Source organism: Phasianus colchicus, chromosome 1, assembly GCF_987193195.1.
Source record: "Phasianus colchicus chromosome 1, bPhaCol1.hap1.1, whole genome shotgun sequence".
Lineage (NCBI taxonomy): Eukaryota > Metazoa > Chordata > Aves > Galliformes > Phasianidae > Phasianus > Phasianus colchicus.
Window position 1 is genome coordinate 112264418 of NC_143436.1, and position 122937 is coordinate 112387354.

The window sequence follows — 122937 nt, forward strand, 5'->3', positions numbered from 1 at the left end:
GAGAAATAATTTGAGCAGGATTAAGAAGGGAGAGAACACATGGCCAGTTCGTCACTAGGGGTACACACATAAGCATGAAGTAAATCCCCAACCTGTCATAGCAATGCACTTAGTTACTGGAAATGCAATATGAGCTCAGTTTCGTGAGCAAGGATGAAAGAACTTGATTAACCTTTGTACAGCATTTTCCACCCACTCGAAAAAGTGACATCAGATGCTTCATATGGCAAAAAAAAACAAGTCAGCATTTGGGAGACTCCACAGCAAGAGACAGAAATGCATCCTTGCCATTAGTGAAATTTGTTCACTTAACTTGCTAGGTGATTGACGTGGATCACTTGAAATTTCTCGTAAGTTATTTGTGGATCTTAATGGCTGATGCAGAAAGAGAACCCTCCAGCCGCGTACAGAAAGTACCTGCTGCAAAGTATATTATTATGAAACAAGGTTTTGCTTTTAAATTGAGGAATATTGTACTCTCCAACGTGTTTCTCTTAGAATCATTGGCACCGAAGAGGAATTTTTTACGATCAATCATTAGTAGGCCTTCAAACAAAAGCCTAAAGCTTTGGAGTAAGAGATTAAATGAGCACCAATGGGACGGTGAAGTAAAACGTGGGCAAGCACCATCTACCTTTGTACAACATCGGGGTGGATTTCATTCCACTTCTGTGTCACCTGCAAAGTACTCTAGGATTTCTGAAGTTTAAGCCTTTTAATCTTTGCAGAGCACCTCAGTGCTAAAATTTTGAGTTTCAAAAACAGATTGAGGCTTAGTTCCTGCATGACCCAGCACACAACTAAAAAGGAATTGGTTTGAATTGACACTTCTGACATACGTGAACATACTTACTTCTCTTTTTGCACTCCTACCCCCAAAAGTGTTTGAGAAATAAACTTTGAAGTCCTGGGAGAAGTAGCACGTGCCTGTGAAGGGAGCAGGAGGGGGTGGTAGAGGTGGTAGTTCAGTTTGTAAACACAGCAGCCAGGAAGACAGTTATTTATAACACTTGCGGTGAAGAGGGGGCCAGCCCACATGCTTTTAAAACAGTTTAAGTAGTTGCAGAATGTGGTTAACTCTGCTGTTTGTAAACACATGTCACTTGCAGTCTTGGCTGACAGCAAGGAGAGCAAGAGGAGAGTGGTAGTACTGAACAGGCCTGGCTCAGGGAGTTCCCACCAGGCCTAGCGCTGCCCCTCGCCAGGGCCTAGTGTTGGCTGTACTCCTGGGCAGGGCTTGGCTGTCCCTGGGGGCAGCACAGATGGAGCCATCCCTTCCTCACAGATCAGAAATCCTTGTTTGAAAACATTGTTCTGACAGCGCACAACTGAAATTTTGAACTCATTCATAAACCACAGAATATCTCATTTTCAGCTGGGTTTCATGACTCTATCAAAGAGGAAGTTAATTGTGAGAGGCATATGATCATGAGACTATACTTGGTTGGACTAACTTCAAAAAGAAGTACATTTTGGACACAAAAAGATTTTTAAATTACTGCTTCAGTACAGTTGCATTTAGATTTTATTTTTTTCTTTTGTGTGGAGCATAGAGTTAGCTATTCTTACTGAATGTACAGCACTCAAAGTCCCATGATGTATGCATGACATGGACGTGACACTGCTGCTACATTCTTCGGTTCAACAGCCATGTGAAGTCTATAGCATTCTGAGCTAAGAAATGTCAAAAAATAGCTTCATCTCAAGAGAGGAAGGCTGTAATTTAATGCTTGACCATGCAAACTCAAATCATGCATGCGTCTATTTAGATGTGTATACATGTATATATGCATACACACAAGCAGATATTATAGATATATACACTTGCATTAACTTAGTTCACTCCAACGCTAATGCTTCCTATTTATTTTCAGGAGAACTGCAAGAGATACAAAGAGCACAATAATGGTATTTGACAGAGCAAATTCCTAGCTGCAAAGAACTATTTTTCAACATATCACTACCACATGTTTTCACCAGAGACGAACAAGAGCTTGATTGCTAGGTTCATAAAAATCTGCACCAACAGAGGTGACCTACTGGTTGCCAGCTGCTATGATGGCACCACTGGGAGGAAAATGTTACCCATGAAGTCCACCTTTTATCATCCCAAACAGAAGGAAGTCAAAAGGCACTAAATCCAGACTATATTGTGGGTGTGGTCAGAGAGTCCAGCCAAAACTGGCAATATGCTTCATGGTCTTCAAACTGGCATGAGACCTGGCATTACTATTTTGCAAGAGAAAAGTTGTCTTCTCTGGCTTACTCTGGAAGTTTGAGCCTTCAGCTCAGTCAGCATTGCGATGTAGCAGTCAGTGTTGATGGTTTATCCAGGTTCGAGGAAATCCAGAACAATCAACCCTTTCCTTTCCCAAAAGACAGTGCACATCACTTTACCCACTGAGAGCCGTGTCTCGAACTTTTTCTTCAATGAGGAATTCACATGTCGCCCCTCCATGGACTTTTGTTTTGACTCTGTCTGATAGTGGTGACACCACATTTCATCACAAGCAATGTTTTGATCCAGGAAACTGTCACCTTGAGGCTCTTATTTGTTCAATATATCCTGATAAACTTGCATGCAGCGTTCTTTCTGTACTTGTGTGAGCATTCATGGTACTCACCTGGCACACAATTTGCAATATTTCAGTGTTGCCATCATTGTTTCTAAGGCAATGAAGCCGTTCTCAGTTCCCTAGACATAAGCTGAGAATTTGTGCAGATGAGCTGACCAAGGCACTCTTCATTTCATGGTGTGACAGCTGTGCATGGCCATATGGAATGTGGCTTTCTTCATGTCACTGTCATCACTGCTGAAATACACCATCCACCACCTCACTGTGCTCACATCCACTATTTGGTCTCCATCAATGTTCAGCAAGAGTTGATGATGAATGTCAGTGGGTGCCATTTTTTCTGAATGGAGGAATTCAGTGACACACCTTTGCTTCATATGCACTTCCATGTCAGATGCCACTGTCAGGCTGTCCCTCTACTGGGATATTGATGGGAAGGTTCAGCCTCTACTGCCGTATCACCAACATTCACCTCTGACATTGTGAGCCAACATCATAAAATAGGAGGCATTACTTTTGGAGCCATTCTCATATTATTCTGTACAACTATTTTTTAATTCCTTTTTCTTATAATCAAAAAGCCCAAACCAAAGCAAGTCAACAAGAACAACGGCATAAAAAATTACAAGTCTCTCTCCTTTCTCTTTTTTGTTTCCTCTTCTTTTTTTCCTTTTTTTTTTTTTTTTTTCTTTTTTTAAGTAGCAAGAAAATACCCAAGCAGTTTAAATGACAGTGCAGCATTCAGGGGTCCAACTCAAAAGATGTGAACTACCTCAGCATAGAAGCTTCCCAGGCAGCATGAAAGGAAATTTCTGCATGACTTTCTGGCTCTACTGAGGTTGGCAGCTGTTTTGCTACCGTCTACAATGAAGCGAGAATTTAATTCTCTTTCCCCAGAACAGAGACTAGGAAACAGGGTTAATACCTGGGTACAGAACTGAGGGAGTTTTACGGTTTGAGCATCAGGTATTTGTTCTTGGCTCAGAATATTATGGGATGAAACAAGAATGGAAATAATAGAAGAAAAATCAATGATTATTTGATTGATTCCCTGGTGCTTTGGAAAAGACAGGAAATTATGATCAGCAGTAGCTTATATGTGACCTGATGGCAAGATTTACAAGAGCCCTCCCACACATGACATTGAGAGAATGCATTTGACAACTTCTGCTCTCATTAAAACAAAATAAAACGTAGCCATGAGCAAATTCAGAAAGGTCAATTTTGAAAGGAAAAAAATTTAAAAGCAGCAAACATTTGCAAAAAATCTCTCAGAAGACAAACATTTAAGTACCCAAAAATGCAGGACACCCCAAGCAATTCCATTACTACACACAGCGATGAAAATTGCTGCATTCTCAGCAACATCATGAAGTGTATTAGGTTACAGGTATCAAAATGCGACAATGGTAAGGCATTCAAAGGAACTTAAAAGTTACAGTTTGTATCCAGTCTGTGAAGTTTTAGAAGTATGGAAAGTCTAAACAGAATTCCCATTTAATTAAGGTATATATGAAAATATACATTCTAGCAAGCAACACAGTTGCACTTTTCTAGTCAAGTAGGCAGACCACAAATCAATTTAGAGATGCAAAGCATGAGAAATTAGGTTTTATGTTTGTAATCATCATGTAATAATGTACAAACTTCTATTACAGATGGTAGCTTTTTTTTTTTTTTTTTTTTTTTTAGTCAAATGTTTTTATTCATAAATAGAAGTAATGTATAAGCCAAAAGTGTGCTGGCCCCTACAGTATGTAAAGATGGCATCTAGGAAACTGCATGAATATCAGAGCCCATCATCTCTTATGGGATGGCTCATTCAGTGGAATATAATGCCGTTCTTCTCACTGGATCACAAATATTATTTACTCTGGGGATTACAGGAGGCTTCTCTACCTTAGTACTCTCCCACGTTAGTATCAGGCTAATCTCTCTGATATGTCCTTGTGTTACCTGTAACAACTGGCAGTCAGTAACATCGTCTGGGTCTCCCACCTATGGTTTCTGGCTGATATTTTTTCCCAGGAAATAAATCAGGAAGTCAAATTTCAGCACTGTCCCCTAGTTCAGTTGTTACACTACAGTTTTACACCCTTTATGTTGGATTGCAATTTTGGGAGATTTTACCTATCTTTTGAACCATTTGATCTACAAATGATAAATTGATATGATCTGCAGATACTTTCAGTCTAATGTCTAACTATGGCTAATTATCTAAATTGATAGCAAAGAACTTTATAGGACTTATTTTCTGTGAATTTGTTTTTAAATGATACATAATTATCTTAGACTGGGATAAGTGCTTAACTGACAAGCAAATTAATTGAGACAGATATTTCAAACCATAAACTCTTTTCTAGAAAAGGAAACGCTATAGTAAAGCTAGTAGTGGCTGTATGAGCATTTTATGGACCAAAGATTCTGGATAGAAAAGTTTCAGCATCAGTGATTCATAGATGAACTTGCATGCTAGCAGGCTGTGCTGCTTGTACTGTGAAACTGGAATACTTGTTTTGAAAAGGCACAAATCTGAAGCTGGAATCACTCAGCCACTTTTTTGGTTACCCAGTTGTTTCTAGCAGTAAAACTATTTTTTTTCTGTACTTGTATGCAAGACTTAATGGCAAATTATGATTAGCTTCAAATTAGTATTTTAAGATTTATATATTTGTAGGGGCATAGGTGACATTTAATCAGAGAAGGAAGCAATTGGAGTTTCTTATTCTTTGCCTGCCAACTCTTGGTGCTACCCAGCTGCAAAAGCCTCTGACATCTCCCATGCCCCAAACAGCAACAAATGAGTCCAATAAACAATTTTTCCTACTAAAATGACCAGCTGACGTCCTCACATTTTAAGAAGAATGAACAATTCAGCAATAATTTCTACAGCTGTGAGAGTCCATTTTGTCACGAGACTGCATCCACAATACACGATAGAAGTGAGTTGAGGGAAGACCTGAGTAAAAAGGAGACTCTACTGTGTAGAGGGACAATCCCAATTAGATTAAGTGGAGCTGAGAGCGTGAAGGTTGTCTCAGTGTAAATATGAACATATGAAAAAAAGACTGGATGACATCAGATTGTACCAGATAACAAGAAGAAAACATGACTGGACTGAGACAAAAGTGTTATCAACTTCAGATCTTTTGGAAAAATTTAGAATGGATGTGATGAGAGGGAGGGTGTGGAAAGGTGCCTGATGGTGGCTACTGAATGAGTGTGTGGGAGGGTGCAATAGCTGTTTTTAATCTGTACTAATGATGTTGTTGTAAGAGTGACTTAATGGCATCAGGTTCCTTCCTGAACCAAAAGGAAGGAGAGAGAGTCCCACCTGCAGCCCATCAACTCTCATAGTGGCTGTGGGATGCAGAGTTGCCATCCCAGGTGAGATGCTCGAGACCCTCAGAGGCATCACAGCAGCCTGCCTTCAGACCAGGCAGTAAGCTGCAGCATTTCAATGTGCCAGAGCTGTGCTTAGACCACACATCTCCTAAGTAACATTGACCTCCTGAGATGAACTGGACCACTGGCATAGTCACAGTTATCCCTATGGATGTGTCGCAGGTGGCAATCCCATGCCTTCAGAGACTAATGGTGCTTATTGTGCAACCTATTTTAGAGTGTCATCTGTTCTTCAATTTCTGGCGTGACACCATTATTTGTACTAAAGAAAATTTCAATATCTTTTAAGAATTATTATAAAAATATTATAAAGTAAATTGTTAAAGAATGAATTATTAGACTTTCTTATATAGTGTTTTAATAAATAATTAATGATTGCAAAAATATTGCATGTGAATACTTCTGCATCTGGCTGGAGGAGGATGGCAAGGATTTTAAGCAGCAATGAAAATTTGAGTTGTTGATTTCTGTAGGAAAACTGAGGATTTTTTTTTTTTTTAGAAACCTCACAGCACTTTAGTTTAGGCACTGTTTTGAGGTGAAGATCTACAACAGCTCTCACAGTTGGACACTACATCTACCTACCAGAGTAGATGGAACACTTTCTGTTTCTAAGTGTAGGATAACTACAGAGATAAATGATATTGTTTGTTGTGCAATTAAAAAGCTAATGTTGACATTTCAATTATTGTCATTGGCCTTTAGTTGGAACACCCTAATGAGATGAATGAGATTGGCTTACAACCTCTCAGAGAGCTCTCTCTTCAGGCCATCTGAAGACATGGGCATAATTCCTCATGCTGGGCCGCTGTTCAGCTAACATTTGAAAGGTTGCTTCCATTACCACAAAAGGCAGAGTCTCCGATAGGATGGAAATGATGGTTTAGTTCACAGTTCCACTTTTTCATACTGGAAACCAATTCCAAAATTTTCATGTGCTGAGATCTGTGACAACCTGCCATGTTCACCGCATCTTTTCAAATGAGATCCGCACCCCCTTGCTGCCAACTTCTTCTCTCTCACTGGAAACCTTCTTCTCTATGCCTGTCTTGCATCCTCTATTTCTAAATCTTCTTAGCTTGAAACTTGAAATTACTGCTTCATGCAGATGCAAGTTACCATCTACCAAATGAGTAGCCTGCCTGCTTTATCCATTGCCCATGGATGCAATTCCCTGACCTTGCCCCTGCAGTACCTCACATCTCCAGCATCCTTGTCCTGCTTCCTGTGCTGGTTTGGGACCTGGTATATCTGCTGCACAGGGTGAGGCTGTGGCAAACATGCAACCAGAAATGTTTGTCTCCTGCAAGTGGCCCTTGGCCACCATTTCACTGTGTGATGCCTGTCCACAGTCGTGTCCCCTAGATAAGCAAAGGCTGAAAGTACAGATGGTACTCAAGGTGGTGGAAGAACAGCCAACGGAGAGAGGAACAGGTGGTACATCCAAAGCCAAGTGCGTGAAGATGTACAGCTGACATCAGTCATATAAAAGACCAGATGGATTACCCAGTGCATGACAAAAGTTTCATCAGGAAAAGGCAAGAAACCCTGTTTACAAGAACAGAGAATTTAAAGCAGTTTTATCCTGTGTGAGGAGAGATCATCATTGCAGTCATTTATGTCAGGTAAGTAATTCAGATGGTGTATTGTTGGGTGAAAAGATTGCCAGTGGCTCCACATTGATCACTTGGGAGGCCTCCTTGCCTCCAGCTCAAAGCCAGATACGCAGGAACACCATAAGTATTTGTACTCTGCTTCCAATGCCTGTATGAATCCAATGTATAAATTGTCCCATCCCCTGTTCCTAGATAATGAGGAATTGATTTTAGTGCAAAATTACAAGTTTCATACTGGCATAACTGCCAGCATGGAAGATCATATTCAAAGTCACAATAGAGGTTTTTTTTTTTTTCTCCCTATCTTTATCTCATGAGTATTTTACTCATTTTACAGTCTGGCAAAACTGAAGCATAGTTTAGCTGACTGATACAAAGTCACTCATCAGGAGAGTATCAGTCAAAATATAGACAAAGTTGTCTGAATCCCTTTATAAGCAACTTTTTGTCACATATTTTGGCCTGACTTAGCATCATCTCACATTCCAAGGACATTTGAGTGTATACTGTCTTGAACAATGCATGACAGTGGCTGTGTGACATTTGCCAGACCTCTGAAAACTTAATGCAGATATCTAGCAGTGATTCCAATGCGCTTCTATGTACACATCAAATAAAAACTCACTTTAGTATACAGTCATGTTACAGTAAGTCAAATTTATCCCTGTTATAACTCTTTTGGCTTTAAGGAAGTGGCACAAGAAATCAAGTTTGTCTATGAAATTTTAAGATTATTTTCAGAAACACATTTTTCAGCCAATGTGCAACTACTTTCAACAATGGAAAAAAATATGTTATTTGGCCAATTGATTAAATACAAGCACTACCATTTGAGTGCTGAAGATAGTAATGATTTTATTAATTTATTTTCTTTGTGTACTGAAGGAAAATGTACTGGCTGTGTTTGAAAATGCCTACCACATTCACTGAGTAATTAAGTAACACATAAAAACGACTCAAGAAAATATATATATGTGTTTTAATGTTGCTAGAAAGATTAAAAATATATTATTTATATATATATTATATATATAAGAAACACATTAATTTCTGAGTAAATAAACAAAGTCTGATTAAAACTTCTTTTTTTTTTCCTTCCTTACTTCTGCCCTGCAGAGAATAATAGAAAAATGAAACCATGCTTTTAGACAAGAATTCACTCTAAATGTAGGTAGATTTTTCCTCCAGATCCAACTTGGGTTTCTCAGAACACAGCAGAAAAAAATCCTGTAAACGGTGTTTTTTCTTCTCTTTAATGGAGGCCACTGTGGCAGAAATTTCAGAAGAACGACTGGCATCATCAGATTTCCACCTTTCAGTTGGTTTGGGCCCAAAACAGACATTGATTTTTCACTTTCAGCTGAAGTCTGTAAATAGTCATAGTGTCTTATTCTTTGTAATAATGAAACTGGTATGATACTAATTAGACACAACAATACCAGTTCTGATCAGTTTTTAATTTCTTCACCTTACTCATTAAGTACAGTCATGTCTATGTTTTGTGCTTTCAGTCATATATGAGCTCGGATCAGATCTTTTAAATGAAATATTTAATTACAAAGTTGTGTGGAGGATTTTTTGTGTGTGCTATTATCAGTAAAAACAAGGCAAACTGGTAAACAGGTTCAATTCTTCTGTTTAAATACCTATAGAAAAGAAGGTAAATAATACATTCGGCATTAAATATGTCCAGTGGGAACATTTCCTTGTGTTTCGCTTTACAGTGGCTAAACATTAAGTCAAGCCTTTAACTTGAATTTAACGTATTAAAGCAATAACAATCAAGGTACAAGGTATTTCCTGGGAATTAATGACTGACCGGGAGAGTTGATGGGCCTATGTGAAGCTCAGGGCCATTAACTTCAGCTAGTCATTAATTTCCCTGAAAATTCCTTGTGCTGAAGTTGTTAGTGCTTTTTTATAATCCTCTTATATATTAAATCTACATACATAAACATTTTCCTTCCTGTCCAAGCAATTTTTGAAAGATACCATAGGAAGGAGACATTGAGTCAATAATGCAATTTACCTTGGCTTTTCTGTTAAACTAAAAGGGAATGGCAAAATTAAAAAGTAAAATTAAAAAAGAAAAAAGGAAAAAAAAAAAAAAAAAAAAGAAGAAAACCCCAAATAGTTTAGAAGCAAAATACAAGATCCCTAAATGAACACTGTAAGAATTGCCAGAGAACTCAAACATGATAATCCACAAGGAATAAGGCAGACCGTCACCTTCTGCAAGCAGCAGCTCTTGAGCAGCTGGCAGCACTGTTCCTCATTTCTTCCCATGGTCTCACCAGCTCAAATCTCTGACATCCCTTGCCCTGATACTCCCTGTTCCCTTTCTCTGATTGTACGTCATTTTTGAACAATTCCTAAATTTGAGAAGACAGCAAAAGTCATCCTAAATTAATTTTAACACTTGGATCAGAAAACATTGATGCAAAATATCTATTCAACAATTTTCATCAGGTCAAGAAAGGTAAGGTTTCCCCCACTGCTCATAACTGGCGAGTCACTCCTGTAGTGCTCCAATTCTAGGCTTTGCAGGGGAAGACAGACAAGGACATACTGGACAGAATCCAACAGAGGGCCATTAAGATGGTGAAGGGACAGGAGCATCCCTCCTGTCAGGAGAGGCTGAGAGAGCTGGGGCTGCTCAGCCCGTAGAAGATGAGGCTCAGGGGATCTCATCAATGTCTGTAAATACCTGAAGGATGGGTGCAAAGAGAATGGAGTGAGATTCTTCGCAGTGACGCTCAGTGTCAGGACAAGAGTCAGTGGGCACATACTTGAACACAGAAGGTTCTGTTTGAACACCAGTAAGCACTGCTGTGCTGTCCTGCACTGTACTGTAGAGTTTGTGGAGTCTGCCTCTTCAGCAGCCATTTGGACATGGAGCTGGGCAAGTGGCTCCAGGTGTCCGTGCTTATGAAAGGGGATTGAACCAGGTGACCTCCAGAGTAGGAGGTCCTTCCAATCCTTCCAATTCCTTCCAGTCTCAATGATTCCATGATTCAGGGACATTTGAGAGCTTTGAACATAGAAAACTTTATTTCTCTATATTCCTTGGAAAATCCTTATGAGTAACCACACAGTTTTCAACATATTCTAGTTAGGCAAAGGACATGCATGTTGATAGATGCATGGAATCATATCCTAAGCTGTCCTATTGAGTAATAAAACCAAAAAAGAGTACTTGTGATCCTGTATTTTGATGATCTTTTTGTCTTTTATATTCAGCTTGACAGGCCATTTTTGTGCATTCTTAGTTATTATTAGTAATGTTCATGGCAGTAATAACTCAGGACCAGTGGGGAATGGCATCGCATTGTGAAAGGGCAGTAAACAGACTGCTAGGCATTCCTATGACATTTGCAATCTTACTGTTCCTATGCTGGTTGAAACAATAAAAAGATGATCCACAGAAACTATACAGAGCTGGAATGGTGATGGCATTCTTTGTCCGGCTTTCATTTTCTGACCTTGGTGGTATTGATTTAACCTTTATGAAAATTAATCTCGGGAGAGGAACAGAACCTGAAGATTTTACTTTTAAGACTTTGCAATTTCTAAGAGAAATTGCAAGTTGTTGCTCTTCCTGGTGGTTTTCTTTTTCTTTTTTTCTGCTTTTGTTATTTGTGTGTGTGTGTGTTGTTTTTTAATTGATTTTCTTATTTGACAAAGTTACCAGCTAGAGCCTTGTTACATCCTTGGCCAGCCTGTTCTAGGAGTCTTTCATTCATCTTATAATTGGCAATAAATTTTTCCATCTCATATTGTAACTTGTTTGAAAATCAGTCACTGCTATTCACAAATGAAAACTCAGCATGTGGAAATGCTGGAAAAGAATGTTGAACATGGAGGGAATTTTATTCATCATGATATTTTTTCGTGCTTGTGAAGTAATTGGGGCTCATGTGTCCATGAGTAAAAGTAGATGGTAAAATAATTTCAACTCTCTATTAGACGTAGTGATAAAATGAGATGCTTTATACCCTCTATATTAATATATTTTAAAGATGACTCTTTTGGATGGAGAAATTAAGAAAAAAATACATGACTGGGAAAGGATCACTCTTTAATCCGAAGGCCAGCTTCCATTCAGGTAACATTAGTGTGTATTTTTTCGATAGCCATGCTGATTTTCATCAGTGATGCTGCCCTTGTAGGCAAGTAAGGAAATGGAGGGCAACCCTGGCTTGACCTGACCAGAAACAAGACAGGAGACACCACCTCTCTCACTGCTTCATTCTGACTGCGGATAAGAATAAGGAAGTCTGAAGAGGAAACTAAACTAAAAGCACTGATATAGCCATTCATCAGATGCCAGGGAAGTTGTGACCCAAGTCATCATCTGAACTTTGTGGCTGATGCTTCCCTCTTGAAAAGGCTAAATTAAGAAACTAACACCCAGGATGAGGCTGTATTGATAGAGAAGAAAAGATGATACAGAAATATATTTTTTTGCCTCAAATGGTGGGCACAAAACTATAACAAGGTGTATCAGGGCCTTTTTATTGGGCATAAAATCATATATTTGATAAAACAGTTTCCACTGACCAAAACGATTGCCAGTGATGGGTTGTATTTTAACATTTGAGCAACCATCACAGCTACTAGAGGTCCATTAGACGATCATGGTTCAGTGTTTGATATTTACCCTTATCACTTAGGAGCAAAAGATTCTTGTACCTTGGAAGATGTCTATTAAATGATGATAAGCATTTGGTACTCGCACAACAAGTAATATCATTGCACTGGAGTTACAGAGTTTCATAATCTGCGAGTTCAGAATAGTATCACCAAAAGACACAGAGGTTTACTTACATCAGACTGAGCTGTATATAAGTTTGTCATTTGCTTATGTAAAATTTGCAATTTCGGTAAGACTTTCCCTTCAACATATTTTACACTGCTTCTTTAGGCAGCCAACCACATGACTGTCCTGTTCACTGCTTTTGTAAAATAGTCAGTTTATAAATGTACATATTACATATACATTACTACAGAGCTATCAGAAATACATGTTAAGTAGATATTCTAAAGGATTCAAAGGCTTCCAAACTGTTGGAAGGCAATCAGTCAATGAACTGTAAGCTGTAATGACTGCAAACAGCAGAAAGAGGCCCTTCTCTTCCATCTGGCTACGGAGTTACTGAAGAAGCGTAACCAGGGAGAAAGAGATTTTTACAGAGAATTGCATGGCAACTATTTGGTTAAGCAATTAAGAAATTATATTGATTTGCACAGCAGTTCTTAGAAATATAGTTTTATTGCCACAGCTTTTAATAAGCAATGATGTCTCAAAGTAGGTCTGGTCTGGGGAAATTGTTGCATTAGAAAACAGATTAATGACTGCAGAGAGAAAATGACTTTAACAGTTGATGTGAATAAAAATGGACATAGTTCCCTGGGAGTTATGTGGTCATGGACATCTAATTTGTAAATCCATCATTAGCTACGATTAGTTATACTCAATGATCTTTTGAGGTTGCTTCCAACTCCTGCAGTTCTGTGATTTGGTGATCCTGTGATATTAGCTGCGATATAGTTTGCTGGAACTGAGTACTGTAATGAAAAACCTGTATCGGAATCTCCATGTAAATTACATTGCTTTTTGACTTCTTGGAGATGGTTCCAGCAAACCTAAATATTTTTCTGTGAAAAAAAAGTGATTTTAGATCTACTGAAATGCGATGGTAGAAGAGCAATGTGAAGGCTTGAGCAAACCAAATGTGAAGGCAGTCCTAATAATGATTCTATTACAAGCTTAATTTACAAGTTGCGCTGATTATGAACTTGTTCCTGTTTCTACTGAAAAGGATATTTTTTAAAGGACAGCAGGTGAAGGGTTTGGAGAATATGTCCTATGAGGAGCAATTGAAGGAACTGGGGCTGTTCAGTCTGGTGAAAACAAGGCTGAGGGGAGACCTTATTGCTCTTTTCCAATACCTGAAATGTGATTGCAACAAGAGCAGGGTTGGACTCTTCTCACTGGTGACAGGTGACAGGATGAGGGAAAATGGCCTCAAGTTACGCAAGGGGAGGTTTAGGTTGGATATCAGGGAACACTTCTTTACAGAAAGGGTGGTTAAACACTGGAATAAGCTCCCCAGGGAGGTGGTTCAGTCACCAGCCCTGGATGTGTTTAAAAACCATTTGGATGTGGTGCTCAGGGACATGATTAAGTGCAAGGTTGTTAGAGTTAGGGTAGTATGGTTAGGTTGTGGTTGGACTTGATTTTTAAGGTCTTTTCCAACCTGAGGTATTCTATGATTCTTTGAAGTAGAATAGTTTTGCTAAATGAGTGTGTTTCCATGGAACGGGCACTCTAGCCTTGCTTTGCTTTGGTAAAGATGGATCTTTACCAGTATCATATTCATTGTGAAGAGACAAGAAATAGTCAGTAATGAATAAAGTGATATGAAGGAAAATCTCTCTCTTATTCTTAAATCGATAATTGGAAAGTTGGCATGTCCAAAACAATGAGTTTGGAATGATTATAACAACATTAAATTGAAACAGCCAATTTCACTCATGCCAAGTCTCTCAAAATGTGCAAGATTTTAAAACATCTTATGAATAAGTATAAGTCTTGGATGGTCTGTGAAAAAAGCAGAAGGCTTTTGAGGATCCTATTAATAGAAGGATGATAATTTAACCTGGGAGGAAAGATAAAATGTGAGCATATTGGTTGTTGTTGCAAGCAACTAATATGCATTCCCAGTGATTTCACAAAAAGCAAATTCTTTGAGGGAGAATTTGTTCTTGGGGAGCTGATCAACTGCCTTACTTGAGATTTCTAGCCCTAGTAGGAAGCACAGTACTTTTAGTATCACTTGCTGAGACATAGTGTATGTGATCTTCTATCCTTTGCAGAAGTCTGTCCACATTTCTCCCACTACCTCCATGCCGGAGTTCCTTCCCACTGCTTATTTCCCTCATTTTGCTGAATCCTGTGTCAAGGAACTTGATCCCTTCTCCAGTTCTGCTGTTCTGCAGGGCTTTCACAGATGTTCAAAAATATTTAAGTACTCTCATAGCACTGTTTTGATTTTCACTGTAAATAGCAACCTGAAGTCAGAGGAATGCCTGAAATTAGGACAACTTCCTAGCTGCTCGTGATATATTTTGCACTGTGTAGTTAGTTCATGAGGACTATTTAAAACAGATTCCTCATTAGCATAATATTTTTGCATATTAAATGTTTTATATGGCATTTCTGAAGCTGCTATGGGCAATAAGCATAATGGCTTTCCCATGAAAAAAATGTTTTGCTGATAAATGTACTAATGAAGGTGTTTTAGCTCCTTAATATTGCTTGTAATCATCACATGCTGTCCTAACTTTGACTTGTGTGTGTTATCTGTGAACGCCAATGAGCTCACACTACTAATCTTCCTCAACCTACTGTTGGCTTTGTTATGCCAAATTCTGCTTTCCATTGTATAGGTGGAAGTAACTTCTTTGATGCTAAATGGATCAAAAGTTGTTAATCACCTCACTAACTTTTCCAAGCGATTTTACATAAAAATCCATACTTTTTCCAGAATTAGTTTCTAGAAACTACTTCAACACAAATGGAAAGAGCACTGTGCCAGACTTGTTTCACCAAGAAGCAGAATGGGCTGGACAGAAGAGAAAGTGGCATGGAAGGTGACCTCCACTGCTCATGGTTAAAATCATAAAATCGTAGGATAACCCAAGTTGGAAGGGACCCATAAGAATCACTGAGTCCAATTCCTTGCTCCATACAGCACCATCAAAAATTCAAATGATAGGTCTGGGAGCGTTGGCTAGATGCTCTGGCACTTGCTGCCCTGGGCAACCTGTTCCATGCCCACCAAACCCTGTGCAGAACCTGTTCCAAATATACAAGCTGGTCGTCTCAACATTGGGCACTTGGGCAGCAGCTGAAATAAGGAGTTGGTCTATAGGGATGCCAGGGCAGAAGAATATTTGCATGGTCTGGTCTCAGGCAGGAGGCGGGCTAGGTAGGACATAGCAAAGTAGATTAGATCTGCAGACATGAGAGGGTGTTTAATAGGTCCTAGATCTAGAGAGAGATGATTTAGCACCACATAAAGCAAATGGATGGCTTGTTGAGGTGTATCAGTAGGAGTACTGAGTCACAGCTCATCATCTGGAAAACTAAGTTTGAGTGCTACAACAACCCAGCAGTTGCTGTGTATATTCTGGGAGCAAAGGGAAAGTGACAAGTAATGTTTTTTGGAGCATATTATAAAAGAAGGGGGTTTTATCTTCTGGATGTTTCCATCCTGTAAGTTTTCCTGTCAGATTTGAGAGAACAGTATTTCACTTGGCTTTCAATTTGCCTCTGAATTCTGGTAACAATGGCATTTATTCTTCCAAATCTGAGTTGCTGAAGAAAAAATGTCAGAGCTGTTTGGGAAGTGGCTGGGACAGAGGAGTGAAAAATAGTGAGTCAGTGCATGGATGAGCTGGGTTTCTGCATCTCACAAACTCATGCAAACAAATAGGATAAAACCTGGTTAATCCTAATTGTGAAGTGACCAAACATTTGCTTTCTTGATTTGAAAAATGAGAAAAAAACAGTGTTTCTCTTCTGGTGGGCTGGCTTTCAGACCGGCTTCATGTGAGAAGGCTTGATGACTTCTCTTTCTAAAGAACCCATGCAGCAGACATGCTTTAGTGATAAAGACCAGAACTTTCTTATAGAATTCAATACATTCATAATAGTTATAGGTAAGACACCTGCAGACAGAGCAGCATATTTATGGAGGGCTTAGTGGAAAATGGCATGGTTCTTTTAGACCAGAGCTACGTCAGCTCTGTCTCTGCTGCTGATGCATTTTTTGAAGAGACACGGTGCAACAAGCCCATCCCTGAAGGCTCTGACAGACCTCAGTAGGTAATTACAGAATTTTAGAGTGCCGTTTACTGGCCAGGAACTCTTCTAATCTGACAGTTACATTTAATCAAAATTTAGTTGCAGAGGGAAGAGTGGGAAACGTATCATTTTCAGTATATCTCAAGTATTATAATGTCAAGGAGTGGGAGGATAAACATCCAATCTGAAGTTAACATAGTCGTTATTACTTATTAGATGTAAATACTGGTGCTGTAGGTTTAACAGCAGCCTTTGTAAGCAAGGCTACAAACAACAAATGTTAAGTGCTCACATTGACTTATTGTAAGAGAATGCTGCCAGATGGGTACCTGATCCTTGTGGGTCCCTTCCAACTTGGGATATTCTATGATTCTGTGATTTCTGGAATGAAGGGCCAGGACCTTTTACTTGGCTGGAGCATAGTCAAAGTGCTCTTACTGAATGCATGTACCAATGGCTATCCTCATCTCCATGGGATTATTTGTACCTTTTTAGCAAAAGATTTGTTTGATTTTAATCTTTCTTGCATCAAACACATCTACACAGCTAGAATGTTGAGTAATGAGGTGAAATTAAATCTTTTAGACTTTTTTTTTTTTTCTTTCAAATAAGCACCTTTCTGTGTTGCTATTAGAAACATGTCTTCTGTTTGCTGCTTTAACTACCTACAGACTTTTGGTTTATCATTTATTAAACGTTCAGATGGTCTGGCACCTCACTTGTGAGACACAAGGAGAGGAACTGAAACCAGCCTAAATTCTGCAAAGGACCAGACACAGGCAAGGTTTTATTTTTGTAGTTCACTTCTTAATATCATCAGACTACAGCGTGATACCAGCATCTGTGAGAGGTCTGCATGGCTTTTTGGTTTGCTTTGAAAAGTTTAGATCTTACATAGAATCACAGAGTAGAATCATAGAACCGTATGAGTTGGAAGGGACCCTCAAAGGCCATCTAGTCCAACCATGCAATGAACAGGGACACCTACAGCTACATCAGGTTGCTCAGAGCCCCCACCCAGCCTGACCTTGAGTGTCTCCAGGGATGGGGCATCCACCGCCTCTCTGGGCAACCTGTGCCTCACCACTCCTATTATAACTAGTTCCTTATATCCAATCTAAATCTCCTTTCTTCCAGTTTGAAACTATTTCCCCCTTGCCCTATCCCAACAGACCCCGCTAAGGAGTTTAAGTAAAACATTTGAATTGAATGTAGAACTTTAGTGAAATGTTTGGGGAAGGTAAAGATGGTTTCCTAGCCACTGTAGATGCTACTGCTCTCAAAAGAATGAATGCAACAGATTTTTATATGACAAATTTGAAAATATGGGTCCATATGACTGCACCAAAGCACTGAGTTCCTCCCAGCACTCTTGAAAGTTGGCCGGACTGCCGGATCGCACTCATAATGTCAGTATCACAGTGAAAAAACATGTGATCAAGGAAAGATGCAAACCCAATCATTGAAATGCAGAGCTCGTTTCCAACATTCATATACAACAGGCAAAAAAACCAGAGAATACAGGAACAGTCAGCACAGGACAGGCTGCTCTTCCCTTTGTGCCAGAGCCGTGACAGCACGCACAACCTGAACTGCTGCAGTTCTGCTTAGGATACGTCTTTTCAACACTGATGTCTGCGCGTGTACCTGCTGCTTCGGCACCGTGCGCTGGTTTCCGAGAGCCGACCTCCTCCAGCGAGGTCATCCCTCACCACCAGCTGCCGGAAAGCCGCCAAGAACCGGGCTTCCAGCATCTTCCCGAACACACACAGGGCGACAGAAATGCGGACACCTCGGGTGCCGGGGTTGGGGCTGCGCGCACAGGTGGGAGCGAAGCCTCCGGAGGCCGCCCCGCTCCCCCCCGCCCGGGGCCGCTGCGGAGCGGCTGTGGGCGGCGCGGGGGCGGGCGCTGCGTGGGCCGCGACGGCGGGGCGCGGACAGGTGGGCTGGCGGGGGGCGGGCCGCGGCCGTGTGTAGGCAGCGGAGCGGCTGCGGAACGGCGGCGGCGGTGGCGTCGGGAGCCCCGGCCCCGCGATAAAAGGGAAGGGGCTGGGCGGCGGGCGGTGCGCGTTGCGGCACTGGGGGGGGGAGCGTGGCTGGGAAGGAGGGAGGGAGCGAAGGAGCCGCCTCCCGCAGGAATCCCGGGCGGGTGGCAGTAACAGTAGTAGCAGCGGCGGCAGCCGGGACGCGCGGCTCCCCCTGGCTGCGCGGCGACGGGAGGCCGGTGAGCATCGAGGAGCAGCCGCCGCCTCATCCTGCGGCAGCAGCCGGCGCTGCACGGAGAACGCAGGTGGGTGCGCGGCGGTCGGGGTGCGGCGGGGGCCCGGGCCGGGGGGGGGAGGTTGTGGGGCGGTGCCCGGCGCGCACCTGAGAGGGCGGGGGGTGCGGGGGGAGCCGGAGGGTTACCTGGGACGAGGTTTTAGGGCTCAGACAGGCGACGACGGTGCTTGACGTTATTGATTTTAAATCAACGCGTTTGTTTAATTTTAGACGATTGACGAGCATCTCATCTTTAAAGATGCGCTTTGCGAGAGCGTTCTTGGAAAATCGCGCTTGATTTCGGTTTCTATTCCAGTCTGCGGCTTTCTGATTATTATTATTATTATTTTTTCTTTTTTCGGCTGACGTAGAGCCTCGTGCGGGGCGCTCCCCGATGGGCGCAGGTCCGCGGGCGGCGGCACTCGCACACACGCGCGGCCGCGGAGAGGGGAGATAAGTTACTTTCTGTCCGTGAAAGACTTGGTAGCTTTTTCCCAACCAGAGCCCCGCTGGGCAGTACGCACACGGTGGCTTCCAGAGAAAACGTATGAGCCATCCTTCGCTGGAACAACGGGGAGTACACGCAGACGTAAAGCTAGCGTTCCCCCGGAGCTTGCGTTCCGAAACTTTGGTATTCGGCGAAACCCCTGTTCTAAAAGCTTCGCTGTTTTCCAGGAAGAGTTGAGTGTTTTATTTTATCGTATCTTCAGGAAATGGTTAACGTGGGAGTTCTGGGTACTGTGTATTTGGTTTGGGTGTCGGGGTGTAATTCGGCGGAATCCGTGGCGTGTTGCAGTGACCACAGAATGAATCGAGAGTCGTTCATCGCTTTAAGAAGTTGAAGATCGCTTCAACTCTGTGATATGTCCCTCTGAATATCGGCTTCTGTTGTACGCCTTCTTCACAAGCTATGTAGAGGCAGCTAAACCAAGCGTGAAGCTTACATCTCTGTAAAACTGTGTTCGTTTTTCAGATGGGAAAACAAATCAAATCAACTTTCATATTTACCAAGTAATTAAGTGAAAGTGTGTTTGTGTTCCCACTTCAGAAATCCCACCTGCTCTATCAAGGTGTTTGGGTGTCCATAAGGCAACAAAGGATACATAAAAATCTGTACAGCTCTTAATTGTCTCGGAGAGTTGGAAATGTTTTGTTGGGTTAAATTAGGATTTTTCATCCTTCCTGAAACTGAGTAGAGAGAACATTACAAATGACTCAATTCCAGGATTTTAACACTTTTTTTTTTTTTTTTTTTGCCATGGGGAATACTTTAGAATGGTTATGTCGGAAAGGCAAGTGAGCTGAAATGTTGTGGTAGTAAGATTTGCAGCATTAAATCCGGCTCATTTCTCTTGTATGACTACAGGTGGCAGTGTAGAAGCCAAGAACAAAAATTGGCAGAAATTACATTCTGTGTACGAGAGAATGAAGAGTATACTCATGACTAAGCACAGGAACCTGGAAAACCACAGGTATGTGAAGTGATTCATACAACTGCCTACGGTGCCCCCAGTATTCCTGGCACAATAGGTATTCTTGGATAATTAGCTCTTACTGTGACTGTGTTAATTGATAAGGAAAATGCTATGTCTGATTACTGAAATGAAAAAATAATAAAATACTTTGAATGCAGTATGCAATGAGAGGTGGGATTTTCAGATTTCTTATGGTGTATGTTAACTATGAAGAATCAGAGCATGGTTAAGTTGCATGAAGATTCAGTTTATTTCCTTCTAAATACCTAGATCTATATTGATAAAGTTGAGTGCAGTTACATCCCTGAATATGCTTGAAATGGAGAAACGTCAAATATTATAGGCATGGAAACCTTCCTGTAGAATCGTTTTATGAACAATGAATAGAAAGCATGAAGAGAATGAGAGATGTAAATAAAGATGTCATTTCAAATACTTATCTGGGTGTGATGCTTTATAGTGCTCATTTCTGCTGGGGAGTGGGGGGGTGGTGGGAGGGAGAGGCAGTACGTAAGAGCCCATGATTAGCTCTCATGCTTCTAAGGAAAGGGAAGTACCAGGCTACCTGATTAAATAATCTCTCATTAATTAGGAATATTAGAGTACAACAAAGCTCTTCTTGTATGCTTATGTCATTGTGGACAGTCTGTAGAAATTAGTCCATGGGTCTGCATTCCAGGATACCTGGGAAGCCATGGAGGATGGGGTGAACTCAGAGCTGGAGGGGTTTTTGGAACTTGTGAATGGGAAGTTATCCTGGTAAAGTGATCAAGTGCCACCACCACTGTGTTTATAAATGTTTGGCTTTTTTTTTTATGCTTTAGGAAGGCATTCTGTCTAAAGCTTTGAATTGCTTTTGAGAGAACATGGTGTTCCCATGTTCACAGATGACCAAGTCACCTTGTACAAAGTGGGAACGCATTTGCAGATGGTTTATTTCACTGTCTGTCATGTTATTGATCATCACTTACTTCTGTATGTTGACCCGCTTAGGCATAGCTGGGGAGGAGGAAGTCTGCAGCACTAAGGCCTATATGGCCATGTAGTTTTCATTGTTATCACTTATTAAGCAAAACAGCTAAGCAGTTCATCCAACTTAAACATGGCTATTCACAAAGGTTTTGAAAAATGTTTCTGATGTAGTAAAGGTCAGTATATGCTTATGGCTTTGTCAAACAGTGCTGAGCTCATTAGTTTGTGCCAACGTGTTGAGAACAGAAAATGAAACTGTTAGGGGTACAAAATTTTAATGTAGTCTCCCATTACATCAAGTGTTTGCTAAAATATTAAATAAAACTGTTAACTAAGCAACGTGCTGCTCGAGAGTTCAATCTACAGATGCTTCTTTGTGCTAATTAGGAAGTATTGACATCAATGAATGAAACTACTTGTTAAAGTGCCTTCTAGAGTGTATAGCAGTTACGTGTTCATAAGATGATTCATAGCATTCAGCAACTTGTGATGAGTTTCCCTGCCATTACTGGAGATTATGAAGTATCTACTGTATTTGCACTACATTTTTTTTTTTAATTAGCTTTAATGGTGGAAGGGGAATTTTCTATCAACTGAAAGATCAGGCCTATTTTATGAATTCATTAATTATTTTTCTCTTTATTGTATGGTGCAATCTATCATTAACAATAAAATGAAATGTTTAATCATGCCTATAAATACAGTGGGGTGTGTGTGTGTAAAACTCTCAGGACTTATGATGTTCTTGAAAATTGTGTGTATCATGTCAAGTTTGCTATATTGTATTAGTTGTAATTGAAAGAAGAGTTTTCAGTAAGAAACCTGAATTTAACATCTAAAACAGCAGAGCCAGCGTAGAACTCTGTCTGACTGTATGCAGGATATATTTGTAGGTGCTGCTCTTCTTAACGGTACTGCAGATGTTGCATCTTAGAAAACATCTCAGAAAACTGTCCAGTGATTGTTTTGAACTGAAAGCTATGGCTGATTATGCATTTTTATTGCCTCAAAACTGTGCAAGCCCCTCAATGCAATCAGTCATTTCACACTAAAACAACAATGGGTATAGTCTGTTAGACTACCAAGTATGATTGCTTGACTCTTTGCAAAAATATTTGTTAACATAGGAGTATGTCTGAGGCCATTTAGCTTAGGCACTTTGGCTACTCAGACTGAGACTGATACCAGTTCTCCAGTTAGAAAAGGGTAGCATTTTATTAATCTTAGCGTTAATACAGCTGTTAGACCAAAGATATAGCTACAGCACTGGAAGATACTCATTGTAGGCTATTATAACTGAGGGAGGCTCTTGTGAAAGTCACAACATGCAAAGTACATGTATACAGTTAAGTATCCTTAGCTAGCAAATGTGTAAAATAAAGTCCTGGGGATGTAGTTCTTCAGCCATCTCTAGGTTGGGTGCCTCTGGATTTATTATACAAGTGTATCCTAATGCAGAAGGACACCAAAATTTTAAAGAAGAAATGATCCTGAAATTGTATTCTATAGGAGATCTTTCTCTTAGGTGACGGCCAAGTTTCCTTTTTCTCTAAGAATACCCTTCCATGGTGTTGATCCTCAATGACAGGAGGGTATCTCCTGTTGTGGTAAGAAGGGGTAGTTAAGTGGAGTGCAAGTGGATTTATGATGCTGAAAGGGAACACATCATAACCTTGCAACTGCATGCCAAACTGACTCTCATCAAGAGAAGACTAGACCATCTCATACCTTATACGAAAATGGAAAGCGCATATGGATCAAGAAGACACAGCCTCTGGGGCTGGAAGTCCTTAACACTGCTACGTGTTGGACAGGAGTTGACAAAAATGATGTAGAAACAGTGTGGAACTGCTTGAATAAAATTCAGTCCCATTTAGAGGGAAGCCTGTAAGGATGGATGATCAGATTAAAGTAAAGAGTTGCTATGCAGTGCTTAGAACTCTAGAACCAGGTATTTAGTGTCTCCATTTTATTTTTCGAAGTTATTGATGGTATAGATGTACTAGAGATAAGCTAGCAGGATGCACATTAAGATGTCGGAGAAAGTCTAGTAAGAGGACAGGCCAAAGGAATAAGATGCTTGCAGCCAGTCTGGAAATTAAAGCTATTGATCAGAGATCCAGAACAAGTAAATATCCTTTAACAACTTTTTCTCTGATGCTTTAAAAAATTGCAAAAAAAAAAAAAAAAAAAAAAAAAAATTTAGCTTGGATAAGCAGCAGAACAGAGTAGACTAGAAGAAATATATCCTTCACAAACTTGTGTTGTCTGGTCACTTCTGCTTTTGCCAAATAAAAGTAATAAATATGAAACTTGGGTGAATTCAGAACAAAATGCACAGTAAAAACAGTGAAAGTCTGAGTGATTTATACAGCATGGAGAAGCTTGTCAGAAGTCATCTTTAAAAGCATCAGAAAGGGAGGAGCCATTGGGCCAATAGATGGCTGAGGTTTGTAGTGTTCAAAAAAGATTGCACTGCACTGAGTTACTGATGTGAGTTGTTCATTTTTGCTGTGCAGGGGCACTGAATTCACCAAAGAGCTGTAGATCTCCTGGTGTAAAATGCTGAACTAGTGGCTGTGGTGTTTAGTCTTGCAGTATTGCTTTGGTAATAGTGAAGTTCAGATCAGCAAATGTGATGTCAGGTTTTTAAGGAGGCTACCAGAAAACTTACAGGAAAGAACAGGACAAGTATGGCGTTTGTACCATCCAGTTTGCTAGTGACTGTAACAAAGAAGAGAAGTAACGGATCTGTGGGCAAATTTGCTCTATCAGGAAGGAGTCAGCACTGTCTTTGTAGAGTTGCCTCATCAGTCTGGGTTCTCTGAAGATGCTGATATTGTGAGTAAGTATAAGATCTAGCTGATGCAGTAAGCTTGAGTTTCCAAAAATTTTTTTGAGAAAGACTCACCTTTGGTGCTTAGCAAAATGAAACTATTATGACATAAGAGGAAAGTCCTCTCCTAGATTTACGACTAACCAGTTGTAAAATAGACTAGGAATAAATGATATGTTCTTATAGTGAGGACAGCAAAAATAAGTCAGTTATGAAGATCCCTGTATTTAAAGGAAGGGGAGAAAAAAAGGGGCTTGATAGTAGAAATAGAAATGGGTGGCATGATGATAAAGAGTAATTAAATAGCTTAGTAGTATTCAGCTTGACGAAGAAACAGCTGAAGGTGAAAATGATAAAAATCTATATAGGAGTGTAATGGAAAGGATGAGTAGGGTATGCTCAGTAACCATCTCCTGTAGTATGAGACCCAGAAGGGATAAAATAAAATTATCAGGTGGCAGATTCAGAACAAAATAAGAGGTTGCGTTTTTCTTGCACTGAGTAGTTTAACTGCGAGCCACTAGAAGTTCAGCTGAGTTTGGGCATCCAGTACAAAAGCACCATCTCATGCTTAAAAGAACAAGCCACAGTTTCTTGAGAGCTGGGAGGATCGTGAAGTGCTTTCCCTGTTTGAATGTATTTCCCTGGACCTCTGTTCCCAACCTCTGTGAAAGATGCAATATATGGGATAGGTGTATCTTTGGTTTGACTGAATACAGCAGTTGATACGTAAAACAAAGACTAATAGCAGTCCCTTGAAGAAAACACTGACTATATGCCTCTCCTGATACACTGAGGACGTTTTCTTTATTTTATTAGGCCTAATAACTTCTTAACTGCTTTTCTTTTAAGACTACTGGTCCTCATTGTACCAAATTGATACTTCAAGTTTAGTGCCCATACGATGGACGTGATACCTCTTTGTTCTGAGGTGCCAATATTCAATGTTTGCCTAAATTTATTGGGTACTTATTGAAGTTTATCTTCAGATCAACTGAATTAAAAACCTACCTGCAAAAAAATAAAGTTTAAGTTGGAAGAATTGGAAGCAGGTTTACCACATAATAAAATGCTTATCTATATATTAAAAGGAAAAATACATTTTTTGAATCATGAATATAGAATCATAGAATCCTTAGAGTTGGAAGGGATCTCTTTAGGCTGTTTAGTCCAACTCCCCTGCAATGAACAGAGAAACCACAGCTAGATCAGATTGCCTAAGGCTTTATTCAGCCTCACCTTGGAAGTCTCCAGGAGCTGGGGTAAATATGGAAGATAAATTTCCATTTCCTATTAATAGGATGAGATTACATCTAGGTTTTTGCCTTATCCGAACATTTAAGGTACATTACAGTGAAAATTGGAGAAAATAGGTTATTAAGAGCAAAGGATAACTTGACTGTTAAGTGTTAAAATTGCATTTAAATATTAAAAGAATGTAGAAATTACAGAGGAATTATTGAGTCATGCAACTCAAATGACAAATGGAACTAGGGGAAAAAAAAATAACATGACGAGTCTGGGAAGAAAAGTCTCCCAGTGCTGTGTCCTATAAGCATATGTCAGTACAACCAGCAGAGTACTGCAAGCTGTAAGGAGTTAGGAGATAAGTGTTGGATATATTCAAAGGCTGACTTTAGCTGAGGAAAGTTAGTTGTCTTGGGTTCCTTTGGGCAGTCACAGCAAATCAGCATCTTCAGTGAGTGATACGGGGTACCCAAAACCAGTTTCTACTCTCTATTATCCTCTAGTGGAGCCTTTCCCTGTCCACGCAGACCATAGATTGACAAGGGAAGCACAGACTGGTGGCCCCACTGAGTTCAAATTTCCCTTTCTATGCAACCATTCTGTGTGCTAGCATGAGACCTGGTTTTTATAGATGTTTTAGTAGGTCACTTTTCTTTTCCAGTGATACTGGAATAAAAATACACAGGAAGACAATAGTAGCTAAGCCCATTTCTAAAGCTTTAGTGAAGAAAAGGTTATTTTAGACTTCCTAAAATTCAGATTGTCCTGCAGTTTTCAGTACTTGCGTGACAGAGTTGACCATGTTAAAAATAAGAATAAACAACTTAAAGAAAAATAAAATCGGAGATTTTTCTGAAACAAAAAGATTAAATCCCACAGAGAGATTATATCAAGTTCTTTAAACTACTAATGCTGGATAATAGGGCATGCTTGGGTATGTATCCCTCCAAACGCCCTAATGCACTCTTGTTTCTCACTGATGGAAGGAGATCCAGTTTTCTCAGGATCTCTTTGAGCACTAGTTAGAGGTTTTCTATCTACTTAACAGTAGAAAGCATACTTCAAACTTTTTTTTTTGTTTTAGTTTTATTTCCTATAGTGGAATATGATGCAAAACAAATAAAATATAACAAAAAAAAATCTCAGTTCTGCCTCTGTTGACTTATGCATTAAAGTAATGATGCTGAACCAGTGGCAGTCTGTCATTAAAAGAGAATTTATACAGCAGTAAGACCAGGCATCCTAAAACAGATTTTTATTAGTGCTGTACTCTGGGGGTGAGACTTCCAAATAATTTAAAACTGTGTTTTAAAATGTAATGCATGGTCTTAAACAGAAAAGAAAACACACCAGCCAAGCACACCTCTCAAGTAGTATTTATCCCAGTGTTATCTGAAGAAACGGATGCTTCTGTGCATCTTTTATTGCATGAAATCAGCTCTTTGGAAGCTGCTTCAGTTGGATTTTTCTGATGCAGAGTCCTCTGAGAAGACTGAGAACGCTGTGTTATTCAGTATGGTGAAACATCTGCATATACACTAAACCTTTTTTATTTTCTTTTAAATGTTAACTGGGCTTGATGTTTTTCTTCTTTTTTTCTTCTTTCTCCTTTTTTTGTTTTGGGGGTGGTGCCTGGCTCTGCAGTTACACTCTAATATTTTGCAAATAGTTGATTGTATTTGTTAGTTTTCATCTGGATGGTTCTTCCTGTTCCTGATAGTTGAAGTGGTTGTGCACTCTATAATAAAAATAATAATAATTCTGAAGTCAAAATGAAAGTCACATGCTGTCCTTGACTCAGATTTCAGTTATACAAAGACTGTGTTGCTCACAAATGAAGCTGTAAACTCTTAGGAAACTATAGATAAAATGGAAGCCAGAGCCCAAAGCAAAACTAAACAACTGCTTATCGGGCCTCTGCTGAACCCAGTGGCTGGGGATAGACATACTTCTGACATCACCTCCTGCAGCCTTGTATCTTGCTGGTTCCTGAAATGCAAGTCTGCAAGTTCAAGGGGATGAAATTGTTGCAGACCACTTTTTGTCCTTTTAGATGTGCCTTCTATTATATTTTTGTTTCTCTGCTTTTTCCCCCAGCCCTACTTTGCAGTTTTACTGTTCATCATCATCCAAATGCCCGGATATTATACTTTATTGTTTATGTTGACTTACCTCATTATTTTCTGAAACTTCTAAATATCATCTCCCTCTTTCCTTCTCTCCGCCCACAGGTAAATTATGATTCCAATGAATATTTAATAGTGTGTGAAAGGTATAGACATAACATTAACTCAAATCTGGCCACTTTAGAAAGTTTAAATATGTCTTTATTTTCAGTGAGAAAAAGCTGGGCTAACTAAAGTGGTAATGTGCTACATCAGTTTTCTGGTGAGAAATGCCTTGTGAACGTTGTTTGGTTCAACATATTTTACCTCGCAAAATAAATGAGCATATGATTGATAACGGAGACCAAGCCAGTACTGGCAACTTCTTTACCAATGTCATCTCAGTTACTTTCTGATGTGGGCATTTGCATATTGAATGAGGAATTTGTAAAGGTGAAAGTGCCTGTAGAGTACGGTTAAGATGCTTTTGAACAGGATTGTTCTGTTGAATGCTTCCTGATCTCTCAGACAATAGCATAACTAACTTAAAAATTCCTTTGCGCTCTTGGTTTAATACAAAATGACCCCGTGAACAGACTGCTGAAAAATCTGCCGACAAAAAAACCTTCTGATTTTTCTGTATTAGTGCTGTAGCCAAGAGGTCAGTCATGGCTACACTTGCTCTCACTTTTCTGTAATCCACTTCTTTGCAGTACAGCTTCTGTTGAGTGTATGAAGGACAAGGTTGTTGACCCCACAGATGGTAACTAGAAGATAAGGTTGCCATAGGTAGAGATGTTGGCTTATTTTGTGACTGTGCTGCTCACAAGAAATTGTTCTATCAGAGAAGCAGCTGAATTACCTCCCTGTTTTTTCCTTCAGACCACTTGAAGAGAGTTTAGCTCTTCTGTGGGAAGAATGAACGCAGGTATAATTCATAGAACCATTTAAGTTGGAAAAGATTTTCAAGATCATCAGATCCAACCACCAGCCTGACCTACAGAGTCTGACCACTAAACCGTATCTCTTAGTGCCATAACTACACATCTCTTAAATATCTTCCAGGATGGGGACTCTACCTCTTTCCTGGGCAGCGCACTCCAATGCTTACCCCCCTCTCTAGATTAGATAGTAGGAGGAAATTTTTTACTCAGAGGATGGTGAGGTGCTGGAACAAATTGCCTAGAGAAGCTCTGGATGCCCCATCCCTGGAGGTGTTCAAGGCTAGTTTGGATGGGGCACTGGGCAGCCTGAGCTGATTGATCACAGCCCTGTCCACAGCATGGGAGATAGATCTAGGTGAGGTCCTTTATGGTCCTTTCCAATTCAAGACAGTCTTATGTTTCCCTACATTAGGAAATTCTTCCTGATACCCAGTCTAAACTTCCCCTGGCACATCCTGAGCATGTCTCCTTGTGTCTTATTGCTTGTCACCAGAGAAAATAGACCTCCACCCTCCTTGCTGCAACCAGAAATTGTTTTGGGTTCTGGATGACAGGCGAGAATAAGGCCCTGGACTATAGCACAGGGTCAAAGCTATGATGAGATTTAAGGTTGGTGTCTGCACTTAAACCTAGATTGTTTCCAGCTTTGCATGGGCATTTTAGATTGTTCTTCTGATGCCTAGCTCTTCTCGTTACTTAGATAAGGAAACCATCTATCAACTCTGTGACTCTGACTTCCATTGGTTAGGAAGCCATCAATTAGGGACAGTAGTGTGTCTTTTAGTGGAGACTTTTATTTCATCCTGTGTTGAGACCAGTGCCATTAAGGTGGACTGTCAAGGAAATGCAATATCCAGGGACAGCAACTGTGCTGGGGCAGTATGTTTTCTCATCCTGTTTCATTAGATATATGGTTCCTAACATTAACTCCAAAAGACTGTCAGTAATCCATAGCTGTGTCCAACTTTAATGTGAGATCTGCTGAACTGAACATTGTCCATATGATCTTGTGCAAATCCTTGTCTGTTTCTGCCACAATTGTAGGAGTATTTTTCAATTTTTTTTTTTTTTACATCATCACTAGAGATTATGGCTGCTGAGGATGTAGAGACCAAAAGCAGAGCTGTAACCTCCCTTTTTATTTGAATCTGGTCTGTATGTGAACATTACAAAAAGAAAAATTGCTAGAAAGATGTAATTTTGTGACTTCAAAGTAATTCTTTGAATTGCTGGGCAGTTGAGATTTCATCTCATTGGTATAAAATCAGAGGTGATTTTTGGAACTCTTCCAAATGTCACATTTTAGCTACATATTTAGACTCCAACATGTAAAAATTTGTGAATTCCATCATAGGGGTATTCAATTCTCACAAAAAAATTACGTGGGACATCACAATTAACATGAAAGAAGATATGTAAATAAGACTCTTCAGGGATTGAAGTCCTGATGGTTTCTGTAAGGAGTTCTATTTCATTTGCTCTATCATGTTTTGTTTCCAGAGGTCTTAAACTTATTAAATCAGGACCAGTTTCTTTTGGATGAAAACCACGCCTCTGTTATTGATTCTTCTATTTAAAATTCTAACTTTTAAGTTTGAGCTTCAGCATTGGAGCCAAAAAATAATGTCATGAATTTCTTGCAGAAAGATCTTGTGAATCTTTCACAATGTTTTTCAGTGAAAAGAGGCACTTTTTAATTTAATTATTGCACTTTTTTTTTTTTTTTTGAACCATCTCCTTTTTTCTTTTTTCCATTGTTGTTTGGTTTCATTGCAGGCAAGCCCTGAAAAACTTCAACCTGAGAAAGGATTGCTTTGCATTTATAGAACCGGGGTGTGGAGGAGAGTGGTAGTGGTGCTTGCTCAGGAAGTAGAAAACATTTAGTAGGTAGCAGTCATTCCAAGAAGTGCACCGTTAGGTCTTTGATTCAGCAAATCGTAGAAAGCTCGTATGAACTTGAAGCCAAACGGACTACTTACTTACTTGCTTAAATACTTTACTGAGCTATTCATGAACTATGACTGGTTCAGTAATTACTTTGATTTTATTTTAATGATTGAAGTTAGAAAAAAGTTGCATCCCACAGAAATTCCCTTTTGATTTATTTCACATTAATTATGTAATATCTTGGAATATAGTGAAGAGCCGACCAAGCCTGTGGATGATACAAAGCTGTGAAGCTGAAAAATTCTTAGGGAGTTAGAATTAAATCAAACTGAGCTGTGAGGCTTTGGGGGAGTGGTATGTTGTAAATAATGAAGTTTAAGAAAGAAAAAGCATGTAGCCGTTATCAAATGCACAAATATTAGGGATCTTGATGGTTGCTGGTACTTGGGCAAAAATGTTGATGATAGCATTAGAGGTTAAGTGGTAGGTATGGTTCTCTTTGCCTCCTCACATTTCATATTCATTAGGTACTTCATGGTTTCTGCAGTCTGAGATTGTGGCACAAATTTATCAAAAGGCCTAGGGAATACAGTCAGAAGGGGGAGGATGGACCAGGCAAGATATGATGACCAGATACTTGGATATGAAGAATGTTGCTTTTAAAATTTTGTGAAATGAGTCTTTATACACAATTCCAGTTTTTCATCTGAAATCTGTTAGCTGCTCTCTTGATTGTTGTTTTTTCTTTTTCCTGTTATTCGGCAGTGGTCTGTCAAAATATGTCCATCTAATTGTCCAAATTTGAACTAGGGAATATTTTATTCAGAAAATGCTATGGATTTTCATCCCTTAAGTTTGTTTTGGTTTGGTTTTATACAGAATTGATAGCCAGTGTCATCTCTTAGACTGAATGTTTTTTAAGTAGAACAGGACTTTCCTTGGGTGATGGTTCTGTCTTTTCTTGGTTATGTGATGAATAAAATGTTGCTGTGTTAGCGCTGAAGTTTGTAGGTACTTCTGTTGCCTACTCTAGTCAAATGTCCTTTTACCTTTTCCATTGCCAGCATGTATTATTCCAAGACTATTATGAGGAAGCTTCTCTTCTTTATTTCAATGAGTTAATTGCTTTCTCCTCCTTCTCCTTCTCCCTTCCCTTTCTACCAAAGTTCAGTCTTTCTCAAGGTGGTTTTACTGAAGTGTTCATTATTATCCTACTCTAAAAAATTGATTCCACTAATATATGTCTAGTAGGAACACTGTGTTTCCTCTCTGGCTAATGGAAAATTATTGGGGTTTCTAGGGCAATTCTGAGTTTTCAATTTAGGCTTTTTTTTTCTGAATTTTTTCTGAACTCTAGAGAAACCCACAGCTTCTGCAGATGATGCCAGCCCAATTAATCCTATGTATTGTTTCCACATTCCTGTAAATGAGGAGCACAAGCAGCTTTCTAGTTCTTACAGCTGCAACAAAACTGGTTTTTATAGCCACTGTTGAAGACATAGATCTCCTTGCCCATGGAAGTTAGATGTATCAGGAGAGGAGAAATAAAATGAATGTTTGAGAATTATGACTTTTTATTGGTTTGTAGAGTGCGTGTATTTATGTCGGCTTGAACTGCGTATACTTGATACAAAATACAGGCTACAAGCTTAAGTTGTGTTTCAGTTTGTAGTCACTGCTGGAAATGGAAGAACCCCATGAGTTTAGCAGAAGTTTTCTCAATGTGACTCTCATATATTTGCTCTGCAAGTAGGTGGTAGCTGATGTCATAGGCTTCATAATGTAGAAATTACCTTTTATCATAGTGCTGAAAAATCCACCCTGCTTTGACATGTAAAAAACTGTATTTCCGTCTAACCTGAATTCAGCAGTCTCCTGAAGCAGGTACAGGGCTAAAATGTGTGGCACTGTTACAAATCTGTTGCTAGTGAACTCATTTTAACGTGGTTCCATTCTCACAGTATATCCCCATCCTCATTCTTGCTCTGGAAAAAGTTGAGAATGCTACTAAAACAGTGCTACCATCGAGACCTCAGAGACCATCTTACTCATCCCTTCATACTGGCTGCTTACAGGCTACTGCTGAATCAGTGGTTCGATGATACTAAGGTTATATGCAGTCTTTCACAGTGCGTAGATTCTGAGAATTTTTGTATAAATTGGTATCTCTGCTTTGAAATTGCGTATTGTAGAATAAGAAGCACTGAACAATGCATGAAGCATTTGCGGTGTGCTCTTTTGCGTTCTCTTGGTTAGCTAATTCAGAAAGTTTGTCTCAAATCTGTATGCCTGTGTTTTTTAAAGCTGAATTCCAGGATCGCATTTGTAACACTTCTCGTGTTACTTATACCCCATTTAATTCCCACAGAAACCCAAACGATAGGCTGATTAACTTCATAGCATTTTTCAGTTTTCAGTCTGAGTGGGTTTAATTTTTGCACTTTGCAACTTTGGTCTTCTTTTTACATACTTTTTTTTTCTACATTTCCATATATGTTTTCATTTTTTGTTTTGTATTTTCATTTTTTGTTAATTTTTCCACATATAATGGGAGAGGACTGAGGGTGGTGGAAGTACAGGAAGACTTGCAGAGAAGCATTATTTTGTGAGGCTGAAGATTAAATTGTTTATTTAATGTTAATAATTTGCTTAATACTATACCCAAAGTCTTGGTAAAGAAAAGACCTGGGGAATTCCTTTAAAAAGTGATACAAGTGTAGGAAAGAATGTTAACAGACAGTGATTAATTACTTCATTGCAAGAGGGGAGCTTTTTGTATCTCTTTTTGGTTTGAAATGAGTTGCCATATATTGAGAAGGCAGAGACTGGCAAAAGACTTTCCTGTCTTACTAAGTTGTGAGATCAGGAAATAACTAAATTTACCACAGGGAGTTTACCTAACTAACCACAACCTTTTACTAATATGTTCATTTTGTCCTCACATACAAATTTTGAAATAAAAATGCCAGTACTCGTGTGTCACTGATGGGAAGTAAAAGGCAATATTTTGGTCATAATTGGTAGGAGGTGAGACTGATGTTCACATGAATTTTCCCCAATTACAGAATGAGCACAAAATATTTCATAGAAAATTAAATTATTTCTAAGAAATTTTAACATCGTAATCTGGCATTTGGAAATACTTGTGCTTTCCCAGTCTTAATGTTTTGTCTTGAAAAGTGGTTTCTTTTTAATAGGAAATACATTATTTGTTTCAAATGTTAAATATTTTCTTTTGATTTCAGTCTTCAACTAAAAACCTAAGACAGCCCTCAGAATCTTGTGTTCAAGGTCAGAAATATCTTTGTGCTCTTTTAAAAGCCATCGGCATACCGCAGGGGACAAAACTTGCTCTGTGATGATTCTGCAGTGGTCAATATCTTACAAAAAATGAAGAGGATGACAGAGAATCCATCTCTTTGTTTGGTACTTAAGCAGTTGCTTGTCCTTATTGATCATTTATGCAGATTTAACTCCTGAAGTCCCACTTGAAGAGACTTGGTCTTTATCCCTTAAATCACATAAGCTTTCAGTATGTCTTCTCCAATTTTTGTAGCATCTTCTGGACTCAGTTCCAGTGTCTGTTTCATAGTATTGGCCTCAGCATACATTGAAAGATCAAGACTGGCAAGTTGGCAAGTTTATTTCTTTTGGGTGTCTTTATTTGCTGTACCATTGCAAAGCACATGTGAAACAATTTCTTCAGTGACCTAAAACCTTTATGAGGCTAACTGTGATCCAGATGGCAGTCCTGGGCTTCAGACGTGCACCGACTTTCTGTGTTCTTAGAGAAGTGTGACCTTACATTTGCATTATTTTTTGCCTTTACTAGTTTTTTTTTTGTTGTTGTTTATACAGTCAAGAATTTGGGGGAATACCAGGCTTGATTGGAGATATTCTCGTCTTAGAGAGAGTATCTGAGCTTTAGATATAATTATGCTGAATGAGCGTTAAGAGAACAGACCTATGTTGTATGTTCTTTAATTCCTTGATTTTACAATTATGTAAAAATGAGTTTGTCTGCATGGGTGGTTACTTACATTTGACGTTACATTTTGCTGTTAAGTCAGTGAGCTGTACTTTCCACTTATATGGGGAAAAGCTAGAAAAAGTTTACTTGTTTTTTTTTTTTCCACAAACTCTAGAAACTGTTAGGAACTTGGGAACACCTCTGTTCCCAGTTTGCCCCTTTGCTGTCAACTACTTTCTTTCCATTAAGTTAATTTGTTTTATTCTTAAGCTAGAAGATACCCACATAGACTGCTGTCACTATCTAGTGTGACCTTCACCCCCTACATTCACTTGTCTGGGGTGCCTTAAGACTAAGGGGTGGGAAGTAGCCTGGCTGGGTGACTGCAACCAAGGTTCATCTGGAGGAGATGAAGGGATGAGAGCTGCCCTGCTTGGCATCTAGGCTCTATTTTGCCTGATGGCTTATAATAATTGGTCTTCTGAGTGTGAGTGGGGAGATAAAATTTCCTGACTCTTTGCCCATTTGATGTTTCATACCTTCTTTTCACATCCAGTATATAACTTATGTTTGGGGATGATTTCTTATGAAGTAACACTATAGTGTGTGGCATCTTGTATTAAACCAAGCTTTCAGAGGTTACACTCTGTGCTTACAGAACCACTTTCCTGAGCCTTTCAACTGCTCAATTCTGCTTACAGGTCAAATAACTCTCTTCCAGTGTTCTGGATTATTGAAATGACTTCAGAAATGCAATGTCAGTTTAAATTAAAACAGGCATTCATCTTTTCTGCAGGTCCTTTGTCTTTCTTGAACTTCTCATATCTTTCTAAAGCCTGTGTCTGGTAGTCTGTAATTAAACCTAGGCAGGCTAAGCCCAGGCCTCTTGAAGCTCTTTCTCTAGCATAAGTAGTCCAGTATGTCCCACTTTCTCTGTGTCATGGATGATGTTAATGGTAGGTAAATAAATACTGGAAAACCTTAACTGTGCAATGTCCTAGAAGTCCTAGAAAAGCTGCCTCACAAACCTGGGAGGAGACAGCATTTCTTCCCATACTGTGTAAGATGAGATGTTGCCCTCTGAGATGTATAGCCTCCATGTACTAATGGAGGGTGATATTTTTGGGGTCTTACAGGGCAAACACGAGGTGAGGCATCATGATGTTTGGCAGTGCCACATCGCTACAACTACTTTGAGTGTGGGTTGGAGTTTTGAGGGGCTGGCAGAGTTGTTGGTGCTCCTCAACTACACCAGTTTGTTAGGTGCTCATGAACACCAGTTCTTAAGAAAGTGTTGAACACTGGACAATCTAGTCGTGGTGGGAATCGTGGAACCATAATATCTGTCCCTCTAGAATATCAGATTGCTTAGAAAACCACATTCTGGTTGACAGAGGAGTTGAAAAACCGCACACATGCTTCATTTGTGCTTTATGTCCTCTCTTTGGGGAGAGGGAAGAGAGATGCAAAGCAAAAGAATGGTCTTCTTATGGGGAACCAGGAAGAGGCAAAGACAGGTGAACAGCGGGGTCCATTGTGCAGAGTGTACTCAGACAAGATGGTGTGGAATGAACAAGGTACAAGACCTTACAGTTTGGTATTATTTGGAATTGCAATAATGCTGCCATGCTACAGTGGATATTCTTGTGCTGTATAGTTTATTGTTGTGTATGCAGAAGGCCCAGTCATATGCAGTAGAAGAGGAGCAGTTGCATTTCTTTGCAAAGGCTGCATAGGTTTCCCAGCTGTAGATGCACTCAGTTTCTAGAGAACGTAGTGGGAAAGGATTATGACAAACCTTGGAACATATAGAACAACTGCTGTGATTGTAAATCAACTTATTAAAAAAGAAAAAAAAAAAAAAAAAAAAAAGATGCATGCTGCGATTGAGTTATGCTACCTTGAGTTTTTGAGACTTGAATGTGCAGCATACTAAAAGTCAAAACTAAAAATAGAGTGGGAGTATGAAATCTCAGGTATTATTGTGACTGAGGTGAGGTCTATCTACAAGAGTATTCAGACCTCTGAAAGCAGAAAAACAGAAGAGAATAAAGGGTGCTCCAGGTAAAATTCTGTAGATGGTCCTTATGTGTTTAAAAGCACAAAAAAAATCAATATTTTCGTGGAAAAAAAAAGTCTCTTTCAGAGCTACATATTTAAATTCATAAAAATGGGGATCACAATATTGTATGTATTGTGAAAAATAGGGTAGCAATGTAGATTAAGACTGCTATTCCAAAATTTTTGTTATCTTTTTTGTGTTCCCTGATGCGTATAAAAATATGTTAAATATCTTAACATCTGCATTGTTATGAAAAAATGGCATGTTTTTTTTTTTTGTTTTCAGCTGTGTTGTTCTTACATCACATTTTATTCCATGCTCTCTCTTCATTGGGAATGTGAAGTCATTTTCTTTTTGTTCATTTGTAGATGTAATCAACCCCAAAATTGCACTATCCACCACTTGGAAGAGGTTGTTTCTTTTGCTCTGTCTCAAAAAAGGCACATTATATGTTCTGAATATGGAGTTACTTGCTTGTGGAACTGTCTCCTGATTGTCAGAGAGGGGCAGTAAGTAGAGTAAAGGGAGCTGAGCCTATCCTATTAAAAAAAAAACAAAACTGCATGCGGTTGAAGAAAGCATACTTTGCACGCTATTGTGTGTTAGCACATTTAATCATTAATGCACCAGTATATCCCATTGACTTCAGTTGGAGCATTAGAAGCATGGGTAAGGCCATGCCCTTGGCAAGCTTCTCAGCACCATGCAGCAGAAGGTGAGTGAGTGAAGATGGGCTGTAGTTCTGATTCATGTGTCACGTAGGGAAACAAAACGGGCAAGAAATAGGGTCAGACATGCTGTAATCACAACAAAGGGAAGAGTTAAGATGGATTGTCAATGAGGCCAAGGTGATTGGTGCGGGGTCAAGTAGGGACAGTTTGGGGAGGTAATTAGCTGTTGGATGTTGCTGCTTTCCAGTACACTGACTGTAACACCAGATTCCTTGATTCCTCTTTGTCACCTAGTTGGTGCACTGGAAAAGACCACAAAATACCCCACAAACTATTGTTACTCGATTGCCTCAAGAAACAGAGCTGAATGTTAACGCGCTGACTCTGTCTCTCAGCTGTGCTGTTGTCAATAGGTAGCCACAAAAAGAAATTTGACTGCCTTGTTTGATTATTTTCTTTCCTTGAAAACTGAAGAAATTCTGCAGGTACAGAATGCTCTTTAAAAAAAAAAATGTTAAGGGGACAGAACCAGGCAACCAGCACTGAGAAACACTAAAATTGAGGTTGCAGCTCAGCTTTCTTGGAAGTATGTGTTAGTGCAAAATCTTCTATTAAATGATAAGTTTTCTTGTTTTCCCAGAATAAACATGCCTGTGGTAAAATGATGGCGTTTATGGTATGAGTAGGAGATATGTAGGAGATGAGATTATCACAGATATTCTTGTGCTAGTTTGCTTGGACAAAACCATCAAAGTCATTTATCTGTCCTAGGTAACCCTCTTCTCCCAGAGGTTCCTGCTGGCTGCCTCCATCTGCATCTCCCTTCCTCTGGGCAGTGTCAACAACAGCCTCTGGGCCTTAACTATGTTTGGTGCCATCCCTTAGAAAACTACTGGAGATAGGGATTTCCCTGATTTATACCATTTTTGTAAGCTAGCAGCATGGTGATGGTTCCTGGCTTTATACAAGCTTCCTATGTGTCTCAGAGGAGGTGCTGGGCTATGTGGACAGCCTTCATTTATCTAATGGTGCATGTACTGTGCTTTAGGAACACCTCATCTCTAAATTTCTTCTTGTCACAAGAGTGGGAAGGTGTGAATGACATAGGGCATTGGACAAGGACAAAGGAGGGTCTCATGGCTAAGACATCAGGTGGTACAAAAGAGAATTGAGTTCTGTCACTGCTGCCTGCGCCACAGTTTTCTTTTACGAAGCTATTATTTCCGTGGCCAACTGCTAAAATGCTGATTTATGTCTTATTTTCCAGATTTCCAAATCAACTCCAGCAGTCGCATGGTCCTTCAAAGCTGGTTTTAGATGATGAGCAGTAGGAAATTCTGTGTCAGTCACAACCCTTACTGAACAGTAATAGGTAGTGAAACTGAACTATTGAATAGATGACATGAGAGTGGAAAAATCAGACAGCTTGATCTCTGGAATGGTTCAGTGTTTGAATTACTCCCCTCCATCCATGCCCCCCTTCCCCCCCCCCAAAAAAATATATATATATACGTATATTCTTCAAAGAGCAATGTGCTTAAATAGAAGTGTTTGTAACAAAAAAGACAATGGATATGTCAGTTAATCTATAGTTCTTCTCTATATTAAGTTACTTCTAAATGGTAGTAAAGGCTCAATTTAGCTGAGCACTTAGTAAGGCATCTAGCTGCATATTTGAATTGAGGCCAGGATTGATAAATTTGGATACTGTGTGATAATACAGTCTAACATGAACGTTGAATCCACAGCGGTTAATGTGTATGTCCCAGACATGACTGCATCTTGCTTCTACTGCGATTTGTTTTTTGATTGTTTCAAAGCTAATTTATTTGTGACACTGGGTAAGAGACAGTTAACACATTCCCAGGGAAAAAACAAACAAACAAACAAAAAAAAAAAAAAAGAAAAGAAAAAGGGAGGGGATACAAAGGATTTATTTATTTTTAAAAGGATGAATTTATAGGCAAAGGATGTTCTTTAATTTCCCCAAATACCTGAGATATGTCACAGAACTCAAGTTTGTTTTGGTTCCTTTGACACTTTTTTGTTCAGTAGTTATTGGATCATTGGCTGTCTGCATGCAAGATCCTGCAAAGGAAAGAATTCCTCTGAGTAGACTAGCACCAAAACAATACTCATTTTTAACTTATGGGGAAACATTGAAATTGTGTTTGAAGTGTCACTGTAAAGAGGTCTTTGCCTTATTACAAAAAGGGAAGACTATTTGGCAGTTTCAAAACAAAACACAGAGATTTTAAAGATAAGATGTTCGTGACTTCCAAAAGACAGTAAACCTCAGGACAGTTATCCTCTACAAAGAGGGGATAAACGTGAAAATTCAGTAAAGCAAAAACATGAATAAAGGACAAGAAATGTAAGCAATGCTTGGAATAAAGAGTGTAACTAAAGACCTATCTATAGAACAAGCACAAGATGTACATGAAATAGTTACAAAAAAATTTTGATATTTCAGTAAATACATGTGAGCCTGAGCTATCCTGAAGAGAAACAAAGTAATAAGACACATTGCTTTCACTTGACTTTCCAGTAGAAAAATATTGATTTCCTTTTTTTATTTTGCCATTGAATTCGTGTGAAGGTGTTTAAAGTTATTTCATTGTGGTTTTGCTAAAGCACGTTTTCCTTAAATTATGGACTAAATTATAATTTCAAAAATTAAAATTAATCTTAGTGGCCTCTTTCCCTCTAAGTCTCTCATAAATCAAATGAATACTCAGCAGAATGCTGTGGTTTTCTGCATGGCAATGGCAACTTCTAGAATAGAGCGTGTCTAGGATATGAGGAAACAACCAAAGAGTGTACATTCAAAACAAAATAGCTTTTATAGCAAGGAAGAATATATTTGATTATTTCAGTATAAAACATAAATGGGCTAGTTAATAGACTGACAAAGTCAATGCTTTCAGAAAGTTCTTGGTGAGCCACAGTTGAGTTTTGTTCTGTGTTCTCATAAAACTTAGCAAAGAAAGTAGTGCTTGGTTTTTGTGGTACTTATGAACAACATATTAAAAATACAGTTTGAATTATAATTTTGTAAATGTATTACCGTTGGTTTGGGGGAAAAAAAAGAAATGAAGTGGTCTGCATTTTGTTTATGATTTGTGATTTTTGGCTGACAGATTCTTTGTGAAAATCCTTCCATAAATTGAGCATAATTGTTGATAAATTACAAAATTGTATTTTGCTGTACAGTGATAGAGCACTTTTCTACTCTGGTAGAACATCCTAGATTTTGAGGCTTTTTGGAGACAAAATTACCACTTCTTTTCTGTGTTCCTGCTGTTCATTTGGTGATCATGGCTAAATCACAGGAAACAGTAGCTTCAAATTTGTCTCTTTTCTTTAAAATGAAAGCTTAACTAAGTAAATTTTAAGAAGATTACTTTTAAATACATATCTCTGCTAGGCAAAATACCAATATGACATAGTATATATATTTTTGTCTTTCCTTTCTGTAGCAGTTATTATAGAACTAATTATATCACCATAATTTCTTTCCTTCTCCAAATCTAGACTTCTTTTTCTATTGTTCTCTTCATCTATGAATGCTTAACTCTTTGCATAAAACAAAACAAAAAACCGACAACAAAAAAACAGTGAAGTAAAAAAATCCTCATTGAGGATATGATCCAATACTCCCATATTATCCCATCTTGTTAGGGTATATTTCTCCACTGTTTAACCCCAGCTGTCTGGTAATTGTAGAAAAATTGTATGTTTACGGATAGCTGATGCATCATTTAGCTAGGATATGCTTTAGCCCAATATATTTAAAACATTAGGCATGGAATAGTAATCTGTACACTTTCCTCTCCTTCTGGAATAATCTTTTTATAAAAATTATTTTTCCCTGTTGTTCTCTTTTGCAAGTTTTCAGACTCAGAAAAACCTAGATAGCTGCTGCTGACTTAGTGAATAACCTTATCACTTATTTATTAGGTTTTTTTAGCCAGCTCTTACTAATTATATTATACCATGTGAGTGTTTGTGAGTATATATATATATATATGTCCCATTTTCCAAATATAATTTAATGTTTTATATACACACATATATATCATGTTTATGTACAAATATCTACATATACATGCACAAATAATAATAAATAATAATATAATAAATAAATAATCCCCCATTTATATAGAGAGAGGGAGAGATACACACATATAGGAAACATATAGGAGGTGTATATATACTTATCCAGTATCCTGTTGTTGATTCCATCTATTGTCACTGTAACAAAATGCTCCTCTCACAGTAGGTGATCTGTAAATGTGCTTGTAAATGTATTAACTCCTGTGGAACTACCCCTCCACAGAACCTAGTGAGAGAATATTGCTGGGTGATTCATACCGACAAATAAGGAGTGGGGATAAAATTTTGACATAGTTGCCAATGACAAAAGCCATATTGACTCTAGTGGGATGAGAATGTAGGTGGAGAGAGGATGAGTGATAATACATTAATATATTTATCTACTGTTCCCTTCAAGTGTACTTTTTTCTGCCTCACTAATATTGACCTTCTGTACCATACTATTCTGCTTATGAAAACTAATTCAATTAGTATCAAAGCACGGGTAAATCTCAAAGCATACTACTGCTCTTGTTGTAATTATTGTGTGTCAAATTAAATTGCTGTTAGAAAGACATTCAACTGAATTGATCTCCATTAGCTTAAGTGGTTGTGTGAGTTTGTTGTCATATGGGAAAAAAAAAATCTCTTCAGTTGTAGATTCTACAGTAAAGTAGTGATCAAAAAGAGTACTGATTGTCTACTGAAAGCTGAGATGCGTAATGCTGTTACAGGATGAAGAGAAATGAAATAAAATGATGAGTCTAAGGCTGTGTGACTTGAACTTCTCCATCAGAAGAGGGGTGGCCAGCAGGGACAGGGAGGTGATTGTCCCTCTCTACTCTGCCCTTGTGAGGGCCCATCTGGAGTACTGTGTCCAGGTCTGGAGCCCCCAGTACAAGAAAGACAGGGAGCTGTTGGAGAGGGTCCAGAGGAGGGCCACAAAGATGATCAGGGGACTGGAGCACCTCCCCTGCAAGGACAGGCTGAGGGAGCTGGGCTTGTTCAGCCTGGAGAAAAGAAGGCTGTGGGGTTACCACATTGCAGCATTTCAATACCTAAAGGGAGCCTATAAAAAGAAGGGGAGTCAACTCTTTGAAAGGGTAGATAACTGCAGGGCAAGGGGAGATGGTTTTAAGTTGAGAGAGGGAAGATTTAGGTTGGATGTCAGGGGGAAGTTCTTTACAGAGAGAGTGGTGAGGTGCTGGAACAGGCTGCCCAGAGAGGTTGTGGATGCCCCATCCCTGGAGGTGTTCAAGGCCAGATTGGATGGGGCCCTGGGCAGCCTGGTCTAGTATTAAATGGGGAGGTTGGTGGCCCTGCCTATGGGAGGTTTGGAGATTCATGATCCTTGAGGTCCCTTCCAAGCTGGGCCGTTCTGTGATTCTGTGAACTTCTGATGTGGTTTCTTCTGCAAAGAATTAGACGTGTAAGTCGTGCTAGTATGGCTGCTTATGCCTGTAGAGTTGAGAAGTGATGAACATGATTATGATCAGCCATATGTAGCACAGTCATCAAATCCTGTGCATACCTGGTTTTCTATGGGCTATGTGAGTGCTTAGATGTCAAAATTTAAAAGTATGACTAAGGTCTTGCAGAACCTGTGTTGTTTGTGATGCCGAAGCTCAGCTAGTCAAGCGTAGAAGGTAAAGCTGATATTCCTGTACATGGTTTCAGTAAAGAGTGGGATAGATTTGAAGTTTGAATGTTCAATGAATAATAGCAGAGTGTTGTAAAGCTGCTCACTGTTTTTATCAAAGGACAGCCTGCTGCATTGCTCTGTGGAAAATAATACAGGCATTAAGATAGATGTTGATATTCCAGATGATATTGTTTGTGACATGAGAATATCACATACAGTAGTTACAATTGAAATACAATTTATTCAGACCACATGTATTAATTTTGTTTTGAAAATGTACAGCTGAATACTTGATAGTTTAGATAGATAATTTTACTAAGAGTTGCCAAGAAGAAGTTGACAGTTTGGAACAAGGATTGCTGTGGTTGCTATGTGCAAAAGCCTAGAACAAGCCAGCGGGAAATAATACCAGGGTGGGAAAGTATTGCTATGGTTACCAAGTATTTTCTTTAAAGGAGAGGTGGATAGCGCAGCAAGAATCGCTGAAACTTAGGTAATACATATTATATAGAAAGCAAAAAGACTGAAAGATAATAATTGTCTTGTGGTCTTAATGGCATTTTGTTAGTTTCCAGCAAAGAGGGATTTAATTACCATAGGAATAATTTGTGGAAGCTTTGTTATGAAAATACTCTTACTTCTTATTTTTTTTTAAGTGGAATGCCAGCACAATATCTTGCATATTTTGGCTCCATCTCTTTGTTTTTAAAACAAAAAGACTTTTTTCTTTTGGTGAAGTTGATTGAAAGTTCTTTTAAAAAGAATAAAAGCGTAATTATACCAAAATAATTTAATTCATGTAAACTCTTGTCAGCTTTTCAGTGTACTAAAAAACTGTAATATAACTGCATTTTGCGAAACTACATGTAATGCAAAGTGACTGCAAAATACAGTAAGAATTGTAATATATAATAAAAATCTGCTTGAAAGTGTGCTGTAAATATGAACTGTAAAATTCATCTAGCAAGCACTGTTTTTTTAATTATAGATGCTCTATAGAACTTAATTGCGATCAGCTCTTTTGGCTTTATCCTGTAGAGAAAGAGGCAGAAAACCATAACAAAGCTCAGAGTTCCCATTTCGATCTTGGAGAAGACCCTCTCCTTTCCTTCTGATTTATCAAAAGAGGTACAGTCTGATGCATCTGGACTGTGTGCACTGAACTGTGCCCAGTACACTCTGCCCCATCATCCAAATCTCAGCCTCAGAGGGTGGTCTGGTTTAACTGCGTTTGTAGGCCCACCACCTCAGTTCACCTGAATCTGTCTGATGGGACTGCACATACAAGACGAAATTCATGAGTTGCACAATGGCGTTGAAGGTCTGCACCTGACTCCATTTAACGTGTCAGTTTAGTTCCTCATCCATGCTGAACAGCATGGAGCAGAAGTGATCACTGTAGGCGGTAAAGGATGAAAAGAGTGAGGGACAGACTATCTCTGCTCACAGGAGCCTGCTCTCTGTTGGAGCACAAGTCCATCACACCACACAAATTGACCATGTCACAACTTTACACATTTGGACACATTTCATTGAAGGTAAGAAGAGGGAGGATTTAAATTGCCACATGAAAAATGTTCAGCTATTTTTGATTGTTTTCCACAGTTTTAGTGCTCTTTTGCCTGTGCTGTGAGATAGGGATATGAAGTTTGGAGGTGGGTATCTGAATGTGGAAATCATCTGCAGCATTTAGTAGTGCAGATCCCGGCTATTACAACTGTGAACAAAGAACCTTTCTAAAATAATCTTACAGCTTTTCTAGAAAATTCCAGACTTGTATGCAGGGAACACATAAGATGCAGTGTGAAGTACACACACGGATGGCATGCTTCAGATGGATGCTGTGTACTGGAGCTGGAGTTTCTCTGTATAAGGACAGTGAGACAAGGACTCTTAGGAGTCTGGGAGAAAGACCTGATATGGAGGAGATGAAGAAGATGCAAGTATTGTGATGAGATCAGCTGAGGAGATGAGGTAGGGTCCCTTGGATAGCTAAATGAATGGTGTAAACAGGAAGTTCTAAGAAAGGGATGGGAATTGGGATTTAGAAACCTGAGTGACTAGAGATGAAATAGAATGAGTAACTGAAGAAGGTAGGAGAATGTAACAGTGGTGAGGTTCAGTGCTTGGAAGCTTAGGAGTAAATGAAGAACAATTATTCTAAGGCATAAATGGAAAAGAAAAAAAAAGTGTGAAAGCAGAAACATAAAGATTGAGGTAATGAATCAAAAGTTGTGTGCAAGTCAACTGTAGCAATGGAAGAGCTAAAGATTTCTGAGCATGGACTATTGTATCTTGTTATTTGCCAACTGCTTTTTGTAGCTGACCCAATGTCAAAATGATGGCTTAAATGGAAGGGTAGTTAGTCCATCCTGTGATCAGGCTACTTTCCTATGAAAGTATTCTATATTCTTTTCCTATGGCTTTAAAAATATACTGAATAAAAGTAGGTTGAATAATAATGTAATAAATTGGGTGCTAAAAAATTACCTACAGTCAGAATTTTGGCAGTGCTATCTTAGTTCATTGTAATTCTGATTATGTATCTGTGGCTGAGAATCTAGTTACATATTCATATAATATTTATTCCACAAGACTTCTTCCTCTACTCACTGAATCAGGTGGATTTGTAAGGAGATGAATAAAATTTGACAGCCACAGACCTCGAAAGATAAGCAGTGAATGAGGGAAGTTTGCAAGGAAAGGATGGCTTAAGAGAAGGGCATCAGAATGCTGCCCAGGAGAGCTGCTTGCTATTCCTGCTTCTGCCACGGAGGTCTGAGAGACATCCTCAGCACTACTGAAAAGCTGGTTTCCCTATTTGTTTATGCCCTATTTTGAGAGTGTCTGACTGTGCTTGGTTATTGGTAGTGCTCAGTAATCTTTTCCCTTCTGAGGTCAGCTGTAGCTGCATTTTGAAGTCTCTGACTCCTGGCTGGAAACAGCTTGCTCAAAGATGATTACCTCTGAGCTGAGAGCCTTTGCAGGGACTTGCTGTGAGGAAAACTGAGGTGTTTTTGAATCAGCTGCTGAACCGATGCAATTTACAGTTTTAGCCTGCTAATGTCACTTAGTACTGTTTCTTATTTTCTTTGCCATAGGTTAAATGTAAGCACCACTAACTGTGGCTATCTAAGCCTTACTCTCTTTACACCACAATTCCCAAGGTATGAAATGAAGATCATTTTTCTTCCTATTTTTTTTTAAATAGGAAAATGGTGTTTATTAGTATTCTGGATGTCATTTTCACACTGCACCAACAGTGGTTACTAGCCTACGAAAAAGTTTGCCTCTCAGAGTTGGAGTGAAATAGGATACATCAGACCATGGCCATGTAGTGAATAGCAGCATAAACCAAAATAACATTTTACTTGCTGAACAAAAAGCTAATGATCTTGTGTACTGAATGGGATGGATCTGTAAAAGAAAAAGCTCTAGGTTTTGAACCATAACTGAAGACTTTATCTTGCTATATGCAAACATGAAGAAAGGTGGACTTAAGGTTGCACGAATGTCCTTTATCTTAGCCTCATATGCCTTTTGAGTGCTCAGCTTCACACTGAGGTAGTTTTCTGCACATCATACATTTTTAGATGTACCAATATTTTACAGACTTGCATGCCTATTACTTTGTGAATTATTCCATAAAAACATAAACAAACATACAAAGAAAAACAGGAATACGAATTCCAGGATAAATTTTACCTGATGTAGATTGTTCTAAAATGCTCTAAAATGTTAGCACCTGGCAAATCCATGGTTGCTCCATCTTGATAACAACCTGAAAGACAAATATAGAAAGTAATTGAGGTAATCTCTGTAAGAATTGTGGTCTTCAGTCTTACTGTTGATGTGCAATAAACATTACATTTGAAGAGTAGCATAAGCGAGTTTTACATTCCATAGGACTGAAAACTCCTTTGCATTCTCCTTGCCCTGTTCTTGTTCTACACCCTTGCTTAAAAGCTGGCTTTCGTTCAGTTTGCTAAGGTTCCTCCCTTTCTTTTGTTTTCCTCTGATTCTTAAATTAAACAGGACTTGATTTAGCTAGTGACATGCTATTGAAAAAGTTCGGCTTCTAGCCATGAAAACTGTGAGCAAACTATTTGAATTTTAATTAATGCCTCACATTTGCAGAGGGCAAGTTTTTGAATTAAGCTGTTGAAATTTTTCCGAGGCAAAAATTAATGGCAGTTTCTCCATGACCAGAGAACTTCAAGTATTAATTTATTTCTTAAAAAAATATTTTATATATTATGTAACATGTTTTTGTTGTTGCTGTTATATATATATATTTAGATACAACACCAATAAAAGCAATTACAGTTCTTGTGCAGAATAGCCATAAGCTAGGTAAAGCAAGTGTGGAGACAGAGGTGGTTGATTTCTGGTCATCAGTCTCTGTTCATGCTTGTAAGTTTTTGATGTTGTTAATAATCCTGGTGAGCTAAAACTGAGGAAGAAAATAGATGAAATCTACCTTTTCCTCTTCTCCTACTGGGAGCTACTGCAAACTTTTTCATTTTGAATATTATCATTGCTTGAGATTCTATAACAAAATACTAGTATTAGAAACACTAAGCAGATGTTCCTGCAGACATGTAGGGCACAAATAGCCTTCCTGTTTTTATATACAGCAAACAAACATTGACTTGCATAGGAACAGTTCAGACATGAGAAAGATATCTTTGTCCTATTTCTTTTGTGTGGTTACCTAAAAAATAATGAAATTACTTGCAGGCAAGTGACATAATAGCCATTAAGCCCCAAAGAAGGCTTTAAGGATCTCCATTCATGCCACAATCACAAAACTAGTGTATCACATAGAAGGTCAAAATGGCAAAAGCCTGGAAACTCCAGTGTGTCATGATAACACTGCAAAAGAAACGACAGTGATCAGTGACACCATGTTCCTTGATTGACCTTCTTGAGAAAGTGGAATATGTGCCAGTGTACTCATCCTGCTTCTAGTACCTGACTAGTCATTTCAGAACTCCGACATCCCTTGCCTGCCTGAGCTAAATGGTAAAGTCTGCCTTTTTATTTTAGACCTGTTGGTCTGGAGTTGCTTTTTATTGTTTTAAAAATTGTGTTGATGGTAAAGCGTGTTACCCAAAAAAAGAAGTATTTGATCCCCTTTCTCATGTTTAATTAGAAAGGTCTAAAAGCTAAAGAATAAAAAATAGAATTGAACATTTGGAGGACACTGAATAAGATGAGAGGAAAATGCAAGCACTGGCAGCATAATTATTTTTCTTGGACAGATTCTATAGAATATCATTAGTGGTGTGAGCTGCAGTTGTAGGACCCTGTAATGTTTTGGCTGATTTGCTTGCCATCTGAGTATTTGAAGGGTTCTCAGTGAACTTTATGCTGCAGGAGAAGACACTAGGTTGCCTTGTTTGTTTCCCTGTTAATGTGGTAGTAAGATGGCCTATATATGCCCCTTTTCAGTGTTAAATTATAGTGCCTAGTTTATTGCTCTTGCTTTGGTACAGGAGATGTATACACTCGAGAGAACAAAGAGACTGTGTTGTCCTTTATGATGGAGAGAATTACTGCAGTAAGGAGAAAAGGAGGAAGTAGTTTGGAGCACAAAGCTTGAATGTGCTAAGCTCTTCTCCCTGTCGCTCTTGGCTTCTGTCTTCTGTGGTCTATTTCGTTCTTGTTTCACAACACAGAATGTTGCTTTACACACACTTATCACACAATGTGTTTAAGTATGGGCATGAACAAGAGTCACATTTGTCATTTGAGGTGTTTAGGATGGGATTGAGTTTTGTAAATGTAATTGTCTAGCTCTTTTGAGGTGCTGTAGTGCTCACATGGGGCATGCAGTTCTGGTGCAGAGCTTGAGCCTTTTGGAAGTTAAAGAACTGCCTGCAGGAAGCCAGGTGACACACCGGGTATTTCAGACAGTAACACAGACCTGTACTGAGGCAACGGAATTGCAACCAAAATGTCTGAAGAAAATTTATTGTTACAATTTTTCTGTCAGTGCAGTTCTTTGTTTTATAACTAGCTTGCCCATTTGGCAGTAGATTGTTTGATAATGAGGCCCAAAAGAAAACATTTTCTACTTCCTTTAACTTCTTATGGCAATTTGACACTTCAGAGACTGCAATATGATGCTGCGAGTTCATCAGACTCAGAGTTGCTGCTTCTATTCTGTTTAAAAGCACCACAAAACTATCCTAAAAATGCATACCCTAACAAATTTGTTACTTTTAAGTATATGCAAGTTTTACTTTTTTTTTTTTTTTCTGAGTTCTTCTAGGCCAGCTCTCCCAAAATCTTAATAACTCTGATAGTTTCAGACAGTGTCAAGATTATAAAAACGAACTGTCATGAAAACCTTACCTTTTCTACTCTAAGAAATAGCTCTGGTATTTGAGAAGAAGGAAGGAGTACTGAACCTAGGATTTCCTGTCAAGGAGGGAAAGTAAGCCCTAGTTCATGAAGTCCAGCCTGATGGCTAAAAGTAAAAAATAATGATGTTAATGAAAGAAGTGTGCACCTTAGTGAAAATACACAACTTGTTATAACTTCTTGGGAAACCTGTATACCTGAAAGGCTTACATGGAGAAGTGCAAAGTCCTGCACCTGGAGAAGAACATCCCAAGGCGCCAGTACACATTGGGGCCTGACTGGCTGGAAAGCAGCTTTTTAGAACAGCGACTGGATTTGGGGGGTCCTGGTAGACACAGACTTGAATGAAAGCCAACAATGCCTTTTTGCTGCCAAGAAAGCTGATACTATCTTGGGCTGTGTTAAGAGGATTGTTGTGAGCAGGTGGAGGGAGGTGATCCTACTTTGCATTGATGAGGCCACCCCTGGAGTGCTTGGTCCAGTTCTGGGCTCCCCTGTACAAGAAAGATACACTGTGGCAAAGGGCCACAAAGATCAGTAAGGGAGCACATCGAACGGGAAGAAGAATGAAAGAGCTGAAACTCTTCAGCTTGGCAAAGTGAAGGCTTAGGGGGATCTCAACAATGTCTATGAAAACCTGAAGGGAGGGTACAAGGAAGAAGGAGCCAGGCTCTTTTCAGTGGTGCCCAGTGCCAGGACAGGAGACAGTGGGCGCAAAATGGGACACACTGAAGGTTCTGTGTGACCATCAGAAAGCACTTCTGTGCTCTGCAGGTAACGGAGCACTGCTACAGACTTCCGAGAGAGGCTGTGGAATCTCCTCGTTGGAGATCTTTGAAAGCTGCTTGAATGTGGTCCTGGGCACCTCTCTGCTGGAGCAGGGGTCAGATGGACCCAGGTGTTCCTTCTAACCTCAGTTATCCTGTGATTCTCTGGTTTTGTTGTTGTGGTGAGACACCTCCTCCACCATATTTTTTTATTATAAAGATGGAAGGAACTACCATTCTGCTGTCCTTCACTGTTTACTCTGTTTATTTAGCCCTTGAAATTTCCTCTAAATTTTTTTTTGTAATTTATAACACTGATTTATGTATTAGTGTATAAAAGTTTTCTTTTAAGAGCCTTAAATAGTTGTTGTATTGTGCCTCTTTAGTATTCAAAGGCCTCTGACTAGTTGCTGTGCTTATGCTACATTTCATAATCTATGTGATTCACAGGCTCACTTTCTCATACTAACAACAAACAGTTAGTATGCCAGTGCAGCAGCAGAAGATAAGTCTACTCAACTTACAGGCTCTTAGATTTTATGAGATAGTTGCAGGTAATTAATAGAATCATAGAATGGTTTGAGTTGGAAGGGACCATTAAAGATCGTCCAGTCCAACCCCCCTGCAGTGAACAGGTTCACCTACAGCTACATCAGATTGCTCAGAGCCCCATCCAGCCTACCTTGAATGTTTCCAGGGGTAGGGCATCCACTGCCTCTCTGGGCAGCCTGTGTCAGTGCCTCACCACCCTTATCATAAAGCATTTTTTCCTTATATCAAGTTTAAAATTCAAATACCAAAACTTTCTAGATAAAGTTGTGTGTATTGTCTGATGTGACTTTAAGCATACTGTGATCAGATGAAGTATTCTTTGGTTGTTGGACAGTTCTTCTCCCTCTGATTTCTTTAACCTCTTCTTTTGCACTTGATTATAGATCAAAGTAATGGTAAGGTAATAATTCTATTTATTCTTGTTTAGAGCCGTAATGTAGTTCTGAGACAGTCATGCATACTGACCAGTGTACCAGTTTCATAAATATTATTGTATCAAAGTGCACAGTAAATACTATTTCTGTCTCTTCTCATCCAGCTGTCATCGATTGTCTGAGCACCAAAATCCTGATCAACTTCCTTATTTGGAATTCTTGTCCTGATCATGGACATTAAGACTGAAAAAAACTTTTTGCTTTGCTTTGTTGTTTTTGTTGTTGCTGTTATTTTTTTTAAACCTATCTCCAGATAGAAGTAGTAGTAATCTTTCTCTTCCTATAATGTTTTCTCTAAAATTATTTTTTTTATTCTATTTGATTTCCAAAACACCTATGGCTAGATATTGACTCAGTAGTCTGAATTCCCTGGTGGAGGTTGCTAGTTTGGTGGACAGACTCATCATGTTTACATCAACAGAAAATTTTTCCTGTGTATTGATTCAAGATGGCTATTCTGAAGAAGACAAACTTTGAATCATTTTCATAAGCATTTTATGATTTTTTGTCCTCTTTATTTCCTGCCACAAGTTGTCAAGCCATTAATGATCATTAGCACTGAAGTAATCGATTAGTTATAGTGAACCTGCTCACTGTAAGCTGGGCTGTATAAATTATATCTAACAGACAAGTGTGGGGGTTTTTTTACATTTTTTTTTTTGTAGTTCAGTTCTTGCCACAGTTCCTTGGGGACTGCAAACTAAAAATATATTTAACTGTACAAATTGTTCTAATTGCTGAAGACCATTTCCTTATTTCTGTAAAGACTTGCTGTGGGAGCAGCTCTCAGTTGACCAAAGGACAAATTTTTGGAACAAAAGAAATCTAATACTTGATCAGAAGAGCATCTTTCTCAAGTAGATGCTGTTGGTATTAAAAAAAAGCCCTTTTGATAATTAGAATTATGAAAGCAACACTCAGGGAAGTACTTAGCAAGACTCTGCAAGAAAGCTGACTAATTTAAAATAAAAATATTGGGAGTTTACTAGTGCCAGTGTCTGTTACTGCAAAACTACACCTGCTGTTACCATTCCACCCATTATGTTCTATCTTGGGGACATGTTTTTGTGTGCCACTGTAATAGGCTTGCTGCCATGTATCCACTAAACTTACTGCAGTGAGAGACTTGGGATTTGATTTCATCCCAATACTGTAAGACAGTAGGAAAACCTAAAAAGAGAATGGGACCTGTGTACGGAAAGATATTTTTTATGGATTTTGCTCCACACTGTAGAAGGCATCCCTGGTAAAGTTATTTAGACATACAATTTCTTGAATTTCTCTGTTTTAAAAAATAGATTTGGTTCAAGTGAAATAGAAGTTTATCGATGCTAGTGCACCTGTTTTTAGTAAGCCTTAAAAAGTTTGAAAATATGTATTATAAATAATCTCTTTGCAGGCACAGTATGTGCCTTTCATGCAGCATATGATATGTGAACAGATTTCCTATTCTAACTTAAGTTCCTTTAAAAACTTTGTTCTGAGCCTGAGTTTGTAAATTATTCTGTAAATTTGAATTAGTGGATCACATTGTTTTCTCAGCCCTGCAGAAATTACCTGTGCACAACACCTGTGTGTTTTGTTTTGTTTGGGGGTGCTAAAACTGGTTTCTATCTGCAGAACTATTTAACGTTCTGCTACCCATTAGTGTAGAGCAAGGAAGTTTTTTGTTGGACATGGGACTGTTAAGCAGGAGATGAAGCTCTGTTCTTAGCTCACTCTACAAGCCTTCCTCTGTGAACTGGAGAAAATCACTTGGTCTTCTTAAGGCTTTATGTTCGGCAGCTGTAAGCAGAAGAAAAGTTCTGCAAGTGCTCACTAATGAGGTCTTTTAATTCATGAGTGTGTTGTTGCGATGCTTTGGGATCCTGAAAAGGAAGGTCCCAAATAAAGGCAAAGGACATACTGCTGCATTCGTCCTTTTCACGATTGGAAAGTGCAGTTTCGAGAAGTCTGTTGAAGTCCTGTTTCCTCCACCCTTTAATAGATCCATCATCAAATATAAACACATTTGTTTTCCTTCTGGCTCATTTTCAGCTTTCATGTCTTACTCCTGTGGAAAATCTCCTAACACAGGTCCTTTGGTTTCTGTTAATTACTGCTTTGTGCTATTTAAGAAAAGCGAAGAATAATAAAGAGTAACAAAGTAGTTGGAGGAACTGTGCAGTAGAAGGGATAGCTTTTGGACAATTCGTGAAATAGTTGGTGCCTTTTAATAGTAGAGCGGCCCCTCTGCTCATGAATTATTCATTTTAATGCTTTTGTTATAATGGCGACAGTGTTCAGTCTTGGAGGCTGTTCTGGATAGCCTTCCTCTGCTCAAATACTGCACAGCAGCAGCTACCATTTGTTTCATAAAATATTGCCTTCATGTCAGTAACGTATTGAGAAAATATATTTTCACAATCAAGACAGTGAGAAAAGGAGAAAAAAATAACCAAACAACCAAGAAGGTATGTTTTGCTGAAAAGTTCAGTTCGTAAACTTTTCTGGGAGCCATTCAGGGGAATTATTAAGGATAAATATTTTTGCTGATTGTATTTATTAATTCAGACTATACAATAATAACACATTACGGAACTTGCTCTATATAGCGCTCTGCAGTAAAAGGCAGATTAAAAACAAACATTGTACGTAAACACATTATGTTTTTCTTTAAACTAATGTTTAAAAATCTCCTTGAAACTTTTTTTTTAATTTTTTTTTAAGATGAAACATAACATAACCCACATAACCCACACAGAAAATGTATATGAGTCATATGCATACAGAAATAAAAGTTTCTTTGTGGTATCTGGTATCAGTCTTTCATTAAAGCACGGACTTTCCTAAACAGAAATTCCAGTGCAAATGGTTCAGGGTTCTCACCTCCCTATCCCCCACCTCCCTACCCTTTTCTTATGCTGACTTCAGCCGGTGCGTCTGGCAGGGTTAGGGACGGTCCCCGTGCAGAGTGGGGAATTTGGGGCTGGGGACTTTGGTACTGGTTTCAATGGGCACAAGTGTGTGCAAGCACAGCGCACACACTCTCTATAACGTATTTTAAAAAGTAGTGTTTCCTCCTAAGGCATACATGTGCTCGTAAAATGTCTTCAAGCAATAGATAAGTGTGTGTGTGTGTGTGTGTCTGTGTGTGTGGAGAGGGGGAACGGAAGCAGCGAGCAGATAGATGAACGATTAGGTCATTTGGATTAGGAATGAGGGTTTTTTATACTGAGCTCTCTTCTCATTCCTGGCTGATCAGATTCTCTGCACACATGCGGGGCTGAAACTGCGTCAGTAGAGAAAAGAAAACTCCATAGATGGATATAGTGGCAGAACTATAGGGAGTATCGAAGAGGGGAAAAGTTTGAATTGAAAGTATATGTGGTTTAGGGGAATCTGAATCACGCAGTGTTACTTTCGCTTCTTCTAGGCTTCTATTTCCTACGAACAAACCATCGGGGAGATAGAAGTTCTGATTTAGATAATGTCTTGCAGTCTTTGGAATAACACATTCTGCTGGAGGGGGAGTCCTTGCCATGGAGGTTGTGCTCCTGGAACGTAGACCCGTCCCCTCTGCCCGCACCCACTGTAGTTCTGCTGTGGGTGTCACCCGGGGGCCTTTCCCCACAAAATGTCCCTGGGTTTGGGTGGGTGCACCGTGTAAAATGGGAGCACTGATAGGAACCCCTCCTTTTCCTTTTTCCTGTAGCTCTGCTCAGACCATTCTCTGTTAGCATGGTAGTGGTACAAAGTGTGTGGTCTTTCAGCTCTGACTAATGCATTTTGTGCTGTGTGACTGAAAATGCCTCATAGACTGCCAGGGCTGACTGAGGGCTGTGGAATGTGGTGCCTTTTCTCTGTTTCTCTGATTTATTTTTTTATTTTTTTATTTTTTTTTCAGCAGAAGTGTGTAGGCAGCCTGTTGAGAAACCTCAAGATGCAGGGGAAATGCTTGCATGTTGTGGAATGTGGCTTCCCCTGGGAGACCCCCACTAGGCAGGCAGTGAATGAGCGGGGCTGGAGAATGAGAAAGGGAGGAGGCTGGAGGCAGAGAGAGATAGGAAAGAGTGAGAGAGGAGGAAGGAAGGAGGTGGAAGCGGAGGGGCCCGTTTCCCTTTTTCTGAAGCAATGACAGCTGGTTCTGTCCAGACTCACATGACAAAGTGCTGTGGAGAGCAGTGCTTGAGCTTGAAGCTAGCCAGCACCGATGGTCAGCTGATCTTATTTTCCTTTTTTCCAGGCTTTGGTCAGGTGATCCATGGTGACTGGTCAGCCCACCAAGAGGGTACCTCAGCAACCAGGTAAGAGATAAGCTGCATGCTTTTACATGCAACTGGAGGGCAGGGGGTTCAAACAGCCTAGCATTGCTTGAATAGTTTAGAAAAAAAAGCTCCTGGTTTGCTTTAGTTTATAACACTATGATTGTTCTCAGTGCCACTGTTTTTCCTATTCAATCTTCTTCTCCCTCTCCCCCCCTCCCTCCCCCCCCTTCAATCTGTCTTTAATTACAATCAGTACGAAAGCTTTTTTGGAAAAAAAAAAAAGACCTATTGTGCATTGCTAAATATAGACCTGGGGATTGCATGAATGTTGCATTCTGTTACTTTTTGAATAAAATAACTTTCCGTAATGCAAGTGTGTCAAACTCATATTTAGAGGGGAATTCCCAAATACTTAAACTATGAGTCATAAAAAGTTAAAGGACCAGTACAACAGCTTAGGATAAAAACTCTGCTCGGTCGTGGGAAGCTGCTTTCTTATGTGTTAGTAGTCTTAAAAAAACAGAGATGTGCAAAAGCTGGAGAAATACTAATTGCTGACCAGAACCTAAAACGTATATGGTGAAGGCTAAACAGATGACTGGGAATAAGATTATTAGAATGCTCTCAGTTTCATGTGTGTTTTCTTTCATTGTTTCTATTTGCAAACTTTGTGAAAAGAGGCTTCTCGTGTCCTGAGGGCGCCTCAGAGGACTCCAACTCCCTAATTCCTTTGTATAATGTCTTAGAAAGAAAGGAAAAAAAAAAAAAAAAGAAAGAAAAAGAAAAAAAAAACAACAAAAAACAAGTGTGTAATAAGTGTGATTGCTGCAAGTAAGTGAACAATTTGAAAATAAAAATACATGGCAGGTAGTACAGATCAAAGTGGTTTTCAGCTGGTTGTATGCCTAACTATTGTGCCACATTCCCTTCTCTTTCAACATCTGTCATGCATTCTCTCTCACCTTTGCTTCTCTTTACTGAAAGATCTCAGATACTCTCTGAAATCTGGAACGACTCGTAATGAAAGATGCAGTCATGAGATTTTAGGGTGAAAAAGACAGCTGAGTGTTCCTAGCTCCCACCTGTAGCTCTGATAAACTCCTTGTGGTCTGAGGTTGAAGACTTTATTTTGATAAGGTCTTGTAGGAATTTACGTATTTTACTGGTAACCTTATCTACGATTCTGCAATATTTAAACAAAAACTGTTTGAAACAATTTTTTCCCGTCAGCATATGCAGTGTCTCTTAAGATGCTGGTGCTGTACCCAGTAGGAATAAAGGTAGATGACTTTGCAGTTATATTTCATTTCATGCTGTTTGTCTTTTCTCACTGTTAAAAATGTCTCTAGTCATGATAAGCTGGCTGTGCAGTATTGACATTACCTTACAACAGCAACCGATGTTCGGGTAAACTGAAGTTTCATCTGAGGGAAGGAGAACCTAGAACAGAGTAGTGAGATGGGTGGAAGACTCTTTCTGTTTACCCTAGTGGTCCTTAATCATTTGCAAGGGAAACACCCTGTTTCAAGTGACCAAATTTGAGGATAAGTACAAGAAGCAGGTGAAGTGTCAAGCACGTTGGTAGTGCTAATAGTGTATTTACAAAAGGATAATAAAGTGACATTGGCTTTTGTGCTGCGTCATGGTGCAGGGAGCATTCTGTCTCTGGCAAGTTGAACAGCATCAGGCAACACAGACAAGGAAAAGGATGGTCATGTACCAGAGGAACTATGTTTTCATATAGGTAAGGTCATAGCAGCAATTGTGAGATAGTTCTAAAGGATTTGGGGACTTATTTTTCTCTTTTACAGGATGGAGGGAAGTAGAGGCTTCACAAGGTGAGGAAAGATGAGTGAAGTGAAACAGTGTTAGGCTGGTTAGCACAGATTACTTTATAGAGGCTGGTCTTTCTGCCAGGGGGGCCAACAATGAGGAGCTCTCTCTTAAGTGTACTCTTCTTACTGAGATCAGGGAGTTGCATAGGCTTGGCATTTTGGAGAAATGAGGTATCAAGTCTGAAAATGTCCCAAGCTCATCTATAACCATTCTACATGGGCTTCATCTAAAGTGAAGTGATCTTTTTATGAATAGATGAAAATTTTCTTCTGTTTCATGGTGCTCTCCTTAGGGGAATTCCCGGCAGGTGGGCTTGTCTGAGGCTGCGTGCAGTAGAGGTACCACTGGTATACATGCATAAACAAGGCAGTTCGTATCTTACATGTGTGCACTGCTGTAGCAACAGGAGAGAGGAGTGGAGCTGGAATAGGTAAATGTGGAACTATTTCAGAGAGTACTGTGTTGTTTTTTTTTTCATCCAGCTAAAACTGGAAATTCACTGTAGACTGTGTTGTTGTTGTTATTATTTATATTTCTTTTTTTTTTTTTTTAATGTGTGAGTGTTCTTTAATTTATTAATTGTCAGTAAGAACTAGCATGTTTGACTTTTGGCCAAGTAGCCCATCTTGTTCAAATGGATTTCAGAGATAGGAAATATTTTGAGTGTATTTCTAGCTTTTCATTTGTGTTTTTAATGTATCTGCATTTGGAGAATGAGGTTTGTTTGAAATATTTCAGGTGCAGTCCTTCAATTTCCACTTACTGAAGTTAGAATATCTCTGTCAAAATAATTTCTAACTTGTGATCACTTTAGGTCACATTTATTTAACTCTAGTGCTGCCTAATGATCATGATTGCTTTGAATCTGAGTAGGAAAAAAATGAATAACTTGCCTGCAAATGAGGAACTGATTCTGTGTATATGGCATTATAAAGGATTAACAGTAGTTTTCCTTAGAGTAGTGGAAGAAAAATCAAGAGTTTAATGGCTCTACTGAGTAAACTTGCAAGAAAATAACGTCTTAACAGTCTTAAATATAGAGACACTTTCATAAATAAATCAGCTTAAGAATGTCAAGGAAAAATTTGGGGGAAAGAATAGGTAGATCACGTTATTTTAATGAGATATTTATCTTTAGGAGGTGTTTTACTGTACATTGTCTCATTGTTTGGGTTTTTTGTAATTTTGGACAGTGAGGACTGAAGTTTTGGAGACTGAAGTTTTGGGGACTTCTGTTACTTGATACAGTAGACTTTGCTGCTACTTAATTGAGTAGGTTCTCGATACGTGTTTGTCAGGGCTTAATTTAACACCCAAGTGTTAAAATGAAGTGGTATCCCACTTTTGTTTCAATGGACAATGCTGTAGTTGCTTTAAAACAAAACCCTTCTCTTTTTTCCTAGCTTCTCTTTCCGAGCAGACTTACAAGCACAAACATGACAAATCTGGAATAGGATTTTCCAGTTTTGAGGAACCGAGGAGCTTAGACTTCTTTGCCATTATTCACACCCTTCTCTTAAGACTTCGGTTGCATATTAAAGCTCAGTCACGCGAAACAGTACTACCATTAGCTAAAATCTTGCTTGTATCTTTAAGCTCCTCTCAGACCTTTCATTCCGTAGCTTCTTGCCTCGCTTGAATGTTCAGGCGGGCGCGGGGTTTTGCTCCTTTAAGCCCCACGCCGTTGCTGCAAGCCGTGGAGAGCGGCGCCCGGCTTCGCCTACCCGGCGGCCTTCTGTGGTAAAAGCGCGGCGCCCCCTCCCGGGCGCTCCCGCCGCTGCAGCTCCCCGCGGGCTGCGCGCTCTGGCGGGAAGCCGGAGGCCCCGGCGACCCCTTATCTTCCTTCGGGGAGAGCCGGGGCTGCTGGGGACAGCTCGGGCACGTAAGGCGTTTCGTTGGTTTCTCGCTTTCCGCCGGCGTTTCACGCCGGTTTCCTTTATGAGTGCGGTTTCCACTGTGTAATACGCAGCAAACAGCGATGAGCTGCGCGCGCAGAAAATACTAAAAAGAACCCACCTCGGTGAAAACTGGCACCTGTTCTGAAACAATGAAAAGAGGCCCTTGAGAAGTCCTCTTTATATTAACTGCGATGCAGCATTGCTATTAGCGAATGAAATTCAGCCTCAGCACGAAAGTATACTGTCAGAAATATCTGTTGTAACCTTCCCAGATCATACAGGACTATAACAAAATGTTATAAGTCCCTAAAGCTTCTCAAATAAAGTGTTTCATGCTAGCGTTTAATTTCAATATGTGTGAGTTATTTCCAAATCAATTTTGCCGTGCCTCTTAGCAGCTGAAGAAGAAAGAAAAAATCTTACAACTATATGTGCTGATAGAAGTAATAAGCTTCTGAAATAGTCATGAGCTCTGACACTTAATCACTGTTTATGAGGAATGATTATTCAGAAGTGAAAGTCCTGCCACAACATGCTTATATTCCAATTGAAAGCTGTCATTGCAGTACGTGCTCTGTTCAGTTACGTGGACAGAATATCCTGTAAGTTCATCATATTAAAGGTGTAAACAAGAAGCTATACAGGATGTTAAAATGCCCCTGTGCTTTTGGAGCACCCTAAGAGTAAAGTGGATACTCTGTGTAGTGCAGGAATACATGGAAGTGCTTGTGTGGGACTTGTCCCTGGCAGCTTCCCATTATTTTCCACCTGCTGCCACATGGAATGCTTTGACCAGGGACAGCAGATTGTGCTGTGTGGTACTGATGAGAGGAGTTGTTCTGAGCTTGAATGCAGAAGGTGCCATACCAAACATCATAAATATCCTGTGTTTTAAAATTACTGAAGACAATGAAGCATGAAAAGACTTCGTAAGTGGTGCTAATGATGTGCAAATTCTTCAGCATAATGATGACTTGCTACGTGCTGATAGAAAGCAAAAGAAGTGAGAGATGAAAAAAGCAATGCTGCAATTTAAACAAAGCTAACTAGAGCTTGATTTGATTTTGTCCTGCTTATTCAGATCATAGCTATCCTTACGGAGGACCACCTTTTCTGAGGGACTGATGTGTGTGTGCATGTGTATTTCTTTTAATAGTGTTACTATTTGTCATTTATAACAATATAATATAGGTAAGTCCCCAAATGATGACCTGCCACAAGGTTGGTGATCATTTACATCCTAATAAGAGCAGTCAGAACGTCCACATTCAAGGTGCTTTCTCAAGTGCCACGTTCCAAGCTCTTTAGCATTAGCACATGTTCTGAAGCTGTAATTTAGTTTGTTATTCAGTTAAAATTCATCCCAATCAAAACAACATATTATGACAAGATAATATAGTCTGTACTCTGCAGTGACACTGCCCAAGATGCTGTTTCCTAAGGATTTTCTTTTCCTTAAAATAAAAGCCTGTTTTTGCTGCAGATTTTCTGTTTTGTCATAATCGTATCTCAAGAGCCACTTTTCCAAACATTTTCTCCTCATTTATCTAGCTATTAAATATCTGAGTGTGCATTGCATGATAGAAAAGTTGTGATCCTCTCAGCATCAACATCTCATCTGTGGTACAAATTCATTGCTTTTTTCCAAATAAGACTGCCCCCCACTCAGGAGCTACTCTTGCTCTCCAGAATAAGGTGTATGGTCTTGTCCTCTCCAAATCTGCAAGAAATTCACTCATGTTTAGAGTGTTGCAATATATCTTGCAAATAGGCAATGATAGTTTTAATTTGATTTTAATTTAGGTGTGCTTAAACTGTTCAGTTCATTCTGAACAATGGCTCAATGGCTTGTTGACTACTTTATACAGAAATTTTATAGGACTGTGCATTTTTTTTCCCCAAAGAATATTGAAGGAGTTTGTTAAATGTAAAGGTCCTACATGACGGATTTACTGAGTTCTGTTTTGAGAACTCTTAATATATAATGAAGTAATCATCCCCATAACCCAGCCTTTTCGCTTTCTCAGTGAAATCCCCTTCCTTTGAAGAAAAAGGAGCCATGGAGCTAAAGCTCTTACTGAACTTTTTTGCACAGTGGGCAGTGTCCATGCAAACTGTTGCACACAATGGAGGAACATATATGCTGAAGGTGAATATATTTGCCTTAATGCAGGGCAGACCTCTCAGAGGGACTGATGTAAATGTTTCCCAAGAATATTGAGGGTGGACAGCCCCTTTTTCTGTTGTGCCAACGACAGAAAACCCCTATCCTAAACATACAGCCCCTGTGTTTTGCGGCTCCTTTTTTATCTGTTTGATAGAAAGATGGCTCAACGTGGGCACCAGAGCCTGGGAAGGACAGCTTGCCCACTGTCAGCCCTGCCGTGGGGCAGCACGAAGGGGCGGCTGTGTGCAGCACAGCCCGAGTTTCCATCGCCTAATGCAGCGGGTTTTTCAAGCAGGGCGGATTTCAGGATGCTGGGTGTGTGGAGTGCGTGGGCAGCGGCTCTTAAATGGCAGTGGGTGGAGATTACAGCATTTCATCTGCTTTTCCTCTGACACCTTTTAAAGATACAGCCCACGATGTTGTTTAGGGGTTTGTGCCAATTGCTGCTAGAGTAATCTTGCGTTCAGTCTCACAATTTACAGCTCGCCTCGGTGTATAAATAGGAGTAAGTTCTGAGCAGCCCCTAAGTTTCTCCATGTTAACTTCAATTCCCATGCAAGGGTGAAGTGTTTCCTTGGTCAAATGCTTCTGATTTCACGTTAATTCCATACGAATTTGTTTAAAAGTACTTTCTGGAAGCAGAGCCTTGTAAGTAGCATCTAAGGTTAAGAATTGTTCTTTTTAGCCTCGTCCAAGGTAGAGAGAGATGTCTGTCTTTCCATATTGATTTTCTTAGCTCTTATTCTGTCTTGCCGCAGCTATGAATGTATTCTGTGTTCAGTATTTTTGCAAGCATTTGGCTCAGAAGTGGTGAACAGCTTGTTGTTACTGGTGCCTACTTCCCCCTGAAGCACATAACATTTTTTTAATTTAAAGGAATAACAAGAATTTGCCTCTAACCAGTAGAAAACATTTTGCTATTTAAACTTCTCCTTTCATTCTGAAAATGCAAAATAATATTAATTGCCGGCTATTCATTCTTTTTGCTCTGTGAAAACCTCAGAAGTTGTTACAGATAATGTACTTGTCAATTTATTCAGCGTTAGAACTCCCTGAGATTGAGAAAATACAGGCATACAGTGGGGTTATGGTATTCAGGTTATTTGTTTTCCCTTTTTCTTCAGATTAGTCTCAAGTAATGATGTCTAGTTAGTCAGCTACTGGGTGGACAGGCTGAACAGAGTCCAACTTTGTAAATGTTACAGAGCGTTATGACCAGTCTTGAGCAATAGTGGATGACAGTACAACGCTCAGTCAGAGAGGACGTCTGAACAATTCCAGTACGACTGTGCTATGTATTTTAGGGAGGACGTAGGCATTTCTTGAGAACAGAAATGAATCTTGTAAATGCAAGAAGCTGCTGGGGAAATGCAGCTTTGTCTTTCCAAGGAAAACAAGAGGCGAAGTCTTAAGAGATGACTTCTACTCCTAATTAAGTACCTCAATATTTATAATACCATACCTTGCCATTTTGAGATTTGTGGGCTTTCTGCTTCTGAAAAAATGTTACGCTTTGTCTTCAGCCATTTTGTTACTATTGTCTCATTCAGAAATTGGGTCCTGTTGTGGATCTTAAACTAGAAAAAGAGAAGTGAAGCAGTTGAAGATTAATACTTACAAGACCGAATGAGTCAGTACCAATGCTCTGATCTTGTAGGTGTTATTGTGGATGATATGTGTTATACATATTGGCTCTTCGTTAATTTAAGCAGAAACTTTACCTCTTAAAATTATTTTAACTTTTATTGGTAAACATAGGCACTTTGTCAACCCATAGTGATGTTCATCTCCTCATTATTTCCTAATATAATTACTTAACACATGCATCTGGCATTTGGTAACTTGAACTGAAATAGTTTCTCTTAAATGTGTGTGTCACTAAGTTTTAAATGGGCTGCAGTGTGTTTGTTTCATGTAGTGGAGGAGGAGGAGGGGAAGTAACATTTGAAAGCTATCATCGCTTGCCTGGAAGTACACAAATGCTACCATATGTCTGGAGCTTTTGCATCATTTATTAAGATGAGAAAATAACCTAATCGTTCATTCTTTGGCTAAGACTAAAAAATCTAAAAATGAAGATTTATTTCTTTGAGAACCGTGTCATGCAGCCCGTTCAATGTTTGCTAAGTAAGAGTGATCGGCGTTTGCTCTAGACACAGTATTACAGAATGGCAGTTCCCTGCTCATTCAATTTATTTTTTTTTTTTAAGCCACTGTGCGAATGGTATGAATGCTGTACTTCAGCGTGCAAGCACCACTTTTCTCTCAGACTAGAGTAAGCAGACATCTTAAAATAAGTTTGTTATAGTATGTTTTTATTCTGATGTGTGCTCTGGAAAAGTTTATTTGTGGAGGTGATTAAGTGGTTAGCTGTCCTGGACTTAAACGCAGGACAGCTGAAGCTTGTAGGAAATCAAAAATTACTGGGTGCTTGTTGCCAAATTTTGCTGTTCCTGAACCACTGGAGGACTGTTAAGGGGCAGCAAGGTGGAAACAGATCTCTTGGTCTAACTAAATGCACAGCCTTTCTTTAGGAATAGATTTTGGACCTGTATCCAGCACACCCTTTATAGGCACCAGTGTGGGTGGGAACAAAGTGTCAGTTCTGCACACGCAGTGACATCTGCCTGAATTTGGGGTTAGGCTTTAGGAAGGACTTAACCGGAGGATCTCACTTGTGAAAGGGATTGATTTGGGGACTGGGTGGGAGGAGATGCTCACTGACAGATGTGATCATGTCCTTCACATGAAGAGGATACTTTGGTTGCTCTTTGTCTGCTTTTGAAGGGTTTAGTAACTGTTTGCACATGATTTCCCAATGGAGGTCAGTGAATAAAACCTTCAGGCAGTTGAGCAAACAGGAATCTTGAAGAGCTTTGATGAAAAGTTACTAAGGTGACACTTCTGAGAGTACTGGCCAGACAGATGTTTCAAGGATCGCACATAGTTCCAAATGCCTTAAAGAACTGCTCTGGTTTGTGAATTTAATAGAAACAGTGGTTGTGGTATGGCTCCCTTTAAAAAAAGAGGGTGGATGCATAAGAGAAAGGAAAGGTTAGGGATGGAAAGCAGGGAAGTCATTCTTGCAAACCAGTTAGTTATTCCTGGAACTTTATTTTGTATCTTCAGTTGCTGCTCTACCATTCACATACTCATTGCATGCGCACACATCGCATGCTGGTCATTTTTCTCCATCTGCAGGCTGACAGGACATCTACAGAAACATTTCACAATTTACCCGTGTGATGGGGGTGATAGTCAGTTATCTCCTAGTGCCATTCTTGCCCAGAATCTCCCTGAGAAAACCAGTAAGCCAGGACTAACCCAGACTCTAATAAAATCATTTTTGCAGAGCAGACAGCATGAGGATAGGGCAGTCTCTGCTCTTTCTCTAAGCCTTTCCTAGCCAGCTCTCTTGGGCTTAGAGAAGATTTAGTCTAGCTGGAGAGCTTTTTGTTTGGAAATGAAGATTTCTGGGTTTTATGTTTGTTTTCCCTGTGTGTATGCGGAGTGGATCTTAAGATATCCTTTGTGGTCATTTTTTGTTAGCAAAGAGGTTCTTCCAAAGCGTATTTTTATCCATGGTCATGTGCCATAGCAGTCAAGATGTAAAATGGTGATTTTTTTCTGAAAACCCAGATCTGGCTGTTCAGGCAGATGACAGTGGGTCAGTATTGTCCCTGGTTTAGTGCCTGGTTGCACTGGGCAGATCTGGGTCACTTGAAAACTCTGGATTTGATGCCTGGCTGGTAGCATCTGCATTAGGGGTCTGGACTGTTTGTCAGAGCAGAGGACCACAGATGGGAAAGTTAAGCATTTCAATTCTGTGCTGGAGAAGGCTGGCTAAGGCATAGATTTAGACCCTATATACATCTCTCTTCTAGGTGAAGTCTGGTGGGGAGTTTTCTGAGCCTGACTGACCCTGTTTTCTTGGACAATTTCTTGCAGGGATGATAATGGTGGTTCTTTTGATGGCTCATTTGGCACACTGGGGTTTCAAGAGAGCTGCATTATAGACCTGGCTTTGCTTCACTGCTTTGTAAGATTTGTGTTGGCAGTTTTGGTCAACATTTTTCAGGGATGCTCTGTCATGCACATCTGTTCAAACTGCCTCTTGTGTGCCCTGTGGGGAGGAGCCAGTTGGATCCTTGACTTTCCATCTGTCTTCCAGTCAGGGTACTCTCAAAATGCCTCTGATTGTGTATGGTCAAGGAAATCAGCATTGATAATTGCTGAGCGTGTGGTAACAGGACAGTGAAAACGCAACCCTGCTAAGCAGGATGTGACTATTATTAGTTAACTCGTTGTACCACATAATACTCTGCTTCCCTCCAGTTACTCCTTAACACAACCCACATGCAAGTCCAAAATATGTTGTTGGATGAGTGAACTGATCTATTGCTGTGGGAGAGCTATAATTCTGCCTCCTAAAGTCTGTAAATTCTGAATTTAGAAAGGTCATCATCTGGGAAGAGAGTTCCTTTCAGGGTTCCCTTATGCAGCAGAAGCAGTGTTCCTCATGACTCAAGTGAGCCCACTTGCACAAAGGGGCTCCAGAACTGCCTGCTGCTTTATGAAGAATAAAGGATAAAGAGAAGGAGAGGGAACCTGCATTATTTCTGATGCAGCGTGAAGTTCTTTTTCATCAGCTTTTGGCAAGTGAGAGCACAGTGTAGTTCTGGAAAGAGAATTTATTTGAATTGTTCTGAATAAAAGCAACATGCTTGTCAATAATAAAGTTTTGATCTAGCATGCAATATAGAGCTAAAGGAGAAATTTGTCTTTTTGAAAGTCTTACCTCAGCAATTCTTCCCTTCTTGTTTTTATGGTTGTGTGTTTTATTTCAGCTTGAAAGTCTTTTGAACACCATTATTTTATGAAAAGTAACAAGTATATTTCTTATCCATTATTCTTGCAGTCCATGCAAAATTACTGATGTGCTGTCAAAGTCAATGGATATTGCTCATCATACCAAAGTAACTACAGGACACCTGTACATTTCACATGATTTCACATAGTGAAGAATTCCGTATTGGCATGCATAGCAGTGTAGTATTTCTCAACTTTTGGGGCAACAGAATTTGATATTTTTTTCCCTTTATTAAAAATAGAGCTTGATTTGTTTGAACTTTAATAGTTGGAGTAGAAAAGAATGGCTACATTCCACTTTTCAGCCTGGAGAACTTGCACAGAGTTAATGCTTGTAAATTTTACATGATGTTTAGGTTGTTAAAGAACAAAGTGCTTAAATTGCATAATTTGGATCCTCAAAAGTTCTTCTAAAGGTCTGAGTATTATTTAGTTTCAGTACGCTTGCTTTAGTGTGTTGGTTAGGGCTCTTCAAAAACAAAATACAAACATTATCTTTATTACTCACAGTGCTGCTGCATACTTGCGGTTTAGTTTTTGCCAACTATTTGCAATGTATAGCCACAGACTCTGTCTGGGTGGCAGAAAACAAAAACAAAGTCTTTCTGTTCCTATCATGACTTGTATTTTAAATTAGGAACATTAATGTATCATTAGGTAGGGAGGTAAGAGTACGTCTGTGTGTGTGTGACTCTTCAATAGTCTGAAGTGTCAGAAACCACATCAGAATAGACTTACATGCATCTTATTAGCTGTAAGCACCCGCAGCATGATTAATGCTCTACATTAGGCAAGACCTTCCCTGCCCCAGGAAGCTTACAGGCTAGCAGTGATAAAATTTGCCTTCTAATTTAGAAGGTAGAAATTAATTTTGTGTTTATTATTATTGTGGCTCTGCTCTGGATGTACTTCCGTTATTGAGGCTATTGTACACATCTGAACTGGCCTGTGATGGCTTCACTAATCTATGCAATCAACTCCTCCTCTGTGTATAAGGGACAAGATCAGAGTTGCCTCTCTTCTATTTTAAGACCTCTCCTGGAACATGCCTTAAAACAATTTTGAAACAACAAGTTTCAGGAATCATAGGGTTATTTAAATGCTCACATGTGCATCCATTCAGAGTACACTGAAAAATTTGTAGTCCTGGACTGCTTTATAGAATTAACAGGGCAGGAAAAAATGTGGTGCTGTAGAGGGCATGCAGTAGTGTATACCTATATTTGTACTGTGCCTTTCTGTTCTGAAGGGAAAACAAACAAACAAACAAAAGAACTTTGGTTGTATATTATCCTCTTGATTACAACTGCAGTTTCCTCTCAGTCACCCCACCTCCTCCACAGCCTTCCCACACCTTTCCTTCATAGGACTGGAGAAATAGAATATATAATCATGGAGAAATGTTTGTGTTTAGTTTTTTCATCAAGCCATCCCATACTTCAAATCATATTTGCATGCACTGGCATTTTCAAATGGAATTTCCCATCACATTTTATTGAACTATTTCAGCAATTCTAGAAATGCACAGGATGTGTGACTTTTCTTTTTTTTTGAGAGAGAGAGAGCAAAACAGAATTTCAGTTTTCAGTAACTACTTTCAGAAACATCTCTTAAGCAAATGAAGTAAACAAGTATTAGTAATATTGTCTACTAAATTAAAGCCATTGACCATAGGAGCTTTTCTACCAAAATCTTTAGTGTTCCAATAAACCCCTAATGATCTTGTGAAACACTTTAGTGTATTCTTTTCTGAATTTGTATTCATAGAATCATAGAATCACCAAAGTTGGAAAAGACCTCTAAGATCACTCAGTCCAACATTTTTCCTGACATCCAACCTGAATCTCGCCTGGTGCAATTTGAGGGCATTTCCTCTAGTTTTATCACTTGTTACATGGGAAAAGAGGCGGAATTAAAATCACTGTCTCCCCTTAATCTACTTTTGTAGCCAGAGTGGCTAGGTAACAGACTCCATTTTGAATAGTTGAGAACAGCAGATAGCAAAGATACTTTCTTTTTCTATAAACATATTTAAAATTTCATAGCTTTAGCAAAGGTGTGAGCTGTACCAAAGCTATACCAAAGCTATACCAAAGCCATTATGTAGTTAAAAATAGGACAAATTTCTGTTAACCTGCATGTGAGAGCTTTCTGCTTATTAGCTGGGAAGGCTGCTGCTGAGTTATATTCCTGTAGTGTTTTTTGCTAAAGAAACATGTTCTTTTTATTTTTGAAGCTTCTCATGTAAAATGTGAAAGAAAACGTGACTATTTGTCATGGAAGGGTTGAAATTAAATTTACCAACTAGCATGTATCCTCTGCCAAAATAAGAATGAGCATCAGTTGAAGGAGTTTGGTTTATGCACAGTGGTTGAGAAAGAATTTAACCAGAGATGTAGAAAATTCAGTGATAATCTATGTTGTTTGGTTATAAATAAAGATGACCACTGATGAAGCATAGATATGGTAAATATATTTTTTTCTTGAATGAGAGCATTACTTCTGGGAAGCTGCGTTTTATTGGATTTGGTAGTTATTCTTCACTGCAAGTAAAAACTATAACTAGAGAATATCAGTGTTCCTTGTCTTGGGTGAAGTGGGGGAGAATTGACCTTCCATGACAATGTGAATGTAATGAAGATTTTTGTGTGCCAGTTATGTTGCCAGACCAATAAGTATTGGCTAAGGTGTGGTGCCAATCTTTTTGCAGGCCTAAAGGCCTCGTATTGAAGAATTTCTACCTCTGTGTTTTCAGAGTGATCCCAGCAGATGCCATAGTGATCTAGCTCTTCAGTCTTGGGTGTTCTATTGCAAAGCATCTTTGGAATTTTATGTTCCCCCCATGTGTATGTCCTTATGTGAGGGAAGATGATGGGACACTTTTAAGGCTGTGATAATCTGAATGGAACATGTTCTAATATGCCTCTCTCACCTGACACAAGTCAGTTGGCCAGCTTTCCTACAGCCTGGCAGCAGGCTGAGGCTTGGTTGAAACCAGGTATGGAGTGATGGTGGAAAAAGAGAGGCAAGGTAGCAAGGAAGTTGTCTGGCTGGTAAACCAAATGTTTGACCACGTCAGAGAGGGCTGTCCAGGAGGAGAGCCAAAGGAACCATCATGTGGCATTGGCCACAGGACTTTTGGGCCTTCTGTCCGCCCATCAGTTCTTTGAAGTGATCATTGGTTTCAATTGTGGTAGTGTGGCTGTTCTTGAAGACCTCTAGAAGATACTGACAGGAATGAAGCAGACTGACACGTTGGCATAAACGTATGGCAGAGGCAATGGGCACCAGGCCAGAACCTGTCCCCTCAGACACTGTCCAGACAGAATGGGGAACTTCGACTGATGCAGGAGCTCTTGAGTGGGTGTTGACTTCTTGTTCACAGGCGTCTTTGGAGATGTTCCTAAAGCATATAGTTGTGATACTTACGGATGTGGGTTAGTGGTCGATATTGGTGATAGGTGGGCAGTTGGACTAGGTGATCTTAGAGGTCTTTTCCAACCTCAAGAGACCTGCTTTCTTCCTTCCTCCAACGTTTCTCTGAGACAGTGCAGCAGCTGCAGAGTTCTCTACAGAAGCAAGCGTTGTGTCCCTCTGGGAATCGTGTCCCTGAGGCTCGCGGTTCACCAGTCAGCTGACTTCCACAGCACACTGGATACGAGTCCTTTCTGCACAGATTTTGGCTGGGCACGTGCAGAGGGCTTACTATGGGAAAGATCTGGAGTTGTTTAAAGAGAGGAATTGATTCCAAATGATGTCTTGCTTTGGGTTTATGGTGTTTTTCAGACAATGAATTAAATGCTGTTTTCTCCATACTAGAGGCTTGGAAGCAATGTCTCTCTAACTTTTTAGTTACCAGAATCAGTGGTTTCTTACTTAGTACAAAGAAACATATGTCCTTGGTTATCTATCTAGCTAATAATTAATAATGCTTGGTTGTTTTTCCCCCCATGTATCTATGCTGACCTCTTTAGAAAGAGGTTTTATATTCCGAGCCCCTTACGTATTTTTCCGTATCACGTATTTGAATTATTATTCCAAAGTGCAAAACCTCCAGTGTCTAGCACACAATTTTCCAATACTTCATCTCACTCTCACAGGAAAGGACAATTAAAGGAATATTGAGTGTTTTTCTGTTTGCATTTTTCATTAAATAGGTTGTCTTAACTAGAATGTTAGGGTGTCTGTGCTAGTGAAGCTTGTCTTCCATGTTCTTTCATCCTCAAGGTAGCTCCAACTGACAAAATTACATGGAGTCTAATACCTACTTTTCATTATTGGCAGTAGTTTGCTTAGAGCCGGAGCAAAAGGGCATCTAACAGATCTCTATTTAGAGATTTTAATATTTTTCTATTACAATAGGAAAAAAAATGAAGAGGAAGGTAACCTAAAGGTTTTTACTCATGAGAATATTTTCAATGAATTATATTGATTAACAAAATTGCTACATCTTGTGGCAGAAACTTTTTAGAAGAAGGCAGTAATTGTAATTAATTTTTAGACTGTGCCACATATTTGATGATAGCTCTGATTCATGCTATTATATTCTCTCTCTTCCTTCACCCACAGCAAAACAAATTTAATTTGATTCATACCCTTAAGGAAAAAAAACTCAAAATTACTCACATGGTTATGATTCAGCTCTTGGCATAAAACCCTGTCCTCCTCCATCCTCCCCTTCTCCCACCCAAACCACCCCCACCCTCACCCACTGTATATTTATGTCACCATAGTCTGAAAAAGTTGAGTAGCTCTTTAAAAACAGAGCAAATGAAATTCTTCTTCAGGCTGCCGTATTACATATGTCGATACGAGTCTAATAAGACTTCCTTTTCACAAGTGGTATGAAGGCAGCAACAGTACTCTGTTTTTCATGTTACTTTAATAGACAACAGCACTGTGTTAGTCCTGAGAGGTGGTTGCTTTTTAGCAGTTTAGCAAAGCTACGGCAAGCGATGCTAAAATTGCACAAGTTGTTGAATTCATGAATATGGCTTTCCAAAAAAAGACTTCTAAGGAAACTGTGTATAGGGATTCTTGTTGAGTTGAAGTACCAGAAGAACTATCTTAATTAATATTATTTCTGTCTTTCTCTTAATTAGTGTTAATGACCTCATTTTTTTAGATGTTAGCGGGGTTTTCCCCAAGAAGAGATAAAAGCTGCAGTGCTTTCATTACATAAGTTTATAGCAGTGTCCCTGGTTTCCTAGAGCGTGTCAGATACTTCTTTATATGGGTAATTGACAGTCTGCTGCCTTAACCTCCCACTGGAGGTGTGTGGTAGGATTCTGTTCACCGTTGTATCTCATGAGCTATTGTTTGTAAGAGCTGAACACTGAATACAGCTCAGCTTCAGCAGTCAGATGCTGGAATCAAAGGAGATATTTTGTACATGAAAAGATGGCTATAGAGATCTGCTATTTAGAGGTGCTGCAGCCCAGCAATTCCAGTGGAAATTAGGAGCAGCTCAGTGCCTCTGAAAGCTGACACGTGTTTATGTATATAACGCTAAGCACAGAGGACTTAATGCACACTGATGCAATGAAACAATCACAGTATGTACCACGACTTAAGTTGGTGGGAAGGAGAAATTTTAACCAAGCTCACTAATGCAGCCCTTCCACTCTTACTGCAAGAGACAAATAGGTTATACCTTAAAGGTAGAAATCAATAGGGAAAAAAAAATTCTCAGAGCCCAGATCATTTGTTTACTCAGAAAAGATTAACTTGTTAGTTAAATGATGCATGTTTCATTAGCTCTGTGAAAAGATAATATTCATTTCTTCTTCGTTCTCCTAACAACCTCTGTTTCCATATATGTGCTGTGTAGAAACAATATGGCATCTGTACACGTGTCCAGGTCTCAGTGACACTGGGGACGTTCCTTTCTGAATGGGAAAGGTCTGTCAGTGTAATTAGCATGAAGGGTGCTGTCCAGATCCTTTGGAGTTCCTCCAGACCTGATGTGACTTCTCTATTTTGAGTTCTGGCTACAAAGTGTTGGCATGAATGAACTTGACCTGAAGAGGGAAGGGTGGTCTCTGTGTGGCCTCTTCCTCTCCCTTTCCTGTGTGGTTGCTTTATGCAGTGTGCAAACTGTCTACCTTGGACTGTCTCACTCCCAAAAAAACAGGTCAACTAGATAGCCCTTGTGTCTGATGCCAATGACAAGCATCTTAAAGGGAGTGAATTACCCCACACATTTGGACAAAGAGACAACAGTGAGAAAATCCAAAGGAAAAAGTAAGGAAACTTCCCTAATGGGAGAGAGAAACTGCTCGGTATAGCAGGAAACAGGCTTTGCTGGAACAGTGAAGAAAGACAAGTCTACTGAGGAAACATTCAGAAAAGAAAAACCTAAGAGAAGAGTTGGGCATTTACATCTGTGAGAGTACATGGAATGGGATGAAGAGAGCTGCACCTTCTCTCTCACACTCCTCCATCCTCCCCTTCTCTTCCTGGTGTAACTGGGTTTCTGTGTTGCAATGAAGTATTTCTCTCCCATCAAGCACAACAAGCAGAATCCAGCTGAACTTCAGTCATGCTTGCACAGCCAAGCTACTGAAATTCAGGCACCACTGCCAGCAGTGCAGTGATGCACCTTCCTGTGTTCCATTAGGACGAAAGTCCCATAAGATATCCTAACTTTACCAAAAAAAAAAATAATTTCTCAACAGTGAGGTCAGCAATGTAAGCACGTCTTTTCCCGTTAAGCACCAGCTGCTATCATTTTTGAGTGTTACATTTTAGCCCTGTAGATGGTGGCTGGAGACCATCCAGCTCAGCACTGGTTGGAACGAGATGCACAGTGTGCTCCAGGACATGCGTGTGGGATGGGGAGCCAAAAGTTCCCTGATGCGACTCAGTTCCTGATGGAAACTTCTGTGATGTTGATCGAGTCGCTTACATACTCCTGGCCTCTGTTTCTCATTTTCTAGAGACTTAAGTCTACCATTTCACATGGATATTACAAGGATTTACCTTAAAATGTGCTTCTGAGATACTTACAATGGTTAATCAGCTTTTCCATTATGGAGTACTTACGTGATTTGGCTGGCTTCAGACACACGAGCTCACACGAACGCTATACATAGAATATTTCTCTGGAATATTTTGTGTTTGGCTCATCTGAGTCACGGTTTCCATTCAAAAAGAATAGTGAAATAATTTGATTGTTTTAATCTAAAATATTGTTGTGAAGAACCTCATAGTAAGTGGGAAGAACTCAGAAGTGTGATAAAATCATTAGGCTTATGTAACTTATCAGGGACAACCGCAGATACATGTCTGTTTTCTACCAAGTTGGAGAATGGAAGACTGAGGGTATGGAACAAGACAAGGGAAACATGACTAGAAGCAAAGAGAGACGATGGTGATCGTTTGATGTTGTGTCAACAGCTGGCCAGAACTCAGTTTAGGATGGAAATCTAGAATAAAGTACTAAACCATCAGAAGCAACTTCTGGAGCAACCTCTCAACTGCAGGAGCTGAGGAGAAGCTACAGCTCTTTGAGGTGACAGTAGGGTCAGAAAATAAGAGAGGTATTCGCTGGTTTCCTTCCTGGTCCCTAAGTTCTTCAGCCACACCTGTTGTCCTAGGTCTTTTCTTTAATTCAGTTGTCTATAGTTAAACTTCTGGAAAGAATGGACAGCTCATCTCAAATTTTAATATTAATAGGAACCCGTGGCCATTTTGAGACATTTATTCACTATCCCTGAAGAAGATGGAAGATGTAACTGTTGATAAGTTGGTCTGGCTACTTGTAATTTAAAGTTACGTACCTGCTTGAAGCTCATGGCAAGATGAAGACTACAGTTTTAAAGTATTCTGATATATTTAATGAAATAACTTTAATCAAAGCCAAAATATATCATCTAAAGGAAATAAACATAGGATTGTTTTCTTAAAAAAAAATGTGATAGATGTAAAACCAAGACAAAGATTTATATGCGCACTGTGAGTGTGAAATTTTTATTAGGTCATCTGCCTTTAATTAAACAAAACATTCTTTGTTATCCCCGTGCTATTCTAGGGTAGGATGTTTTTGTCATTTTATGGTTTTGTTGGGCTATGGAATATTCCAAACAATTTGAAAATGTGGTTAGATTAGTTTTCCCTTGGGTTTGACCTCAGTAAACTTATCTTGCGGTAGGACGAGATGGCTTTGCCTTTGTCGTGTTTATTACCTCAAGACAGTTGTTGTGCGTTTAATTAATATGACATGAGGCTGTGTGTGTTTTGGGGGGAGTGGGATGGGGTGCTGTCTGCTCTGCTCTGTGGGTTTTTCCCCTATCCCAGAGCTTTGAGTCATCCCTCCATGTGGTCCCGCTCCCCTGGCTAAAGAGGGCTGTTGTTCTGTGGCACCAGAGGGTGGGGGAGAGGCGATTTGAGTCATCCTCAGTGCTTTGCCATGGCATACATTTCCTGCCCAGAAGTTGGGATTGGCGTGGCCATGGCATTCAGCTTCGCAGTCCTTCCGTTTCTGCCTCATGGTGTTTCCTGCGGCCACGCGCGTGTCTTCGGGGTGCAAAAAGAGAGCTGAAGCACAGCGCTCACTGGTTGACCTGCGTGCCATAGGGGCATGCAGGCAAGGTGAGGGTTTTAGTATTGCATGTAAGACAGAAGCCGTTCCTTGTGTGCCATTCATCTCTTTTTGGGAGCAATTCTGCAAAATAAAAATGGAAAGCGTTCGGTAGCACGGCAGCACATTCCTTGCTTTTTAAGCAGGCTGAGTCCTTCCTGGCACGGAGAGCTAGTGTTGATTATTTAACGCATTGAATGAGGCATTGAAATAATTCCTTTTTATTTCATTTTATTTTTTTTTATGGATTCACACGCTGTACGGTACAAAGTTTTTCAGAGCAGCGCCGCTCTACCCTTTGCTTTGAAAGTAATTTCCAGCTTACATATTTAATAACAATTACTCTACGTAACCAAGAGGGGCTCTCCCCGCCGAAGGTGCCCCTTTTCACTCCTCCCCCCCCAACCAGCGCCTTGGCGGGGGCAGAGAGCGCGCCGATGGCTGCAGGACGCAGCTCGCAGCGCGCGGATTAGCGTAATGTGTGCCAGACATTCCTCCTATTTAGATGCTGGCTGGTCCTGAATGCGGCCGTGTCTGTGTGAGGCGAGGGAGTTTCCTGCTTTAAATCACCAGCAGGCTCCGGCTGGGCGTTCCCGCTCGCGCTCGCTGCCCTTTTTTCCTTCCCCCTCAATGAGTGTCCTTTGTGTAACCCCGCTAATTCAGAAAATTCTCCGCGGTAATTGGAACTGCCCCGTCACGTGGCCGCCGCCCGCTGATTGGCCGCCCTTAATTGGCGGGTCGCTATAAGAGCGGCGTGCGGCGGCGTGCGCGCAGCGGCTCCGCTCCCGGCCCGGCCCCACCGCACCGGGGGGCTCCGGTGTACGGGCGGGGGCCGCGCTCCCACCCCGCGGTATCACCGCCCGGAGGGGCTCTGGGAGCCGCCCGGCGACGGAAAGGGCCGCTCGGCGCGGTGAGTGCGGAGGGAACGCGGCGCTGATGCGTCTGGCCCGCGTTGAGGGGCTGCGGGATCCGCCGGGCGCTGCGTGCAGCCCCGGTACGCGCTGCGGTGGGGCGAAGCGAAACGTACCTGGGGTGTGCGGCGCCTGCTTTTTTGCCTTCCTTTCGTTTTGTTGGAGGGAGCGGTTTATAAGCGCTTCTAGGAAGCCCGGCGGGGGAGAAGCGAGACGAGCACGCGTGCGGTGGCTGCGCGCTTTTTGCGCCCCGCCGGGGAAGGAGCGGTGCGCGCACGGACGCGCTGCGGGGCCGGTCGGTCGGCGGCTTCCGACGTCCCTGGGCCGACAGCCGCGTGGGGGAGAGCCTGGGGAAAGCGGAGGACGGGAGCAGTCCGATGGGCGCTGCGCATCGTGTTGCTCTGCCCTGGGCTCCTGAATCCGGTACGGGCTTGGAAAGCGAGATCCTGTGTCAAGCGGTTCCCGTTGGGTTCTGTTTAAATATGGCACCGTAACTGGGGCTGCGAGTGCTGCCCCCGGGTCGGGTGAGGAGCGGGAGTACCTGCGGTACGGCATGGGTTTGGCATATCTCTAAGTAAATACAATAAATAGCGAACGTATTACATGGAAACTGTAACTTCGGCTTTAAATCAGTTGAGTTCGTGACTTTTATTTTTTACTTTCTTTTTGAGCAGTAACTTCAGGATGTGTTTAGAAAGTGCTTTGGTTACCGGTTAAAAGAGATGTGCTCTGCGTGACACTTCTCGGTGTCTTATTTTGCTGCTTTTCTTGTTTTTGAAGCTCTGGTTTTAAATGCAGCCATATAAAAAAATAATAATAATAGGAGCTATTCAGTGTTGAGATTACATTCCTACTACGAAGCTTGTCTGAAGTGTTGGAAGGCCTTTCTCTCTTTCCTAAAATGATTTTCAGAAGTTCTTTAAACAATGCTTTATTTAAAAATAGAGCTCAAGGTTGCCGTGTAGTTAAACTTACAGTGAAAATGAGTAGGAAATGCCTAATAAGAGAAACAATAAAAATACTAGATCTCAAGATAAGCATGCCTTCTTAGGGCACTGCACCTTAGCAAATGGGGAAGAGCGTAACTTGACTTCTGCTATCAAAGCCCACAGCATGGGGGGGTGGGTTGGAACTAGCTGATCTTTGAGGTCCCCTCCAACCTAAGCCATTCTATGATTCCTTAGCTGAGGTGTGGCTGAAAGCCACCTGAGGAAAAGGCTCTTTCCAGCCTGGAGCCAACTGCTCCAAGGTCCTCTGATCATCCTGGGATTGGGGAGCAGCTCTGTGCAGCTGGGTACATTTTTCCTTATAGATTTACCAATTAAAATTCCAGAGAAAGAATTCATAAGGTTAGCATTCTTGCCGGAGGTCCCCCCCCTCCCTTTCCCTCACCCTCCTGAAAATAAAAAACACATACTGTTCTGCTTGAGTATGGAAAGCTTAAAAAAGGAGAATCCTACAGGAGTTGTTGTGTGTCAATAGAATGATCAGCAGCTTCCCATTGGGGTTTGCTCACCTGTTTTGAAATACTGCTATGAGGTGAGGGCTGACTGGTTTTAACGTAGGCTGAGATTTCAGGAATTAAATCAGCGTGTCCCGGTCTGTTTAGATCATGTCTATTACTTGTGTTTTGGTTTGTGTCATGCTGTTGACTGTTCCAGTTTATTCATTAAAAAAAAATCTTAACTTTTGTAGTAGATGATCTCATGCAAAACCACATCTTATGCTAATTCTGTTAGTATGTTATTGCTGTCTGATTTTTGTGTATGTATATAATGAAAATATTTGTAAAAAAGAAGAAACAACCCTGTCACTGGTAGATCTTGAATTAATAGAAAATGCCATTAAGAAACAAGTAAGTAGCGGTGCTCGATGACTGATGCAGAGAAAGGCAGAGGTGGGAAATGAGCAAAACGCTTCTTGTATGTCAGCAGATATTTTGCGTCAGTTGGCATCTCAAGTACTGGAAGGGCTACGTGGCAGAGTGGCTCCTGCCTCGGTTTGGATTGCTTTGGTAGCACTGCAGGAGTCAGTGGAGTCTGTAAAATATTTCAGCAGCGTGGATGGCAAGAAGGTGCGAGCACTGGGAGGTGCCTGTTGTGGGATGTCATGGTGTTGAGAACTGCCAGATAAGAGCAAATCCTGAGCTCCTTATTGGTTTTTGTTCTTGACAATATAGATGATCATTGTGGTCCCTTTCAATCTAGGCCATTCTATGATTTCTATACCACGTCGCTCCCTGTCCACCCCCCCACGCCCTTGGGTTGTAGGTGGATTTTCCAACCGAATCAGTTTTTGGGTGAGGGATGCCTGAAATCCTTCTGGTAGCTGCAATAACCTATGGAAACTTCCAATGTATGGTGTGTAACTCCTCCCACTCCCAGAGCATCTTGAATGGGTTAGATTATATAAAGTCCCTTTGATATGTATTTCTTTTTCCATGAAACACGCATGTGGTGATGGTGGGTACCTTTTGACAAGTATGATGATCTATCACTTCTTAGAAAACGATTCATTTTCTTTTACCAGGAATTATTTTTGGGGTAGCAGTTACGGCTCCAAATGCCTGCAATTCGGGGAAAGCTTTCAGTAAGCAAGGACACCCACTGTTCCCATCTCTGAAGATGCATTATGTTTATTATTACTTAGTGAAAGGGGAGGAGGAGTTACCTGCCCCTTGGTGTGCTTGTCCTTTGAGCAGTGAGACATTTTCACCTTCCAGTTCTGCCTGTGCTGAAGTTTGAAAACTGGGCTCTCGATATGAAGCCGCATTGCATAAATGTAGAAACATTCTGTTCACCCAGCTGTAACTTTAGCACTGCAGATAGTTCTTCTGCACCTATAACTGTTAGAAATGCAGTGTAATACGGCTGCAGCAGTTCTCCCAGGGGGGCGATCGGGCTATTATGTCTGCCTTGATTTGTTCTTACAAATAACTTTCCAGCTCTCGCTGTGATAAGTAGAACTGATGTTACTTGTTTGCTTGGGGTTTTTGAGAACATCTTTCAAAACACGTGTATATATGGCACATGTATAGACTTGTGATAGGCCACTAATGCTGCTTTAAATACCTTTTTGGAAATTCTCAGCACAGCAGAGTGAAGTCTAAGCTACTGGATGGGTATGCTGAAGTGCACTGTATATCTAAATGCTTCTGTCTCCTGCATGTATGATAGATATAATTATAGTTGTTTCAGCTTGTAATGCCAAAGCGTTGCCATCTCATTTCTGTGAATATATTGTATTGCTCCTAAGGTTGATAAGCTTAAGGTTGATAAGTATAAATTTAAATACGTGATGTATTGGTACACAAGTGTAAGTCGTCACTATGCTGCGAGTTTAACAGTCAGAAGGTAAAGCTGATTTTATGGCTCAAAGCAAATGAAACAAAACTTAAGAGTGAATTCACTCAAGAAATGATACGGAACTATTGCATGTTTTTGAAGCTGATCATAGCATGAAGACTTCTGAGTACAACATGTATGCCACAAAGTTCATTTTCACAAGAGGTTCTCTGGACCGTCACCCTGCCCAAAGGGTTAGGCTAACTATTTTTAAGTGAATCCTGATGGATGTATTTCTCTCTGGTTCTTTAAGATACTGACACAGAAATACCCATTGCAGGAAAGCCTGACTTCTGTAGGCTTACCAAACAATTAAGCCACTGCCTTACCCAACTATTCCTAGCAATAGGTTTGAACCACAACTATTTGCCCAAGGAAATACCCTCTTCTAAACTGCTGGGCTTGTGTGCCTCTACATCCCATCTCTATCTTGAATCTAATTGTCTGGTTGCCCAAATGGAGCTCAGATAGGTCCAAACCAGCTATGATGGTGGCAGTCACCAAGAGAAGGTGGTCTGGGTAAGGTTCATGGGAGACCGCTGTCTCCTGGAAGTAATTCTGTTTCTAGAGTGAGATTTCTTTTTAAAGAAGAAACCTTTAGTCACCCTTGAGTGACTAAGATGCAGAACAACTGAGTAACAAGCATTGATGTTGAGGGAAGAAAATAACTGTTCTTTAGAGTGAGTATACTATAATGCACATTATGTCATGGGATATTGCAGCAGATAAATGTGATGTGACACAACGTTTGCGTAGAAAAATATTGCCTGCTCAGTTTTTCTGAGTTGAAAATACCTACTTGTATACTGATGTTCAGATTCCTGCCTACTTTTGAGATATGCTTTATTTAATTGTTAGACTGCATCATAGTTGTCCTGTCCTAATGTTCACTTAGGGGGAAAAAAAAAATTCTGTTTCTCAGAGCAGTTCTGTTACAGTTTTTGCTGTTGTCTCATTGATTGCCCTGCGAAGCCATATGCTGATCCTAATGTTATACCAATATCACTTAAAGCTTTTGGCTTTATCCTGACATCTAGCCATGCCAAGCTCTTATTCATATCCATAGTGATAAGTTTTTGGTGTTTCCAAACCCTTTGTACGTAAGGGGCCAAACCCTCCTTATTGTGAATGTGTGGATGCTTATTTGTGTTATAATGGCACACACTCACTTTTAGTGCAAGACAGCAATGCAGCCCCCTTGGTGAATCTACACGTTGGAGTTATACCCTACAAAACATGAAGTAAGACTCAGCAGCTTGTAAAGAATTATGTTGGCTTTTCAGTGGTAATTCTACACTTCATCATTATGGTAACTGTGCCCACTACTTGTGAGAGCATCTTCCTGCTCGCTTCTAGGCTCCTTCTTGCAGGTTTGCTTATGTTACTGAAAAGTTACACTCTGTAGTTATTAAGTGATGAGATTTATCTGTTTCACAATAATCTTGTGCCAGATGTTTCATTTTTCTTCACTGTCAGAAGTATCTACTATAAATAGGTGCATGGTGCTGTTCAGTTTTGGAGCTGTCTTGGTCATGGTGAAACTGTTTATAATAATCAGTGCTCATTTTAAGAGCAACATCTGGTCTAAATTTTGCAGCCAGCTGTTCACACCTTAAGGAAAACGTCATGGGTCTCAATGACTTGTGAATAATTAAATATTTGTGTTCTACTAATCTTTCACTGCCCTTGCCTAACAAGTGTGTGGTTGGGCAGTAAATGTGAAATGGTTTCTACTAGCAAATGGTCCCTCTATCTTCATTGGAATTATAGGAGTAGTTGTGCTTTTGTGGGGCCTGTTTTGCACAATCTTCATTGGCACTGGGAGGAGAAAAAGAGAAGTTAAATCAAAACCCTGAATAACACATTTAGATATTATTTACAAGAACAGATTTATTGTGTACAAACAACTATGAGAGTATCTTGTTTTAAATTCCAGGCCTAGTTGAAAGTTATGATATTGTGGTGAGGAAGGTTTGTCATTCAGAGGTGAGCGTTACGGGATGGGATTCAAATGCTTTGGATGGGAGGTGATCATGTAGACATGAGTATATGATGACATTCTTTGTTTTGTACTAAAAGGGAGATGTTTGGTAACACCAGGCAGAAAGATGGGGAAGTGGGTGTGTTAGATTGGCCAAAAATATACTTAAAAAAAAAAAAAAAGGGGGGGGGTGTCTGGAAAAACTCTGTGATGGGGTAAAATAAAATATTTTAGCCATCCTAATTACTTTAGGAGGAATCTAAAGAAATTGAAAGAACTGAGAATTGTTTTCTTGTGTTAGTTCCTTAAGCTAAAATATGTGAGGATTAAACTTGCAAGGGAATAGTTCAAGTTGATAAATTAATTTCTAACCAAATTCATCGGGTTAGCAAGATGAAAACTTCAGCATGGGAAGGAACCTCATAGAGCATCAGCAAGTACTTAACACTTCAAACCTATGACCTTAATTAAGCTTCTGAATGAATGTATGTATAATGAGGTGTAACATGTAAGTACACATCTCCAGTGGCTCTGTCTGTAGTACAACAAATCACTTATCAGTGCACTACTCTTTCTGAATCAGTTGCATTAAAATGCGTTTTCCAAAGCTTGAGGGCATTTCCTTAGGTGGTTGGTAGAACACAAACTTCTCAAAAACAGCGTGTGCTTTGCTTTGTGGATGCCAGTGAGCTTCAAGAATGAATACAGGTGATGTGGTCCCCTGTGAATGGAAGAACAGTTATGTTGATTGTCAATAATGGCAGCATTTCCATCTCCTATCTTACAATAGCCAAGACAGCTTCCAGGTACCAGCTCCCTGAACCAGCAGCTACCTGTGGCACAGAATAACAGTCAGCAAAGTGCTTAGTCTGAGTGAGGTTTCACAGTGGGCAGCTGTGCTGCTCTTGGAGCTGCTGCAGCTGAGCTCTGGCCAGCAGGGCTCTGCCCCTCTGACTGAATTCCTCAGAGAGGAAGGAGCACATGGGAGGCCTCCCTCCCTGCAAGCAGCTGTGGAATGAGGATGAAATCCAATGTTTACTCTTTCTTCCGGAAACTATAGGAAATGCAGCTCTCATGTACATTGCATAATTGTATTTGCAGTTGCAATAGGGGGAGCCCAAAGAGGATGCAGGGAGAGCATGGTGTGAGAAGCTTTGATGCAAGAGGAAAAACTGCAGTAAGGGCCACAAAAATATTTAACTGCTTTATTAGGGAACTACTGTGATCTTTGCTTAAGGGAATTATTTTTCTGGTTTCTAAACATCTTCAAAAAATTGTTTGACCTTCAGTTAATAGGTGCCAGTTAACCTGTGCTGCAATGCAGTGTCCTTAATACTTGGAACTAGTTGTTAGTGGGAGTAGGGAAGGTGTGCCTTGTGGCTGTGATGGGGAGCTGGAAGTCAAGTTGGATCCCAGCTTGCTGCCATCTGCTGCCTGATGCAGGTTGTATGTGATTGATATATTGTTATTTCAAGGGTGTTGCTCACCTGAAGGCCATCAGTTGTTCCATCTTCTCCACTGTTGCCACATCCAGGAATTTAGCCTGATTTTGCACTGCTTGGACTTTGAAAAATTGGAGTGATTGATTATGAATAGTGGAATATTGAACAGGCTGCCCAGCAGCTGGAGTCACTGTCCCTGAAGATGTACAAGAGCTACGTAGATGTGGCATTGAGGAACATGGTTAGTGAGCATGGTGGGGGGATGGGGTGGTGGTTGGACTAAAAGGTTATCTTAGTGGTCTTCCAACCTTAATGATTCTATACCCAAGCTCTCTATTTCCACCTAAACTTCTCAAGAACACAGAAGTGCTACCTTTGGTCAAACAGGTGCAATATCAGTGGGACTCCTAATTGTGGCTGTGCTCTACCTGAGTGATCACCTGCCTCCCTGAAACAACTCAGAAGCTGTTAATTGAGGAATTGACTGTTAAGCAGGACTTGCAAAGAACTTCTGTAATACTGCAGCTGGAGCTGGGGATGGTGAAATCTCACTTCATGTTCAGAAAACCAAAATGCTTTCTGGCAGTGGGTCCATCTGAAATCTATGCTCAGTCTAGTGCATGGAAGTCAGGGTGATGCTCAGTTGCAGGTGCCTTGTGGGTTTTGTTTGGCCATTTCTGGTAGGCAGAATGACAAGGAGAAGTGGGTCATTTCTAAGCACAAAAGGTGACGTCTTGTCTTCTAATAACTACATGAGTAGCAGCAGCAAAGTTACAGTAGCAGGTACTTTCGTGTTATAAAACCAATGTGTATACCTGCAGGGTTTTTGTTGTTTTTTTTTTTTTTACAAAAAATCTCTGCCAAATTACTGTTGTCCTATGTAGAAGCTTCTTTTTTTGGAAATTAAGTATTTTAGTAGCTCTGCTGTATCTTAAAGGTTGCTCTGAAAAAGTTACACGGGCCATCCTGTAGAAAGTGAGTGTGGACTATGGCATTATACTTGAATAATAAACCAGTTGCCTCTCAACTATCAAGTGCCAGGATGTGTTCTTGTTCTCAGATGAAGTTAGCAGATGTGTTCTGCATCTCCCTGATCTGGTAGGGAGGGGAGAAAGTACTTACCTTGTCAAAAAGCTTGTGTTTTCCCCAGGAGCTTCTGCCCAGTAAGTCGTGAGGTTACCAGAATGCCCTTCAACAGTGTGTGACTGTCTTGTATATTTTCAGTATACTTCTGCTGCCTGAATATTTATCTGCTGAAACTTTCTGACTTCTTGGCTGAGTTTGAGCATATAATTCTATGGTAGGGGAGCAGTATGTAGTACCACATAGGTGCACATGAATAAGGTGCCTAGATAAGAGCAGGAAACCTTATTCAAATATTCATTTGGGGGAGGACTATAGACTAAGCTTTTCCTTTGTCACACCTTGGAGAAACAAAACCATTGGGAAAACTGTTGGTGAGATGTTGGGTCTTCATTCAGAAAGCCAATTAGACAGGAGCAATGAAGGTGCTGATGGATATTCTGAATAGCGTAGCTCTGCAGTCAGACCAAAGTTGTCTTTTTCCCTAGAATCCCTTTATTTTCCCTAAGTTATTTTTTTGGTGCAGGGCTGTTTCTTGGGCAGTTTTATATGTGCGATCTTATAGAATTTATTGGGGGGGGGGGGGTTGTACACGAGGTGATAAAAATTGTTAAATCGCTTGGACACCTTGATTTTTAAAAACAACACACCCACTTCATTGAGATGCTATTCATGGAAATGATTCAGTGCAGTTTCGGTGGGTTTGAACAATGGCTTAGTGGCACACCTATTTGATAGAAAGCTGACTTCTAAATGGGATGCCTGCTTTCTGCAAGTCTGTACATAACTAGCAGCCATACACTGAAACTTGGTAGTACCCACTAGTCCTTCTGTAGAGAGCTTCCTTCTCTGCATGCTATTTTCCCATGCATTGGAGATTGCTGAGTGAATTGGATTTATTGAAATGATTTACAGGATACCTCAAGCTTAATTTTGAGAACAGTTTTATCTTGCCATAAAACATGCCTAAGAAAGAATTGAGTCACATACAGCATGTAGTCATTTGGTTTGAAACAGTACGCTTGATTTTCTGCATGCTTCCCATAGGTTGTGATAGCAGTGCTAGTTCATTTGTCTTTATCTCTTTGTTCACGGTCCGTTTGAGTTGCAGATATAAGGATACACTACGGAGAGCATATAGTTGTAAGTCCTGTGCATAAACTCGTATTTAGAAACAGTAGAGTTGATATGGTGAGCAGTCTGTGGCTGTAAAGATAGCCTGAAGGTGTGCTCACAACCTGTATGCCGGTGCGTCGGTATGAAATCTCTAGCTGTAATCTCTCAAATATAATGTGAATTTGATGGCTTTATTCCTGCCCACGTGCATCTTAGGCACACGCTTGAGAGTGACTGTGCAGTGGATGGGTACTGTACAAATGAGTCAGTTCCTGTTCCTTTGGCTGAAGCTTCGTTAGGAGTTCTCAAAAAAGTATTTCAGAATGTGGATGTGGTCAACACAGTCATTTTCCAGGCATCTTAAAGGAAACCCACATCAACTGTGACAAGTGAACTTTGAACTCCCCTGTCCTGCCATTAGCAGACCTAGAGCTGTGCTGGGTGGAATTGCTCTTTTACTTTGGTTTACACCTTCACTCACAGCTTGTGCTTCTTGCCCTTGTGTGCTCAGCAGTTTTTCAGAAGAATTTCCAGTGGTGCTTCTGTGTATGACTGACTCAGTGCTCCATGGTGGTATGTCAGCTAGATAAGTAATTAAAAGCAGCTTCTGGCAAATTTGAAGCCACATCTAATTGTTCAGCACGTGTTTATATAACACCAAAAGTGTTTAAACCCACTAGGATCTAAAGAGTTATTTCCTTGTTGCTACTGCAAGATGTAGTGTGGAACGCTTTATTCTCACTGTACCTCCCAGGATTTAAAACATAGTTTTAACAGAGTCAGTTTTTCTGAAGGCACCAATTATTAAAATGTGTTTTTTCTGTTGATATATCAGATGGATTATTTTGACTTGGAACTGCTTGTCCTTTACTCTGAAACTTTGCCTATTTTGAATGGCTTCATTTTAAACAACTTTCCTGTTGTCTAACTATTGCAGTCGATTGTTTTGTACATATAGTACTTGTGTGTACATCATGCAAGATACGAATACACCACGATCTAGGCTCTGGAGTTATCTCAAAAAAAAAAAGATAACTTTCAGTACGCTTCCTCCAGTGATTGACATGTGTAACTCTACTATTGAGTTGTTACCTTGTGCTGATGTTTGTATCCATGTAGGTGATTGCATTTTCCCCATCAGTTATCCAGTGATGTTGCATTCTGCCAATAAAACAAAGATGCTTTCTCCTAAGAGCCTTTTGAAGGCTACTGGAGTGGCATGGTCACATCAAATAGGTCTGTAATTGCCACTGTACTCTTCCTTTAGGAGAGAATGCTACTATGCAGATAATAGGAAAATGTTTTAAATGTGTTGGAGCTCAAGTCCCAGGTCTCATATCTGGAAGATGTTATCCGTAACTCGAAAAGTAGTAAACAAATGACTCTGTGAGACTGGAAGCGCTTTTTGACAGGCTACAGCAAAGAGATTGTTTCATGCCTTATTTCACATGTTCACAGCAATACTCGTGAATCTGTTATGGTCAGAGAAAGGAAGAAGAGAAATAAGACTTGAGCTGAAGTTGATCATGCCATTAGGAGACATAAAATAGAGAGTCATGAGTACCCATCTTCCTTACTGCTTATCAAAAATATTCATGTGTGTTTTTTTTATTTGTGGGTTTTCCCCATCATCTGTAGAAAACTGAGGATTAATGACGCTGGCAATCTGATAATGACTCACATGTTATTGCAGTGCATTGCAAAATATCGGGTATATCTAAAACTTACTGGGTTGGTTATCAGGACCATTTTGTTAGTTAGTTTTTGGGCTTTGGTGGTTTTTAGCTCTGCTTTAATAGAATTATGTACTGTTCTTATACTACAAGGACAACTTTTTGTTCTCTTCATGTTGATATTAAGAATAAAAGTATACAGTGTGAGATCTGAATGTTAATATGGCTGTGTTTAAGTTGTCTTGTTGTCATTTTGACCTGTAATAGAAGGTTAGCACTAATTTTTTTTTTTTCTTCAGAGATTAAATTTAATTGCAGTAATGGATCTGATGCATTCTTCTGTTCTACAGTTGATTTTGCAGTGAATTTTGCTTCACTTTATTTATTCGGATAACCTTGCTTTTAGTTAACTACTTCACTGTGAGTGAATATGGAAGTCTCTATCTTCTGTGCTTAATACAAAGATTGTCACTGACTTTTAAATGAACAAAATGTGTGTGTATATACCTATGCCTGCATGTAGAGAGATGGAGTCCTCACTCATAGAACTGCCTCTGCTCTGAATTGAATCCCTCTGTTAGTAATTTCGATGGCAATACACACATGAAGTGGTTGGTCTGTTTCCTCTGCTTTTGAATCCATATTTACTCTTAAGCTTCATCTGACCTTTTTGTGCTTTTCAACTGCTTATAGCATTCTCAGTGGGATGTTTGCTTGATTGTCCTCGCTGCTTTGCTTCGACAGTAAATTGCTGGAGTATTCTCTGCTGCCATCTTTATTTTGCTATTCTAAGGATAGAAAATAAGGAAACATTCAGATAGAAAGGTATTGAGTTAGCGCAGGCCTGGCTCAAAAAGGCTTTTCTTGTTTGGAGTTCCATACACAATGCAGATATGCTTTGAATATGTTAAAAAATACTTGGAATGGGAAAGCAAATAATTCTGCAGAACTCATAAAACCTCTCCCAGATGGAACACCTAGGATTTGTTCTTGCTCTGCGTGATGGTATTCTTGGAAGTAAGGATTCATAATGAGATCTTATTTTAAATGCAAGTATTGAATAGCTGAGTTTAACAGTATCTAACGAGTGTGCATTGCAGTAATTCAGATGGGATAAAGTAGGTCAGGTATAGCCTACATTTCTATAATATAGCCTGTAGTCAATCTGTTTTGAGTTTTTTTCTCAGTATGTGTTAAGAACCAGGAATAATGGCTTCTCAGCAGAGCTCTTGATGGTTTAAAGTTGGGAACTGAAGTTATTTGTATGCATAGTGGGCATCACAGCCACCCTTGGAGTGGTGCTTATTTGGACTGGACTGGGAGTCCTCATGAGAAGCTCTGGTAAGAACTGTTCTTTTAAGTTTAGTAGTTCCCAAAACAGCTTTTCATATTGCAGAATAAATTAACTTGTAGTCTGCCATTGCACTTATTAGTATTGGAGCATTAATCACAGAGTTTGATTCATAATATTTGCTTAATAGATGAACATGCAGTTTAGAACTTGAGATTGGCATTGTCCTCCATTCTGTCATAACCAAAATCTAACAGGAGTCAAATATTTAATCTTGTACATTGCTGATATTTCATACAGCTAAGGATGTCAATTCGAGAAGACTTTTTCAAATACCCCAGGATGTCCTAGTCCTCATTTGTTCTTCAGTGCTGTCAATTCCTCACCACCATCTCTGCCTACCCTGAATAAATTGGTTGTCTTCATTGTAAGATCACTTTAGCCAACAATATATTGATTCCTATTTGTCTATGTTACCTATAGGACTCTGTTAGCATTCGTATAGTTCTGGAAGTCTTTTATCTCAAGAGAGCTATTTCTTGGTTCTTTCTAGCTATATTTTTATACAATGGCCTTTAGCTATTTTTTCTTGTTTTTGCTGGAGGTGGTCTAAAAGTGATTCATGCTATGGAAAAACTGGAAGATAATCTTGGCAGGACTCTGTGTGGATAAAACAGCCTGGAGGTTACATCTACTGTGGGAGAAGATGATTCTCCAGCTGGTCTCTCTTCTGTTTCGTGGCAGCTAGATCATTCAGACAAAACACTGCATCCACAAGTTCACTCTTCTCTTCCAAGTTCTGCATTTCCCATTCTGAGAAAGGGATAAAGTAAAAGTTAAATCCCTGGTGTCTCTGCCTCTTATTATAATGTGGTCATATATACTTTTTGACCTATTAAGTTTGTGGCTTTATGGTTTTTCTTCAGTATCCCATTCAGCTCCCTCTTCTAGTGTTGGGTTGCTAAGCTGTGCCAGAGTTGTCGTTGCATGTCACGAGTAACCTTTAATTTATCAGCAGTAGTAGTAGTAGCATTGTCAGCATCTCTTGCATCCTTGAGACCTATCCTGGACTTTCTTGCCTTTTTACCTTAATTATTGTGACTCTTTTTAGAAACTTCCTGATTAGCAATCAGTATGTACAGAGTGCTTTTGCACTGATGGAAGCAGCCACTTATTTGCTGACCCCTTCATTATTTTTATGATGCCAAGCATGAGAGGTCGTTCTGGCTTTAACTTGCATGCGTTACTCAAATGTTAATAACATCATTAAATAAATCAACTGATTGCCCCTATAGTACAGACCCAGATCCAAATAGATCCTTCTGTTTAACTACACAAAAGTTAGGGTAGTACTGACATCCATCACTTTCTCCTGCCAGTGTTCTTCTCTGTTTACCTAATCTCATCACTTCAGTACAAGTGTGTGTATATTTATGTAGAAGGATCTTCATTTATATGGTTGTTTCAGTAAGATGCAGCTTTCCTGTTTCCTATGGAGCCTCTGTCTGTATTTTAAAACTCCTCTGCTGGTTAACTGCAAGAACTGGAGCGATTTCTACCACAATGTGCCTGGGAATACTAACTTGGTGTAAGAAATTCAGTATCTTTAGAAGCACTTACTGCCTTTAACACTGCTACATGCTTTATGCCTTCATGCAAATTATATGTGGAATGTTGCACATGGAGAGTTTTGCAAGTTTTTGTTTGTATGCTGTGACCTGCTTGTGTGTATTACTTAGAGCAGATTTAATACTGGTAAATATATTGACTCTTATTCTACAGAACCAGTCCTTGTTTTGAGAAGCTTCTGAATACAATGTACCTGTTGCTCTTCTGTGATGCGTACTTCTGTTTCTTTCTATGGTCCAAAGGAAGCAAAGTCATATGAGCTGTGGAGTAGACATGCACGTTAAGGTCTCTGAGGCATAGTAGCATGCTGTTGTCATGTGATAATCTTCAGGCAAGATAAAGTGTGTCCCTGACTTGCACATTTCTTAAGGGTTTCTATTAACACTTAAAAACTGTGATTGTTTTTATTGTTGTGATGGGCTTGTTGTTGTAAACAGTTCAGAGAACACTTACTGTTCAGAACAGCGGTTGTTGAGACCTTATTGTCTAGAACAGCATTCATTCCAGAATTTCTGGAGACCTCAACTAGATACATCTCTGCTGTAATCTGGAACAATGCTCTGATTTCCAGCCTTCTGAGTTTTTTAATGTTCCTTGGTGTTCTTCGTTCATATCTGTTTTTTAACACAGTCTACCTAAGATGATTGGGTTATTCATTGAAGTATACAGACTTCGTGTTTTCTAAACATGTATGTGGGTAACATAGCATTCAGCCCTTCCTGGTGCATTGTGTAACTTGTCTCTTGTGTTTCCAGGAAAAAAAGCGTTCTGTTGCATAAGATAACAGGTGTGAAATTTTGTGTGGACTTGTTCTCTTTTTCATTCAAGTAGGATTGTTTTAGCATTTAGTAGGGGAAAGGATGGTGACTGTTTTGGGGAGAAAGTGAGTCCCTCTGAGTCATAAGTCATGACAGTGCCCAAACCATCCCTGCAGTCCAGCTTCCCCATCTTAGAAGCTCACAACTAATTGGACTGGAATTCGTATCTAAGCAGTCATTGTATTCTCTTTCCCAAGCCTGGCCAGGTCTGTCTGGGGGACAGGGTTGTTTTTCCTGTAGAATAATAAGATGATCGGAAACAGCTTAGGTTGGCTTAAAGAATAAATGTGATAAACTTCACATTGCAGCTGGCTGAAAATGCTGGAGGAGCTACCTCCTCCTCCAGCTGAGTTTGTCTGACAGTAAGGTAATTAGGAGGAGAGGGTGGGTAAAGAATTCACATTCACCAGCCTCCTATTGCGTGTTAGGGTGTGATGCAGGAGCAGGTGGCTTTGTCGCGTCATCTCCATAATTGAATAATCAAGTGCCTTTATTGCAAAGTTCAAGTGACACATGAACAGTGTTGTTCTCCTGAAGTAAGTACTAACTGCACTTGGAAGAGTAATTAACTTTAAAATAGGTCCTTGAGGACTATACAGAGGGATCATACTGTCAGAGCTGGGAGTTTAATCTTAGAAATTGTTGCCATTCAGAAACTTGTCTCATCCCTGGTGTGCTTTCACTAATTCACTGGGTTGCCATTTCAGAGCGGTATTTTCTTCCCCTGGTGTTCTGTGTGTAGAGGTATCTGCCTTGAATAAATGACAGTGGAATGAAAGATGAAGCCCCCTGTATTCCCCTAGGACTACATGCTAGGCACGCTTGAACCACATGGTAGCGTAAATTGAATTGCGTAGCAGGGACATTGATGGCTGGACTCTAAAAACCTGACTGTGCTGTAGGGGAGAGAGTTGTCTGGATAAATTCAGCCACCGTCAGAGTTCTCTACTAGTTAGTCTTTTTAAATTTCAGCTGAATCATATCTGTCAGCACTAAAAATAGTGTGTTGTGCTTAACCTGTTTAGTTTCTACTCATGTTTCAGTTGGATTGCTAGTCAGATTGTTAATACATGGCACGCTGGGGGTGTGCTGTTGCAAGGTACGTGCGTGCTGTAAAAATATATAAGTGAGCTAACAATCTGATCAAGTAATTCTCTGACACTGTTGAATGTCGCTTAAAATCTCTGCTACAGCAGCAACAGCGGTGTGCTGTGAGCACCAGCTATTTGCCTCTTAATGGCAGGGTGGGCCTCTCCCTTACAAGCAGCACACCCTGATGTACACCTGACATACGCACGCATGGTGCGTCTGGCAAACGTATGGAGCAGACACGGGGGCTGCACACAGTCTGACTCACACCTTGCGTGGGTCTGCCTTAGGGATGTGAGCTCGGGGGGGGCACAGGTTGAGGGGGAGGGGAGAGGGTTTGTTTTTCACTTTCCTATCCTGATGTTTTCCTGCTTCGGTAATCTCCTGTGCTGTGATTGTGCCTTATGCTGAGAGATGCTGGGTTTGTGTTCACGCAGGCAGTGAGCTGGTGGTGCTTCTGTAATGTTGCATATGCTGCTGGTGTGTGGATAGTTGCCTTCTGCATTTCTTGTGAGGAGCTGAGCTGAAATCCTCTGGCGAGCTGTCTGATGCTCTGCCAAAACAGAGCCCTCGTGTGTAGCGTGTGCTGCTTTTACATTAACTCAGTGCTCATAACTTACTCACCAAATTGCAATTTGAAGTCAGTTTTTCCTATTATTACTATCCAGTGGACAGTTACAATGTTCTGGGGTGTAAGAATTGACAAACGATAGCTGGTGACTGCGTGCTGCTTACTTGCAGAACAGTGTCATCCTGATACAGATACTGTGAAAAGGAAGATCATTCCTTCTTGCTATGCAAATAGCTTAGGAACCCTAATTCATTCTTATATGCTCCTGTGGCAGCTTTATGCCTCTCTATATAAATATAGGCTTAGATAACTTCAGTGGACACTTAACTTCATATAAAACTGATTTTATTTGTGCCTGTATGACTATTTTGTGTTCATCTTTCTTTTATATATACACACACACACTCAACTCCTTATGGTGTCCTTTATGGGTTTTACAATGAAGCCAGTTTGTCTACTTATATTAAATATTTCGAAGACTGTCCATAAAAATCAACTCAGAAACAGGTCCTGGTTAAGGGTAACTGTGTTTTAATTGCTGATAAATGCAACTTTAAAAACAAGCTCGTTACTTGGCCTCTGAGAATGCAAGTGGTTTTGCCTCTAGGAAGTTGTTTTAGGAGGCTGTGCCAACTCTATACCTCCCTAGGCTTGCTCATACTAGTATTCTCTGGTGGAGCAATTCAAAAAATGTCTTGGGCAGGGTTTTTGTAAATGTGCTCAGCCCAATCAGAAGCCTCAGTTAATGGAGCGATGTATAAATAGTGCAGAGAGTCAAGTGACCATCAGCTGGTCTGAATGAGTTTGACCAATACAGTCACAGGGTCTGAGGTATGCAGGATCTGAGATCGCTGGAAAACATGCTTTGCTGCAGAGATATCCTGGCTCTGGTGTAATTAGGTAACTGCAGAGGAATTTGTGCGTAAGAATGTGTTTTTAATTAGACACCTGTATTTAATGTTGGTTTCACCTTCTGTATCGTTACCTTGGGTTTTAAAACTTGTGCAATAGTTCTCTACAGTCAGTGCCTTGGCTAACTTTTTCATTAAGTAGGGCAAATTGCTGTGCATAGCTGAACTCCACAATTACACACTCTCTTTTAAAGCATATATCTGCTCAGTTGAAACAACGTACTGGGCTGTTTCACTGAATTCTGAACTTAAGACATAATGGCTATTTGCCTAAGTTCATATTAGGTAATTAGAAGTTCTTGGCATACTTGGTGAATGCTGAAATTCTGTCGTATTGTGCATTAAGCGTGGAGAAATGTTTCTTAACTTGCAGTCCAGTGCACTGACTTGCAGGCTTTTGGCTATCTTTGGTGAGAATTTTAATAAAACTTGCTTAAACTGTCAGCTCTGAACCTGGGGAGGTAATGGCTTGCTTTCTGTTTAGGAAGTACTGAAAGTATCCCCTGCCTCATTTTGAAATATTGCAACATGGAGCTTAGGCAAAATAATAAAGCTTGTAAAGCGGCACCTACTTCTTGTTCAGTCACCTGTGGCAGTGTTGTCCAAAACAGTATTTTTCCTGAATTTAGTGACATCATGGGGGAAAAACTATTGTTCAAACTGATACAATTGACGTTCCTTCCCCCCACCCTGCACCCCTCACTTCTGTGATCTTCATACTTAATAGCCGTTTTCTCTTTTCATGACAGAATTAACAAGTCAGTGCTGTCTCTGTTCTAATAATATATTATCCCACAATGTGAATCTCTCCCACTACAAAACTGATTGATCAGGACCTGTCTGTTCTGTTCCCTGTCAATCCAACAGATAGAATGTTAACTAAAAAATAGGTATTGACTTTGTTCAAATATGGAAAAAGGTACAGTGGTGTATGTATCTGTGCATGTCTTTCTTGCTTTGAGCTACTTAATTTTAAATCACAGTAAACCTGTCTTGATTCAGCAAGTAAAGGTAGGAGTATGTTAAGCAGTGATTCACAAATGTTCTAATGTGCTGCCTTTGTATTTGGAACATAGCAACATCCCATAGTGCTTTTCCAATTTTATCTTGATCTGGTGATATGCAGCTCAGTTCCCTCTTGATAGATAAACCTCTGTTAGAAGAGTTCACCAATGCCAAAGCATCACCTGTCTATATTACAGATTAGGTGTGGTAGGTTTTTTATCCTTTCACATGATAATGAGAATCTAGTTTGCAGAGATATCAAACCCGTGCACTACTCAATTTGAAATGAGGATTGGATGACCTAGGCTGGTGGTACAGCTTGAGACTTCATATTATGTACGTGCAGAGCAGGTCCACTGTGCTACAGGAAGGGTCTCTCTATCTCTGAGACCTTTGCAGACCTTTCTTTGAGGCCCCATCTGGAGCACTGCGTCCAGGCCTGGAGCCCCCAGTACAGGAAGGACATGGAGCTCTTAGTGCGGTTCCAGAGGAGTGCCACTAAGATGATCAGAGGGCTGGCATACCTCTTCTGTGAGAAAAGGTTGAGGGAACTGGGATTGTTTAGCTTGGAGAAGAGAAGGCTCCGGGGAGACCTCACTGTGGCCTTCCAGTACGTGATGGGAGCGTATCAAGAGGAGGGGGAATGGCTGTTTATGAGGGAGAGGATAGTGATAGGACAAGGGTAAATAGTTTTAAACTGAGATGGGAGGTAGATACTAAGAGGAAGTTTTTTACCCAGAGGGTGGTGACACACTGGAACAGGTTGCCCAAGGAGGCTGTGGATGCCCCATCCCTGGAGGCATTCAAGGCCAGGCTGGATGTGGCTCTGGGCAGCCTGGTCTGGTGGTTGGTGACCCTGTACATAGCAGGGGGTTGAAGCTAGGTGATCTTTGTGGTCCTTTTTGACCCAGGCCATTCCATGATTCTGTGATTCTTTCCTGCAAGAGCCCAAGATCTTAGTGGAGTGGAAGTACTGTAGAGAGTTAGCAGGCTTTTTTGTTGGGGGAACAGCAGGATGGTGGTTTGTGTTGAGGAGTCAGGGAAGTGTAAGGAAAGCATTGCATACAAGAGGAGGGGAAGTGCACAGGTTATGGTAAATAAATTGTGCAGATCAGTTTTCCAGCAGGAATCCTAGTATCTGTTTACCAGCTTCAGCTCTGCTGCTCTTGCACTTCCAGTAGCACTAAATATTGGCAAAGTGCTGTCAGAAGTACAGGCTAGCAGGGATGCTATATAGGGATCAGTTAATGTCGATTCGTGCTTAAATACTGCTTATGAAATGGCACTGTGGAAAAGTTCAGGAAAACTATGGGGATGTAACAGCAACCACTCCTTTCCAGAAGTACTTTATAGTAATCTGTTATTTGCTTTCCAGTAGATCTGTCCTTAATCTCATGCTATGGCTATGATCTAGTCAAACATGAATGGTAGAACTGTTGTAAGCAAATGACTTAAAAATAATAATAATAAATGTAGAAATGCTCTTACAGTCAGTTATGGATGTTTTTTTTTTTTAAAAAAAAAAAAGCAGAAAACACATAGCAGGCCAGTGACAGTGTTGAAAGTATTGTCATTAAAGCTGACAATCTCATTTGTTCCTAAGTAAGTGTTTTAATAAAGTATTTGAAATATTAGATGAGCAGTTTGGCCATTTTTTGTTTTTACATAGCAAGAAGTCAGCATCCACTTAGCTCTACTTGAAGAATTCAGGAAGTTATACTGAAGTCACCATTGGAAGGACAAGCTAGATGTGTATCTATTCATGTTTTTCTTGGATGTGCTACACAGAAGGATGACAGGTTCAGCACTGAGAGGAATTAAAATTCTTTCAATTGATACCAAAGTATTTCAAATTGCTATGTTCAGGAGTTTTTATGCAAAGACTCAAAATGCTGTTATCTAATAGCAAACTCTAAGCAGCCCCCTTCCTTCCCTACTAAATAATGTATAGGTTTTACTTCTCTCACTGCGATGTGGGATATGTTTCAGCGTTTCAGGATTACCTCTGTGTCTTTACATTCAATTTGATTTAATGCCCTTTTGGACAGTGTGAGAACAGCCTGTTGTTTGAAAAATTCTCAGTTTCTCATACTACACTGAGGATTAAGGGGAGACTTGAGTTGGCTTTTGTTCTGATATTAGCATACTTCAGATTTGCGAGCATTTCATGTTAGCTGCTTTTGACTCTTTACTAGTGTAGGAAAATAAAAACAACTTATTTCAGGTTAAAATTTCAGGAACACTTTGTGAATGCCTGTTCATTGTAACAAGTAATAAGTGCATAACTGAGGTGATTGTTCTGACAACACTCTTTTCTTGTAGAACATTAACTGTGGATGCTTCTCTCTGTAAGGTCTGTCTACACAAATATTTCTTATACTGATGTTTTTTTTTAATTGTTTCTGCAGGTGGTGTTGGACTAATGCTGTGGATCGTTCAGCCCAGAACTTGTAGTTGCCCATCAATCGCTCAGTAGTCAGTGTAGATTCTGTCTTTACAATCAGCAGCTACATCTGGCTACTGGGTCTCTGATGACATCTCGTATCTTCCATCTAGACTGTTTGTTGGATTTCTGTCTTCTCTCCTCGGTGCCGAGCAAATTCACAGTGCTAACAAGTTAACATCGGAAGTGTGGCCCCAAGTAAAGGATTGGATATATTGGATGTTGGATCTACTTTACAGTGGGAATCAGATCAAATATCTGAATGTTTTATATTGGGAAGCAGAAATGTTTTCCACAGCCTCTTCTGGGGGCTGTAGTTTAACTGGTATCTGTAAATTTGAACTATAAAAATGATTGGATTTCTTCAGTGAAGAGTCTTCAGCCTACCCTAACCAAAGGATGGGTGTTGAAAAAGGTATCTTGTCTGATTGTGTGACTGTTGCATATTAGGGGAGGAAATGTACTGTGAACTGCGGTGCACACAGCTGCTGTTAATCAGTTGTGTGGGAAGACTGTCCAGGTTTGGGGCATGAACCTGGCATACAATGTAGATTTCTGTGTTTGTTAAGCAACAGCTACATTGTCTGCTGGGTTTCCAGCTGCCTGGAAATACAAAGTGGAGGGTTGTCTACAATTTTTTTTGTCAAGTTGCCTCTCTGCCAATCTTAAATAAGGAAAAATAATGCAATTGAGGTCTGTGGGCTCCCTTACTGCTTGTTCCAGCTCAAGTGATCCAGCTGGTGTCAGTAGAGCTGGAAGCCAGGGTGGATCTGAAACTAGTTAAGAAGAAGGTGCTACAAGGGGCTGGAGTGTTGCAGGCATCTGAACTTGAGCAGCTCTCATGTAGGAGCTAATGCATGCTATGTACATAACCATTATCTTGCCTTGGTGATGGTCTTGCTTTTTCTTTAAACTTCAGAGAGAGCTGTGTGTGTACTGTATAGTTAGGAAATGGTTTTCAAGAAGGGAGTAGTGGGAAACTTTTTATAGGTCTGATAAATGTATTTATTTTAAAAAGCACTACACGTGGTATGGCTTATAAACAAAGTGCCTTGAAGTAATTGGGGAGGGATAAGCTAATGTCTTGAGTGTTGGCACCAGCTGGATCTCTTAAGCTTCACCAAAACTAGGATGTTTCACTTGTGCACTATATTTAGCTGAGCAGTGACAAAACAGGCAGTTTCAGTTTGAGAAGATTAGGCCTGGAATAGCAGGAGACTGTCCATTCAGACTTGAACTGCAGTCATAGTAGTGAATGGGGAAGTTTGTTCAGCTTGAGTTTGTACAGCATATGGCTGTACTGTTAACTTTTCAGTGTTGGTATCATGTGCACTTTGACCATAGACACTGTAAGAGCTGTAATGGCCAAAAATGAAGAAATGTGTGGCTTCGTTAAGCCTGTGTTCTCTGAATTATCTACAGGTTGTTAAGATCAGCAGGCATCCAGAACTTTTTTTATTTGAATAACATATTTAAAGAAGCAGAAGGGTTCCTAAGTGAGTGCTTGTATTAAAAAATTTTTGTTTCTGTTAAAAACAAATAAAACTTCTAGTGGTAAGAACTGTGTCCTTCTGTTTACTCTATTGAACTAGGTTTTCACAAAATGTTAAAGGAACTAGGGAATGTAATGTTAATTAACGTATCCAGTGTAGGCAGTCCTGCAATTCACCCTTTGCGTTTGTTTTCTGTAAAATTGTACAGAACTGCCTACAGACAGTATCTGGAGCAAATATTGATTCTCCATGGAAGGAACTGGATTATCCATATATCTTTGGAAACTGCTTGTTAATGTTGAGCAAGTGTTTGTCCTCTCCTTTACATGATTTCCTCAATGCTAATCTGTTAGCATGTATTCTCTTCGTAAATTGGTGAAGACTTAAATATGAAGTTAATTGTTTAAATTAATTGGCTCTTTCTTGGTTGTGTTACTGATGTTTCTCTCCATATAGCCGCCTCCTGAATCTCGACAAGCATACTTACGATATTCATAAAAATGGCAATATATTCCTGTCTGTGGTGTTTATGAGGCTCATTTAGCTTTAGTTGGAACTAAGATAGCAGCAGTTCTTATGTTGTTGCTTTGCTCTTGTGCTAATAGTTGTTCAGCTTCTCAGGATTCATATCAGAATAAGGTAATTCTGCCCCAACTGGCTATATGGCAAATGCTGTATAGCAATTAAAACATATCACTGCAGTATTCAGTATTAAGCCCCTCTCCTATTCAGTATTAAGCCCCTCTCCTATTCAGTTTCACTTCCCCACTGTTTCAGTTAAACTTACAATGTTGAAATCCCCTTTGTGGGCAGGTACTTCTGGTTCCTCTTCTTTTTTTGTCACGCTGTTTGCGTTTGTATACATGCACCTTTTAAAAGAAAACAAAAACTATTACCTTATTCTGAGGTTTTTCTGTGAGTTTCAGTGTCTAGCATAGTAGTGGAAGCATAAAAATGGTTACTCCTCTTACCATCTATTTTTGTTTGTTATTCCTCCTTTTTCCTATTCTGTGTTTAGATTTCAGAATTGCAAGGTTTGCAGTCTGCACAGAAGCAGAGTGACTCGCGTGCCCAAAGAGGGGAATATGAGACTGAGACAGTCCAGAGCTATCCAACTCACTGCAGCATCTCTGAAGCCAGATCAATGCAGCAGGTGTTGATAACTACTGAATTACCCAGCCATATTCCTTCTCCAAAAGGCAGAGTGTGGAGTTGGGAATTCAAGCTTGATTTGTACTGTTTTGCTGTTTGTTTTTTTTGCCCTGCATAATTCACTTAGCAGATAATGGGAGCTAGAACAGTGCCAGTTGGATCTGTTTGCTGGAATAGCGGGCTGGAGATCGCAGTACTTTCATCTTGTATTTTCTTCTGTGTCTCTGTTCACATAATACCTTCCCACACTGATACTTCTTCCTGTCTTGACTCTTAATTTGACTTTATATCTGTTTAAATCTTGATACCAGGAAGAACAATGTTTTTTACTTTCTGGCTCCAGATAACTGCTAGGAAGGCCTCACTGCTTACTATTTCTGTTCTGTAAAGAATACCTCTGAACTCTAAGCACTATTTTCTTGCCTATGCATCTTGTTTCTGTGCAAATCAATTTCAAAGAACTGAAAGGATGTATCTAGGCTGATCTTGATGCACTTACAGCATGTGCTGCCCTTTCAATACACAGTAGTGATGCATACATTCTCTTCAGGTTCTTCAAGCAAAACTAGAATCATGAAGCTTCTAATACTGCAATAACAAAATGAAAGTATGGTTGGTTGTTTTAGTGTGCGAAAGTGAATGGGTTGTTTCAGTTGCTCAAAAACGTGCATAGATATACCCAACTTGATTGAGCAGATTGCTGAGATCTGGAAGGTTTCTACAGCCTGAGTACAGCTTAAATACGTCCTGTACGCATCTCCTGTCTGCTTGAGACTGTCTGCTTGATGGGGACTGGTTGTGCTGTAGCAGTTTTCCAAGCTCTTCTCAGAACAGAGGAAGGAAGTCTCCAAGGAGTTGCCTGTGGAAGGGCAGACCAGAAGGGATAGCATGAGGGTTTGGGATCATTCTCTTAGAAAACCCTTCAGCAGAGACTTGCTCAGGCTGAGTGGAAGAAAAGATAATTCTACAGAGACTTATCCCACTGCTACTCCTCCCCGGGAATGTCCTTTTAATAATATGCATCTTCTATAGTTGTAGCTCAGGGAAGGCGAGAGAACTGCACTTAATTTTAAGAAAGAGGTGTGCAGTTATATGGCTAATATGATAGTTGCAGTCCGTGTATACAGCAGCGTAAGTTTTGTTTCAAAAGGCTTTGCTGAATTGTTGCTGTCCCTAACCATTAACCAATGCTATCCTTTTAAATTAGAATTTTTTCTAGCTGCAACTAAAGTTTTCTTCTGTGGGTTGCTAAGTAACACCTGCACACACTGAATCTTCCATTTGCTTTCAATGCCAGTCTTCCATGCAAAACACCTTTCCAAAATTAGTGTCTGTCAAGATCCTGAAAGGTAGTGGTGCTGCAATTGAAGTCAATCATGTTGCCTGCAGTAGGTGTTAATTCTCCCATCTGAAGACATTTGCAGAATCATTAATGCAGTGAATCTCTGATTCTTCATAGCTACCAGAAAGCAGCATCTTCTGAGACACTTAAACGCTAATTCTGGATAGAAACTGCAAGGGACTCACCTCTAACAGCAGCTTGCTCATCATGTCTGTATCTAATTTCAAAGCTGTGCTTTGTCTAAAATGCAGAGAGATGTAGGATGGATGACTAGGTAGGGGAGTTCTTGCATACCTCAAGGCTGGCCAACTAATATTTACATAGCTATCGATGCTGTGGTTTTTAGAGAGAGGCTGAGTACTAGGGAGGTGCCAGGGGACAAGTTGGTGGAGAGTAGCTGTAATAAATCATTTCTTTAGATCTGCTTTACCAGAAGAGAGACCAGTCCCTTTCAAATACCTAGAAACTTGGTATACTGTTCGGTTAGACGTATGTTATACCACACCTTTTGGATATTTTGCTTCCTCTCTGCATGTGTGCTTGTTCTCTAGGTGTCCTATGGTATAGATAGATGAGCTGGGCTTACTTTGAGAGTAGTATCAGAAGCTGAGCAGGTGCCATCTCTGCTGAGAGCAGCAGTTGCTGTTATTTTCCCTGAGCATGCTTTCTCTGTTTCATGAATCTCACTTAGGGAAGTACGTGCTCAGAGGAAATGGTTTTGTAGACTTACCCAGAGTTATCTCAGTGCTGTGTATAATTGCAGTCTTTCTAAAACGTCCATGTAAAAGGCATTAAAACCACAGCAGCACAGTCAAGAATACCTCTGCTCTGTAGCTGCGGCCTTTCCAATATTCAGAAAAATGAATGTAAAAGCAAACAGGCCCTAGTGCTGCCTTTTGTCTGTGGTTAGCCTCAGCAGCTACTGCAACACGCAGCAGTGGGGTTTGTCATGGTTACTGCAGAGCTGATTCATTAACTGTAAGACTAGGAGTTGTGACGACTCTTTCTAATGTCTTCCTCTGTTTACTTTCCTATATACGTATACTGAAAGAGAGGTGTGAAAGCAAGTCATATGAATTGCTGAAAAGCCAATCTCTGTACCTTTGCAGAAAGTTCTCAGTCCTTTCTATCAGGCAGTCCTGGGCCTGACAGCTTCCTGAGGGGTGTGATTTTTCTCAGATTTTAGTTGGGAGTACCTAAACAGTTATTGGCGTAGTTTACAATACAGCATTGACATACAGTTTGGGTTATCTTCAGAGTTTGCTTTGTTACTGACTGGAGCTATTGACTCTTAGACTAAAGCATGTTAAGTTTTAAGAATGGTTTTAAATTGAGTTGGGATGTTCAGGTTAGATATTAGGAGGAAGTTTTTTACCCAGAGGGTGGTGACACACTGGAACAGGTTGCCCAAGGAGGCTGTGGATGCCCCATCCCTGGAGGCATTCAAGGCCAGGCTGGATGTGGCTCTGGGCAGCCTGGTCTGGTGGTTGGAGACCCTGCACATAGCAGGGGGTTGAAACTAGGTGATCTTTGTGGTCCTTTTTGACTCAGGCCATTCCATGATTCGTTCTATGAAGTTGTTAAACCAAACTAGTGTGAATGTGTAGTTATACTTTGTTAACACCATGTAGCTTAACTGATACAACAAGATAAACAACTAAAATCCTAGGATGCTGTTTCATGACAGCAATGGGAAACTCACTGGACTTTCCTGAGCAGTAAAGGACATCAGTCATACACAGTATATCCTACTGGTCATGTGCTCAGTCTCCTAAAAGTAGTCTTCTCCCAAGGCCAGTGGTACCCTTCTTTTTAGAACTTACTTGCGGTGAATAATGATTAAAAAAAAAAAAAGACTTCAGGCAGTGATTAGAAGGCAATTCGGAATCCAAATTTTCATAGAGGGTTTTCACCTCAAGTGAACTTTCTAATAATGTAGAAAGACATGGATTTACATGGTGGGATAGGCTGCCAAGCTTCTGGGTTTCTTTGTATTTAATAGTGCAGAAAAAAAAAACCCAAACCCTCCTAGTGACCAAACTCCCTCCAGTTTTCCCTTAACAAGGACAGTGTGATTTAATGTGCTTTCTTGGGTCCAAGATTCTGCTGTGTTGTGGGGCCACAAAAGAAAGCTGCTGTCTTGAATGTGTTCTAAGTGTGTTATATCTCCATCTGCTCTGTAATTCCCCATCCACAAAAGAGGGATGTTGAGATGTAGTGAAATTAAGAGCTAGCCTGTCCCCAGATTAAAATCAGGTTAAAATGGAAGTATGTGAAATGCTGGGTTTGTCCAAGGCACATGGACAAAATTTGTGGAGAACTGAAAGTGAGTTTGTTGTCAATAATAAAGAGAACTTGGAAGGAAGAGGAGAGGATCTGAGTTCTTGAAGACTTTGAACGCTGACCAGAAGAGAGAGTTCTGACCTTCAGTGCTACTGCCTATATAAATTGGAGTACAACCTGAGGAAGTGGGAGACCCAAATTCAGTTTCCTCTTTGCGTTATCTGCAGATCGGTGTGACCCCTAGTTTTTAGACTGCTTGGTAGCAGCAGGGCACTTTAATAAAGTGGTGTTGCTCTGCCTCTAAGAAATAAAAATTGATACATCCAAAGAGCGAAAACTCAGCTGTGGTTTGGTGGTCAAAGTAAATGTGACTAAAATGGATGTTGGCAAGAGGCAGAAAACCTCCCCAAGACTGCTAGGCACAGTGTATTAAAGAGCTGTTGGATCTAGGAGTCATAGAGGCAGCATAGTTGCAAGAGTATTTTGCTTCTAAAGGATCCCTTATTCCTACTAGAATGCTTTGTTTTCACCTCCATAGAAGGATGAGGTGCTTGGTCCCAGTATTTGCAAGAACAGAATGGTCAGGACTGGATCTTCTGCCTCCTTATGGTCCTCAAAGCCTTCTGGACAGGAAGTAGCAAAATGGGATCATCTCCGAGATTTAAGAAATACAAGAGATTGAACCTCAAAATTTTGTTTGGTTTGGAGTCAACTGAAAGAACTAAGTGAATTAGCATGTTCATTTTGTCAGTGCCTTATGTACAACAGCATCAAAAAATATGGTGTAAAGAAACTTTTGAACATGGTGCACAGTATTGCTATAGAATGTTCTTGGGTGCAGCTGATCCTTTGACTGCAGGTGACTGTGACCCCAGTTCAGTGGGGTGTTTTGCACGAAGGCAAGGTACTTCTGATGTGTAATACTACCAAAACAAGAGTATACACTCCTTCAGAAAGGGATTTAACCACAGATACAAACTTCCTTGAATGCTCTGTTGACATTCATTGTTTATCTGCTCAGACTAGTCATATTTGGAAACACTGTTCTATTCTGACATATGACTTTTCCCAGGAGCAGAAAGGCTCACAGCTAAGATTTCACAATAAAGAAAAATTCAGCTCCTCTTTGTGGGAATGTTATAGTAAAGTCATGACAACTCATTTGGCACAGGATTGTTATGTTTTCAGCAAGAATTTCCTCACCACCACTATCCTTACACATTTCTGATGTGCTTCTATTTGTTGGGGTTTTGTTTTAGTGGGTTTTGGTGTTGGTTTTTTTTTTTTTTTCTAGGAGGGTGGAGGCAGATCATTTTACTTTCAGCCCCCTGGCCATTCGCTTAAAAACTGTGCAATAGGTATGAGAAACCCAAGTCCAGGCTTGTGCGTTTCCGTGTCACCACCAGCAGTGGAGTTGTTCCTAATTTATGGCCACCTGAACAAGTTCAGCACCAGGCCCTTGGGAACTGTTCTCCTGGCATCACACTGAAGTTACACATCCCACTCCAGGCATAGGGTGTACACAATGCAAAATGTTATGGTGACACAAACGCGTGGACAATAACTTCCATACAAGGTAGCAATTCCAAACGTGCGTGGCTGGAAAGCTTGAGGTAGCTGTGGTGGCAGGCAGCATTAAAGACCAGACACCAGTATCCCTCTCTGGCTCAGTGCTGATGGTGTCAGTGCAGGATACATCCAGAAGTCAGTGGCACTTCTGGAGGCTGTGGTTTGCATGGCTCATCCTTTGGGAAACATGTAACTCTTATTAAGTGGAAATTCTTCTTGCTCTGTTACATCAGATCTTTTTTCAAGGTACTGAACTAATTAACCAGATTACAATAAGTTACACTAGAAATGGCCTGCACTGGGGTGTTGGTTTTTTTTTCTTTTGGCAGTCTTCCCCAGAGTTAAAGGGGATATTTTGAGCAGAATAACGCATATGGTGAAATCTGTTCTTCACTGTAGTTCTTGGAAACTCTATCCACAGTCACAGTTTGCACCCATTTAAAATTCCTGAGTTATAAAGAAGGTGGCATTTTCCTACTTCCATGGTTGCTGCACCATCTGAATACTCTGACTATGAATCTTGGAGCTGGAGGAAGCACCAGCTTCTACCTTCAAAGAGGCAAAGAAAAAAGAAGGGGGTTTTCAAAGATGTGATTGTGTGAGCAGAGAAAATTAAAACCATGGTGGCATAGACAACACCTCCGAATTTTTTTCCAAAAAAGCTGGTTGGCCTGCTGAATGTGTTTGCCTCGTGTTGCTGAAACTATAGTTCAGGTTATGTTGCTGTTACTATTATAAACCCTAGGAAGTGGGTGTTTATAAATGCAGTCAACATTCCCTCTGAGCAAAACTTGGCCTTAAAAGGGAGTTGTCCCAACAGCAAGAAGGATTATTTAAAGAAAAAGAAAACGCTGAATTTCTGCTCTTCAGAAAAAGGAAGCAAAACCAGGGATGGAATATTAAAATGTTCCCCATGCAGAAACATCTTTTTTCTTTTCTTTTGTGGCTTTCATGTAAAAGCTACTCAGTTGAGCTAATGATAAATTTGCAATGGAAAATGAGTTGATTAAATAAATTAGAAGGCAATTAACTAGTTCTGTTTAATTAAGAAAAAGTTACTGTAGCACATCCCCAGAAAGGCGATGTCACCAGGAGTATTGTGTTCTGCTGCTCACTGAAATCAAAAGCAGGTTCTTCAAAGATAGTTTGCACTTCTGTGCTGTTCCATTATGTCATTACACTTTGTTCTCGTACCAAGGTGAGATGGCCTTCAGAACTCTCAGGGGATGCTGCGTGTGGAGTGAGAAGTGCTGGGTTATGACCAAGGTGAGGGAGATGGCATGTATGGACCTTGTATAGTAGGAGCATACTGAGACAGGTGCCTCAAGAAACAGATAACCATCAAGTGGGCTTTCCTAAGTCCTGTTCTTGCATTGGCATGGACTACATTACAATTAATAGCATAATAGGGACTAGTAGCCTAAATCCTGCTTAAGGCCTGCTTTAATTAACGTAATTAACGTAATAAAGCCACATGCTTTGCAGACATCATCGCTTTCCGTGATATCTATTTATCTTCTTCAAGGCTTGATGCTTTCTCTCTGTCTGATCTTTCTCCCTGTAGACAGAGAAATAAGTTCCTCTTAAGCAACTTGCTGTCATCAGGAAGGGAAGCTGCTGCTGGGATTTCCCATTCATGAACCAAATTTCTCCTTCCCTCCCTAGCCACTGTTTATAGCAAGATGCTGCCACTTCGTCTGCTTTCCCTGGAGTCCTTGACAAATTGTGTGCTTTCAGGAAAATCAAGTACAATGCTCCAGTTGCATGGATGTGCACATATTTATCTATCCAGCTGTCACTTAATGCATGTCTGCTTTGGGACGGCTGAAGCTGTGGCACGTGTGCCCAGGATAGTTAGCACTCAAATCCTGTGTATTTTGTGCCCTAAAATCTCACCCCCCTATAGTCTGCTTAAAATTAAGTCCTCTATAAAGTGAATCTTGTGAAGAAAAATAGGGCTTGGAATTGTATAGCACAAACATGCCTGGAGAACAGAAGGCTCTGGAGTGACCTGAGAGCTGTCTTTTGGGTATCTAAAGGAGGGCTGTTAAGAAGGAAGGGGACGGGCTCTTTAGAGGGTCTGTTGTGATAGGATAAAGGGAAATAGTTCCAACCAAAGGAGGGGAGTACTGGGTATAACAAAATTATTCTACAGTAAGGGTGTGAGGCAGTAGAACAGGTTGCCCATAGGGGTGGTAGAAGCTCCATCCCTGGAGCTTCTCAAGACATCAGGCTGGGCAGGGCTCTGACCTTCAGGTTGCGTCAGCCTGAAAGTGCCTCTGTTCCTGTGCACTGAGGTTTGTAACCAGATTGTTTAGGCCATAAGCATGTTTATTTGTTTGTGCTAGTTTGCAGATCGATCACAACAGATCATAAAAGCTGTAAGAGTAAGTACTAGGAAGCAAAACGATATCCGTTAAGGTGGAGAGTTGAGGGAGGACTACTAATTTTTGTATCAACTCACATGGGGTGAGGCTGGAACTGCTACATGGTTTTTGCTCTTTTATGATCAATTGTGATGTAAATGCTGATGGCTGCTTAACAGGCAAAACAAAGTAGGGAAATGATGAGTCATATGTACTCATAGCTTGTTTGAGCAAGTAATGTGCAAGTCAAGTTTCACTTAGAAGCTGCAGAGGTTTTCCCAAAGGCCTGCTGTCACAAGGCAGGGCAGCAGGAAGCTGACGAGAGTTTTGGAAAACTCCTGTGGACCCCTCAGCAGATGGTTTCCATGATACCAGGAGTGTCCGGGCTCACTGACCTATCAATACCATGTGCAATTAGCCTTCTCTGGAACATGCTGTGAAACAGAGATTTTTTTGTTACTCTTTAAGGGTACAATCAGCTGCCTCCTGATATGGGAGAATATATTCTCTAGGGAAAGAAAAGACCTACAGCTCTGGCCACAGGAAGGACTGGCTGGCTGCCCTTCCCATCTGAGAGTTTCAGTGAGGATCCAGGCCCCCTGCCCTCACGTGAGATAGCTCAGTAGCCTTTCAGATCCAGTGGCTGAAGCCCAGATTGTAAAAGCACTCTTAACATTTGCCTCTCAAAGCCTAGTGTAAATTCATAGAATCACAGAATGGTTTGGGTTGAAGGGACCCCAAAGCCCACCCACTCCAACCCCTGCCATGGGCAGGGCTGCCCCCCAGCAGCTCAGGCTGCCCAGGACCCCATCCAACCTGGCCTTGAGTGCCTCCAGGGATGGGGCACCACAGCTTCTCTGGGCAGCTGTGCCAGAGCCTCAGTACTCTCTGGGGAAAGAATTTACCTCTAACATCTCACCTGAATTTCCCCTCTTTTAGTTTAAAGCCACTCCCCTGTGAGTGATAGTCTGGACAGAACAACCTGTCACTATCAGACTACGTAAAAAGTTAGTCGCCCTCCTGTTTATAAGCTCTTATTAAGTATTGGAAGGCTGCAATGAAGTCTCCCTGGAATCTCCATGCTGAACTAGCCCAGCTGCCTCAGCCTCTCTTCATAGAAGAGGTGCTGTAGCCCTCTGAGCACCTTTGTTGCCCTCCTCTGGACCCGCTCCAACAGCTCCACTCCTCCTTGTGCTGGGAGCCCCGGCCTGGGTGCAGCATTCCAGGTGGAGTCTCATGAGGGCAGAGCAGAGGGTGACAATCCCCTCCTTCTCCCTACTGATTATTTTATGTACTATAGCAATATATTTGCGTTTATTTCCTTTAGAAAAAGGATCTTTTTAATTGGCTGAATACTTTCATTCTATGTAATGGGAGGGATATCTGACAGTTAAAGATACAGCATTTGTTATGAAGTCAGTAGCAGAATTCTCAAAGGCTTCAGCACACACAAGGGTGAAAACCAAAGTGCCCACAAATTACTGCAGGTATCTAGAGTGCAGCAGTATGAACATGAATCGTAACTTCCATGGCAAACATGTCCAACTGGAGCTTGGAAATACTGTCTTTTTTCCACCCAGCTGTTCTGGAGGCTGGTTTGAAGCCTGGTCAGGCTGTCAGCTGCTGAAGAGTTACTGAAATAGATGTATGGGAAAAGTGGCTGCTCAAATCAGCTGGGGGAGACCAATTTCAGAAAGCAAGATGCTGTGTGTGTATATGGCAAAGGTACAGTCTTTTGAAACTGTGCAGTGCAAGGGATGCTGTTAGGAACACACAGCAAAGGGAACAAGATCGTCATTTTGCAGTTTGGAAACTGCTGTTTGAGTAACTAATTCAGTTCTCAGTTCAGCATTAAAATAGCCTTCCTGTTAGTGCTGCAGGCTGACACAGCTGGCAAGGAGAGGTTTCCCTCTCAGTTGACTCTAGATTTAGGTAATAAGAAGAATATGGCGAAGTACAGCTTCTCTTCACAAAAGGCCTTTTTGCGCAAGATTTATTAAAGAGCTGCCCAATCATTCTGACACTGTACAGTTACATGTTTTTGTAAATGCCACCTATTATGAGATGCCATTTGAAGTGCAAGTGCATTTTCTGCCTAGGTTTTGATAAATGCATCTTGGGCATCTGTTCTCACTCTCAGAAATTCATTTTGTACTTAATCACCTGGCTAATAAAGACTAAAGGTCTGATTCAGATCTTTCTTACAACTGATGTCACATCAGTCGGAGCATTACTGACTTTAGGCTTTTATTTACTTCTGATTATGTTACTAATGAAAACTTTAATATTACTTAATGATGGCAGATGCCAGGTAAAACAGTTGGAAATGTTCTGTTATTCAGTTAATAGGGCTTTGGTGAGTCAGTGAAAAGCTGCTGCTGCTGCGACAATTTAGGCAAAGTTGAGTGAAGGATTTGGGGAGGCTTGGCTGCACCCAGTGCTGGTGAGCAAGTGCATACACCCAGCCAGCATCTGCCAGCAAAAGCTGGGCCACACGGGTGGCAGGAAGGAGTTCTGAACCGTGTTGGGAGATTTCTCTGAAGAGACATTTTGTGAGACAGAACTGCTGTGTTGGCTGTGGTACAAGACAGGCGTTTTGAGAAGAGCGTGTGTAATCCAAGGGGCAGCTGATCACAAGGTGAAACAAACCATGCAGCAAAGGATCTCAGCCATCAGAGTGCTTAAGTCTGGAACAGAAGAGTTGTCAGGGAAAGCTGTTGATATCGTCCACGCAACCCTACATGTAATGGCTGAGGTGCTTAGGAAGAAAACTGATGCTTTTGCTGTATTCAGCCCTACGTACGGAACAATCTGTCAGATTTGGAATGAGCTGTTGGACTGATTAAACACAAATTTAATTAGCTCTTCCACTTGATGCTTATCGTTTAAAATAACAAGGAAGCAAGAAAGAGTTCTACTGAAAAACTACTGTATTGCACTTGTGAAAAATGCATGGTTGTTCAGTTTATAGCCCGCTCTGTAGCTGTAATCTTGAGCAACCAATAAGGAACTTCATCATCAGCAAAGCTAAATAAGAACAACCTAGTCACTGTGCCTTAACAGTTTGCTTATTGCTGTAAAAACACAAAGTGCTTATATTTATTTATAAAAGCCCTAGAGTGCACTACAGGCTCCTGTGACTAAAGGAGCTGTCCTCCAGTGTAATTTCAACTTCCTTGCTCATTCATAACCACAACCACAAGGTTAAACTGACCTTCTCTGTTCTTCTGAGTTTCATCCCTGAAAAATGCACTGAACTTCCACCCCTGCCAAAACGAGGGATATGCTCTTCACATCAGTTTCAGAGCCAATACAGGGCCCTGTCACAGGTATGTGACTAAATCTTAGTCATGTAAGCAGAAGTTTTTTTCATCTTGAGTAAGTCAGTATGTCCTTCCTTCTGTCACCATTTGAGAGATTGCTCTCTTGAAAACTAGATCCTAGTGGTATGAAATTCAGCGTATCGGCCTCAGTCCTTTCTGATGACAATCCAAACACTCAAACCAAAAGAATGAAAAGTTTGGCAGAGATGCGTCGCCCTCAAACCACTATAACAAAGAAACAGAGCATCACATGAGATGTCAGCTGGCCTCAGGAGGGGAACTGAGAACTCCCAAAAGAAGGCTCTTTCCTCCCCACCCCAATGAGAGACGCTTCTGCTGTGTTGTCCTCTGGGAATCACCAGCTCAGTTGTACCTGAGCCAGTGCAGAATTTTTGCCCGTGGTAGGTGGTAAAAAAAAGAAAGAAGCCCTGAAAATAAGATTGTAATTTTGGGATTCGGCAAATTCTGCTCTGATTTCTCACTCTTGGAACACTGTTCTATGGGACTAGGGTAAGAGGTTCACTAATAAATCAGCCTCCTGAATTACAGGGTTGAGGTGCAACTGAAAGTTAGGTGGTGATGGAGATCAAGCCCTGAATAAAAGTTGTATGTATCTGCATATGCTTGCATAGATGTCCTTAGAAAAGAAGCTACTCTACTGGTTGCACTGACATGTCTCTTCTAATGGCTGTCATACAGAAACAGGAAATATACCCACGACAAACAAGCACATAGTAGTTATTTTCAGGCCTGGAAAGAAAACTTTTTTTTCAGGCACTGTCACGCTAAGTTTCTCTTTCTTGAGTTTCTTCTTCCTTCGGAAGAAAAAGAAACACAGTTGGAGCTGCAAAGGACAGTCAATCAATGCCTGGACTGTGTCCAATGTGCTCAAACATGAGCATGCATGAGATAAACTGATTGATTATTAAAAAGTCCAGCCCTATAGAAAACAAAGGAAATATATCAGCAGCTATTTTGGATCTTAATTTTCCTTACTTACTCTCAGTCCTTTAACCTGATTGCTTAAAGACATATTAAATTAAGTGTGAAATATATTTCTCTGTTCCACTACTCCACCAATTTAATGTCAAGAGGAAGTTCATCGTATCAGGTACAAACCTTTTATGTTTTTCTGACATAATCTCCACCAAAAGCATAATCTATCTCCATTCACGGTAATGAAGAAATGAAAAAAAATTGAGAAGGAAACTTGAAATGCCAAATACCTGCATTAGCAAACTCTGGTCTGTGACTTACAATTAAAGTATCTGCAGGTAAATGGTGATGAAATAGTCTTGAAATATCACCAATGACTTCTGTTTCCACAGAAGATACTTTGTATATATCACTCAGTGTAGGAGAGCACAAAAGGCCTTTATATTACCAACCCTACTCCATTGTTCCAGACACGCTCTCTAACAATGAGCAACACGATTGTTTTTCATTCCTCATCTTTCTGATGAGGAAATTTCATCAGCCAGTTTCAGAGTAAAAGCAATTAGGAGTGCAGTAGATGGGAGAACAGAGAGCATTCCAAAAACAGTCTAACTAAAGGTGATGCAGTAGGACCATTTACCAGCTACAGTTCTGGTATTAAAGAGGATAGGTAAAAGAGGGCGAAAAAGAAGGCAAAAAACTTAGTCCTGCATCTTGACTTCTCAGAGCTGAGTATTTGTCAACATTTAGCATAGATATGTTATCCTTCCATTTTGCATGTAGATGATTTCTTTCCTCATCTTTCTTCCTCCCACTGGCCCTTCCACAAGGCAGTAGGATTTTGTCACATGCTTTTTTTCCCTATCTTCACGTTTTCCCTCAAGAACTCTCACAGCAGAGTGAGGGTGCTGATGCTTAGTATGACACCATCTGTTTAGCAATCCCAGCCTGGTTTCCAACAGCCAACCTGAAATGCATGGTTAATCCCAGCCTTTCCTTCTGCTGGAGCACTGGCTGAGCCAACAACCATGCTTACTGCCTTCTTCCTCTAGGAAGTACTGCAGAAGCCCCAAAGTGAATGAAGGACTGGTCAGTGCAGAAGGACTCTATGGCTACATCTGCTTTCTGTAGCCCCAAGACAGACTGCATGAACAACAGTGATGTAGATTCATCTTGCGTAGCATGGTCTAGGGCAGCAACACCAGAGCAAATGGTGCAGATCAGCAGTTGCATAAAAGCTGGATGTATCCTGTTTGTGAGATGGGGGTGATGGAAGATTAGGGCTGTGCAGCTGCTGTGACATGTGCCCAAGGAAGCATGCAATGCACAGAGTAGTGCTAACTGAGAGCTAGGGCTCCTCAGTTATTCAGCCCACACAGCGTAAAACAAACCCTGGCGACATGTGAAATGACCTTTGCTAGGAAAGGATAGGAGAAGATCAATAGCAAGAAATCCTCCATATGCTAGATATCTTCTACAGCCCAGCAAAGTGCACTCCTGAACTGACCCACCAGCCACAGCCAAACAAATCTCCCGTCATTAGGCACCAATTCATTCTGCAAAATGACTGCTCCTTGTTTAGGCCCAAATATCCCTCTCTCCTCTTAATGCTCTTGTTTGCTCCACCATTTACCACCATATACCATGAAAAGCAAGCAGGAAAAAGTAAATCTCAAGAAAAAGTTAATAGCGTGTTTTGCTAATTAGAAGGTGTTGCTGAGAGTGTTAGCCCACATAATAACTACTGACCCGTTTAGATATATTTTCAAATGCTCTTTCCTTTTTGGTGTTGGCTTGTTCTACAGCTTCATATTATGCAGTTGCCTTCAAGCCTTCATTTTAAAGCATGCGTTGCACTCACCCATCTGGCAACTTTATGTTGTATAAAACAAGGGAGTGCACAGTATGTGGCATAAATTACAGACAAGAAGAATGCAAAGGCACAGCATGTAGGGTAAATTAAAGCAAGCATGCTTCATGGCCCATAGCAGAGAAGGACAGGCCAATTTTGCATCATAAATGCTGGAAAAAACATGTGTTTTAAAATGAGAATTAAAAAAAACAAACTAAAAAACCTAAAAAAGATATGCCCTCAGAGGCAGGCAGCTTTTTCCTAGAGGCAGCAGCAACTATGCAAGACCACATAAAGCAATAAAGATGGGGATAATGTTAGATAACAAGAGGTAACAGATTGCAGTAGGAGGACAAAGAAAGAAACCAAATGCTAAGATGGAGTAAGCCCCAGTGGACTTTTAAAAACAACAGTGTGAACTGAAAATGAAAGGAGCAGAAAGAACACAAAGATCTGAGGATAGAAACCATTCTGGCCTTTTTTTATGGCATGAATATATGCAATGCACAGTTTCGTTAGTAACGCAGCATGTAACATCAAAGGCTTCGTAAGTGGCACCTATTGGCCATGGCCAAGTGAACTCAGCACAATCTCTGGTACCAGGAGCCTTGAGCTCCTGCTCTGAAGATCCAGAAATGCAGACCATCCCACGCCACTCTCCAGTCATCATGTGGGCCTGAGTGTACGTGTGTGCATACATACATGATGAGGAGTGGGACAAAATGGTTCCTGAGCAAACTGTTACTGCATGCCAAACCACTTATTCTGTGCCTTAGCTGCCCAAATATCCTACTTGTTTTGGGTAAAGTGAGGCACTGGAACAGGTTGCCCAGGGATGTGGTGGAGTCATCATTCCTGGAGGTTTTCAAAAACCATGTAGATGTGGTGGTACTGAAGAACGTGGGCATGGTGATGGCGGGCTGACAGTTGAACAAAGTGAACTTAGTGGTCTTTCAAGTCCTAATAATTCAAGGGCCTGATTCCAGTGGCAGAATCCTTCCCAGTGCATTTTGCTGTCACCAGGCAGTGGGAGCAGGTGAGGTCTGCAGCACAGCAGAGTGCAAAGAGTGATGTGCTTGTGTGGAGCTGTTGTGCTTAGTCCTGCTCAGCACTAAGCTTGTAGAGGTGGGACAGATGCAGCTTCTCCACACATGCTTCTACAGCAGTTTTTGCCAACCTACAGAAGGACTGTTGTGCTCCCAGTGTCCTGCCATGGCCCTTTCCTCATACGAGAACTGGCACTTGTATTGTGGCACTGCAAATCAGTTCTGCTGAACTAACCTTACCAGAAATGGTGGTTACTTTCTCATCTACCTTTCTTTTCTCCTTGCTGTGATGCAGCTCTCAAGCCATGATCTGGTCCTAGCCACCTCTGGGCAATCAGAAGTCTGGATTGGAGGTGTGGGACCATGGTGACTTTAGTTTGGATGAGGCTGAGCTACCATGGAACGGTACTCTGACTCTGTTTTCCTTTCCCACCCTAAGCTGTTTTTGACAATTTAGAGCATGTTGTTCTCAAGGCAGAGAATGTTTCCCATTATGTATTTGCGCACTGCCTAGCAAGCTGGAACCCTGATCTGAGGTGGAAACTTGAGGCCCCACCATAGCACAAATAATAAATGTAACACACTGAAGAACAGATGCATTCACATATGGTGTATTATAATTCAGACAAATAAAAATTCTTATGTTGTATGTAAAAATCATTCTATATGTGCCACAGCATAAAAACTGAAAATAAAAACAAAACTATGAAAAGTCAAAGCATCTAACAGTATGTAACCCACTTCACAAAGACTGTATATTCTATGTCCATTCCTCATTGCCAAGGAAATCATCACGCAAGAGTGTCCTGTAACTTTGCTGTTGCCCTAGTTGTACTGTCATTTTCAACATTATTTCAGAATTCTTTTCTGGCCTAAGCAGCCAGCTGTCCCCTCAACTGCACATACACATACACTGGGCTGAACATAAGATGTCGTCTTCTTCATTTCTCATAACTTCAGAAAAGTGTACCATTTTTGTCTTTTCAAAACGTGGTCCCTGATGACAGTATCATCCCAGGACAGTTTGGGTTTCATTCCCACTGGACTGGGAATACGGATCATTCTGACAGAGGGTATTTTTTCCTAAGCTGTGCTGGCATTGATAATAATAGCAGCAACAGCTATTTGCAAAGAGGAAAGTTATTTGTGGCAATCTCTGGAATATCATATTTAACTCTTCTGGAGGAGGAACATTCAGATAAAAGGACTAATGAATTTTTGGAGAGTTGTAGCTAAATGGGAATTCTAAGCGGAATTTTAAGATAAATCAGAATCTCATAGGCTAACAGGTAAAAAAATAATAAAAAATGTCTTTAGTAAGTATCTGTGTTTTTTTAAGTCAGACTACTTCCTACTTTGCCATGTTCATTTTCAGCAAATTCATTCTGTATGTGATATGCTTCAATTTTTGGAAGTTTGTTATATTTGCTTAAAAAATAATTAAGTGGTTTGATTCCTGTTTTTAGAATTAAATTTGCACCAAGCTATAAAGTCATGAGCTTTCCCTCTATTATCATTAACATTCATAAATATAGTCTTAGCAAGGCTGTCTTTTAAAAAGAAGATGGATTTCAGGAAGACAAATTTTCACGTCCACTCTGGATACACAGGAACCAGAATTTCTCAGTTCCCAATACTACTAAGATTTACCAGTCTGCATCCTTGCACTAGTCACTGAAGTAGAAAGAAAAAAGCAGTTTGGACAATTGCCAGAAGTACATCACAAGAAGGCATAAATCACTAGTCCCCTCTGCCAGACATTCATTAGTGACTTAGCGTTAAATTGAAGTGAACCGTTTACAAGCAAGAAAAATAGGCAATCATGGAAATTGTTTTACTAGCAGCTCTTTATCCTATTTCTCCTTTCCTTTGCAATGAGAAGAAACATAGTTAAAACAACGCATTCTTTGGAGCCGAAGACATACAGTTTCCACTTTATTGATGGATTTGAAAAATGTACAAAAGATAATATACCTAGATAATACAGATAGAGCCAAACAGGAGTCATCACTCCTCACGAGCTGTTGTAAAGCAGTTCATTTATTAAATACGTGTTTGAATTTCACCTCTTTTTGCATAAAATCAGACACAAAATTTACCATTTCTACATCAATCTCAGCTTTTTGCAATGAGATGTTGAAACACTGATCATACATGGGATCAAGTGCTTGGACCTATACATTGGTGCTCTCAACTTGACAGTAAGACAGAGCTGAAAACATTTAATACTTCTTCATTTAAATCAAACTGGATTTGCCAATACAGTGAAAATTTCTAGGATTAAGTGAAGCATGGGGCCAGATTCTCAGTATACAAACTCAAAAGTTGATTTAGGTTGGTGGAATCTTGCCAGTTTGTGACAGCTAAGGAGCTGATCCCCACAATCTTTCTCCTTTTAAAACAGTCAGAATTAAACAAGATACATTCCTCACTCCTAAGCTACTGGTTGCCTGAGGAAATATTTTGAAAGGATTCCTGCCCAAAATGCAAACATCTCGAAAACTAACTTCTGGGACATATTTGATCTATTATTAGAATTGCTGAACATCCCATATAATGTGAGTATATCTTGCATCCTATGTGAAAAACTATGCAGGCTATAGCTGATTTGTAATTTTGCAACTGCTCACTTTTCCAGTAAAGCAGTTAGCATGCATTATTAGAAGTGCTACTGTGCTATCCTAAATTTATTTCTCTGGATGCTAATGCATAAAACCTAACAGCTCTACCTTAGAGAAGGACTGCAGATTTACCATAACCTGCAGTCTATCTCAGCTTTGGCTCTGGCTAATTTGGGGAACACTCTGATCAACAACTTGGGCCAGCACTCTTGCCTGCACTATGTCAATACAAATGGCCACGAAGGGACTCACTGAAGGCAACCTAGAATAATTAAGGTTGGAAAAGACCACTAAGATCTGAAAGTCCAACTTTCAGATCTAAATCATCTAAAACCTAAATAATCTTCTTTGACTGGGAGGCATTCCTGATGGCAGATTTGAGAGGCCTGCCCAATGTGACCTTCTCCATCAGTGTCCAGAAAGTGAGAAGTGGGATGGAGAGAGAGCAAGATGAAAGAAAAGCACATCATATTTTGCTTTGCAAAAGCCTGGCCCAACTACACTTCACATGTCATAGAACAAAGTGAGACAGTTTATGTATGGCCAAGTGGCACATCAAAACAAATGTGCTTCTGAGACTCATCTTCTGGCTTAGGACCTTACTTTCCCCTCTGGTAACAGATGTTCATTATTAGGGTGGGTTCTGGTAGTGCTTTCTTATTCTGCTTAGTTCCTCCAAAATCACACACCAGCTCTTACTGTGGCTTTCTGCACAGCTCTGTTCTCTTATCTTCATGTCTCCCTGCGCTGCTGTTTTCACATCCTTTTGCTTGTAGTAAGGACCATCACTAACCACTATTCACACCCTTCTCTGATCTTCTTACAGACATCTTGCTACAGTAAGTACAGAGCATTCATTTCCCATTGCTCCTCCTAGACTCCCTAGGCAACTTTATCATTTCTCTTTTTTGTTTAATTGATAGAATAATAGGTTGACAAATACTTCTAAGATCTCTAAGTCCAACTGTCAGCCCATCCTCACTGTGCCCTGGACTTCATGAGAGCCAAATTTGACTTCTTTAAAGACCTACTTGGACGTATCCATGGGCTAGAGTGTTAGAAGGTAAGGAGCTCATGAGAGCTGGTTGGTGCATAAACACCACTTCTTCCAAGCTCAAGATTGGTGCATCTCTAAGGGTAAGAAATCAGGGAAAGATGACAAGAGTCCTGCATGGATGAGCAAGGAACTCATGGATAAACTGAAAGGAAAGAAGAAGATCCATGAAATGTGGAAAAAGGGCCTGTCCACCTTTGGAAAAAATATAGGAATGTTGTCAGGACCTGTAGGGATGCAGTGAGGAAGGCTAAGGTCCTCTTGGAATTAATGTTGAAAAGAAGGTAAAGGATAACAAGAAAGGCTTTTTTTTTAAAGTATGTCAACAGTAAAAGGAAGATGAGGGAAGAAGTGGGTCCCTTACTAAATGAAGTGGGCACCTTGGTAATGGGGACACTGAGAAGGCAGATATTCTGTATGTCTTCTTTGCTTCAGTATTTATTGCTAAGATTAGCAATCCCAGACCCTGGAGGGAAATGAGAGAGTCTGGGTAAAGGAAGACTTTCCATTGGTTAAGGTGGATCTGGTCAGAGAGCATCTAGCCAAAATCAGTGCACACAGATCCATGGGCCCTGAAGGGATGCACCCACATGTGCTGAGAGAGCTGGCAGAGGTGATTACTGAACCACTCTCTATCATCTTTGAAAAGTCCTGGCAAACAGAAGATGTGCCAGAAAACTGGAGGATAGCTGATGTCCCTCCAAGTCTTCAAAAAGGGCAAGGAGGATCTGGGAAACTACAGGCCAGTCAGCTTCACCTCTGTCCCTGGAAAGAGGATGGAAAAATTTGTTCTGGATGCCATCTCTAAGCAATTGAAAGAGAAGTTATCAGGAGTAATCAACATAGATTCACCAAGGGGAAATCATGCTTGACCAACCTTCTATCATGTCATCACTTGCTGGGTAGATTGGGGAGGGCAGTGGATGTTGTGACCTTGATTTCAGCAAGGTACACCTTGACACCTTGTTATGAAACTTAGAAAATGTGGGATAACTGAGTGGATGGTGATGTGGATTGAGAACTGACTGACTGACCAAGTTCAAAAGATTATCATCAGCAGTGCAGAGTCTGGATACAGGCCTGTAACTAGTGGTGTTCCTCAGGGGTTGGTTCTGGGTCTGATCTTGTTCAAAATCATCAACAACCTGAATGAAGGGATAGAGTTCACCCTCAGCAGGTTTGTTGATGATACAAAGATGATAGGATGATGTGATAGAATGCTGTGATACCATTCAACTAGGCCTGTACAGACTGGAGAGTTGGGCAAGGAGGAACCTGATGAAGTTTAACAAGAGCAAATGCAAGTCTTGTACCTGGGGAGGAATAACCACATGCATCAGTATAAGTTAGGCAATGACCTGCTGGAGAGGAGCTCTGCAGAGAAGGTCCTGGGGATCCTGTTGAACAACAGTTTGGGCATGGGCCACCGGTGTGCCTTTGTGGCCAAGAAAGGTGGATTAAAAAGAGCTTGGGCAGCAGGCCAAGGAAGGTTATCCTCCCCCTCTACACTGCTCAGGGGAGGCTGTATTTAGACAACCGTATCCAGTTCTGGGCTCCCCAGTTCAGAAAAGACAGGAAACTCCTAGGAGTCCAGTGGAGGGCCAGAAAGATGTTATAGGGCCTGGAGCATCTCCGTATGAAGAAAGGCTGAGTAATCTGGTTCTGTTTAGCCTGGGGAAAAGAAGATTGAGAGGGAATCTGATAAATGTTTATAAATATCTAAGGCCAGGCTCTTCTCAGTGATGTGTGGTGATCGGACAAGTAGTAACGGCCTAAAACTTGAACGCAGGAAGTTCTGTATTAATACATGAAATAACTTCTTCACAGTAAGGGTGACGGAGCACTGGAAGAGGCTGCCTAGAGAGATTGTGGAGTCTCCTTCCATGGAGATATTCAAGACCCTTTTGGATGCCTACCTGTGTGACCTATTGTAGGGCACCTGCTTTAGCAGGGGGATTGTACTTGATCGCTTGAAGTCCCTTCCAACCCCTGCAATTCTATGATTCTGTAATTCTGTGCCTACTAACCATGTCCCTCAGTGCCATGTCCACACGGTTCTTGAACACTTCCAGGGAAGATGACTCTACCACCTCCCTGGGCAGCCTGTGCCACTGCCTCTCTGCTCTTTCTCGGAGAAATAGCTTCTAATATCCAACCTGAACCTTCTCTAGTGGAACCTGAAGCTATATTCCCTCTCATCTTACTGCTGTTACCTGGGAGAAGAGGCCAACTCCCACCACACCACATCCTCCTTTCAGGTGGTTTTAGAGAACAATAAGGTCTCCCCTGAGCATCCACTTCCCAAGACTGAACAATCCCAGTTCCCTCAGCCACTGCCCATAAGACTTGTACACCCGACCCTTCAGAGCTCTGTTGCCCTTCTCTGAAAACACTCCAGGGCCCAGACCTTTACTTCCATTTGCACACAGCCAGCAGAGCTGCTCAGTGCTTGGTATCTGGTTTGTTTGGAGAACTCCTAGTGAGTCACCAGGAGTACATGCTGCAATGCTCTGAAGGCATCTTAGCCATGTGCTGACCTGCTCCAGCCCTGCATAGCTGGTGGGGACTCACAGGATCACTGAGGATGAGTCCACAGTCATGGGGTCAACAGCACAAGGTTAGGTAGGAGGGGCCACAACTTGACACATCTTCTGCTCTGGTGTTCTGTGAGTGACAGCAGCTGGCTGGGGACCGAGCAGCTTCATACTGTGTGTGCAAGGGTAGAATCTGTGAGCAAAGGAGCAAAGATCCTGAACATGTGCATGTGGAGAGAGCCTGGAGGCGTGTGAGCATGGGGAGGGGTTATTTCTAGGTGAGAACAGACTTCTAACCATAAAGTTATAGAAATGGCTTGGGTTGGAATGGGACCTCGAAGATCATCTAGTTCCAACCATGGCTATATATTTAGTTATATGTGGATCCATAGAAGAAGAGAGAGACTAGCTTGTTCACTAGAACTGACAGAAAAGTTTTGAGATTTTGATTTCAACAATTTTTTTTTTCTGAAGATACCTCACTACTTCTTAACCAGTTTGCAGAGTAGCTGAATTATTTCTTTTCCAAGGTAGCACTTCGAGAAAAGCCTTTCTGTGAATTTTTATGGTATTTTTCTACTAGCTGTGGTATTCACAGATGTTAAGGGAGGTGGGAGTGAGCAGGCCCTCTAAATCCATAATCACTGTATGCAGTTACATTAATGAATGTCACCATTGATAAGTACTGTATGTTATGTAACCAATCAAACATTACCTAAACACAGAGCATTTTTATATGACCCATCAGAGCTATAAGGAGACATTTCAGTGCTGGGAGTATGTCCTCCACTTTTCATTCCAGCCAACACTTTCCCAACTTGAAATCCCCTTCTGGCCATAGCTGCTGCCTACATGTCCTAATCTTTGGCTGCAAACACAGTGAGAAGAGTTGGTACGAGTTTCTTTTGCATGTACGTACTGTATGGCAGAAGATACCTGAACCATCTTCCAAAGATGAACAATCAGTTTCTTCCTCTGTAGTCAAGCGGGGATTTGCCAACAGCTGTACAAAAATTGGGCTCAAACCTTCATATGAAAGACAGATGAATAAAAAAGTAACAGACATTGCTGCTAAAAACAGATAATTGCTAATTCCCACAGATCTCTCTTGGTGGTTTAAAATAAGGTTTCCTGCAATTAAGAGTACACTTTTCAAAAAAAGAAAATTAAAAAAAAAGTGTTCCTTCTAGGTGTTGTTTCAATTACATTTCCATGAGTGTACATACTTTTGATGTGTGAATCTCCCCATTAGACTCAAATTACTTTCGTTTAGACATTGTGGATGAGGCATACCCTGAACAGTGGCAGTGGGATTAGACCTCTCATATTTACATCTGAGGGACCAGAGGAAATGAGTCAGCAAATTGGCAAGGTCCTGTCTGATTGCAAAACTGCTGAGCATTGTCAGTCCTTGTGATTCAGTACCTACCCTCATGCCTTGCAGCTCCAGATCAGTCTGTTTCAGGATCATGAATAAACAAGTGTTTTGTATTATGTATGCTATTCCAACACAGTCCATACATGCATTTTAGGGACTGCCTGTCAATCATTGTTAAGAATATTTATTACTCCAATGATCAAATCAGCTGCTATCCAGCAACATTAAATTTAGGTAATAGGTTGATGATACTTGTGCTTTAAAACAGACACTGCAAAGATTGTTTTGGCCACAGAGAAGCTTGTGAAAGAAATCAGAAGGTAACTTGAAGGGGGAGGATTTGAGCTTGTCTTTTAAGAAGCAAGAAATCACCTTACCTGTTTTGAGGCTGGACCTCTGTTGCTGTTTTTTGTTGTTGTTGTTTGGCTGGGTTTTTTTGCTTCTTGTCTTCATGCTCACCTATAAAGTTCTTTATCTGCTATGGGCAGCAACTGTGAACCGTGTCTGAAAAACTGAAATGCTAACATGGAAATAATGCCTGTTCTCAGAGACAATGTAGAGAGCAGAAATACAACTTGAGTCTCAACTGCTTTGAGTTTTGTAAAACTAGCCTTAAAAAAATGCATTTCATCTAGCTTAAATGCATGAAAAGTTACTGATTTTAGTATTACTTACAATTATCTCCTAATAAGTACATGCTGTTTTGCTGATGATGGGATTTAGCTAGGTAAGGCAAGTAAGTTTGCCCTATGGAAGTCATGGTTGTTTCCCCTGTATTTCCACTCAAACACTTTCCATTTTCTTTGACACCCAACTTCTCTTTTTTCATTGCAGTTAAATGAGGTTAAAATCTATTCCTTTGGGGATTTTACTTCTGATTTGGGCAGGAATAGAATGTCATCTCAAGGATGCCCAAAGCCTGGCAACTAATAATGACTACACAGTCTGTGCATCTGGGGCTTACAACTGCCCCAGCTCTGAGGGAGTTAAAAATTTGTACACAAAGAAGCAAAAAGAGCTGCTTAAAATCTCATTTTGAGTGCAAGTCATCCTTTACCATATGGTAAGGTATTTATCCCAACTACATGTTGTTCTGTAAATCACAAGGTTTTTTGGGGGGCAGGGTAGAAAGAAAGAGATTGTTTTCATTTTAAAGTTTGTACTGCAGACTGTTTCTGTAAATTGCTGTCACTGCAGTGGCTGTGAAACTGCCTGCTCTGTAAGTCTGATTGGAAGAAGTCACCAGAAGCACTGCCCTTTTTCCTCCCCCTCCTCACACCTTTGCTGCACAGATGACAAATGCAATTGTCCTTCAAACTTGGGCTAGACAACGTTGCCCTGCCTGAACTGCAAGCAAACAAGACCTATCAAACCAGGCAGGAAAGAAAGACAGACAGATGATACTAGTATTTGCAACTTCATTGCTTCTTTCAGTGGTAAGAGCAAGTTTGCCTTGTAACAGGCAAGTCAAGCTGCCAGACAGGCGAATATCCAAAACACACCTAGTGACCACCTCTGTGCAGTTTTATGTTGTTGTTTGTAATTTATTTTTGGGGCTGGTACCAATATTCAGTTTTTCATCCTTTGACTCATAGAAATTCTTCCTCTTCAAAAAGGATGTATCTCCCTACTGACCACGGAAAAAATGTGGCATGCAATTCAATCCTTTCCTGATAGCACCGGACACAAGGAGAGGGCAAGTTAGAACACCATGATGAGGAAGTTTTGTCATTTCCAGAAGGAAGCATGATTCACTGCGCAGGGCATTTTTGGGAGCCTGAATCAGAGCTGTCGAGGAAGTCAGTTCTTGGACAGTTTAGTGTTTATTTTAACTGTGACTTTACCAGGGAGATGTGTGCCTCTCCCCATGGCCAACGGGTACGGTGAGATCAGGTTATGTGGCAAGAGGAGTGCCAAGGAAACGGCTTTCAAATGTTTCAGGCAAAATGAGAAGTACCCTGGAAAACGTATCCTTAAATGTCATCGCAAAGCAGTCCCCTGAAGCAGATTTAAGGGAGAAATATTATCTCACACTTTTCCCAAGCACGGTGCATGCAGTGGGAGGGACCTGCGGGTGGCCATAAGGAGCCTGTGAGGGGAGGGCCGTGCAGCGAGCGGAGCTGGGCTCTTTCCCAAAAGGTCTGGAATTAGCGCGCTTGCGGAGAGATGGCTTCATTAGTCATGGCACAGACCTGCACCACAGAAAGAGGAGTTATGTACTAGCTGCCAGCGGGCTGCAGGATAAATTTGCACTGCTGTTTTTAATTGCCCATTGTAGCCTACAAGGACCACAATTTGATTAATGTAGTTCCCCCCACACACACAC

The 122937-nt window shown here is 40.5% G+C and overlaps 1 protein-coding gene and 1 long non-coding RNA gene across 2 annotated transcripts; one reads left to right on the forward strand and one right to left on the reverse strand.

Annotated features, from left to right (window-relative positions):
- Nucleotides 1-18438: 18438 nt before the first annotated feature.
- On the forward strand, nucleotides 18439-97223 carry LOC116229867 (uncharacterized). The gene is made up of 4 exons (XR_004167124.2): nucleotides 18439-18759; nucleotides 20095-20200; nucleotides 54983-55043; nucleotides 95628-97223. It is a non-coding gene; the product is annotated as an uncharacterized LOC116229867 (long non-coding RNA).
- On the reverse strand, nucleotides 73778-89723 carry LOC149919955 (uncharacterized). Its single transcript, XM_090123400.1, has 2 exons — nucleotides 75383-89723; nucleotides 73778-74439 (listed from the first exon to the last, which is right to left on the reverse strand). Exons 1-2 carry the CDS (start codon nucleotides 75819-75821, stop codon nucleotides 74327-74329), a joined length of 552 nt encoding a protein of 183 aa, XP_089979526.1. The 5' UTR covers nucleotides 75822-89723; the 3' UTR covers nucleotides 73778-74326.
- Nucleotides 97224-122937: the final 25714 nt, after the last annotated feature.

Coding starts and splice junctions, on each gene's coding strand:
- LOC149919955 (XM_090123400.1), bottom strand. CDS start 75,821: ATGCCGTACCGCAGGTACTCCCGCTCCTCACCCGACCCGGGGGCAGCA. Junction 74,440..75,382: donor GCAGGCGCCGCACACCCCAG/GTACGTTTCGCT, acceptor TTTATTTTGCAG/AATTGCTCCCAAAAAGAGAT.